The sequence below is a fragment of the Podarcis muralis genome, chromosome 15, assembly GCF_964188315.1.
Source record: "Podarcis muralis chromosome 15, rPodMur119.hap1.1, whole genome shotgun sequence".
Taxonomy (NCBI): domain Eukaryota; kingdom Metazoa; phylum Chordata; class Lepidosauria; order Squamata; family Lacertidae; genus Podarcis; species Podarcis muralis.
This window is the reverse complement of record NC_135669.1, coordinates 27,930,172-28,074,350: the sequence shown is the minus strand read 5'-3', so window position 1 is coordinate 28,074,350 and position 144,179 is coordinate 27,930,172. Positions and strand designations below refer to the sequence as shown.

The window sequence follows — 144,179 nt, the reverse complement described above, 5'->3', positions numbered from 1 at the left end:
GAATAGACATACCCCTCCCTTCAAAAACGGTTGAGAAACAGGTTTGATTCATGGAACACTCGACTACTAAGGCCCCACCTGCACTTCACATTTAAAGCGGTGTTAAAGTAAAAGGTAAAGGTACCCCTGCCCGTACGGGTCAGTCGTATCTGACTCTAGGGTTGCGTGCTCATCTCGCTCTAGAGGCCGTGAGCCAGCGCCATCCGAAGACACTTCCGGGTGACGTGGCCAGTGTGACGAAGCTGCAGCTGGCGAGCCAGCACCAGCGCAGCACACGGAAACGCCATTTACCTTCCCGCTATAAAGCGGTACCTATTTATCTACTTGCACTTAAGAATGCTTTCGAACTGCTAGGTGGGCAGGAGCTGGGACCGAACGACGGGAGCTCACCCTGCCGTGGGGATTCAAACCGCTGACCATGCGATCGGCAAGCCCTAGGCACTGAGGTTTTACCCACAGCGCCACCCGCGTCCCAAAGCGGTGTTATCCCACTTTAAACAGTCTTGGCTTCTTCCAAAGAATCTTGGGAACTGTAGTTTGTTAAAGACGCCACGGTTTGCTGTTAAAGGTGCTGCAAATTTGTAACTGTGTTTCTTTTTAATTTTCCTAAGAAATAGAGCAAATCAGTAAATTGTTAAAACAGCAGCAGTTTAATGCAGTATAAAAGAGACAGCGTTTAACCAGAGGTGATAATTCAATAGCTAGTGCAGCATAGTGGAATAAGACATGACACAAAAGGAAAAAGGGATTGGGAGGGAAGAGGGGGGAAAGGACATTCAGGCATCATGGGTTGGTTACAGAAGTCTTGTAAAAATGAGCTGGAATTGAAAGAGGGGCAGGAGCCCAAAGCTACTGGTCTTTCAACAGAACTGGTGGAGATGGGATCTCTCTCAGGATATTTCTCTCTGTGTCTCTATCTGGCTCCCACTCTCCACTAGAAAGAGTGACGTGGCCAGGCAAACTTCTCTGAGGAATCATAGAACCATAGAAAATGTCTCCATAGCTAGTTTCAAGCCTACTTTAAGCTTAGCTGGTGGCAAGTCCCGGAATGCTCACAAACATTCTAGCTGCTCCTGAACTTTTTTTCTGCTAAAGAAGGATAGCCGGCAATACAGCTTCACTGAGAGAAAGAAAGATTCTGTTTGGATGGGAAACAAAAGTCCCTTGAGGCCAAAGGGAGACAAAGACAGGAAGCTGAAAATTAACTGTGGAGCTGCACGATCATAAAATGTCAGAGTTGGTGGGGAAGTTGTCGGAGCCTGCGACACAGAGAGCAAAGAACAGGGAGCAGAGAGGGCAATGGAGGGGCTTGAGGAAAAGGGGGCAGAGGCATAAGAGGGGGTCAGAGTGGAAGAGAGGAGAAACTGATAAGGAATGGGACCAGGGATGGGAGGAAATTGGATTCAGTTTGCATTCAAACTCAAACTGACCAAATCCAAACTCTCTGAATTTTGCAAAGCAATTCTTCGGCCAAGTAAGGAGTACAAAACTGCATATAACATGGTAAAGAGTGCTTAGAAATGCATATATCAAGGGGAATTTGCTATGAAGAAAAAAAAGTACATTGAGCCAAATTGCATACAGAGATGTGTATATTAGGAAAAAGTTCACACTAAAATGCTAGTGAATCTTCATGAGGAATTTCCTTTTTTAAGCAAGCTGACGTGGAAATGTGGGGAATTTAAAACCCGAGAAATGAGAAACTGAAAGAAAATGAAATGAATGAATTTGCCGGCGGGAGAAAATTGAATTCAGGAGGGCTGAGGGCCAGGATGGAATTTGTGCTGTTGATAAAAAGGGTGAGGACAGGCAAAGGAGTTTGGGTTGGACTGTGAGCCAAAGGGACATGGAGGTGGAAAAGATTTTTGGGAGGTGGTGAGCGGGGAATGTTGATTTGAGCTGCTCCATCCCAGCTTCTGGCCACGGGCGTCTGGCTGGTTATGAATCACCTAGGACCCACCAGGATGAAATTATAAATCTGGATTGACATGCCATTAAGTGGAACTCATAAATCTCAGTGAGAACATGCGCCAGGCATTGAGTATTGAAACTTTTAATTAACGTAAACTAATATTCGGGGATTAGCTGCAGCATGTAAATTGAGTGGCAGATTACAGCTAATAAACTCAGGGATATGCAACACCATTGGACATTGCAACTGAAATGTTCTATTCCAGGCTCCGCAAGATCAGTGGCAAAGTTTACTGTACAGAAGCAGATTTAGGGCAGCAAGACTGGTTCCACTGCACTGGGCGCCAAGCCTAGGGGGCGCCGTAGGGCATCACAAGTATGGCATAGAGAATTGAGCAGAACAGAAGGCGAGAGGTCGGAGGTGGGCTGAATTTTGTCCTTGCACAGGGCACCACTGAAATTTGAAAGACCAAAGTCCTCCCCTGTGTTGCAGCGGGATCAGGTTGTGTGTGAATGCAAACTGCGCAGATCTTTCAATGAAAGAGCACTGGAGCCTCAGAGAGCATTGTCAAGCCACAAGTACTAAATCAATATTTGTGGTTTGGCTGTACTGGGATTCACATATGCATAAATGTATTTCCCTCTTGCGGCTAATTAAATTAATTAAAGTTGTTTAATTCAATCCTATCTCCAGGACAATGGGTTGATGAGCGTGGCATGACCTTTCCGACTTCCTTCCTTGAACAACCCCATGAGGCAATCTGGGCGGATCCGCCACCTGCTTTAAGATCTGTTGGTGAGAACCAGCACAGAGTTAAATCCTTTGTGGACACCAGGTGAACACCCGCCAGGAGCAGATTCTTTTCAGTAGTCGAAGCTGTGGAATGCTTCCCCCACTCGCATAAACCAAATACAGTGGTACCTCTGGTTATGAACTTAATTCGTTCTGGAGGTCCGTTATTAAGCTGAAACCGTTCTTATCCTGAGGCGCGCTTTCTCTAATGGGGCCTCCCGCTGCATGTGCGCCTCCGGCACATTATTTCCATTCGCATCCTGGGGCAAAGTTCACAACCAGGAGCAGCTACTTCTCGGTTAGCGGAGCTTGTAACCTAAAGCGTTCGTAACCAGAAGCGTTCGTTACCAGAGGAACCATTGTACTTGTCTCCTTTAGAAAGAAAGCAACATTCCTATTGCTCTATAATAGGGTTGGGGAAACTTTGGCCCAGGGATCAAATGCAGCCCTCCATCCTCTATATATGGCCCTTGCAATTTGCCCCAGGCTATGCCCCCTCTCTTCTCAGGCCATGGCCCTCTCTGGACCTGCTTCACTCCTGAAAGACTTTGGCCTGCTGCACAAAGGTGATAATGGACATTTCTTGCTGTGCCCATTTTTGCCTCTGGCCCTGGCCACCACTGACATGTGGCCCCTGGAAGGAAATGCGGCCTTCAAGTTGAGAAAGGTTCCTCACACCTTTTATCGAGGGTAGACCTATGCCCAGTGCTCTTTTTCTGGAAAAAGAGGTGCCAGAACTCACCATAAACACCTCCCTTGTTCTCTTAGAAGGGCAATGGCACCCACCTGGGAGGTGCCAGAACTCAGTTCCAGTGAGTTCTGCCTGAAAAAAGCCCTGCCTCTGTCCAGCTGTCCAGTTCAGAGGACAGTCCTCTAACTGAAGGGATGTCTGTCCAGTCGCCAGGATAAAGAACCCCAAGAGGAGAAACCAGGAGGGGCCTTGAAGTTGCCCATCAACACTTAGAGAGCGAGTGTGGTGTAGTGGTTAAGAGCGGTAGACTCGTAATCTGGTGGACCGGGTTTGATTCCCCGCTCCTCTACATGCAGCTGCTGGGTGACCTTGGGCTAGTCGCACTTCTCTGAAGTCTCTCAGCCTCACTCACCTCACAGATGTTTGTTGTGGGGGACGGAGGGAAAGGATATTGTTAGCAGCTTTGAGACTCCTTAGGGTAGTGATAAAGTGGATATCAAATCCAAACTCTTCTTCTTCTTCTTAGGACCTGGACAGCGGGCACCCAGGCCACCTGGTCACCACCTCTGATGTAGTGCATTTATATTTAAATGATAAAAAACTCTTTCCAATTTTGCATCCATGTGTATAAATTAGCATATGCAGATGTTATGCACACCCACGCCCTCTTTTCCAGTGACTCATTTCCTCTTTGGGGAGGTGACGCATGAAGTGTCAATCCTGCGGTTCTTTAAGTGCAAAGGGAGTGGTATTGTGCTCCTGCTGGGCTGGTTCTTTTTCTAAAATTGTGGTTTGATTATTTCATTACCATGTCAGATGATCTGTGTTAGAAACCATCTCGAAAACATCGGTTAGAAAGCAGTATCTGAAATTTGTTAAGTAAACACAACACTGTGTAGTTTCGTCAGCAAGAGACGTACAATATAAATTGCTGCGTTGATGGTATTTTCAAACCAGCTGGATTTAGCAGGATACTTTCCATGGTGCGTTTCAATGTTTCGGGAGGTGTATTGCTCCCCACACAGATCTGATCTGGTGAGACGCCAGATGCTATATTATTGGAGGCAGGTTGCAGAAATCGGATTACAAAATATAGGTTATGATCTTGCTGCTAATATTTTAATGATTTTCCCCAATGTAGTAGAGGATACCATTCTCAAGATTCCAAAATCTATTGTGTTGTATTTATTAATGTATTGCCAAGTATATTTAAGTATGTCCCGGGGGGGGGGTGAGGACACTTGTTCATGATACAGAAATGGTTATTAAAATGACTTGAACTGGTGGAAATGGATAAACTGACAGATGTTATTCACAGCAGGATCAGAGCAGTCAAAGAACTGCGTAGATAAATGGATGTGATTTACTGTTTATAGGAATCAGCATTTTGAACACATCACCATGGATAGATGATAGATAGATGATAGATAGATGATATCATATAAGTATGATTCGGTAATATGGCAAGAATGTTTTGATACAATGGGAGAAGGATTGACTCGGTTTATAGTGCAGCTTGTTCAAAGCTCACCTTGCCCTGGTTCAATGGGCCAGTACATCAAAATGGGAGTTAAAGCAGGCTTCCCAAGGTGACAAGGCCAGTCCCGCTGCCTGCGGGAGAGGACAAGATGGCGTCCACTCCCCATTGAATGGACAGAAGCTGACTGAAGTTGAATCTTGCTTCAACCCTGGTATGTTCCACCTCACCTGAGGCAGGAGGCTGATTTGTGGGGTTGGGGGACATGACGTGTAACATACACAACTGTGTCCTCCACACACCACTGCCCCACAATGTGCTACCCAAGGTGTTTGCTTCACCTAGCCTAAGAGTAGGGCCATTTCTGCAAGCTGTGCAGAGACCACCAAGGGGTGAGATAAAACTCCTGCTTTTGCTACTTCCTCACAACAGACAAGAAGAAGTTCAGTTTCACCTTTCTTGGATTTCCAAGGTTCTGCAACAGACCACATGAATGCTGTTTTCTTTTGCCAAACCTGAGGTGGTTTTTATTGTCCTCGTCACATTTATATCCCATCTCCTTTCTTCCCAGGAGCTCAAGATGACATACAAGGCCCTTCCCCTCTCCATTTCATCCTCACAGCAACCCTCCTAGGTGGGTGAGGCTGGGAGATGATGCATACCCTCCAACATTTCTCTGGTGAAAATAGGGATGTCCTATTTCATAATAATAGTAATGGTAATAATACTACTTTGATTATTTATACCCTGCCCATCTGACTGGGTTGCCCCAGCCACTCTAGGTGGCTTACAACATATATAAAACCATATACAGTGGTACCTCGGGTTACATACACTTCAGGTTACATACGCTTCAGGTTACAGACTCCGCTAACCCAGAAATAGTACCTCGGGTTAAGAACTTTGCTTCAGGATGAGAACAGAAATCATGCAGTGGCAGCGCAGTGGCAGCAGAAGGTCCCATTAACTCCAGAACGAATTAAGTTCTTAACCTGAGGTACCACCGTACTTATCTCCTTGGTTTGAGCATCACCTAATTCCATAGCCTCCAACATTTCTCCAATGAAAATAGGGACATCCTAAGGAAAAGTGTGACATTCTGGGATAAAATCAAATCAGATTCTATAAATCTGAGACTGTCCCTGGAAAAAAAGGACACTTGAAGGTCTGGATGATGACCACCCTAAGGTGGGCTTCATGGCTGAGTGAGGATTCAAACCCTGGTTCCCCAGTTCCTAGCTTGCCACTCTAACCACTACGCCACACAGGCTCTCTACCCTCAAGACATTTCTCCTAGTTCTCCTGCAAAACCCACCCTCAATCTCATTCGATCTTGGCCTGCCTCTGGCCCCTTCTGCATGACACTCCTCTCCCAATGTGACTGTCATCACACCTCATGTTTCTACACCCTTGTTTCATATCAGTGTCTGTTTCTGGTGGAGGGTGAAGAAATGCAGTATGTGAAAACATTATGATGCAAGAAAGTGAAACCGCTTTTTACAAGGAGAGGGGAGACAAGAACAGCAGACATGATATTTCGCAGCCACCCCTCGTCTGGTTTGAAATCTCATTTGGCGCTCAACGTAACTGCCGGCTTCTGTGTTCCTTTGGGTTGGGGCCAGAATCCCTGCCATCTTTAGGATCAAGCTGTTATAGGAAGGGAAGCAGGAAGAAGGCATCACACAAAAGCAATCAAGCTGACATTTGGCATTTAGTTATCATGCAACCAAGCACATATCACCTGCTAATTAAAAACAAATTACATATAACTTAAGGAGGATTAAACTTCGTATAGAACAGGGTGTCTTCCGAGGGAGCGATTAGTCCACGTTTTGAGCATGGTATGAAACCTGTACAATAGAAAGGCAATCTAAAAAATCAGCTTGTTCCCACTCCTGTTCTTTTCCATCTGCAAGAGAACAGCTGTATAATTACGACAGATGAGGCTTGTGACGGAAGCGAAGTCTTGTGCAGCACTCCAACAGGGAGGCTCAGCGCATCTTGAAGGAGGAAGGCAAAGCCTAGGAGAAGGATAAGTTGTCGCAGAAGCATGGCCTCCTCCCTGTTTTGAAGGGAACCACTTCCCTCTGTCACTTGGCCTCCCTGAGTGTGACAGTGGAGAAGAGAAGGGAAAGGAGATGGGATCATGGCAGCTCACATGGGGCAGAGAGCACATGGGGAACTGGCAAACTACAGAGATGGAAAAATAGTTTGGAGGAAACGCAAGCAAGAGGTGACATGATAGAAATTTATAACATTATCAGAAAGTGGGAAGGGAAAGTTTGCAGGGGGTTGGACTAGATGACCCTCGGGGTACCTTTCAACTCCTCAATTCTATGAAAAATTTTATATGTAACTGTGAATTTTGTAATATTTTGTTTAAGCTGTTGCTTCAGCTTTTTGTACACCACTTAGCTATATTTTTTTGGGGGGGACGCGGGTGGCGCTGTGGGTTAAAGCCTCAGTGCCTAGGACTTGCCGATCGTCAGGTCGGCGGTTCGAATCCCCGCGGCGGGGTGCGCTCCCGTTGCTCGGTCCCAGCGCCTGCCAACCTAGCAGTTCAAAAGCACCCCCGGGTGCAAGTAGATAAATAGGGACCGCTTACTAGCGGGAAGGTAAACGGCGGTTCCGTGTGCGGCTCTGGCTCGCCAGATGCAGCTTTGTCATGCTGGCCACGTGACCCGGAAGTGTCTCCGGACAGCGCTGGCCCCCGGCCTCTTGAGTGAGATGGGCGCACAACCCTAGAGTCTGTCAAGACTGGCCCGTATGGGCAGGGGTACCTTTACCTTTTACCTTAGCTATATTTTTAATTTATTAAGTGGCATACAAATTAAATAATCCAATCAAAGAATACAGTCAAACAAAACTGTGTACCAGGAAGTCAACATTGTTTCCATTTTTACAGGAGCAACAGGACAGCGAATTGCCCAGGTGACCTCTAAATTCAGTCCCAACGTCCCAGGATCACATTAGTTCCACAAATTCCAATAGATGGAATTGGCTGAACAGAAATGTAAAGTTGACGCACTAAAGTGCATGTTGGGTGTGGGTGGAATCAGTTGATTTCGGGTTCTCTCAGTTTCTTTTTCCCAACCTGATGTTCAGTCCTTTCCATTTCCCCATCAATTTGCAAACTCTGCATTTTTCTCAACAAATCTCCTAAGATTCTGTGTGTTTGTGTCTATGGGCAAGGTTGCCTAATACAAGCGTTCTTGCAGTCAACTTTCTCCTAATATAATGCAGTTTAACTTACATGTTTTTAGCATGCGTTTTGGTTGATCTGCATCACAAAGTTCAGAGCCACATTTGGCCCCCATTTGGCACCCTCTCGAACATGGGAAATTTCCGATGTTGCCAGGAATGGCAAGCTCTTAAAGATCACCTTTGGAAATCACAAAGCCGCGATGAAATGTGTGAGTCCTTCGATGACATGAGGAAGCTTTTCAGAACAGAAGAAATCACTTTCCTCCCCACCCCCTGCAAAGGCTGTTTTGCCTGTCAATCTACAGCGGTCTAACCACAGGAGCGTTTGTTTTGACAGTGCATACAAATCGGACACGGACGTGTAATAACATCAACATATTTCGCTCCCCCCCCCACCTCCGCCTACCTTTTTCTGTCTTTCTCGTTCACCTTTCTGCTGAGCTGCTCCACCAGCCCTCTCGCCTCAGGGGTAGAGAGGAACAATTAAGCTTTGTGCGGTTTTTGAAGATGACTGTCAGGCCTCCATGGGACAAATGCTTTTTGACTGGAAGAAGAAGAAGAAGAAGAAGAAGAAGAAGAAGAAGAAGAAGAAGAAGAAGAAGAAGGGGACCAACTTTGAGGGTGGGAGCAAATAAATATTTTCCTCACACTTCTTCACATCTTTGTTGGGTTTCTTAATAGGCTGCCCCCCATACCGAGAGAGAGGCTCGTCGCCAGCGGTCGTTGAAACCTTGGCCCCACCTCGTCCCCTCCCTCAGCGGCTGCCCTGTCAGCCTCTCGGATGATAGGTTCTGGGTGAGGGAAAGGTGAACAGCATTCCACTGGGTTGTGATAAGTAAAATGGCTTTGCGTGGAAGAGGAAATGAAGACTGCTTCATGTTTTTCTTTTCGCCATCGCTACACAAACACACATACACACCATGCTCAGAATACTGGGCTCTGATGCTGTCAGTCAGCAGTGGGCGACCCTCAGCCCTCAATCTAAGTTTTAAAAAAACACCTGTGTGAGTAATCGGTTCAGGTTTCTAGCAAGAGCAACCTGTGTCTTCAGAGAGAGAAATAACCTTAGCCCATTGCTCAGTGCCGGATTTACGTATGAGCTAAACAAGCTATAGCTTAGGGCCCCACTCTCTTGGGCCCCGCCCCCAAAATTTAAGGGAACAAAAAAAACCTGGATGTACATTTCCAAAATATAAGATAAAATACAAATAAAATAAAACCTACATACAGCAACAGTGTTTTGTTTAGTGTAGGGTCCTATGATGTACATAATGGGCCCTGTCTGCTAGCCTGCTCCCTAAAATATAACTGGGTTGCTCATTTCTATATATAGGGTGCCCATAAATTACCATATAGCATATATTTGACGCAAAAAAGCAACAATTTGTTGTTGACAAAGGACAGCTGGACATATAAAGGGCCCCATTGCCTTCAGTAGTTTAGAGCCTCATCAAATCTAAATCTGGCCCTGCCACTGCTGGCATAGAACCCTTAACAGTTTGCCTCCTGAGGGAATGTGGCCATCAGAATAATAGAATGGCAAGGGACCGCAAACGTCGCCTAGCCCAAGCCCCTGCGATGCAGGAATTCACCCTTCTTTCCCTCTTTCTTCACACTCTGCTACCCAATCTATGCTTATCTCATGGCGCTCATTATCACTGGCAGAGGAGTCACATGAAAAGAAGCAAAATACCTCTCCACACTCAGAAAGTTACATGCCATGGGAAAGTCTTCTCTAACCTTTTCCTGAGGTGCTCAATTTTTGCATGCTGAGATTTGGCTGGGATGGGGTGGAGTGTTCACTGTAGAGTTGCCATATCTTGAAGAGCAAAAAAGAAGACAGCACAAGATGCTGCCAGCCTGAGCTGGGGAATGAGGTGTGCAGGCGTGGACGTGCTCTACACCCGCACACCTCTTTCCCCGACTCGGGCTGGCAGCAGCTGCGGTGTGCAGACCAGCCCAAACCCAAACCACCCAAACCCAAGCCCCACCCCCAAGCCCTCCTAAAACCCGGACATTTCCTTTAAAATGTAAACATCCTCCTGGATGGGCATGGGTTTTTCTGGTCATATGGCAACCCTAATTCAGTATACTTCTCCCACTGCTTGCCATCTAAATTGGTACAGTCTCAGATTGCACCTCTGCATTCACCATGATTTGCGACAGTACAGCCTGGCAAGAGATTATGGAGCCTTATGCATTTCTTGTCAAGGAAATTGTTGTTTGCAAATGTAATTGAGACGGTGGCTTTTGCAACAACAGGAGGTATTAACCAAATAGCCGATCATGTTTCAGCTCTTTCAAAACATCTTTTATTAAGCACCCGACCCCCCCCCCCACAAAACAAAACAAAACCCTGTTGTGTAACAACTTGATTGAGATACTCAGCTCAATCTAATTGTTCCACCTTTGTCTCAGTTCTTTTCTTTGAAATTAAAAAAAAAAGGTTTTCTGGGTGATGCACACTGACAGGAAGCATGGATTAGATTCCTGTGGGTTTGTTTTGTGATAGACTTCGTAAGTGATCACTCAGTGTGGAAGGAACTCCCTGTGGAACTGGCCCTGTTACAGGGGCCACATAATGTTCTTTTCCCATTTGTAATAAATCTATCTTTTAGTGTGGCAGTATTTGCACTTTGGAACTCCCTGCCTTTTGACATCAGGGAGACAACCTTACTCTACTCTTTTTGGCACCTGCTAAAAATGTTGTGTTTTTTTTAGACAAAGCCTACCCAGACATGCAGGGACACGGGTGGCGCTGTGAGTTAAACCACAGAGCCTAGGACTTGCTGAGCAGAAGGTCGGCGGTTTGAATCCCCGCTATGGGGTGAGCTCCCGTTGCCCGGTCCCTGCTCCTGCCAACCTAGCAGTTCAAAAGCACGTCAAAGTGCAAGTAGATAAATAGGTACCACTCTGGCGGGAAGGTAAACGGCGTTTCCATGCACTGCTCTGGTTCGCCAGAAGCGGTTTAATCACGACCCGGAAGCTGTACGCTGGCTCACTTGGCCAATAAAGCAAGATGAGCGCCGCAACCCCAGAGTCGGCCACAACTGGACCTAATGGTCAGGGGTCCCTTTACCCAGACATGCATAATGCTGACATGTACTTTGATCTTGCTTTTAGCTTATTTCCTTGACATCTGACGGGAGGGCGTTCCACAGGGCGGGGGCCACTACCAAGAAGGCCCTATGCCTGGTCCCCTGCAACCTCACAGTGAGGGAACTGCCAGAAGGCCCTCGGAGTTGGACCTCAGTGTCCAGGCTGGATGATTGGCAGATGATCCCTGATTGGCAGCAGATCTTCAGGGTTTCAGACAAGGGGACATTCCCAGCCCTGGCTGGAGATGCTGCCATTGCAGGATTGCGCTTGGGACCTTCTGCGTGCAAATGAGATGCTTTGCCACTGAGCTACGGCCCTTCCCCTATATACTGCTTGCATGTGCATTTCAGAGGCTGATCTGATGGCTCTTCTGTTTCCTCCTCCAGGTTTCAGTTTGGTTGCACCTCCTGCTGCTCTTGCTGGTTCCATTTCGGGAAAGAGCTTCCTTTCTGAAGTGTCGATTTGTGAAGGGCCAACTGAGGCACCGCCCTCAGCCTTCAATCATCACTGGCAGGCAACCAGTGATCAGGAAGAGCATTCTGGGTATTATAATTAACATGCAAATCAGGCCACTAAGCAACCTACTTTGCCTAAGAAAAACATTACAAGATCACGCTTGGGAAAGAGGATTTCTGGGCAGTAATGAGATGCAAAGAGATTTGGCGTGTTCCTTTCTGTGCCGATAATAATTTACAAATAGCAATTTGACTAGCGTCTCTCAGGCAGGCCTCTTAACAGCGCTTTGCAAATGCTAATTAAGTCTAGCTCCTAATATCCTAGGACTGTTGAAGCAGGTGAATAAATTAATATACTTAATTGAGACTTGCATTCCTGATCAGTTTAAGTACCGGATCTGATAACTGATGTCTGCTAAACAGGCTGGAGACTAGGAACTCTATATAAAGAGACACTGTTGACACAGAATGGTGTGTATTTTCATATATATAGGATCCTCTCAAGCCAAACTTTCAGTACACTGCGCACAAAGGATTTATTCCTCAACATTTCCCCGTTATGCAAGAATGTAATTGCTTTTTTAATTGCTATAATGGAGCTGCCAGGAGACAGTGCAGTTTCTCCAATGTATCATGCAGTGTGCCCCCCCCCCCTTGCGCAAGAATGAACTTGGGAACTGAAATCAGACAGAAAAATACCCTTCAGTTCTTAAGAGAATTTATTTACTTTTTATTTGTCATACAAAAATATATTCCAGAGAAGACACGGGAGCATCTCCATAAAACAACATTGCATGAATTCTCTGTACATGAGGTAGTGCCTAGTTTCAAATAACTTATTTGAATGGATATTGAGCTTATAATTGTAATAATTCTGTATAAATATATTAAAGCATGGCTGAGTTGAGATATGCAAAAACATAGAAATTATGAATCACACTATTCATGCTTGTTTGGAATAAGAATAGACAATATAATCTGCTGTTAAGCAGTGTAGAATTTCACAATATTGTAAATATGGATTCACCTGTTCTTGCACTTTATTATTCCAGTAAAATATAAATAAGCTCAATTTTTAAACACAGTTATCTTTTATTTGCCTGCCTTGTCTTACTGTCATTTGTAAGTTTATTATTAAAAGTCATTTATTTTCCCCAAAATACGGTGATTGGCACTACCTTAGATGATTAAAAAAAAATTAGGATCAAATGAATTCATATATGATACATTTTTCAGTAAGTAAGTATGCAAATGGAATCTTTGTTATTCAAAGTGGTGTACCTTCTTATAAGAGTCTGTAATTGGGAAATGATCCATTCAGTTTCCCCCCACTTGTTTTCATTCATTTCTTTTGCCAGCCATTGAAATGACATTCATTCATTAGTCCATCTCCCTTTCCACTTATTGCAATGGGAGAGCCAGCCAGTCTTCCACTGCCCGTAACTTCTGTGTTTTCCATCCAGACGACATGAAATGTGCAGACGTCCTACCATCCCCCAGATAATCACAACTGCAAAATAGTCTAATATCAACCTCCAGGTAATCAGACCTGCCAATTTACAGTCAGATTGGACAATGGGTTTCTTCTGCCTTATGGGCAAATGGAAATGAGCTAGCAAAACTAATTAATGAATTTTCATTTGGTTTTATTGTCAACCATCATTATTCCCATAATAGTGAGAACATAATTTGTTCTTCAAATGAACGCATACCTCTCCCTTCTCTTCACTGGCAAACAACAGAACATGAACATCATCCCTTTCTGATGAACTTCCGAAGGCATCTGGCTGGCCACAAATTCATGGAGAAGGAGAAGACTATGGATGGCTGTTAGCCATGTTGGAAGCAGCAATGCTCCTGAACACCAGCGCTGGGAAGGACAAGTGGGGAGATTTCTCTTGTCCTTGGACCCTGCTTATGGGTTTCACACAGGATGCTGGACGAGATGGGCCATTGGCCTGATCCAGCAGGCTCTCCTTGTCTTCTTACTTTCTTCTGAAAACAAAATGCTGGATTAGACAGACCAGTGATGAGGAACCCGTGGCCCTACAGATATTTCTGGGCTTCCAACTCTCAACAGTCTCAACACTCTCAACAGTCCTGGCTGGCATAACCAATGGCCAAGGATGACGGGAGCTGTATTTTGGCAACATCTGGAAGAGCTCAGGCTCCCGATCCCTGGACAGATCCTTTGTCTGATAACAGCAAGACTTATTCTATGGCCTTTTAAATGTGTTTGTGGGAAGGGGGTTATTGACTTGTTTTTGTTTTACTTGGTGCTATTTTTCTGGAAAAAGATGTGCCGGAACTCACCATGAATACTTCCCTTGTTCCCTTACAATGGCAATGGCGCCCACCTAAGAGGTACCAGAACTGAGTTCCGGCAAGTTCCAGCTGAAAAAAGCCCTAGTAATACTATGTATTTTGTGTTCTCCTTTTGTGTTTGTACATTGTGAACCTCCCTGTGATCTTGGGAAGAAGGGCAGTATACAATCTTAATAAATCAGTAAATAAAAACAAATAATTCTAGACTTATGCAAGGAAATGATGGACATAATGGAGAACTTTCCTATGTTTTGAGCAGACTTAGGAGCTATAGGGACGCGAGTGGCACTGTGGTCTAAACCACAGAGCTTAGGGCTTGCCGATCAGAACGTGAGCTCCCGTTGCTCGGTTTCTGCTCCTGCCAACCTAGCAGTTCAAAAGCACATGAAAGTGCAAGTAGATAAATAGGTACTGCTCCAGCGGGAAGGTAAACGGCGTTTCCATGTGCTGCTCTGGTTCGACAGAAGCGGCTTAGTCATGCTGGCCACATGACCCGGAAGCTGTATGCCGGCTCTCTCAGCCAGTAAAGCAAGATGAACACCACAACCCCAGAGTCGTCCATGACTGGACCTAACTGTCAGGGGTCCCTTTACCTTTACCTTTTAGGAGCTATAAGAGAGACCCTAAAAACAGAATGTGTTGTATGTGGTGGTGTTCTTGCCTTGTTTACCTACCTTCTTCAGGGTCCTAGCTGCTCTCTGCCAATTACCAGCAGTGTTATAGACTCCCTGGCTTGAGCTGTCAGTAACCAAGGAAGGATGTCAAACTGTGTGTCAAACGTTTTGCACCATCTGCAAACCACAGGCAAGTTGGAACTCCTTGGATTATCGAGGGCTTGATGGCATTTATCCTTTTGCATGTCAGTGAAACAATGCGAAGGTGAGGCTGGCTCTCAGCAGTGGTTCCTCTGAGTCACCTTTTCGTTAGGCCCTCTGCGCTGCTCTGAATAACAGCATTGGAGGTGAAAAAGAAACAAACAGCTTTGTGCCTCTGGCAGGTGTGAAGTGGGATGTTTTGCTGCAGCTGCGATGGAATTGCACTCAGAGATTTATGCAGGTATCACAACAGAAGGGGGTCACGCTCAGAGGATGTTGTCACTAAACTATGGATAGTGCTTTTCCAGTTAGCCGGTCAAATAATAAAATTGTAGAACTGTACAGTTGGAATGGATGCCAATGGTCCTCTAGTCCAACCCCCTGTGATTCAGGAATCACAGTTCAAGAATCCCTGACAGATGGGGCATCCAAATTCTTCTTTGAAAACCTCCAATGAAGGAGAGTCCACCACATCCTGAGGGAATCCATTCCACTGTCAAACAGCACTTTCCATCAGGAAGTTCTTCCTAACAGATTCACATTTTAATGTCTTAGTTAGAAGAATAGTAGAGCCAAGGGCAGAGAGAGTTGTGCTAGATACAAAAAAGAACCCAGTTGACCTCTCCACAGCAAATGCAAGAGACTCAGTGGCAGCCCCGATTCCTGGGCACGCCATGTTCTCCTTCAGAGATGCCGCAATGATCTGCAGGCCATCTGCAGGCTTAATCTGGGCTGAGAGGAAAGGGCAGATACTCCCTGGAGGAGGTTTCAGGGCAAGAACACCTGATCCCGGATGAAGATCGTGTGACCCTGCTTCCTGAAAGGTTGGGGAACAATCGGTTCCAACTCCTGTCATTGATATCAGATGAAACAACGCTACCATATTTTAAAAGGGTGAGCTGCTACTCATGCAAAAGTGTTCTTGACTGCAAGGAAAATGAACATCAATAGAGCCCTGCTGGATCAAATCAAAGGAAGAATGTAGGTTTTAATGGTTCTATTGTACTGTTTCATGTTTTTTTTAATGGCTGTAAACCACTTTCATATATTTGTTTATGATACAGAATATGCAAATATATTTTTCTTATGAATATTGATGAGGTCTTTTTATAAAAAAGAAGAAATGTGGAGAACTGAATTTAAATTTGGAAAGACAAGAAGCTTGGAGAATGAAAATGGACAGAGCCATCCATCGCTAACAGGGGGCTGCCTGCCACAGCTGCCCCACTGAATCTCAAACTGCTGAGTGAGAGAGTTGAACTAGTCTTGACCCAGACCGGAGTGAGAAAAGATGATTTTACAGCACTGTAATTTGAGTTTATAAATTTATGCTTCCTACCCTTCCTGCCCTTTTCCACATCCCATTCTTCCTAGAAGGAACAGAAAGAATGGGGACTAAAACATAAACCTGTTGTAAGTTTGATAGCGATTAGCAGAACTTGCATAATTTCTGCCTGCAATATGGCTGGCTGTACCCAGCCTTGTCAGCCTTGGACACTTCATCAGCGCCAGGCTTGCTTCATTTTCATATAATCGTATAATTGTTTTAAATAACAGTTAATAAATATTGCTATGAGGTTTCTTTGGGCAGGGGAGTAGGCCGTATACAAGATCTCTCTAGCCCCTGGATCCAGGAAGTGTTAAAATACAAGCCAGGCTTCCTTCCTGCGTTGAGGTGATAGGCTGGGCAATGGGCCATTAAGGGAAAGAAAAGAAAGCGGCTCTGTGTGAGACAACAAATGAGTGGGAAGCCTCCCTCAACTCATAGATAGAAAAACAAAGCCAGAGTTTAGAGTTGAGTTGCAGTGATGTGACCTAGAAGTAAAATAGCAAGCTAGAGAGAGTCAGAGCAATGTTCGAGTGCAATGTTTGATTTCTGTTTGAATCCAAGGCTGAAGCTAGGGGAGAGACAAAACCCTCTTGGGGTGTTAATTCTGTGAACCCCTCTGTCAGGCTTAGGGACTCGACTTCCTCCCATCTTTTGGCAGTAGATAAGCAGAACAAAGTGAGAGGAGTCTCTTACCAGTTTGAAGTTTTAATGACTACAGCGAGAGGACAAAGAACCCATTCCTAGGAATGAAGGTGCTCCCAGTTAAGGGTTCCACCCACTTCCCCCCTAGTCGCCCATATCACTTCCGCATCTTGCAACCTGTCTCATAACCACTGTGCTTTCTGTGCTGCCACCTTATCTGTTCTCCTTGACCTTGGGCTGAGTAGATGGATGCTTTCCAGAGAAAGTGAGTCTGTTAACTCTCCCTCTCCCAGTTGTTCTTCTTCTTCTAGCTGTTCACCACCCAGTTCTTCCCAACTTCTGTCTTCTGTACTATGTCCCTCTGCAAACCACTGCTCCAAATCTATACTGTCCTCTTGCTCCTTGGAAGAGTCAGGGTTCTGATCAGGAGCAGGGAGAGGGGGAGGCTCCCACCATTCCTCTTCAGCGCAGCCCTCCTCAGCACGGTCCCTGACACCCTCCCTCACAGGCTTGGGTGATATATATTATTTACACATATATATGTGTGTAAATAAGCCATATATCACAAATATGCCACAGCTTCCGCTGTGCCTCATTCCAAAAGGAAACACAAACCCTGGGTAAATGCCTGGAACCCCTGGAATCTCGCACCGCTGGGAGATTGGGGTGGCGTGCAACCCTATCTCTTAACAATCAGTTGTCTCCAATTAAAAGCACAGAAAGCCAGTTGTCTGTCCCTGTTGCACAACTGTTGCCCATCCTACAGATACCAGTCGATTATTAAAAGAAAACATTTAAGCACATGCAAAAAAACACCCCAACTCAAGATGTGCATCTGTTATTATTATATAATGACAAATGATAAATGGAAAGTCGAGCTGTGATCCTCATTAAGCTGGCAGGGGGGTGGGGATGTGGTGTGAAAGAGATGAATGTTTTGCAAATGCGAAATGCGCCCCTGGTTTCTTTGGGTGTTTTTCTTTTTCCCAAGGCAGAAGCAGATCCTTCCACACATAATAAAATAAAGGAGACTCGAGGTGCTTTAAACAAGATTTGAGATGAGTCCTCTGGATTACTTTGGATTAGTCTGTTGCTAGTGGCAGGGAGTCCTGGCTTCTGGCCAGGCATTCACCTAGAAAATACAGAGCTAATTGGAAAAGCACCTGTGATGAGGTGTAGCTCACCACCTGCACTTTCCCGAAATAAAAGAAGCCTACATAACTGAGAACATTACATATTAATGTTGTGAAATCACCTCCAGGCATTTTTTAATTATTATTCTTATTTTTAAAAAAACTCTCATTTTCCCCCCTATACTCCAAATGGTGTCTCTTTTCACCTCCCTGGGGAGCTGTGGGGCAGAGTTAGGGGTGGCAGCAAAAGAGGGGGTGTAAATAAATGCATTCCAGTAGAGCAGTGGTAGGGAACCTCTGACGTCTCTCCATTGGGCCTGCAAGGCTGCTTTGACTCAGTCCTGCCCACCTGACCTCCAGGTAAAAGGGCAGAGCAGAGAAAGACGCAGCTGGGCTGAAGAGAGATTTGCTGTGGTGCCTGCAATTCCCCATGCAGAGCCCTTTTGCAAGTGCCGACGGTTGTCCGATACAATAAAGTCCTTCTTCAAACAGTGCATGGTTGAACTTGCTCCCACAGGGGGCAATGATGGCCACCAACCTGGATGCCTTTAAAAGATGATTGGACAAATTCATGGAGGAGAAGGCTATTGATAGCCACTAGCCACCATGGCTATGCTCTGCCTTCACGGCCAAAGGCAGCAATGCTTCTGAATACCAGTTGCTGGAAGCCACATGAAGAGAGAGGGCTCTTGTGCTCAGGACCTGCTTGCAGGCTTCCCACAGGCATCTGCTTGGCCACTGTGAAAACAGGATGCTAGACTATGATGGGCCATTGGTCTGATCCAGAAGGCTCTTCTGGTGTTCTTGTGTCAGAGCATGCAAAGTGTGCAGCATGGTGCTTTGCAAGCCGCGATAATTGGCTGGTGGTTAGGGATCACTTGCAGGTACAATGGAAGCCCTGATGGCCACTGACTGTGGGATGCAAGGTGCATTGCAAGCCCCAACAGTGAGCAGATCGTCAGGGTTTCCATGTACAGCACTAGGCAGAAACAGGCCCCTGGCAGCATTGTGGGGTCAGGTGACTGACAGGTGTGCAATCCCAGCCACCTACCTAACTTGGCCCATGGAGGAGATACGGATCTAGCCAGCTGGATCCAGTTCCCCAGCCCTGCATCAGAGCCAGTGAGGATACCCCCTTGAGACACAAACACTTACCAGGGTCCTCAACTAAAAAACCACTGTTAAAAACCAGTTTCACCACAAACTGGTAAAGCCAACTGATTGATCAACTAAAGTTCTCATTGATTTAAACTCATTAAAGTTTGCAGCCTTGTTTAGGACAATAGCCAAGACAACCACCTGTAGTATAACTAAGATGAGAGATAAATTGTCTTTCTCTTTTGGGCTGGAGTTGTGCCAACCTGATATCTAGCTGGAAATCTTTCTCTCTGGTACCAGTTTCCTACCCGAAAATCATCTGTTTGGCAGAGTGCAGCCTGGCTCCATGGGAAGCCAAGTGTTCTGCCCTTCTGTCTCAAGATGGGTTCCCCATTTTCAGTGAGACCTGCTCAGTCAAGTCTCTTGGAGACTTGACTGGGCCTGTTGCCTGTTGTGCTTCCCTGAGTCAAATGTCTGTGTGCCAGCCACATCTTCCAGACAGTTGTTTGTCTCAAGATTCAGCCGCCTCCATTTTGCTGATATCAGAACATCGCAAGACAGACCCTGGAAACCATAAGAGTTTAATTGTTCAGAGCTGCAACTTTCAAACTTTTTATCCCCAGGGAACTGTCTGACATCATCCTCTTTTCTGAGGAACCCCTCTGCTCTCTGGGGGGGCGGGGGCTTCAGAGGGTGAGAAGTGCACTCATTGCACCCATTCATTATCTTGATCCTTCAAGGAGACCAACATCAGGACATTGGTGGTCACAGGCTTGAGGTGGTAGACCATTTTGTCTAGCTACAGCAATGGCTCACCTCTCTGAAAGGGTATGGGAGAATGTGATGCTAACATCCAATACCAAGATAGATGAAGATCTACCAGGCTTGTGTGTTGAGTGCATTGCTTTATGAAAGTGAGTCATGGGCAACTTACAACCACCAGAAGCAACACCTTAACCCCTTCTACATGTCCCACATCAGGAAGATTTGGGGTATCACATGGCAGGATAGAGTCTCAAACAAAGATGTGCTCTCCCAAACCCACATTCTCAGCATGTTCACACTTCTGTCTCAGTCATGTCTACACTGTCTTGCTCATGTCCACAGAACGGACAGTGGCAGGATTCCCAAGGATGTGCTCTGTGAGGAGCTGGCTTCAGGCACCAGGCCCTTTGGCAGACCAATTCTCATTACAAAGATGTCTGCAAACATGACGTGAAGGCCAGCATCATCAATCCTGTTGTGTGGGGATCACTTGCAGACCACCATAGTGCCTGGAGACAGGCAGTCAAGCCATGTATCCAGATCAGTGACCAGAGAAGGAACCACTGCTGGGAGGAGCACAGAGAGAAGAAATGTTGTGGTGCATCTGCAGCAGCACAACTGGGTGCCTTCATCTGCTCCTGTTGCAATGAAACATTTCTCTTCCGTATCTATAGCTATAGCAGGTGCTGTAACCTTTCAATTGTTTGACCTCACCCCCAAAGGCCCAATGCTCCATTGTCCCCTAAGACAGACCAATGCCAACCAATATTTTGAAATGTCTCTCAAATGCCCTCAGTACCCGTGCATCACGAGGGAAGCTTGCAACTATTAAAACCACAATGCAATGCCAATGTATTAAAATATATACAACCCCTCTCCCCTGTAAAAAACAAAAAAACAAAACATGCACAACATTAAAAAGCAACAATGGCAAAGATCACAGCTAAAAATGACCATCACGGGTAACACTTAGCAGGCAGAATAATGGAAGACAGAGCAAACTTCTCCAGAGGGCAGGAGCCAAACCAACAGATTCAAATAGCAAGGGATTCCAACTAAATATTAGGAAGAACTTTCTGACAGTAAGAGCTGTTTGACCATGGAAGCAACTCCCTCGGAGGGTTGTGGGATCTCCTTAACCAGAGGTTTTTAAGCAGAGGTTGGATGGCCATCTGTCATGTATGATCTAGTTTTGCTTTCTGCATTGCAGGGGGTTGGTCCAGATGATTCTTGCAGCCCCTTTCAACTCTGCCATTCCACAATTCTAGGAAATATTCCTAGACCAACCAGAAAGAGGGCTACCTGCACTTCACAGGGGCAGTTATTCCACAATATGGGTGCAGCCACCAAAAAGGCCCTATCTCTTATTGCCTGAGGTGAGACACAGAGGGCCCCTCCAGATGCCCTTTTAATTGTGCATTCATGAAGATGTGTCCTCATGATGAGATCAGGATCATTACATGTGGTCTTGCTTTCAGTACCCTTTGCAGCTGGGAATGTTTCAGACATACAAATTCAGGGCATGGCCCATAGCTTCCAGTTGAAACACTGTTACTTTTTATACTACTAATGTTGTCCAAATTTTGTCATGCTATATAGGTTTGGAGTGCCCGTCCAGGGAGCAGCGATGCTTCTGCAGAACAAGGAATAAAGCAGAATGGTTCGCCCAAGTCCTTCTCCTTCACCTTGCCAGCAAGAAGCAGCCAGAGAACGCGCTGCTGTTTCAACACAGCTGATCACGGCTGGCCTGCTCTTGCTGAGGGTCATGCAGAGAAACAAGACTCCGAGCTCCGAAATGTTGAAATAGCGAAAGTCATCAGAGCAGAAGCTCCCTTAATTGTTCCAATTAATGAGGAGATTATTTAGTGCCGTCTGTAACTTTAGGGGGAAGGCGGTGCTGTTGCCACCAGCCAAAAATAATATCTCCACCGAGGTATTTATCGCGTTGCCGGTTCATAAAGCCTCGCAGACAATGTCAACATCCTCCTCCTGACCCCTCTGGGAAGGAGACATGAAAATTATTATTGCTCCCATTTCGAAGGTGTTGACTGGGATTGAATGTTGAGTCTGCTTGCATCAAGCCATTGTGGAATGATGTGGAAATGTGCAGACAGGAGGGTATGCGGTGTGCCAACCCTATCTGGGCAAAGGGGCACCTTATCAAAGATAACATGGCAGCCACCAGGCGGCAGAAAGATAAGGGAACTGGGAGCAACCAAGAATCTTGCTCTTGCAAGAAGCGGGCCGGTTTAAAAATAGCATTCTGATTGAAGATGAAATATACAATACAGTATACATAAGGTGGGACGCGGGTGGCGCTGTGGGCAAAAGCCTCAGCGCCTAGGGCTTGCCGATCGAAAGGTCGGCGGTTCGAATCCCCGCAGCGGGGTGCGCTCCTGTTGTTAGGTCCCAGCGCCTGCCAACCTAGCAGTTCGAAAGCACCCCCGGGTGCAAGTAGATAAATAGGGACCGCTTACTAGCGGGAAGGTAAACGGCGATTCCGTGTGCGGCTCTGGCTTGCCAGAGCAGCGATGTCACGCTGGCCACGTGACCCGGAAGTGTCTCCGGACAGCGCTGGCCCCCGGCCTCTTGAGTGAGATGGGTGCACAACCCTAGAGTCTGGCAAGACTGGCCCGTACGGGCAGGGGTACCTTTACCTTTTACCTTATGTATAAAAAGGTAAAGGTACCCCTGCCCGTACGGGCCAGTCTTGCCAGACTCTAGGGTTGTGCGCCCATCTCACTCAAGAGGCCGGGGGCCAGCGCTGTCCGGAGACACTTCCGGGTCACGTGGCCAGCGTGACATCGCTGCTCTGGCAAGCCAGAGCCGCACACGGAATCGCCGTTTACCTTCCCGCCTATTTATCTACTTGCACTTTGACATGCTTTCGAACTGCTAGGTTGGCAGGCGCTGGGACTGAACAACGGGAGCGCACCCCGCCGCGGGGATTTGAACCACCAACCTTTCGATCGGCAAGCCCTAGGCGCTGAGGCTTTTACCCACAGTGCCACCCGCGCATACATCTATACTTGGCCCGACAGTTTAGGAAGGATGTTGACCAATAGGAGAGTGACTAAGATGATCAAGGGTCTGGAAACCAAGCCTTGTGTGAAACAGTTGAGGGAGTTGGGTATGTTTCGCCGGGGAAACAGGAGACTGAGAGTCGTCTTCAAATACAGTAGTACTTTGGTTCTCAAACTTAATCCATTCCAGGAGTCCATTTGACTCCCAAAACCGTTCAAAAACCAAGGCATGGCTTCTGATTGGAGCTTCCTGCACTCAAGCGGAATCCGCCTCAGACATTCGGCTTCTGAAAAAAGTTCGTAAACCGGAACACTTACTGTTGGGTTTGTAGTGTTCAGGAGCCAATTTGTTCGGCAACTAAGCTGTTTGGGACCAAGGTTCCACAGTATCTGAAGGGCTGTCACACAGAAGGCGGAGCAAGCTTCCTGACATTCAGTCAGAATCTCCTTTCTTGTAACTTGAATCCATTGGTTCAGGAGAAGGAGAAAACAAGCTTGCTCCATGTGACAACCCCTGGAGTCTCTTCATAGAATCATAGAATTGTAGTGTTGGAAGGGATCCCAAGGGTCATCTAGTCCAATCTCAATTCTCTGAATGCCAGTCCTTAGAGTGAAGACTGGTGCACATTGGAATGGGTAGGGTGGAAGGCAGGGAGCCCAACAGTAGATGGCGCCAGAGCTAATAACAGGCAGAGCCAACTCATTCTCCTCCTCTTCCCTGCTAAGCTCTAGAAGGGCATCACTGAGACCGAGGAGGAGGAAGCTCACAGGCCGTGCTGCCCCCTGGGCTGTTTGAAAGCTGGCAGGCAGGTCTATTGATTTCAATGGGACTGCTGTTTGTATGGCTAATATTGAATATCAGCCATGTTGGAAAATCATCCCCTACCCCAGTGGTTCTCAACCTATGGGTCCCCAGATGTTGTTGGACTACAATTCCCATCATCCCTGAGCTCTGGCCTTGCTAGCTAGGGGTGATGGGAGTTGTAGTTCAACAACATCTGGGGACCCACAGGTTGAGAAAGACTGCCCTACCCAATAACCGATGAGGACCAAGCATGCTGCCTGTTCGCCAGTGCCACCTCTGCAAACTCCTGCACTGCCAGCCCCAGTTTCTGTGGACTCTTGACTTCTCTCTCTTCAAACACTGCTCTTCATGGGCACCACCATCTTAGTGCAGCAGCTGTTTTGAATATGGACCACAGGAGCTACTGAGACAACACGAACTACAGGAGGACAAAGGTGCTTCACTTTTAATACAACCACTACAAAAAGAAGGTGAAGCTCATGTGACCAGGACTTGTAAACAGGGGCATTGTGAGGGCATTTAGCAGAGGAGTTTGAGGGGAAAGCCCAGAGTGCCGTCTCACAGTGTACAAAATGAATTTCAGTAGGGACACATGTCAGGTTCTTCACATGCAGGAAGAACCAGGTGCACAAATATAAGGGGGGGGGCACCTGGCTTGCCAAATATTACATGTGAAAAGGGTCTAGGGGTCTTAGTAGACCACAAGCTGAACATGAGTCAACAGTGTGATACAGTAGTGGGGAAAAGCTAATGCTATTCTAGGCTGTGTCAACAGAAGTATAGTGTCCAGATCAAGGGACATAATATTTCTCCAGTCCACATCTGGAGAACCTTCTGACGGTAAGAGCTGCACTCCCTTGGGAGGTGGTGGACTCTCCTTCCTTGGAGGTTTTTAAGCAGAGGTTGGATGGCCATCTGTCATGGCAGCTTTAGTTGAGATTCCTGCATTGCAGAGGGGTTGGACTAGATGACCCTTGGGGTCCCTTCCAGCTCTACAATTCTGTGGATATGGGGGTGGGTGGAATGAGGAACCAGAGGGAGAGGAATGCAATGGAGTATCTGAAATCTTGAACAGAACAGCCCACCGCAGCAATTTGTATCTTCTGATTTGTATCTTCTAATAGGTTTTCTTGGGCACATTTTGGATATTGTTTTGCTCGCTATTTCCCTAATTTTCTTTGATGCAAAGTCTGTATAAACAAGCTTTCAGTTGCACCAAATCATGGGCAGTGCAGTCTTCACGGATTGCAATGGGACGTTGTCTAGGCATTGAATGTGTAGAGTGAATCCCCAGCCCCAAAACCTGCGTATTCCAGCTGTACAAATGGATGTTTTCCTAACGGCAATGAAAACCAATTCAGAAATTGTCCCTGTGTATAAAAAAACAATAAATCAAAGCTGAAATGTTGTGAAGACTGATGTTTTCCATCGCCCTGCCGAAGTATTTTAAACACTTTTCCTTATTATAATTTAAATTGACCTTGGAGCCAAGAATGTTATCAAAGCAGGAGCTCAGATTACTCAAGTGATTATCTTGCCACATACTGAGTGATATATTTTTAATCCCTGCTCTTCTTCGTCTTTTTTTTTTTTTTTTTTTTTTTTTGCGGAGGCAGCAATTCAATAAATAATTAATGTGGTTTAATCCTTTGGCTATTTTCCCTCTTGTAAAAAAGAAAAAGAAAAATAATTGGTCTTCAATCATCGATTTTACTGCAACCCAATATTATTACCCTTCTAATCATCTCCTTGCCCCTGGTACAAAGCTTGGAGTATGAGTGAGCTAATGTTATACACTGCCGTCACCTCAAGGAAGGTTTAGTAACGGCAATTTTCCCCATATCAGATAGAAGCACCAACCTAGCTTGAAATGATGAGGCCTCACAACCTCCAGGAAGTCTGGGACGCATAGCCTTGAAACTTCCAATAGAAGATTGCTTATTTTAAGTCATCGGTCCAAACTGAGGTTGGGTAACGTATATATGCAGTTGCAGCACCTCTCAGGTGGGAACCATTGTATTTATAAGAGAACTAGGGAGACATTCATAGTGAGTTCCAGCACCTCTTTTTTTTAGAAAAATGGCACTGTATGTTCTGTTGCAGATTTGGAAATGGGCAACCAAAATAATCAAGCGGGTTTGGCAACCGCCATATGAAGAATAGTTGCAGCATTTAGGACTTTTGAGCGGGGGGGGGGGGATGAGTAAGAGGCAACATAATAGAAGTTTATAAAATTATGGAGAAGGTGGATAAAGAAGAGTTTTATTTCCTCTCCCATGACACTGGAATTCATGGATATTCAATGGCACTGAATGTTGAAAGATTCAGGAAAGATAAAAGAAAGTTTTTCTTCACGCAGAGCATAGTTGAACCATGGAGAGCCAGTGTGGTGTAGTGGTTAAGAGCAGTGGACTCATAATCTGGTGAACCGGGTTCGCTTCCCCACTCCTCCACATGCAGCTGCTGGGTGACCTTGGGCCAGTCACACTTCTTTGAAGTCTCTCAGCCCCACTCACCTCACAGAGTGTTTGTTGTGGGGGAGGAAGGGAAAGGAGATTGTTAGCTGCTTTGAGACTCCTTAGGGTAGTGATAAAGCGGGGATATCAAATCCAAGCTATGGAACTGGCTTCCACAGGTGGCAGTGATGGCCCCCAACTTTAAAAGAGGACTGGGCAAATCATGGAGGTTAAGGCTATCAACAACAACTAGCCACCATGGCTAAGTTCAGCCTCCACAGTCAAAGGCAGTAATGCTTCTGAATACCAGTTGCTGGAAACCACAGGGCAGGATAAATCCTTGCACCGATGGGATGTGTTAGTTGCAGGCTGCCCCTTGGGTTGTGTTGAATGCTAGTCTCACTCTGAGCAGGTCAAATGGAACTGAATGGACATTTCGTAATTTCAGTGGGTCTACTCTGAACCTCCATTGATGAAGCCCTCAGTTCTGCATTTGTGTCCTAGTGCGAAACAAGTCAATCACATATCTCTTCCTTCCTTGTAGATAAACAGATCTGGAGCAGTTCTTAAAAGCCTTAGGGAATTTATGGAACTTGGTTGAGCCAGGACAGGGCAAGTTCCAGTTTTGCCTTGAATTTAAATAATAACCAGTTCCTCAACATTTAAATCGCACAATAGCGTGTATAGATTTCTTGAAAGATGTCCAATTTACACAGAGATGAAATGGATATATTAAATGTTGCTTTTTGCCATTGGTTTGAATACCTGCAGCTGCCGCATTGAGGGGGAGGCATACACTCAAGCGGTGTACAAGTTTTATGAAATAGTAAGTTATGATAGTATCAGAAGAAAAGTACAAACAAGGATATTCGTTAAGAGAATCCTCAGCCTTTGAAGAGAAATATTTATCCAGTGATAGAAAACAAATTTGATCAAAATTGCATAAAATCATATAATATGTTGCTTTGCTTTTACTCTGACGATGAACAGGTGAAGACATACAACATGAGTTGGGGCTGAGATTTAGGAGAAACCATGAGGTTTGATGTTTGCAAATACGGTTGGGAAACAGGAAAACATTTTAATTTTTTCATCAAGCATGTGTAGGGAGGAAAAGGTGTGGATAACCTAACAAAGGGGAGGGTTTTCAAATGTGTACATCGGGTAACCCCACCCACTTCTCTGGGTGGCAAGATCTAGAACCAATCTAGATTGGAAGCAACATGTTGAAGATGACAGTGAATTATTCTGGATTCAGGGGAAACTACATTTTGTCTCCTTTATCCTTGCCCATCCTGGCTAATAAAAGCGAGCCGGGAAGGGGAAGGGCTGGGTGATGAGCTCTGCAGGGTGGTAAATGCTTCCCTCTGTGAGGGAGCCTTCCCAGACACACTGAAAGAAGCGGTCATTAAACCGCTTCTTTAAAAAACATCTTTAGACCCAGCCAATATGGCCAACTATCGCCCAGTCTCAAATCATCCATTCTTGGGCAAGGTGATTGAGCGGATGGTTGATAAACAACTCCAAGCACGCCTGGAGGATGCAGACCATTTGGATCCCTTCCAACAGGTATTCAGACTTCATCATGGGACTGAAACTGCCTTGGTCGCGCTGGTCAATGATCTCCAGCAGGCTAGGGACAAAGGTAAAAGCTGTTTCCTAGTTCTGCTGGATCTCTCAGTGGCCTTAACGTCCTTCTGGACTGGAGCTGGGGAAACTGTTATGCTGTATAGTGGTTCCGCTCCTTCCTCCAGGGCCATGTCCAGAAAGTGGTGTTGGGGGATGAGTGTTCAGACCCCTGGGCTCTCACCTGTGGGGTGCCTCAGGGTTCTGTCCTCTCCCCCATGCTTTTTAACATCTACATGAAGCTGCTGGGAGAGATCATCAGGGGGTTTGGGCTGGGTGTTCATCAGTATGCGGATGATACCCAGCTCTACCTCTCTTTCAAATCAGAACCAGTGAAGGCAGTGAAGGTCCTGTGTGAGTACCTGGAGGCAGTTGGAGGTTGGATGGCGGCTAACGGATTGAGGCTGAATCCTGACAAGACAGAAGTACTGTTTGGGAGAGATAGGGGGCAAGCGGGTGTGCGGGACTCCCTGGTCCTGAATGGGGTAACTGTGCCTCTGAAGGATCAGGTGCGCAGCCTGGGAGTCATTTTGGATTCAGCTGTCTATGGAGGCATAGGTCAATTCTGTGTCCAGGGCAGCTGTCTACCAGCTCCATCTGGTATGCAGGCTGAGACCCTACCTGCCCGTGGACTTTCTCGCCAGAGTGGTGCATGCTCTAGTTATCTCCAGCCTGGACTACTGCAACATGCTCTACATGGGGCTACCTTTGAAGGTGACCCAGAAACTTCAAATAATCCAGAATGCGGCAGTTAGACTGGTGACTGGGAGCGGCCGCCGAGACCACATAACACCGGTCTTGAAAGACCTACATTGGCTCCCAGTATGTTTCTGAGCACAACTCAAAGTGCTGGGGCCTCGGCCCAGTGTACCTGAAGCAGCGTCTGGACCCCCATCATTCAACCAGGACACGGAGGTCCACCGCCAAGAGGCTTCTGGCGGTTCCCTCACTGCAAGAAGCGAAGTTACAGGGAACTAGGCAGAGGGCCGTCACGGTAGTGGTGCCCCGCCCTGTGGAACGCCCTCCCATCAGATGTCAAAGAAATAAACAACTATATGGCATTTAGAAGACATCTGAAGGCACCCTGTTTAGGGAAGTTTTTAATGATTGATGTTTTAATGTATTTTTAATCTTTTGTTGGAAGCCACCCAGAGTGGCTGGGGAAACCCAGCCAGATGGGCGGGGTAGAAATAAATTATTATTATTATTATTATTATTATTATTATTATTAGGTTGGTGTGCTGACAGCCTTATAAAATTGTTTTGGAAACAGATACGTGCTGCAATGGAGGGGAGGACAGAAGAAAGTTAGAACATTTTTATTGAATTGTACAAGGAGTACAATAATTATTTATTGAGACACCATTTCTTACATCATGGGTGCTGCAAAATGGCGTTGTGCAAAAGGCTGTAATCAGATACTAATCCTATTGATTGCAGAATGGGAATCAAAACAGTGTGATTAGGCCATTACAGAACCTGCAGGAGGGGAGAGTGTTCTTTGTTTTCGAATCCTGCTTGCAGGTTTCCCACAGGCATCTGGTTGGCCACTGTGAGAGCAGGATGCTGGACTAGACTTGCCAGTGGCCTGATCTAATGTAGCTCAACTTATGTTCTTAAGTCCCACCACCCCTGATCACTGGCTATTCTGGCTGGGGTTTGTGGGAGCTGCATTTGACTATTGTGCCATATTTCCAAATTTTAAAAGGAGCAAGGCCTTCCTCAGTGTTGCCGTCAAAACAACACCACAGAAATGGCATGAGAGGCGAGCACTAAGAGGCGTCCATCTGAAAGCATCTCCTACCGCTACTGTGAGCTACAACTTCAACATGCACCTGGGTTTCGAAGTGCGCTACCAGCAACTGCTGGCACTGAACTGAGGTTAATTCGTTAGTTAATTAATTTATCTAAGTACCTGACAACACTGTGCTTGGAAAGAGTCAACGGGTGGCGTGTCTGAAGTCTTATCTGCCATGTGGAGCCAGCATTTCCCCAAATGCAAACCCTAGCTTTGTTGAACCTTTCTCTGAGGATGGCTTTGGTATGAGCTATCTCTGTACAGGGTATCTCCTGAGCAAATTTGTCCCCTGTGATTCCTAATCTGCTACCATCCCTAACAGGCACCTCCCACACTCCCCCCCCCCTTTGCACAGAACAGCCTCAATACCTACACAGTCAAATGGGGAGATGATGGTTTGCTCGGCAGGGCAGCGGCCTGAACTTCTTGAGAGCTTCAGGCGAGCCCTCGCGTGTGTATATAATCACATTCTGCATTGTTTTCAGCATGCAAACATACATATCAAATGATTGGGTGCTTGGAAATTGTAATATAGAATGTCACCCGCTCAGCTTACTGTCATTGGTGCAGATGCAATATGAGGCACCCTCTGCTCACCAAAGCGAAGGTCTTCTGTATGTAGGTTGTACAGTGTACATATGTGTGGTGACTAGATTCTAGCTGCAAAGAAGAAGCCAGGCACTGGTGGAGGAGGATGAGCAAACAGAATGACTGAATGGATGGGGAGCAACAAGAGAAAACTGGAAAAGGCCCTAAACTGATGCAATCAGCAGCTACTACAGTCACCCGGAGGCTCCTTGCTACATGGAGCCTTGTTTGTGGGTTCTTGTGTGAACCGGAACATAACATTGGAAAGAAACTAATGGGCCTTCAAGTTCAACCCATTGCCTCTAGGCAGGATGATCTAACAGCCCCATAACACATCCCAGTCTCTCCTGTCCTTGAAACTCTCCTGAGCCTTCTTTTCTTTCACTGAACTGATTTTATCTTAATTCCACCCCCTTTTGCTTCTTAATTTACTTCCTTTTTAACATTCATGCCTGTTTTGCTCCTACTGAATTTTTCTTCTCCCTGAAAATGTCAGGGTGGCAAATATTTTGGGGGGGAATGATGAAAGAAAAGAGGATTTTAATTTTATTTATTTATTTGCAATTAAACGAATGGATGCATACTTTAAAAGGAACATGACTATTTTTTTACGCACCATGTTCTTTCGGCACCTCCTATACTATCAGGAGTCCATGTTGCGCATCACAGAGCAGGGCTGTTTAGTGCATGCCTGTAAAACTGCTTCCCAAGTCTTCAAGAAGTTTGTTAAATTTGCTCCTGGCATTGATGTTAAAAAATACATAGTATCCAGGGCATGTGCATCTGATTACTCTCCTGAATGCTCTGCCATGTTCACAAGACTAGAAAAGCACGTGCAAAATGTAAATGTGCATTTATTTATTTATTTATTTATTTATTTATTTATTTCATACATTTTATACACTGCTTTATTGTAAAAAAAACAACAACCCCAAAAACCTCAAAGCAGGTTAGAAAAAAAGATAAAAAAATAAAATTATCAATAAAAAAATCAACGACAATAATTTTAAACAGCCAAGAAGTTAAAATAACAATAGACTAAGAGCAGATTAAAACTGACATCAACTTTCTAAACATCTGGGTAGGCTTGTCTAAACAAGAATGATTTTAGCAGGCATTAAAAAGAGGGCACTGAAGGCATCTCCCTGATGTTAATAGGCAGGGACTTCCAAAGTGTGGGAGCCACCACACTTTAAGATAAGAGTTATTGGAAATGCGGAACAAGTATTTTAGCATGGCTCATAGGAATGCCTTCACTTTTCCTTTTCTTATTGGATTTTTGTTGTTTTAACTTATTACCTGTAGTTTGCACAGGAATCCTAAACAGCACCTCCTTTTTCTTACCAGAAGCCTCTAGCTGCCTGTAGCAGCAGCTGGTTTTAAGAGGCACTATCAGTGGTCCCAGATCCCTGTTCCTCCGCCTAGAATGCATCTCCTGCTCATTCATTCACCCTCAGCTTATGGAGGCATTTTTATTGCAGGATCAGAGTGAAACAGGAAAGTCACACAGCCCTATTTATTTGTTTGTTTAGCATGACAGTCTGCAAAGAACAGGTCCGACGGGTTCCTTTTTCGAGGGACTGGCAAACTATAATTGGCTTGAGGAGACAATAGAGAAAGGGGCAAGATGGAAGCATGGCGTTCTGGGGGGGGGGGAATACGTGATTATTTCAATGTTCAAAGCATTATGAATGCACTCTTCTTAAAACACACACACACAATTAATTGAGCCACCTTTAGAGCATGAATCCTGGGTCATCTGAATCGACCCTCAGTGTTTCTTATCACTCCACTAGATAACGATTGTTGTTGTTGTTTAGTTGTTTAGTCGTGTCCGACTCTTTGTGACCCCATGGACCAGACCACGGCAGGCACTCCTGTCTTCCACTGCCTCCCGCAGTTTGGTGAATCTCATGCTGGTAGCTTCGAGAACACAGTCCAACCATCTCGTCCTCTGTCGTCCCCTTCTCCTTGTGCCCTCCATCTTTCCCAACATCAGGGTCTTTTCCAGGGAGTCTTCTCTTCTTATGAGGTGGCCAAAGTATTGGAACCTCAGCTTCACGATCTGTCCTTCCAGTGAGCACTCAGGGCTGATTTCCTTCAGAATGGAGAGGTTTGATCTTCTTGCAGTCCATGGGACTCTCAAGAGTCTCCTCCAGCACCATAATTCAAGAGCATCAATTCTTCGGCGATCAGCCTTCTTTATGGTCCAGCTCTCACTTCCATACATCACTACTGGGAAAACCATAGCTTTAACTATACGGACCTTTGTTGGCAAAGGTAACGATAGGCATGATTAAAAGGGAACAGTCATGGCTCAGTGGGAGAGCATCCGCTTTGCCTGCAGAAGGTTGCAGAATGAATTCCCAGGGCTGGGAGAGATCACTTGCCTGAAACCCTGGAAAGCAGCTGCTGGTCAGTGTAAACAATACTGAGCTAGTTAGACCAAAGGCCTGACTCTGGCAGCTTCCTATGTTCCTAAAGGTTGAGATGGTCGCCATCACCGTTTGGGGTTCTTGTGGATTATTCTGCTTTTATCACCCCATCACACTTTTGTCCTCTTCTTCCATGACGATGAACCTGTTTTGACAGACATCACTTGTTCATGGGACTACAGACAGAGGCATCTCAAGGAGAGAAATGGGGGGAAAGGACAGTGAAAGGAGAGCAGAAACAAATAAGTTTGTTCTTTATTTTCTGTGCCTTTTATTTTTACACCAAAGGATTGAGAAGAGAAAACATCTGAAGGGCCCAGAGGGCACCCAGCTCAATGGTTGCATTCCAAAAACGCTATGTCATGTTTTAAAGATTTTCAAGTGTTTCTCAAAGTGTGCTGTGGCATTTCTCCAGCAATTAAAAGAAAAGGCATTGATGGGGAGAGGGGGAGAATTTTGTAGGGCAGGCAAACAGTGGCTGTTGGCTCCTACCTTTTGTAGAGACAAGAGCTGTTGCCTAGCTTTGTGGCATTCACTCTGTGTTAAGGGAGGAAGGGAAATGCTAAAGCCATAAGCAGAAGCTTGCGCCTCCAAGGAAAATGTCAGCTTCTAACCAGTGGCGTGTGGTGAAATGTTTTGTAGAACAGCTAAGGCCAGAGGCACCAGCTTGCAAGGGCAATGGGGGGGGGGGGTAACAGTGTATGTTTGAGCATCGTGCCTCCCTCCCTAAGCAGGGCAGAGGCTTCCCAGGCTTTGGGACGGAGGTGGCAGGCTTAAATACTTTAATGCTCTAATTTACCAGGAACATTTAGGGGACTAGCCTAGTACCCCTAGTCCACTGACTGCATGCCACTGCTTCTAACAAAGGTTTGCACTTGCTCAACAATTATTATTTTTTATGTTAGATCGTTTTTATTAATTTTCCAATGAAATACATCCAATTAACATATCAAATCAAAATCCAATAAAAATAAAAAAAACTAAAATAAAAAAGTGGTTGGATTATCTTCTGAATTGTAATTATTAATTTTACGGCTTCCCATAGTCTGAACCTTGAAGCATGTCCAAATCTCAGTCCTGCCTCTCGTCGGTATTTCCATATTTCCACATCTCGATTTTAACTCTCTGCACTTGCTCAATAATTAACCATGTGCCTTGTGCTTAAAAACTGCAACCCAGGCATGCAGCTCGACAATGGAGTATCTGCTTTGCATTCAGAAGGTCCTGGCCTCAAGTCCCAAACTATGGAGAGATTCTGCCAGTCAGTGTAGACAGTAGTGAGCTAGAGGACTGAGGGTCTGACACTGTAAAAAGGAGCTTTCTATGTTCCTAAAAGCACACAACACACCAGGGCCTTCTTGGTGGCTGCTCCCAGACTTTAGCTCTCCCTAGAGAAGCTAGACTGGCTCCCTCCTTGTCCTTCTGCCTGCAGGCAAAGGCTGTTTTATTCCAACAAGCCTTTGGGAACTTACTTTTATTTAATGGAAAGGGTTTTTTAAAGGTGCTGTGCTGTTCCTACTATCTATATTTTTACAGATCTGTTTATATATTGTTTTAGTTCACACACACACACACACATTATATATATATATATATATATATATATATATATATATATATATATATATCCTCCTGTGTTTTATCAGTGTTGTTTTGATTTGTGTAAGCTGCCTTGAATCCTGGTTTGGGAAGAAGGCAGGATATAAATAAATTTAATAACGAATAATAATAACAACAATAATAAGCACATAGACTTAAAACATATCAAGCACACATTTAAAGGATGTGACTCGCCCAAAGGGTCCTGGGAACCGAAGTTTCTCCCTCCCAAATCTACAATTCCCAGCACCCTGGTCAAATTTCAGTCCCTGGGATTCTTTGAGGGAAGCCATGTGCTTGAGATGTGCATTGGATGCACCTTAAATTAATGTTGTGGGTCTGCGCTAGATTGATATTAAGAGCAGTTTGGGAATGGAGCCAATAACCACGAGGGTTGGGTAGACTGTTCTACACTGGCAGTCTTCCTGCAGAGATTGGACAGCCAACACTCCAGTGCTGGACTAAATGAAGTCTAATTCCATTATTCAATAGGTTGTACCCACCTAAAACCTCCTCAAAGTAAACCCATGTCCACTCACTCACTTCCATACTCAGAGTAGGATAAGCAACCCAAAGGGCAGGATCCATCCTGCCCACACAAGGATTTCCGCTTGTGCAATGGATCTTCTCATGCACTGATGCCCTACAACCTCCCACAATCTGCTCCGGAGGATTGGAGGATCCCCCAGAACAGATTTAGCCGGGTGGGAGGAGAGGGAGAAGTTGCATTGCACAAGCAGAAATCCTTGCCTGCAGAATGAGTTCCATGGCGTTGCTCTGGACACAACCCTAAGACTCTCAAGTATCTCCTTCTCCTCCTCTAACTGTGCTCTTAAGGTAAATGTAAAGGGGCCCCTGACCATTAGGTTCAGTCGTGGACGACTCTGGGGTTGCTGCGCTCATCTCGCTTTATTGGCCGAGGGAGACGGCATACAGCTTCCAGGTCATGTGGCCAGCATGACTAAGCCATTTCTGGCGAACCAGAGCAGCACACGGAAATGCCGTTTACCTTCCCGCCAGAGCGGTACCTATTTATCTACTTGCACTTTGATGTGCTTTCGAACTGCTAGGTTGGCAGGAGCAGGGACCGAGCAACGGGAGCTCACCCTGTCATGGGGATTCGAACCGCCGACCTTCTGATCAGCAAGTCCTAGGCTCTGTGGTTTAACCCACAGCGCCACCCACGTCCCAACTGTGCTCTTACACACAAACAAAAGATGCACAGTTTCCTTCTCAACATGTTATCAATGCATTCATGTTCTAGTTGAAATCGCAGTCCATCAGCATCTTCCCGCAAATGTCGTGTGAAGGAAAAACCTGCCAAGCACCTCTTCTCCTCTCAGTCTCATCAGAACAACCAGCAGCTCCTTTGGCAGAGCTGGTGAGGTTATTCCAGGGCAGGCCCAGTGTGGATGGGAGGAGAACATGGCCCTAGGTAGATCTGATTTGTATTGGATTTGGCTATCAAGTGGTTGTTATGTCTGGCTTGGCTTAGTTTCTGCTGACATCATGTAAACGGAGGAGAAGTCAGGCTGGATCCACTTCTGCTACTTAAATTAATTACCCTGGCTGAAAATCAGTTGCTTCGTTAGCAGTCACGACAGCAAGGGGGGGAGGGAAATCATGATGGAAACTGTTAATAAATTGTCGGGCATTTTGCATACAAGGAGCTGATCTGCCAAGACCTGAGGGGAGCACTGCTCAGACACCCCTTTCAGCTGATGGGAGAAAATAACAAATCTATTTTTACATGCGAAGGGATTACAATACAGGGCGATTAAGTGAGTGCTAATATATGTGCTCCAATTGTCCTATTTTCCAAGGACGGTTCCTGTTTTCTGGCCTGTTCCCAAGGTAAATTTATCATCACCAGTTGATCTGTAATGCTGCTTTCTCATGGCAACCAATACTCAAAGAGATCCACAACATCAGAAAAGTTGTCATAATAAAATAGAGCAGTGGTTCCCAAACTTTTTCAGGTCATTGTCCCCTTGGTTCCATAAGCTCACCCCCAGTGCCCCCTGCCCTGTAAAAAGCATTATTTGGAATAGTTGTTTGCATGAACCACTAAGGACGAAAATAATGCAACAGAATTCAAAACAGCAGCAATTAATTGCACATTTATTCAACATCCAATTAGAAGTATTTAGTTTAATTAATTCAAAAAGAAAAAGATGAACTTGTTCCAGGGATATCAGCTTTTTAAAGCCTGATAGTCATTTACACTTCCCGCACACATACGCTGGCATGCCTTTGCCTCTATCTGCCCCTGTAAGTAATCCCTGTTGTTTTTGTCCATGCAGTTTTCTTGGCAGGGATACTGGAGTGGCTTGCTGGTTCCTGCTCCAGGTGGATTATGTTTAGTCAAAACTCTCCACTATGACCTGTCCGTCTTGGGTGGCCCTGCACAGCATAGCTCATAGCTTCTCTGAGTTATTCAAGCCCCAGAAATCTCTATGTGGGACAAGAAGCTACAGTTAGAACTGGATATGGAACAACTGATTGGTTCAAAATTGGGAAAGGAATAAGAAAAGGCTGTATATTGTCTCCCTGCTTATTTAACTTATATGCAGAATTCATCATGCGAAAGGCTGGGCTGGATGAATCCCAAGCTGGAATTAAGATTGCCGGAAGAAATATCAAAAACCTCAGATATGCAGATGACACAACCTTGATGGCAGAAAGTGAGGAGGAATTAAAGAACCTCTTAATGAGGGTGAAAGAGGAGAGCGCAAAATATGGTCTGAAGCTCAACATCAAAAAAACTAAGATCACGGCCACTGGTCCCATCACCTCCTGGCAAATAGAAGGGGAAGAAATGGAGGCAGTGAGAGATTTTACTTTCTTGGGCTCCCTGATCACTGCAGATGTTGACAGCACTCAAGAAATTAAAAGACGCCTGCTTCTTGGGAGAAAAGCAATGACAAACCAAAACAGCATCTTAAAAAGCAGAGACATTACCTTGTCAACAAAGGTCCGTATAGTTAAAGCTATGGTTTTCCCAGTAGTGATGTATGGAAGTGAGAGCTGGACCATAAAGAAGGCTGATCGCCGAAGAATTGATGCTTTTGAATTATGGTGCTGGAGGAGACTCTTGAGAGTCCCATGGACTGCAAGAAGATCAAACCTATCCAACAAGCAATTCCACCACCTTGCAGGGGGCTGTACCATCCACTTGGGGAATGTGTGAAATAGAGAAACAACTAAAATAGTAGCAGCTACAGAATGCATTAAAAATGTCTACCAGAGGGTAGTTGAGCCTCTCTAGTGGTGGTACTGCATTTGTGGAATGTGTAGCAAATCTGGCACCATCATTATAAGCTTCTAGGCACCAGGAGAAGACCTCCATGTTATCCCAGACTTTTTGGTTGCTAATTTTGGACCACACCTTAGTATGAATCTGGCCTCTTAGGTGCTGGTCATCTTTAAATAGGCTGTGTGCTAAGATTTGTCTTTTTCATAGTATTATTGGATGAGCACTTTCGGAAGTTTTGTCAAATTTATTATTGCTGCTGTTGTTATTTTTAAAAACTGGTTTTAGCTGTTTTTGTGTTTCATTATGTTGTAAGTCACTTTGAGACCTTTCGTCTGCACAAAGGGACAGATGAATGCAAATAATAATACAAATATTAATAAGCTAATCAAAACAACTCATATATGTTGCACAAAGCTTCGTCAATCCGTGGCTTATTCATACTAAGGGCTAACAATGGAAATACAAGGAAGCAATGCAGATGCATCCTCTCTCAGATTAAATGCTGTCCTGAAGCAAGAAGGCTTAAAAAGAGGATTAGGCAAAGTCATGGAAGAGAAGGCAACCAATGGCCACAAACCACGCTGGCTGTGCTCTACCTCCACTTTTGAGGCAATATGGCAGTTGATGGGAATCACAAATGGGTAAAGCACGAATGCGCTCAGATTCTGCTTGTGGGTTTCCCACTGGAGTGTCCACTGTAAGTAAGGTAGGTTAAGGTAAAGGACCCCTGGACGGTTAAATCCAGTCAAAGGCAACTATGGGGTTGCGGCGCTCATCTCGCTTTCAGGCCAAGGTTTGTCCACAGACAGCTTTCCGGGTCATGTGGCCAGCATGACTAAACCGCTTCTGGTGCAACAGAACACCGTGACGAAAACCAGAGCGCACAGAAACGCCATTTAGCGTCTTGCTGCAGCGGTACCTATTTATCTACTTGCACTGGTGTGCTCTTGAATTGCTAGGTTGGCAGGAGCTGGGACAAAGCAACAGGAGCTCACCCCTTCGTAGGGATTTGAACTGCCAACCTTCTGATTGGCAAACCCAAGAGGCTCAGTGGTTTAGACCACAGCGCCACCCGCGTCCATCCACTGTAAGTGGACTAGATGGGCTGATCTAGCAGGGCTCTTCTTCGTCTTCTTCTTCTTCACTTTTTGTTTTTAATTTTTTTAATGTTTTTAATTACTGTTGCTCTGGACAAAATAGCATTTTATACAAACAAGTCAGCCAAATTACTGTGGATTTAGGAGACACGCAAGATGACAACAACATGATGATGGTTCAAGGTAGTGATTGTAACGGTCACACAGACTTCTTGCACACGCCTGTCATTCTCTATGGAAAAATACCTCAACAGAAAAATATAAAAACCGTGATCTCTTTTCTGGAATTCACAAGTTGAAAAGGAACAAACTACCACTCTCCAAGCGGTCACAGATGAACACAGACAGACCAGAAATGGGTCTATTGTTTTCAGGCAAAGACCACCATGGAATAGAAAGCCCTATTTTAAAAAAGAAATCTAGCAGGGGATCTTTCCAATGGCCAATTCAGCATCAGAAACTGGAAATGAGGAGGTTCTTAAGACTCCAGTTTGATGGTTTCTAGGTACTGTGAGCAGCATCTGTAGCTGGAGTCAGGCAGGGCTCCCCAGTCCTAAGCCTGATGGAAATGATCCAGACAGAGGTCAAGGACCACATCTTGCAGGAGTCGCAGCTGGCTGGCTTTCAGGTAACCCAAGGAGCAGCTGCAGCAGACGGGCCCCACATTGGGGGTAGGAGAAAAGTTCATCCAGTTTGTATCTTAATGTGAACCTACCTAGCTTCACCTTCTCAACGCAAACACACAAACTGAAGCACAGCTGTCCTTCGGAAATCTGCATTTCCCTTTAGAAAAATGGAGTGGTCTGTGACAAAGACATGATTAGAACTTTCCCAGGTGCTCAAGGGAAAATAGAGAGTCATAGAAATGGACATGGTTTTCTGTTCATCCTTGTACATGTCTCAGTGCACACATGCACAAACTGATTAGTCATTGATTAATGTGCATTACTCATGGGAACCCAAGGAAATGAATACACCTTCTCATAGATCTCCTCAGCCCACAAAGTGTCCTTCATTTAAATCTAAATAAAGCAATTATTCCCCGGTGATTTAATACCGCAGAAATACTTAGCCCATTAAACGTCAGTTAGGTAAGACACTTTCCCATCCTGGTTACAAAAGAGTTAGTCATCGATAGGTGTAGAGAAATAATCATTTGTGGTCGGATTTAGAAAGGAGCATCTGCCAGACAAAGGCTTTCCTTCTTCTTAGTCCTATTTGTGCATAAATTGATGGGGAGCCGCAAGCCAGCAGGGTGACAGCCGCTGTCGTAAGTGCAAAGAGAATCTCACGGAACTGGAAGCACACGGGGAGGGAGTGGATTAAAGGTCTCAGCAAAGGCACTCAAGAGTTTCTGCAGAGGAGAAGAGCAACATGGATCCATGCAGGCAAAACAAGAGAAAGTTCACTGTAGCGTGACACTTAGCCTCCAGTGGAGGATGTGCAGATTGCAAGTTAAGTGCAAGAATATTTCTTGGCTGCATGCAGCTGGTAGCTTCACAAGGGACAGCTACATCAGTGGTGGCTGGTGCCCATTGGGGACGGGTAGGGTGGGAGGAAGGGAGACCCACAGCAGGGGGTGCCAGAGCCAATGACCAGACGGAGCCAACAAATTCTAGTTTTGCCCAGTGATCCTCCCTGCTGGGTTCTACAAAGGCAACCACAAGACTAAGGAGGAGGAGGTGGAGGAGGGACTGGGTGAGGGCAGGCTGGGATTGGTAGGGCAGTGCCCCTTTGCCCTAATGGACCAATGTCCACTGCTCAGGAATAAGTCCTACTGAATTCAAGGGGGCTTACTCCCAGGTAAGCAAGGTTAGGTTTGCAGCCTAGGGGTTGTCTCAATTGCCAGTACTACCCAGAGCAGACACATTGCTATGAATAGACATGGCAAACTTACGTCCATTAATTTGCATGGGTCGACTCTAAGTCAAAGTTAGTTGGCTACAACCCCTGAGATCTGATATTAGTCTAGGAGGTGAAGACCAAGTCCGTTCATCTCAGAATTCACAAAGATTGGACTCAGCCAACACCCTTTGCTGCTGTTTTTAATGTAAGCAGGTCTCCTATGCTCTGTTTTCCTCAATAATGTAATGCATGGCGTGCGGTTGCCCTTCAAGATGACTTGGAAGCTTTGATTGGCACACAGTGTCACTGTCAGAATAGTCACTAGTTCACAAGAGCATAAGAAGAGCCTTCAGCTGGATCAGGCGAAAGACCCACCTAGTCCAGTGTTCTGCTCTCACAGTGGCCAACCAGATACCTGTGGGAAGTCAGTGAGTGGAACCTGACCACAAGAGCATCTTCCCCACCTGCGATTCTGAGGAACAGGAATTCAGAGGTGTAATGCCTCTGACAGCGGAGCTAGAGCATAACCCATTATGGTGTAACCAGATGGGATCATAGAAACCAATTCTAAAAGAGCTACATTGCCTACCCATTTGCTTTCAAGCCCAGTTCAGGGCGCTGGGGCTTCCCTCTCAAGACCTAATGCCTGAAGCAGCTCCTGCTAGGGAGGGGGACATCTCTGGCCCTCCAGAAGCTGTTCAACTACAACTCACAGAATTGTAGAGTTGGAAGGGACCATGAGGGTCATCTAGTCCAACCCTCTGCAATGCACAAATCTTTTTGCCCAATGTGAGACTTGAACTCACAATCCTGAGATTAAGAGTCTCATGCTCTACCAACTGAGCTATCCTTGATCACAGGCCATGCTGGCTGGGGCTGATGGGAGCAGGAGTCCTTGGAACTTCTGGAGGGCCCAAGTTTCCAAATCCCTGCTGCTGCAGGGGAGCGTAAACAGCGATACTGTAAAAAGTGTTTATTTATTACAGGCATAGGCAAACTCCAGATGTTTTGGGACTACAACTCCCATCATCCCTAGCTAACAGGACCAGTGGTCAGGGATGCTGGGGAATTGTAGTCCCAAGACACCTGGAGGACCGAGTTTGCCTATGCCTGATTTATTACATAGCGCAGAAGTTAAGCCCTAGTGCCTTAACTTGCAATTGCTGTGCTTTCTGATACATAAGTAGATTTTGACGCAGCCTGACTCCTTTCTTAAACTGATTGCTTTTAAGCTTTGGAATACAGAATCAGCCAAAGCAGTTAAATTAATTTGGTCTGGCCAGAATGCACATGGTGCTGCATAAGCACCCAATAGAATCATTTAGAGTCAATGGTTCCCATTCAGACTAGCACAGAGACAGCCAGAGGTGCTCAGATTGCTTGGAACACATTTCATCCATTTGCTAAACTTTAACATTTGACCCGATGTGGAAAGTGCTCTGACTCTCACTCATGATTGTTGAAAGCTCTGGTTTATTCTTATGATCACAAATCCAAGTTCGGGTTAAAACCCAGAGCACAAACAATGATACAGACAAGGTACCGTTTCTCCAATATAAGTATTGCAACCAATCAATTGAACTCTTACGCAAACGACACTTAGGGAAAAGTTGGCCACCTGTTCGGTGATTTATGGGAGTTTGCCTAATAAATAGGGCATTACAAATCTTCTGAATGCCATGGCAAACTAGTCAGAAGAGGGTAAATTACATGACAACTCAAGTCAAAGTAGAAATTACAGTATAAAAGTTCACGTGTCTGGGTTTCAGGGACTCCCACCTTACATTTGGAAATGTATTTTCCTGAAGTCCGGCTATTAGTAAAACATTAAATCTTGGAAGTATGAGTGCTTTAGAAACTTGTATATTTTAAACAGAAACAAGATAGGAAAGTGAAGTGCCATAACAGGGCAGAATGCCACAGATCATGGGGGAAAATATATAGATTTTTTTCTATCAATATCATACAATTGTTAGATCAAAACTTTGACTCAACTTTGTTGTTGCTTAGTGCTTGTGTGGACGTGTTTCTTTTTTCTTCCTTTTCCCTCTTTCTCCTTTTCTTATTATTCTGTTCTCTTTAGATATTAGCTTTGTTTGGCTTTTATTGTATTATATGTTGAAAACATTTAATAAAATTGAGTTTAAAAACAGTAACAACTTTGACCCAACTTTGTTGTTGGGTCAGGCATTTAAAGGGGATTCAAACGAAACGCCAAACGAAGGATTTTTATGTACAAATTTCACGGAGCCATTTACTAGAATAGGACTCTGTTAATGTCAGGTGTACAATGCTAGATACAGACAAAGAAAAAGGAAGGTGTAACCGAGATTTTAGTCTGTGCTTTAAATGCCTTTCCATCTGCAACCAACTGGAATGTTCAAAAAGAGAGTCAGTTCCTACTCTTTGATGAGCAAAGAATGCCTGAACTCCCCCTGAACTAAAGCAGGGTCTCAGCCGGCTAATTCGCTGTCAGATACTTGATTTCCTGAGGATTTGCTGGTTTATTTTCTTGTATCACCTCCTGTTCAAGGAGACACTTGCAGGTGTTTTAAGCTTCCCATAGCCGAGTCTCGCTGGTTTCCTATTGTCATCAGTCCTCCCTTCGGAGTGAAATTAAAGAACCAGAAAAACAGGAAGCTTTGTGGCAGCTATTAATGAAACTGTATATTTGGAAAAGATTCTGAAAGCTGCTTTTCTTAGATCCATCAGCAAATGGCAGTTTGCAATGCCAACCCTTTACTGTTAAAGAATTCCAGTGGTGATGAATGTTTTCGTTCATGCCAAGAGAGTTTGTGTTGGGAGCTCCTACAGCCCAAGAAAATGCGCCTTTAATCAGATGGGTTGCATTCAATGCTACCCCTACTTGAAGTAGACCCATTAAAATTAGACTTTAAAAAAATATTTATTTGTGTCAGCCACAAACCACAGCAAAGGAATCAAATACAATAAAGTACAGTCAGATATAACTAAGTGGTTGGCTTTACAAAATACAGTCTAAAAATTTGCGCCTATACAAATGAAAGAGTTAATGACTGCCCTTGACCACAAATAAAGCATATGAGCGAATGAACCAAAGCTGCTCGTGCCCATTAACTTCAGTGGGTCTACTCTGAATAAAACTAGTGTTGAATGCCAACCCATGTGTTCGGTACCACCTAGCTTGACATTTGAGGCAGGCATTGCAAATACTGATATTTGTATTTCCAAGCGAGGGGTTGGTAACAACCCATGTCACTGGAAAGGCATGATGGAGGGGCAGGTGCCCTGGCTGGGGAAGAGGCTTTAGCAAGCAGATGCTTCTTTTAACATGGGAATCATTTCTCAACCTCAGCCCCCATCTGCAATACTGATCCACCTCACAAGTTTGTTGTAAAGATTAATAAGGTAGTCTCTCTCTCTCTCTCTCTCTCTCTCTCCCCTCTGCTGTATGAAATCCCCATTTAGTCTGCAATTCTACACCCACGTAAATGGGAGTGAGCCCCACTGAACTCAGAGAGGCTCCCTTTTCAGTAGACATGTACAGGCTTGGATAGAAAATAAGAAAACATACATGCATTTCTGCAAAAAATCAGTCCTAGGTTGGTGAACAAACTCAGGATGAAATCAGATGTGAAGCAGGAGATCCGTTGACAGGATAGATTCCTGTGTAGCAGCTTTTGATGGCAGGCTGATTCAGATTGGAGACATGGCTTGCAGGAGAGGATTTTAACTCTCTCTCTCAATTTTCCCAATCTGGATCAGCCTTCTGTAGCTGTTGTTTACCCTGCAGGGGGGAAACAGACCCATTATCCAATCTTTTAATTTGCCTGTTATCCCATCTTTTAACAAGAGCATTGTTGTTTGATTCCGACTAGACTTCATAGTTTTTCTCTGCCCAGATGTGCAGAGCTGTTAAATGCAAAAAATATATATTTTTTTACATTTTAACAATGTTCTCTCTCTCTCTCTCTGTCTGACTGTCTGTCTGTCTGTCTGTCTGTCTGTCTTTTAAGGAAAATGAGTTGGGTTCCACCTAAGATAGCAGGAACCTAAGGAAGCTTGCGGCTCCTAACATAAACCGTGCAGATTGAGTTATAAATTAAACGGTGACACCTCATGTATAAAAGTAATTTTAAAGCACAGAATATATTAAGTCATTCGCATTCTCCACAGTTAATTCATCTGTCATCGAGTGACTCATAAACTATTTGACTCCATGACAGCTCCGAAGGAGAGCAAGCCAGGAAGTTTTCCTGCAGGTGTGCATCTGGGCGGAAGGGAAAGAAGTTTTGTACATGCATCAAGGCGGGGTGAAGACGATGGCGGGGAGGCTGCATGGAACTGTCGAGAGCCCTGTAAGGGAGGGGGAAACTCGGGGGGGGAGAGAACAATTCAATTTTCTTTGCATTTAATAATTTGCACTTCTCAAACAGCAAACATACATCTATGCAGAAGGGAGTGAGAGAACACCTTCTCTCCCTGTCCAACGGTCCAACCATTAGGTAGGCTGAGACAGCTGCTTCAGGCGGCACTGACCTGGATTGGCAGAAGTTTCCCCACCATCCCTCCTAAACTTTGCCTGCTGCTTTCAGGTACAGTGGTGCCTCGCAAGACGAAATTAATCCGTTACGCGAGTCTCTTCGTCTTGCGGTTTTTTCGTCTTGCGAAGCACGGCTATTAGCGGCTATTAGCGGCTTAGCGGCTATTAACGGCTTAGCGGCTTTAAGAAAAAGGAAACAAACTCGCAAGAACTCGCAAGACGTTTCGTCTTGCGAAGCAAGCCCATAGGGAAATTCGTCTTGTGGAACGACTCAAAAAACGGAAAACCCTTTCGTCTAGTGAGTTTTTCGTCTTGCGAGGCATTCGTCTTGCGGGGCACCACTGTAAAAGGTAAAGGTAAAGGGACCCCTGACCATTAGATCCAGTTGTGGCCGACTCTGGGGTTGCGGTGCTCATCTCACTTTATTGGCTGAGGGAGGTGGTGTACAGCTTCCGGATCATGTGGCCAGTATGACTAAGCCGCTTCTGGCGAACCAAAGCAGTGCACGGAAATGCCGTTTACCTTCCCACCGGAGTGGTTCCTATTTATCTACGTGCACTTTGACGTGCTTTCGAACTGCTAGGTTGGCAGGAGCAGGGACCGAGCAACGGGAGCTCACCCCGTTGCGGGGATTTGAACCGCTGACCTTCTAATCGGCAAGTCCTAGGCTCTGTGGTTTAGACCACAGCGCCACCTGCGTCCCTCTGCTTTCAGGTACAGTGAGGGAAACTACCTTACCACTGGTACTGAGGGAAGACTTAATGACACAGCTGGTCAGATTCTTTCCATGGAATGTCAGAACATTAGAAGAGCCTGCTGGATCAGTCCAATGACCTATCTACAGGGGTGGACCTTGGGGTCTCAAATGTCAACGGTGCCCTGTGTGACGCCAAAATTTGGTGCCCCTCTGCCTCTTGTGCTCCATTCTAAATCGTAGTTGTGGCGTCTCCTGCGGTGCTCATAAGGCTCTGCATTCAGTGTGACCAAATTGGTTGTGCTCTCCTAAATCTGCCTCTACCATCTAGGTCTGCACCCTATTCTCACAGCGGTGGTGTAGCGTGGTGGTGAGGGTACCGGGGGAGTTGCCCCAGGCACAAAATTGCTAGGGGCACAAAATTTCAACACCCTCAGTATAGCCCTACGTCACAGGGTTGTTGTGAGGAGCCTCATACACTATGGATGAAGGGTGGGACATGGATGTAATTTGCGACTCAGCACTTTTTGTCCTCACGCCGAATCGCTGTCGCATGTTGTCACACAGACAAGTCTAATTGGCAAGGCGGCACTCTGGCATCCTTCTTATCACTGGATCTCTGATTGGGCTGGGATCACTCAAGGACGGAGGACAACCAGGGAGCATCACTGTCAAAGCAGCGGTGGAGAGGGGAAAGAATGAGTGAGAGTAATGCTGGGGTTGGGAGGAACAATGAAGAGGTGTGAGGAAACATTTTAAACCAGGCATCCCCAACCTTTGGCCCTCCAGATGTTTTGGACTACAATTCCCATCATCCCTGACCACTGGTCCTGTTAGCTAGGGATCATGGGAGTTGTAGGCCAAAACATCTGGAGGGCCGAAGGTTGGGGGTGCCTGTTTTAAACCTTAAAATTATCCTTCCTCCTCCCCGCAAATTTTATTTATTTATTATATTTATATCCCATCGTTTCCTCCAAGGAGCTTAACGTGGCATATGCGGTTCTCTCCCTCCTCATCTAATGTCCGCAACAACCCTGTGAGGTAGGCAGCAACTGGCCCAAGGTCACTCAGTGAGCCCCGTGGCTGAATGGGGATTTGAACCCCTGGTTTCTCCCAGATCCTAGTCCTTATTTAATCCCCACAATCCTCTGAGGCAGGTTAGTCTAAGAGAGGCAGTGACTGGGCCTAGTGAGCTTCATGGCTGAGAAGGGATTTGAACCTTGATCTCTCCCAGGTCTTAACAGCCTGATGCTCTAACCACTACAACCAGCGTGGTTCTCAGTTTGTCAAATCTCTTTAACTGTCACAGGCACATCATACCAGGCCAGTCTTCCTCCATTCCTCCTGCAACATTTTCCTCTCTTTTTTTTTGCAATGTGTCAACAGCCCACCATGATTTACTGCTCATTCTGCATGCCCCCCTCATCCCTTCCTCCTGACTTTCCATTTTAAGATACTCAGCTATCATCAGTTCTTGGGGGCCTTTTTTTTTCCGACCGCAGAACTCAAGTGCTTTGACCCTTCCAGGGCTCATTAAGCAACAGATGAAACTCTGTACGAGCAAATTGCCCAAGAGGCAGCTCAGGGCCTGGCAGCCCCCATTACCAGGGAAATATTTCAAAGCCGGCCTGGCTCTTGGGTTTAAAAGAGGCATTGCTTTGGCTCAAGTAACCCAGCTGTTCTGTTCCGAGATAAAGACAAAAGACCTCCAGTCGGGAGAGGAGCACACAAGGGATCGCTTGTGTGGCTCATCTCCTGGGCTACAAAGTCGGGCTCATTATCCAGACAACACGCCCCTTCTGAGTCTATTCATTTGTTTACTGCTCATAAAGATGGTGTTGTGGGGAAAAGCACAGCCTTGTTTGCCTTACGTATATTTGAGGTACTTCGGTGGAAGTGATTCGTAAGTGAAAATAATAGCAATCCCAATCATACTTTCTTACTCAGTTGCGTTATCATGTTACAAGCCTGCAGTTTTGCATGTGTTCCCTTCACTCGCCAGCATCCCATCGCAGGAGAGCATGACCTGGAAGAAGAACTCAGGACAGAGCCGTCTGGTTCCCAGAGTGGGCAGCACCTGGGAAAGTGCTAAGAGGCAGTGATGTAGCTTGGGGGCACAGGGGCAGTTGCCCCAGGTGGAAAATTGTTAGGGGCAAAAAATTTCAACACCTGGTGCTGCCTCAAGACAGATGTATGCTTCCGTTGCTGGGCTCCTTTGAAAACAGCTTCTCCAAATGTTGAAATATACATTTATTAAGCAACCAGAAGCCTTTCTACTTGGAATAATAGGTTTGGAATTGCCCAAGAAAGATGTCAGATTGTTTTTGTATGCCACAACTGCTGCTAGAATTTTGCTGGCCAAAAATTGGAAATCACAAGAAGTACCAACAGTGGAGGAATGGCAGATGAAGATGATGGATTTTTCAGAGCTAGCCGACCTGACCGGAAGAGTCCACGACCAGAGGAAGGAGAAGTATCAAGAGGAATGGAAGGAATTCAAAGATTATTTAGTTAAATATGTTAAGATAAATTAAATAGAATTACTTGCGAGTATCAGATTGGCCTAGGATTTAATTATGTGATGTTGTAGAATACTATGGATAAAAGTTAAAATGATAAGAAAGAAAGAGGTTAATGGATCAGGTAAATTTTATGTGAAATTAGTTTTGGAAAACTGCTACAATGGTTTATATGGAAACTCAGCCAGGGGGACTCGAGGAAGTCACCCAACAATGATAACAAAAGTGGAATTTTTACAGTTTGCTTGTTTTTTTGATGTTTTTTGTTTATGTTTGTTATAAATTTGGGGGGGGGGGGAGAAAAGAAAAGAAAACAGCTTCTCCATGCAAACCAGGAAGCGACCTCTCCGGACAACAGAATGACTCTTCTTTTCTTATCTCTGTAGCTGAGATCTCCTGGGTGACTTTAGGCAGTTGAGTGGTCTGTCCATTTCCCTCCCCCACCCCACCCCTCTGAGCAGCCCTGGGCACCAGCAACCCACGCTATGCCACTGCTAAGAGGCAAGGGGGACGCTGACTATGAGACTTTGAAAAGCTGGTATCACTGGATCAAATCCATCCATTTTGCTGAATTAATTAATCTAAACAGTTTAAATTGGACTTGGAATAAATGTGCAATTAATTGTTACTGTTTTGAATTTTGCTGTGTTATCTTCTTTAGTGGGTCGTGCAAACCGAATAATGAATAATGCTTTGTATAGGGTAGGGGCACTGGGGGTGAGTTTGTGGAACCAAGGGGCGGTGGCCGGAAAAGGTTTGGGAACCACTGGGATGGAGCAGAAAAGAGCTGATCTTCCCAGGGCCACCCCCAAGGGCACCCCAGCATTTTCTCCCATGTCTTCCTGGTTAGTGGCACCCAGCTTGATCGGTGACACCCAGTCTTGTTGGTGACACCCAGGCTGGGCATGTTACAGGAGATCCAGATGGCTCCTTCTCTTTGTTAATTCAGGCATCAACTAAAACCAACCTCAACACTCTTCAGATATACTTTTCAGAAAGGGTGTTCTTGGATAATTGAATATCCCTTATGTCTGCTTTTACAAGAGATAGACAAATCTGTCCATTTTGGTTTCTGCGTTTCTCATTTTTCCAGCTTTAGAGTTCACCACATTACGGACGTTAGTTTGGGAATTATTTGGTTTTTTTATTGTGCTCTTGAAAATTCGTTCAATTTTTTAGTGCAGATTTCCTCGGATACGCATTTTCTCTTAATATGCATATTTTTGTTTCTTTGTTTTAGAAAAAGCTTTTTATTGAATTTTCGTGACATACAAAAACATATAGGCAGGGGGGAAACAAGGAGGTGACAAAGAAAAAGGAAAGGCAATACGGAGTTGCAGAATGAAATAACAAGAGCAAACCAGCACACCAAATTACAATCCTGAATATCAGAAAGTATTTAAGTACTCCAACAAGAACGAATAATAAGAAGCCAGAGGGTAACATACACATTGCCGTATTTCCCTAAAAAAGAAATGCATTTTTGGTGCGTTATTTTTACTACATGCATTGATACACAGTACATTCTTTCCCCTAATATAACTTTTTTTGTACATGTCATTTAATTGGAGAACTGCATTGCAAAAGTCAGAGGTGCAACTCTGAAGGAAGTGCATTTCAGGTATTGTTTCAGGAAGTGTGAATGGGGGAGGGAAGTATTTAAATGCAAACTTAGCTGAATTTCTCCCCGGTCCATAGTTATTTCAGCTGCTGGTTTGATTAGTGTGTGTTGTTCACTGTTTCTTAGGATGGTTGTTAAGCTGCCTTGGGTCTGGATATAAATATTTCCATCAGCCAAGTTAACCCATGTCTAACTATCTACTGCCTAATTAAGTTAAATGCATTTTTTTAATTAGGCAATATATATACATATATCTGTTGCCTAATTAAGATATATACCTTTTTGGAGACATGTGTTCACCATGACTCTGAAAAAGGAGGCTCCTAGAGGTGTTAACCTTGCTATGGTTACAAAGAACATGCATGATGAGTCAAGACAATGTGTGCCTCCTAGAATTCAGAAGAGCTGGAATCATATCCTTTATGTAATAGAAACAATACAATGGAAAGACAGAGGGAACAGCTATGATTTTATTGATAGCCAATTCATAGACACAACTCTGAGGTAACTTACAACCTCCTGGCTCAACCCATCTTTCCAAGGATCCAATATGTGTCTTATGCAGTGCTATTTTTCTATAAAAAAAATAATAATGTGCTGGAACTCACCATGAACACCTCCCTTGTTCTCTTATAATGGCAATGGTGCCCACCTGAGAGGTGCTAGAATGGAGTTCCAATAAGTTCTAGCTGGAAAAAAGCCCTAGTCTTGTGTCAGTAAGATGTCAAAAATTCCTAAGACCAGTCACTATACATACAGTGAATAAGAAATACATCTTCTTACACAAATGTTCCACCTTTCTTCCATCATGGAGCCCAAGGTGACATCTATAAGTGGTTCTCAGGAGAGATTCCATTCAGACACTGATTTCCCACTTAAATTCAGCTGTTGAAAAAAATAAATAATAACCCACCAGCAATGCTGGTGAAAACAAAGTCCTAGGCTCAGAATGTTCTGAGAGGCCCTCTGTTCTTTAAGTCTACTTAGATGTACTTTGCACATGGCTCTGGTTGGTAGATCTTGGGGTTCTAGCGGAATACAAAAGAGATCCAACAAGCCTAAAATCTGCCTGCTCCTGCTTTAGGTCCAGATGAAAATCCTCCATGGAAGAAGTCTCCCCATAGCCACTTCGTGGTGCATTGCCACATTGGACAGGAGTCCCATCTCACCCATAATGTTGTTCAACACAGAGATGATTTCTTCTTGCACATCGGAACTTCAGAAAAATGGCATCAGTATTTATCCTGCCACAAACATACGGTTGATGCAGTGAGTGGCTTTATGACCTCTGTAGTTGCCTCAACACTTTCTGCGCACTTCTTCTCAAGAACTGTGCATGGGGTTGTTTTCTTTCCTACATAGAGATTCTCACTTGAGCAGGAAAATTGGATCCATGTCCTCTTCTTTCCCCAGTCGCTGTGCCCTAAAAGTGTATTCTGTGAGTGTACAGGTACATCTGGTGGCTGAATGATGTACTGCAGATAAAATACCTTGTCCTTATCATCTCACATCTACCTTGTCCTTATCATCGCACATCATCTCCAAAGACAACATGGTGCCTTCAAGATGTTGTGGGACTCCAACTCTCGTCATCCAAGACTGTTGACTGAGCTGGTTAAGCCTGATGGTGCTTGGAGCCCAACAGCAGCTAGGCATTGGCTACTCCTGGTCTAAAGCTCCCAGAAACACAGGAAGTTCCTGAACAGATCCTGGTTGCAAGGAAGATGGATTTATCTATTTGCTTGGAAACAACATTTATTCCAAGATCTGCAAGGGTCTTCCATATCTCGATTTGGATTTGAGTACATATATGTGCAGAGGTCTATGCTCAGACATTCCACTCATTTGGTTTGGAGCTCTCACCAGCAGAACTAGTCAAAAAACCATAAAGTTCCAATGCTAAACTACAGGCTAGGCCTCTACAGTTACATTGGTCAGAAATAATCACAAGACATGCCCAAATGTAGTTACCCATGGGGAGATCACCCCAGATTCCCATCCAGCCTAGTTGGATAAAATACTGGGGTGAGCCAGGCAATGCCCATCAACTTTGAGGGGGCTGGTCCCTCTCAAATATTTTATTGGGGGTCCGAAGGAACCTCAGCCCCTAGGACTTGGCTCCTAAGGCTGGCTTAAGGCATTCTGCACTCTGAGGTAAAGGACAAGATAGCACCCCTGTTTCAAATACAGAAGCTGATTGGATCGGGAGCTGAATTTTATTTTGACACTTGCGACAGCATCATCCTGAGAGCAGCAGGCTAGCTTAGGGGGCCATGGGAAGGCTCTCTTATAACACCTCACCACCACTCTCATGCCACCTGTCTTGGCCTATCAGTGTCCTGGGTTCTACTACAGCTGGGATTGTTTATTTAGTCAAGGGAATAATATCACACCCTTCAATACAATTCCCAGGGCAGCTCACAAAATTTAGAAAGACAATAAAATGAATTCAAAGCAGGCAAATATACTAGAAACAGAACACAAGCTCCTGTTTCCTCTCTGAAGAGGACGACGGAAGCTGCTACGTTCAGAGCTGCAGGAAATGTTTAGCGTGCTTCTACAAGAAGCATGGCAGGTGCACATTGCAGCATGGGAGACCACCTGAGTTGGAGAGCCTTGCTCTGTGCATTCCTGAGCATCATGGTGGCTCCAGCCCTGGGCAGTTCTTTCCTTCAGGATCACAGACAGATGTAGTTGCCCCTAAATCCTACCAACTTGCCCACTCTGCCGTTTATACTGGGATGTGCGCATCCATGTTCCAAGGTGACCACACCCATGTGCACCACTGCCAGGAGACTCTCCAAACATTTCAAAATGCCCCCCCCAAAAAAAACCTAATTCACTTCCATTTAAAGTGAAACAAACAAACACAGGATGTATCCAAGGAATTTCAACTTTGCAAATATGTAGATGTCTCCAACTTGCCATCAGCGTGTTGCAGCAGACAGGCCAAGCCAAGAGGAAATTCTTTGGCAGTGACATCAATTCAGCACTAACTAATGTAATGAGATTTGATTGAAGGGCTCTTTGATAAGCAGAGCGACTGAACTGTGTTGGGAAAACAAGCAATCAACGCTCTTAATGCGAAAGCGAGGCTTCTCCATCCCTCACAGGATTCTTCTCTTCTTCATTCAGCCAATGGGCAGGTGTCATGTTTGGACCCAAATAGCCAAAATAATGACATCATCATCACTATTATTATTCGTGCATAGCACCATCACTGTATTGTCCTCCAACATTTCTCCAGTGAAAATAGGGATATCCTTTCCAATAATTGTTGTTGTTTAGTTGTTTAGTCGTGTCCGACTCTTCGTGACCCCATGGACCAGAGCACGCCAGGCACTTCTGTCTTCCACTGCCTCCTGCAGTTTGGTCAAACTCATTTTGGTAGCTTCAAGAACACTGTTCAACCATCTCGTCCTCTGTCGTCCCCTTCTCCTTGTGCCCTCAATCTTTCCCAGCATCGGGGTCTTTTCCAGGGAGTCTTCTCTTCTCATGAGGTGGCCAAAGTATTGGAGCCTCAGCTTCAGGATCTGTCCTTCCAGTGAGCACTGAGGACTGATTTCCTTCAGAATGGATAGGTTTGATCTTCTTGCAGTCCATGGGACTCTCAAGAGTCTCTTCCAGCACCATAATTCAATAATAATAATAATAATAATAATAATAATAATAATAATAATACCCTGCCCATCTGATTGGCTTTCCCCAGCCACTCTGGGTGGCTTCCAACATATATAAAAACATGATGAAACATTAAACATTTAAAAACTTCCCTATACAGGGCTGCCTTCAGATGTCTTCTAAAGGTTGCATAGTGACTTATCTCCTTGGCGTTGGGGGTCACATATCTCCATACCCTCCAACATTTCTAGGATGCAAATAGGAACATCCTAAGGAAAAGCAGGACGTTCTGGGGTCAACTCAGAAACTGGGACAGCTTCTGTAAATCCAGGGCTGTCCCTGGAAAACAGGGAAACTTGGTGGGTCTGGTGTATATGAAGCATCACAAGCAGGAGAGGGGGGGAGAGATGATAGGTCAAAAGAGCTCAGTTTTTACAGTGGGGAGAGAGCAAAGGGAGAGATAGCTAGCCAGGAACCTGGGAAGTGGCTTTATACAAAGTCAGAGCCATTGGGCGATCTAGCTGTGCACAGAGATTGAGACTGGGACCTTCTGTAGGCAAAGCAGGTGTCCTCCCACTCAGCCCTTTCAAGGAACAGATGTGAGCAAACTTCAGCTTGGTTTAAGTTGGGGATGAGAGCTGAGGGATCAGGAGTCAAGCAAACAATCAAATATTTGTTTTCAGAATAAGGACCCTTTGGACCCCGTTGTATGTCTTTTTTGTTACAGGCAGAGCCTCATCAGTTCCATCAGTCTCAATGGTTTCTAGAGAAAGGGCCAAGGTGAGCTCTATCCAAACCTTCCCCATCTTTGCAGATCTGTGGTTGGATTGCACTGTAAATCTCTGCCTCTTGAAATGGAGATAACACGGTGTCTGTTGCCATGATGTCTATTTGTCAAATTAAATTAAAGTCTCCAGAATAAATAGCATTTCCCCTCTCTCTCTCTTTCTTTCTCATCCCTCCGGTCATGGGCGCTTCATGAATTCATACATGCCAGAACATTATTATTTATGAGTATCCTTCTTTCTGGGGAAGTTATTTGCTTAAAAAGTGCACATCTCATATCCCAGGCTGCCGAGCCCCAGGCCTTGATCAAGTCTGGCTTCATCCTCTCCCATGAACGAAAGCCAGTTGCTCCTGATTCTCCTCCTTCCTGGCCCGACATCCTGTTCCTAGCCTCTTCCTTTCCTCCTCTGGTCTCTGCTAAGTATTTCCTTCGTTTGATTACCCATAGGCCTACATTCTTAAAAATGTATGAATGAGTGAGTGAGTGAATGAGTGAGTGAATGAATGAATCTTTATTTGCATCAGCCACCAGCCATAGCAATAAAACAAAATGCAGTATACATGGGATAAAGGTAAAAAGTTAATTTTATAAAATACATTTTGGGGATCTGGATCAATAGTCAAATAATGGATCTTATTCTAAATGCCCCAGTTAAAAACCTTGCAGCTTCTGCTATCACCTGTTCATCTTGATCTGCCAAGAGAAAGGACACTGTGACCCTCTTAAAAATGTCGTTTTTACAAGGCCATTATTTCAATGGGTGTAGGACGTGGAGGTGGGGATTGGTGGGACGATTTGATTCAGTTTACATTTAAAGGCAAACCCACTTTGAAATTTGCACTTCCCTGAATTTTGCCATGCAAGTCTCCAGCCAAGTGATACCTACAAAACTGTGTGCACTAGGGCAAAGTTTGCACCCACTGGGGGATGTAGCATACCATACATAAATGCATTACATTAGGAGAAATAGCTTTCCCAAAAAATGTGTACATTGGACAAAAATGTGCCTGTTAGAAGAAATTTGCACTAAAATGCTCATAGGGTTTTTTTAAAATTCACAAATTCAATGTCTGGCAAAGGCCGGGGGGGGTTCAGTTGTTTAGTCTATTGGAGTTGGCTTAATCCTATTTTTAGGTGCTCCAGTTGATTGGAAGGAATTCTAGCGGTCTTGTTGTTGCATATTATGTGAATTTGTGGGTGTGTCTTTGTGTTGCTTTCCACCCTGGTATCTGCTCAGATCAATAAAATGAAGATTTTAGTGAGAGGGCTGTGGCAAGAACCTTCTTCCTCGGTATCTAGATTTCAATGTAAAATGATTTTTTTTAACGGACGAATTTTTAGCTAAATTAGTTCCCCCACCTCCATCGTGGGCTCAGGTTGTATGTATGTGTAAATAAACTCTATATCCTGAAGACACCACAATTTCCTCTGTCCCTCATTCTGAGGAAACCAGAGATTGGTACCACTCAGAGACTGGGATAGCATGCGACAATATTGTAGAAGAGGATGTTTTGTTTTGTTTTGTTTTCTGTCTGCACTTTTTATTATTATTCAGCAACTTATAATTTTTTTCACAAATGAAAACATAAACGAAGAAAACAAACCCCAAAATAAGAGGGAAAAAACCCAAAGCCTTCAACATTTGTTCTTGGCTGACCGAATCCACTTCCCGTGAGAGTCCCCTTTCACAGCTCTTCCCTAATCCTCTAGAAATCGCCTGCTCTCTCTCTCTACAGCTGTCGATTCTCCCTGATAAAACTAGTTGTTCAATTATTCTTGGCAGAGATATCACAGCCAGCCTCAAAGGGCTCCAAGCCCCAGAACTCGGCCAACTTCAATCGCGCCAGACCCATGACAAGGCAGCCTGTTGGGACTCAGGCCTGTTTGAAGCCTGCTCTGTCCATCTCGGGCTGGGCACTCCGCCACTGCCCTTTACCTTTGCTAACACACCCAAATGCCCTGAGGGGCATTTGTGGCCGTGTGGGGTGGGCAGCATTGGCGGGAGGGGGGTGGGTGGGAGAGGAAGAAAGGGAATGCCGTGATAGCACTTCGAGAATGCTTGTGTGATAAGATAATTACAAATGAAAGAGAGATTAGCAGAGGCTGTCGGGACAAATGCTTCCAAAATGGTTTCTGAGGCGCTGGCGGTTTGTTCTAACAGGGAGAGTCAGCTGCAGCTGCCGTCTCCATGGTGATCCCGGGCAACAAAGGCCCCGCCGGGATCCCCTCATGAAAATGGAAGGCTAGTCGGGGGGTGGGGGGGGAGAAGAGATGACAGACTGGGCCAGACCTGCGTCACACAAATGGACTGGTAATTAACACATTTTTCCCCCTTCCCCACACTTGTCTCTCCCCAGCCTCTGCCCACCCAACGGGGCTTTTTCGGAAACATTAAAACCCAACTAATAAATGGCTTACAGCTGCTGAAAGACAAGCCCTGTCTGGCTGAGACTCCGGCGGTCACCTGCTTCCCACCCTCCACCCCTCGCCGACACCCTCCATTGATCTTCCAAGGGGTCCTGCCTGAACTTTTTCCTAGACGGAGACCAGCATTTCAACATGGCACAGAAATCCACAAATGGCCCAGATTCCAGGCAGGCACACCACGGCCCAGAGCCCAGACAGCACAGCCGCCGGGCTTAGCAACAGGGCAACCAAACTCCGGCCACTGCTTCACTAATAGCTCACCTGCGTTCTATGAGCCATATTTCACCTGGGCTGTTTGCATGGCACCTGGTACCCTGGATAAGGTCACTCATTTAGCAGCATGTCAAAAGCTGGTCTGCTGACCTGGTTCATGCCTGGGGGGAAGGCAGTTGAGGGAGAGAGGCTGCAGAGGGGGTCAAGAGTTTGCAAGGCTGTAGCAGACCTTCCAAGTGCCCCTATATTCCAGGGACAGTCCGAGATTTACAGAAGCCATCCTGGTTTCTGATTGGATCCTGGAATGATGTGCTTTTCCTTAGGAGGTCCCTATTTTCATCAGAGAGATGTCAGAAGGTATGGAGGGAGTTATGCAACCCCCGAGCCAAGGAGATAAGTAACTGTACAACCTTCAGAAGATGTCTGAAGGCAGCCCTGCATAGGGAATTTTTTAGATGTTTAATGTTTTGTTATGTTTTTACATATGTCAGAAGCTGCCCAGAGTGGCTGGGGCAACCCAGTCAGATGGGTGGGGTATAAATAAATAAATATTATTATTATTATTATTATTATTATTATTATTATTATTATTATTATTGAATAAAGGTAAAGGGACCCCTGACCATTAGGTCCAGTCGTGGCCAACTCTGGGGTTGCAGCGCTCATCTCATTTTACTGGCCAAGGGAGCCGGCGTACAGCTTCCGGGTCATGTGGCCAGCATGACTAAGCCGCTTCTGGCGAACCAGAGCAGCGAACGGAAACGCCGTTTACCTTCCCGCTGGAGCGGTACCTATTTATCTACTTGCACTTTGACGTGCTTTCGAACTGCTAGGTTGGCAGGAGCAGGGACCGAGCAACAGGAGCTCACTCCGTCGCGGGAATTCAAACTGCCGACCTTCTGATCGGCAAGTCCTAGGCTCTGTGGTTTAGACCACAGCACCACCCGCATCCCTTATTATTGAATAGAACGTCCCTATTTTCATCAGAGAAAAGTTGCAGGGTTTGTCGTAGCTCAGTGATGGAGGATGTGCCTTGCAAGGCCCCATGTTCCAACCCTAGTATCCCAGGTAGGGCAGGGGAAGCATCCTGCTTAAGAACCTCAAGAGCCACAGCTGGCCAATATAGACTATACTGAGCTAGATGAGGGGCTATGTGTTGTGTGAAGAAAGTGAGCAGGGAGCAGTTTTCCTCCCTCCCTCCCAATATGAGAATTCGGGGACAGTCAATAAAGTTGAATGACTAGAAGAATCAAGGCAGACAAAAGGAAGCACTTCACCATGCAGTGCATTAGTTAAGCTATGGGATTTGCTTCCACAAGGTGCAGCCAAGGCCACCAACTCAAATGCTTTTTGAAAAGAGGATTAAAGAAATTCATGGAGAATAAAGCTATCAGTGGCTACTAGCCAGGGGGATGATGCTCTACCTCCACTGCCAGAGACAGTACGCCTCTGAATACCAGCTCCTCCTGGGCATCCCAAGCTGGGAGAGTGCTGTTGAACATAGGAGAAGCATGTTGCATCAGGCTGATGGCCCATCTCCTCCAGCATTCCATTCTCGTATGGCCAACCAGATGCCCTCTCCTCCATGAATTTTCTAATCCTCTTTTGAAGCCATCTAGGTTGTTGGGCGTCACAGTCTCTTGTGGGAGTGAGTTCCATAGTTTAACTATGCGCTGCATGAAGAAGGGCGTTCTTTTATCTGTCCTGGATATCCCACCACTGAGCTTTTTTAGATGCCCACCAGTTCTAGTGTATTGAGAAAGGGAGAAAAGCTTATCTGCATGCCACGCATAATTTCATAAACCTCTACCATGTTGCCTGTCGCTCGCCTTTTCCCTAAACAAAGAGGTCCCAGATGCTGCAATCCTCCTTCATAGAGGAGTTGCTCTGTCCTCTTGACTGGGATAGCTCAGTCAGTAGAGTCTGAGACTCTCACTGCTGTGGGTTCGAGAGAGCCCCACGTTGGGCAAAAGATTCCTTCATTGCAGGGGGTTGAACTAGATGGCCCTCAAGGTGCCTTCAAACTCTTCAGTTCTATGATTTTGATTGCCCTTGGTTGTTGTGCTCAAGTCTTGCTTCCCGTGTAGGCATCTGATTGGCCACTGTGAGTACAGGGTGCTGGACCAGATGCTTCATTAGAGTCCTTCTGATGCAGCTCAGGGTCCTCCTTACATTCACAATATGGATTTCGAGGCAACTCTTCTCCGTGACTTTATGACCTTGAACCCTTCCTCCATTCATCAACTCAGAAGACGTATGGATGTTAACACATTCCATGTTTGTCTGAGGAAGACCCAGCAGGAGCAAAGCCAGCGATCTGGTTTCCTTCTCCTCTTGCTGAGCTCCGTGCTCAAACGGCCCATTTCTTGTGGGGAGGAGGGGGGAGACTCTCTTGATTCAGAGACTCCTTTTTTCCAACAGGTTCTGCATCTCTCTGTGTGTTTGTAACATCAACAGCCGCCCAGCCAAGCTTGTGGCATTTGCCGATGGGGAAAACAGGCTGAGGTCGGGATGTTGTGCCTTGACGCCATGGGGCTGAGCGTTGCAGATTGTTCCACCTGGCGAGGCGAGCGGCTGAATGGGACTTCAACTCTCAGTGACCTCCTGGGAGCACAAGCAGATCCAAAGCCACCCCCTTTCTCCCTTGTTGTAATGCAAAGTGGGGAGTGATATTCCTTCATTTGTCGCAGGCCTGTATAAATTGCCGCTTTCCTCGCCAGATCTACATGCAGGCCTGACTCTCAAGGACCATCGAGGGGGGGGGGGGAATATAGATGCTTTCTAGAGGCTTTTGAACAGCAGAGATGGCATTAAGTGGAGGACTCCCCCCTCCCATGCCCAAGCTGCCTAAGGGATATACAGACCCAGCTCCCATTAAAATTAATAGTCCAGATCTTCCCCTTAATGTTCTAAAAGGTTTTCCTCCTTTCAACTGGTCTTGAGCGAGAACATTATAGCAGATAAATAGAAACTCTTTCCTCCGCATCGGAAGAGGTAAAATTCAGCTCCTATTAAAATCAAAAGAGCAACCCGCAATTTGGGGACTGTGGGTTTAGAACAAAGGCACACGGCAATTTCAACCCTGATTTCGCACACGGCCCAGGCAAACCAAAAAAAACACAAAAGCAACACAAATGTGCACACCAACCTCTGCCAAGCTGGCTGGGACTGGTGGAAATTGTACTCCATAACTTCTGGAGGGCACTAGGTTGATGAAGGCTGAAACAACCTTTGCTCATATTATTATCTTAGCTCTTTCGCTTCTACATATACACAGATGGGGTGATCAGATATTGGTGGTTGGACTGTAAGCAAAGGCATTAAAACAGTGTGGCTGCCAGATGTCCACAGCTGCTAAATATAACTACTAGGGATGTAAGAAGGCACATTTCCCCACTCCATTTCCTGTACTCTTTGCATGCAGCACTGTTTGCATTCCACTGCAGGCCAACTTCCACCAAAAATGAAATTTTTGCTGGGGCAAAATTATGTAACTTACGTAAGTAACATAAATCACTTTGTTGTTGCATTGTTCCACCCTGTTCATGTCTGTGCAAAGGAAATGCAGTGCAAATGAGGGGTGGGTGTAATAAAGCATGCATGGCTTGCAGGTGAAAGCAGCAACAGTACCGAATGCGGATTGCATTCCCCGGATTGATTTCCAACATCACCCAATTACCGCTCCCCTTTCCAATTCTGTCAGCATTCTCCAACGTCCCTGACAAACACATATTGCAGACTGAAGAGATGTCCCTCTTCCTTGTCTTCAAAGATAGATGGTTCCAGGGATGCAGCCACCAACGCCATTCCGATCAGTTTTCTTGATGATAAGATTAACCTTATGGATGATGGCACAGGGTGGGGGTGGGGGTGGGGACCTTTAGAAGAGAGAATTGCACAGAAAGCCCTCCTGCCATTTATTTTCACAGGGCAATCCATCACCAAGAGCCCTTCCCATGCTGCCTCTGTTCTGAGCTCTGGCTGGAACAAAACTTCCTTTCTCTCCGTGCCACCTGCACAAACGGGGTCCTGACCCAAACAAGCTGGAATTCTTCCTCGTCATGTCATCGCCGGCCTCTGCATTTTTACAGCGTGCAGTTGGTTGCCTGAAATCTGGCCGCTTTCTTGGCATCGGGGCAAGAAGTCTGCATAGTTCAGCATCACATTCTCCTCATGTGTGGACCCCAAATGCACAAAACGGCTCGTGGGAGTCAAAAGCTGAGATGGGAGCTCTCTCTACAGTTGATGGACAAACCCCACAGGGCTGGCTATGCCTGCAAAACAAACTCGGTCATGGAGAAGGTGGATAGATTTAGGAAATATTTTCTCCCTCTCTAGAAGTCATGGGCATCCAGTGAAGCCGAATGTTGGAATATGCAGGGCAGACAAAAATGGAAAGGCACTCACTTTCACAAGAGGCAGTGATGGCTATCAACTGGAATGGCTTTTAAAGAGGGTAAGGCAAATTCATGGACGTGGGTGGCGCTGTGGGTTAAAGCCTCAGCGCCTAGGACTTGCCGATCGAAAGGTCGGCGGTTCGAATCCCCGCAACGGGGTGCGCTCCTGTTGCTCGTCCCAGCGCCTGCCAACCTAGCAGTTCGAAAGCACCCCCGGGTGCAAGTAGATAAATAGGGACCGCTTACTAGCGGGAAGGTAAACGGCGTTCCGTGTGCTGAGCTGGCTCGACAGATGTAGCTTGTCACGCTGGCCATGTGACCTGGAAGTGTCTGCGGACAGCGCTGGCTCCCGGCCTCTAGAGTGAGATGAGCACACAACCCTAGAGTCTGGCAAGACTGGCCCGTATGGGCAGGGGTACCTTTACCTTTACCTTTTAAGGCAAATTCATGGAGGATAAGATTATGGATGGCTGTGTTTTGCCTCCACAGTTGGAAGTGCAGTGTTACCTCTAATTACAGGCTTGATCCATTCCGGGGTGCCGTTCGCACCCCGAAAAGTCCACAGCTAGAGTGCTGCTTCTGCGCACATGCACGGCGCAATAGAGTGCTTCTACACATGTGTGAGGTGTGCAGAGCGCTTCTGCGCATGCGTGCCTAGTGAAACCTGGAAGAATACACTTCCAGGTTTGCTGCGTTCGTATCCTGAAAAAACGCAACCAGAGACTGGCGTAACAAGAAGTACAACTGTACTAATACTTCTGAATACCATTAATTTAAGTCAGCGGTGTGGGGAGGGCTCTTGTGCTCGGGGGCCCTGCTTTTGAGGGATCTGAGTGGCCACTGTGAGAACAGGATGCTGGACTGAATGGGCCACTGACCTGATCCAGAAGGCTTCTTCTTATGCTCTTAATCAGGATGAGTGCTCAGTTCAACTGGAAGCCACACCGTATTCCAACATTAAACAGTTTCCTGAGAAAGAGGAGCGCAGCAACAGAAAAGCCCATCTTTGTGGTGGCAAAGTTTGGGGAGTGCATTTCTGGCATTAAGGACTTTCGGGAAGCCCCTTTGAAATCGGCCACTTGGCATGATTTGCCTCTCTTCCTCTCAACAGCATCTCATCACGTACTGCCTGAGGATATATAAACCATTCACCCATAGCTTTAAAAACTGACATCTTCCTGTACTGCACATTCAGGGAGCCTGTGAATTTCAAGCTGGGCTGTGGAGGGATGATTTGGCTCAGAAAATGGAATTAAAGATGGATTACGTGAGAGGGAGAAATGAGCAGGCAAGTTACTGCCTTGCTTTTTCCCTGGAGTAGGTTTTGCCTCACCATACTGACATTTAAAGCACTCTTCTACTGCTTCAACAGACATAGCATTCCCCACAGCATCCTAGGAAATGCAGTTCGTTCAGGGTGCTATGCAATATTATGAGACCCCATTCCTCCCCCTCCCCCCACCCCAAGCTACAACGCTTAGAATTCCCTGGGAGGAGGGATGGATGGTTAAACCACTCTGAGAATTGTAGCTCCATGAGGAGAATAGGGGTCTCTGCACAAACTACATTTCCCAGGATGCTTTGGGGAGGAACCATGACTGTTTAAAGTGGTATCATGATACTCTTAACATGCTGCACAGGAAAATTGAGATACTGTACATGTCTTTCAGGGCCGGGAACCAACATAGGACATCCTGGGATTCAGGATGGTTTCTGTAATTCCAGGATGTCCCACTTAAAACAGGACAGTTGAGAGGTATGTGTCATAAAGGTATGTGTTTAAAGGTATGATGTGAATGTAGCCTAGGACTGCAGCCTAGGACTTACGGAGGTGCTGATCCTGATCTGAGTACCTCTTTTAACACTGTGCCCCCCCCCCCCCGCTTTTAAATAAAGCGAGGTGAGCACCGCAACCCCAGAGTCGTCCGCGACTGGACCTAATGGTCAGGGGTTCCTTTACCTTTTTAATTCCATACCCTCTAGCGAAAATAGAGACCTAAGGAGTGAAGACCATCCCAGGATCAAATCAGAAACTGGGATGTCTTCTGCAAATCCAGGACGGTCTCCCTTGAAAACAAGAGTACTTGAAGGGTCTGTAATGCTGTATTTTGCATAATTTTGTATCACACACACACACACACACACACACACACACGAAAAAGGTTAGACCTCCCATTAATTTCCACCTCCAACCTCCGTCTCACCCTCCTCTCTTCCATCATTCAGCATCGGGTTCTGAGCAGCTGTTTCCGAGCGGCGCAGATTGTGCTTGAAGTGATACGTCAAAACACCATTAGCAAGGCCTGCCTGCTCTTCTCAGCCTCCCTGCTCTCCCAACCAGGACAGTCTGGCGCTGAGACACCCGGCCTGGTGCTTTGAAGAGCCCAGTTTGTGCTGCACTCAGACAGCTGGGCCTTGCCAGAAACTGCCTTGCCCTCCCTCCCGAACCTTGGGGCTAAACTGGCGTTTTAAAATAGAGCTCTGCTCAATGACGGGGGTGACAACTGCGCAATTATTTCCAACACTTGTTTACCGACTTGCTTGGGAAGTTGAACTTCCATCTGGTGCAAGCAAATGCAGTGGAGCGTTGACACGGCTGGCAAACAGAAACTATCTGAAGAAGTGTGCACGCACACGAAAGCTTATACCTAAAACTACTCAGTTGGTCTCTAAGGGGCTACTTTTTAATTTTTCAATTCTTCTGGGAGGATTCTTTTAAAGACTTTCTTAGATTATATAACTTTTTTGAAGACTCGATTTTTTTAAGGGAGTTCTTATGTTTTTAAGAAGAGTCTTTTTAAAGAATCGTTTTAATTTATTTTGACTAAGGCAGACCTACTTGAATCAAGTAGAAACTATGTATTCCTTGTTTTATTTATTATTATTTTTTAAGTATCTGTATACTGCTGTGTCTCACAATTTACAGCGATTTACAGCCATGAGAACCATACAATAAAAAGCCATGCAAAGTATATATATATATAAAAAGACATCAGTTAACCATGGTGGAAGGGTGTCTTCTTAATTGCCTGCATAGGCCTGGTGGAATAGAGGTTTTTCGGCAGGCATTTAAAAGTTTGCCTTGAAGGCACCTGCTGAATCTCAAGTGGCAGGGAGTTCCATAAAGGCTTGGTGTTTTTTGTTTTTCGTTTGTCAAATGAGCCTCGCCGACTTGGGAAATGACTGACGGCATCCCAGAAAATGATCTCAGTGATCAAGCTGGAATAGAAGGCTTTGGGCAATCCCTGACCTCAGTTGTTCAGGGCTTTGTAAATTAATGCAAGGACCTTGAACCTGGCTCGGTAATCAGGGGCTGGCTACTGCAGAGGCCATCTCTTCCTGTTGGATGCCTCTTCCACTTTTTCAGGTTAATCTGCCTTTAGACACAATTAAAACATCTAAAAACAAAAATGCTCCCACTTGTGGACACAGCACTCAAACTCTTGGCTCAATTGCTGCCAAAGTTTTCATTCCAAAATTTACCTATGAGATTCATAGAATCATAGAATCATAGAGTTGGAAGAGACCACAAGGGCCATCGAGTCCAACCCCCTGCCAAGCAGGAAACACCATCAGAGCACTCCTGACATATGGTTGTCAAGCCTCTGCTTAAAGACCTCCAAAGACAGAGACTCCACCACACTCCTTGGCAGCAAATTCCACTGTCGAACAGCTCTTACTGTCAGGAAGTTCTTCCTAATGTTTAGGTGGAATCTTCTTTCTTGTAGTTTGGATCCATTGCTCCGTGTCCGCTTCTCTGGAGCAGCAGAAAACAACCTTTCTCCCTCTTCTATGTGTCAAGCGGAACAACTATCAATAAATTATAGCAAATCTAAAATTATGGTGTTTTCAAAAAAAAGAAGGAAACACAAATGGAGAATTAATGGACATCCTATTGACCAGGTAGCAACTTTTAAATACCTGGGAATAACTTTTCAGGAAAGGGTCTCGTGGCACCAACAGATGAAAAACGCCATTGCCAACGCAGGAAGGGCCAATAAAGCCCTTACAAGATTTTTTCACGGGAAAGGGGGTAAATACGTTCCGGCGGCCTCCCAGGTTTTTGCTGCAAAAATACTCCCACAACTCACTTATGGATCCCAGGTTTGCAGTTTTAAAAATTTTGCGCCTATGGAGGCATTTCAAACAAAATTCTATCGGTGTTTATTGGGGATCCCCCCCTGTGTATCTAATATAGCTGTCCGCTTAGAAGTTGGACAACCACCCGTTAACGCGCGGTTGTGGATTCTAAAGATACACTACTGGTTAAAACTTATTTTTTTCCCGGCCGGTTTGGCTCCTTTAACACTCTTAGACACCTTTCATTCTACCTGGAAAGCTTCCCTGTTTGAAAAGATAAGAAGCTTGGGATTCTCCCCGCAGATCTTGATAGCGGCAGGATATGAGAGAGCCAGAAGTCAAGTGCTCCAACGCATTAGGGACATAGAGCTGCAATGCCATATGGGCAAAATGGATAAACATGCCACAATTAGAGACTTTGGAAGAGGGTTCTCACCCGCAAATTATCTGGCTGATTTACAAATACCTAAGTACAGACACTCCTTCACCCTGGCCAGATTTAACGTTCTGCCCTCTGCCCTGCTGCTAGGCAGATATGAGGGCAAACCATATGAGTCACGTGTTTGCCCATGTGGCTCATCGGAAGTGGAAACAAGTCTGCATGTATTGCTGCACTGTAGTTACTACGAGGATCTACGCCTGACCTTTATTGCCCCAGTTCTACAAAAGCTTAAAAATGTACCAGAACCCCAACGTATGAGAGCCTTGGTAGAAGATAAGGTTCCTGAAATTACGATCAATGTTGCCAAATTCTGTGTAGCCGCTATTAGGCGCAGGAAACAAGAGCTTTCCAATGTCAATATGCAGGCGAAGGCAAATACTTAATTTTATTTATGCTGTCTAATTTCAAATTGCTGTTATGGCCTAATCTGTATTGAAATTGTCCTTTGTTTTTTCCTGGTGTTATGCTTCGCTGACTAGCTGTACGAGTTAACCTGGTCTGTGACCGTTTAATAAAATTTGATTTGATCCTTTTATATATTTGAACATGGCTATCATATCACCCCTTAACCTCCTCTTCTCCAGGCTAAACATGCCCAGCTCCCTTAGATTGAATTACCCTATTCAAGCCCACTGGACCACACTGATCGGCAGACCGGATGCTGCCTAAACCTCTCCCATGTTTATCTTTGGTTGGTTCATGCCAACCCAGATCGGGAATTGGGGGGACCTGTGGCCCTCGTTGCTGGATTCAGCTCCCATCCAGCAGGGAAGGAGCTGCCCCCTTGGCTCAGCAGCATTGCCGCCAAGTACCAGGGAAGAGAATGGGCAGGGATGGGGCAGAGGGAGCACTAGATTGAATCTGCAAATGCATTGCCCGAACCTCACAGCTGCAGTCCCAAAGTGCCACCCCCCTCCCCCATGGATTAGATAGATAGATAGTCAGGTATGATGAGAGTTGTAGACAAGCAGCTGTCAAGCACAGTTTCCCCATGGGTTAGATTGATAGAAAAATAGATATTAGATAGATGATAGATGATAGATGATAGATAGATAGATAGATAGATAGATAGATAGATAGATAGATAGATGATAGATAGATAGATAGATAGATAGATAGATAGATGATAGATAGATAGATAGATAGATGATAGATAGATAGATAGATAGATAGATAGATGATAGATAGATAGATAGATAGATAGATAGATAGATGATAGATAGATAGATAGATAGATGATAGATAGATGATAGATGATAGATGATAGATGATAGATAGAGATAGATAGATAGATAGATAGATAGATAGATAGATAGATGATAGATGATAGATGATAGATGATAGATGATAGATAGATAGATAGATAGATAGATAGATGATAGATAGATAGATAGATAGATAGATAGATAGATAGATAGATGATATAGATAGATAGATGATTGATAGATAGATAGATGATAGATAGATAGATAGATAGATAGATACTGTAGATAGATAGATAGATATAGATAGATAGATGATAGATATAGATAGATGATAGATGATAGATGATAGATAGATAGATAGATAGATAGATAGATAGATAGATAGATAGATGATAGATAGATGATAGATAGATAGATAGATAGATGATAGATAGATGATAGATAGATAGATAGATGATAGATAGATAGATAGATAGATAGATAGATAGATAGATAGATAGATATAGATAGATAGATAATAGAAATAGATAGACAGACAGACAGACAGACAGACAGATGATAGATAGATGACATGTAGATAACCTACATGTTGCTGTTGTTGTTGTTTAGTCGTTTAGTCATGTCCGACTCTTCCTGACCCCATGGACCAGAGCACGCCAGGCACTTCCGTCTTCCACTGCCTCCCTCAGTTTGGTCAAACTCATGCTGGTAGCTTCGAGAGCACTATCCAACCATCTTGTCCTCTGTCATCCCCTTCTCCTTGTGCCCTCCATCTTTCCCAACATCAGGGTCTTTTCCAGGGAGTCTTCTCATGAGGTGGCCAAAGTATTGGAGCCTCAGCTTCACGATCTGACCTTCCAGTGAGCACTCAGGGCTGATTTCCTTCAGAATGGAGAGGTTTGATCTTCTTGCAGTCCATGGGACTCTCAAGAGTCTCCTCCTGCACCATAATTCAAAAGCATCAATTCTTCGGCGATCAGCCTTCTTGATGGTCCAGCTCTCACTTCCATACATCACTACAATAACCTATATAGGAAGCCTGAAATCAAGACTTGAGCACAACAACCAAGGGCAATCAAAACCATAGAATTGTAAAGTTGGAGGGGACCACGAGGGCCATTGGGAATCTTTTGCCCAATCTGGGGCTCGAACCCACAACCCTGAGATTAAGAGTCTCATGCTCTATCAAGTGAGCTGTCCCAGTTCAACAGACAGGAGTTACATTCTTCCCTCTTTCCCTACTGTTGAGACTTTCCCAAGGCACAGCATTTGACCAGGTTTCATTTTCTTTGGAAAGAAGCCACGGGAGACTGTTGCATTTTATATACAAATATACAGGCTGAGCACGGGTAGAGGACCAATACACTCCAACAGCAATATATGCATTTCTGTGCACATTGATTAGTTGGAGAACTGCATCGTAACATTCAAAGGTAACTGCAAATTTCGGAAGATTTCGCTTCATCTATTGCTTCGAAGAGTGCTAATTAGGTAACTTTGTCGTCCATCCCCCCCCCCCCAAGGTTGCTTTCCAGAAGAAAGTCCTTGATCTCTTCCCTTGCCACATTCAAAAATGGACTGGACTAGCTCCTTTCAGCTCCTCTGGGGGTTTTCTGAATTTGTGAATTCAAAGCCCCCTCTAGTGTTAATCTCAATACCAGCAATTGCATATTCGCAAATTTCTTAGGGAAAATGTGCATGAGGGTTTGGTGCTGTTGCTTATATTGTGAGTGGCATCAAAAGAATCGTTTTATGTTTTTGGTATCTGTATGGTTATGATGTTGCTCTTACGGTGAAGGGTTCGTACATAAATAAATAAATAAATACTAGAACTATATCATTGTTTTCTGCCCTTTCAAATATGTCACAATAACTTTCTAGGTTCATATCCTGCCCTCTCTATCTCATCACAACCCTGTTTCATGTGTTCTGTTTCACAGTGTTCTCAGTAAATCACAAGACAGAACCTCATCTGACCCTGTACTGCTCCAAAGCATAACAGAAATGGTCCATTACTCAACAAAGCTTTCGTTTCCCAACCTAACTTCAGCGATTGCAATAGTATTTGCAAAGTTTCCACACAAGCAGCAGATCCCAGATTCTCATCAACCATTTCGTCAATGAGATGCCTTTGAATTTCAGTTTGTAACTCATTGCAATTCTAGCACCTGCTAATTAATCGCTGTGGCTTACAATAAATACATAAATGTTTTGCCAAACGCAAGAGTTCTTCTGGAGTTGGCAGCAACAGCGACACTAGTGGAAAGAATTCCAGTGCTCTTTATCAGGCTTGAATACAGACTAAAAAGCAGTGAAACAATCTTTAAGCAGAATAATATAGCATAAGGTGTTGGTGGCATGGAAAAAGTATAAAATGAGAATTCCTGGATGCTAAGATCTAGGTTTGTGGCAACTATTCTTTGGTGAGAGAACCCCAGCAGAGATTTAAAATCACAAAACATGCAGCAAAGTAAAGCATGGAAATGCAGACCGTTAGATTGCTCTTTCAAGTTCCTTCCAAAGCTCCCCTCTTTCCCCCAAAGGCCACATGTTTGGTAAGTTAAAAATTGGTTTACTTACAAGCTCTTCAAAGGTCAGGTTCATGTGCCTCTCCATACATTAGTCAGAAAGCACAGGCTGTAAAACTTGACTTAGTTACAGTGGGGCAAAGATCAAATCAAGAGAGTGCCGTGCCTGGTGTGCTGGCCTGATGACCACCCAAGAGAGACCTATGGAGGCCATGAAGTCTCGAGGTGGCCCAAGAGCAGGCTCTGTGCAGATATTGAAGTCACCCTCTGGGATTTTTTTTTTTTTAAAAAATCAGGCTCACATGATCTACAGTGGTGCCTCGCAAGACGAAAAGAATCTGTTCCACGATTCTCTTCGCCTAGTGGTTTTTTCGTCTTGTGAAGCAACCCTATTAGCGGCTAAGCGGATTAGTGCTATTAGCGGTTTAGCGGCTTAGCGGCTATTAAAGGATTAGCGGCTAAGCTGCTAAAAGGCTATTAGCGGCTTAGCGGCTTAGAAAAAGGGGGGGAAAGCGAGGAAAAAAACGCAAGACTAGCAAGACGTTTCATCTTGCGAAGCAAGCCCATAGGGAAAATCGTCTTGCGAAGCAACTCAAAAACGGAAAACCCTTTCGTCTAGCGGGTTTTCCGTCTTGCGAGGCATTCGTCTTGCGGGGCACCACTGTACTTTGTTTTTCATTAGAACCCTGAGATCCACGAACCAGAGCCTGGTGTGAAAGATGTACACTTAGGGTTGAAGAATTCTGAGCCAGGGAAATTTGGTTGGCGTACCAGAGCTGAACTGAGCTCATCATAGTCCTTCCACACACAAAATCCGCTCCTGGCGACACCTAAGCCATTCACCTGCACCAGCTTCCTTCTTGTTACTAGTACTAATTTGGTATGTGTGTGCAATTTTGTTGTTATTATCATAAAACCCAGAGATCTGTCACATCGACCTTCTGCCTCTCCCATGCTCCAGTTTCTGCTTTTGAAAAGCATTGCTATTTTAATGTGATGAACATGACTCAAAAGGTTCTCTGAGTGCAATAAATAAATAAATACAAAACCAAAAGAGGGCAGCAGAGCCTCAGTAAAGACATAGATTGCTGTACCACGCAGTACATTGAAAGCGCATGACATCTCCTCCGTGCAGTCCTAGGAACTCTAGTTTCCCCTTTCACAGAGCTACAATTCCCAGGCACCAACAAGAAATGACCTGTTCCTGGGATTCTTTGGGGAAAGTCATGGGCTTTGAATGTATGGGTTGAGTGCAGCTGTAGAGAATGTGGCGCAATACAGGATATTTCTTCAGTCTTGGTCTTCATCTTAGCTGAACACACCAGTCCATCTCTCTGTGTGTGTCTTCCTCCTGGTCTGTTCCTCCTCCTTCCACACCATTAATCTTTCTCCTGAAAAAGACTGCAGTGGTTCTCTCCAACACAATCTACAGTTGGAGGGGCCTTATCAGAGAAGGGTTCCCAACCAAGAAAGAAAGAAAGAAAAAGCCCTATCTGTCTGGGCTTTTATGTTTCAGGCCAGCCCCACTGAATATAAGGCAGGGTTGCTCATTTTATAAGCCCAGAACAAGTGGCTGTTTATTGAGAAACAGGCTAACACACAAATACACGGGGAATCCTGGAAACTAGTTTGTTATGGGCGATGGGATGCCCTTCCTTCCCACAGAGATACAATTCTCTGTGTTCCCTGGAAGGGGAGGTTGATAAACTACTCTGTAAATTGTAGCTCTATGAGGGGGAACAGGGGTCTCCTAACAACCCTGAACTACACTTCCCAATGTAGATTCTTTGGGGGAAGTCATGACTGTGTAAAGCGGTAAAAAGAGACTGTTTTAAATATACCTTGCAGATGGGGGCCTTGTTTTATTTAAACAACTTGCAGTTTTGAGTCTCTGCATCCATTTTCCTGGCTAAAACAACCTGCAATTTTTCTTAAAAGGGAAACAGAATCTGATTCTTTCATGATTATAAGCCCAGATACTCTCTATGATTCCAATTAATAAGGGAGTGTGTGGGAATAAATGTCTGCATCACCATTGTTGACACCCTGCTTCTGAGCTCACCAGAAGCAGCCACCAGGACGCAAAATTATGCACTAGGTCAGGGACAGAGAACCTGTGTCCTCCTCAGGTGCTGTTGGACTCCTATTAGTCCCAGCCAGCAGGCCCAATGGTGAGTGATGATGGGGGTTTATTTATTTACTTACTTCATAACATTTGGACACGGTTTGATCGTTCATTTTTTAAAAAAGAGAACTCTCAAAGTGGTTTACAAAAGGATAAAATTACAAAGAAACAAATTACAGCCAGACTTTAAAACATGCAGAAGTTAAAATGCAAAAATGGATTAAAATTACTTCAGCTTTCAAATAGTATAAGAATAAGAATAAGAATGCTTTATTACTTACAACTCACCCATCTGGCCAGGTCTTCCCAGCCACACTGGGTGGCTCCCAACAGAATATTAAAAACATGATAAAACATTAAACATTAAAAACTTCCCTAAACAGAGCTGCCTACCCAAAGCATCTGGGTAGGTTTGTCTAAACAAGAACGCTTTTAGCTAGTGCCAAAAAGAGTACTATGAAGACAGCTGCCTGATATCAAGAGGCAGGGAGTTCCAAAGTGTAGGTGCCGACACACTGAATGACCAAGTTCTTACAAATGTGGACAGAGGGTTATGTGGCACCTGCAGCTGTGGCCATTCCACTGATCCAAGTGGTCGAGTGGGCACAGGTGGGATGAGGAGATCTCGTAGGTTAACCTAGTTCCCAAGTTGCTAAAGGCTTTTTATACCTTTAGGGAATAACCTTGATCTTGGCCTGGTAGCAAATCGGCACAAACAGCGCAGACCACTGAGCTCTAGTGTCAGCAATTGCACTGCAGCGTTCTGCACCAACAGCAGCTGAAGTCCGAGGGAAGCTGCAGCAATCTAGTCTTGAGATAACCAATGTATGAGCTACTGCAGCAAGGTTTTCATGGTCCAGGTTTGAAGAGGGCAGAGCAAAGGAAGGCAAGCTGATACAGCCTTAGGCTACTAGGGAAGGAACCAGGCGATGAACCTTAGACAGTGGTGGGAAGGTAAAGGTAAAGGGACCCCTGACCATTAGGTCCAGTCGTGGCCGACTCTGGGGTTGTGGCGCTCATCTCATTTTATTGGCTGAGGGAGCTGGCGTACAGCTTCCGGGTCATGTGTCCAGCAGGACTAAGCCGCTTCTGGCGAACCAGAGCAGCGCACGGAAATGCCGTTTACCTTCCCGCTGGAGTGGTACCTATTTTTCTACTTGCACTTTGATCTGCTTTCAAACTGCTAGGTTGGCAGGAGCAGGGACTGAGAAACGGGAGCTCGCCCCATCGCAGGGATTCAAACCGCCGACCTTCTGATCGGCAAGTCCTAGGCTCTGTGGTTTAACCCACAGCGCCACCCACGTTCTGGTGGGAAGGTGGAGACCTTCAATTCTCACAACTGCCTCATTGGGACAAAACCTACTGGGAAGAGTTGCTGTGATCACTAGGCCTGAGCTGTTTGGGTTTCTTTGAATAAAGACTTAACTCTGGCTCCAGACACTTAGCAGGTTTTTCCTCCTCCTAACCTTCCTACCGAACTCTTACCTTCCTACTGGTTCCTCCACTTCAAAGCAAGATGTTTTGCAAGACGGGATAATATGATTCAGAACCAGCCCTGCCCACACACAGGTCCCCTGCCTCCCTCTGGATTATCGTGAAGATTAATAATGGCCATTGCCAACTAACAACAGAATCCCTCAATCTGCTGCTTGACAAAACTTTAATTAAATGCACACGCGCTCATACAACTACCTCTACCGCATCCTTCTCTGCAGGAGGAAAATGCCATTAGCAATGCAGGATCGCTGCCAAAAAAGCAGAAGAATGTTACAACCGGAAGCAGAGATTTCCCCGTGGTTGGGATACCAGGCAGTCGTTTGAATCAGAGCAATTAATTGGGCTCCTGGGTTTATTATCTGCATCATCTGATGGCACTGAAGTGAATGCAGGCAGCCATTTGCCAAGTGGGGGCAGGAACTTCCAGCAACGGGGGTTGCTAATTGGGATTGAGGGACCCCATCACAACCACCACTGTGGGGTGGCTAGGGAGGGAATCCCTGTTCTTATTGGTAACTACCAGGAGAGGATGGCGAATACAGCGTGATTATTATTGCTGCTGCTGCTCTTCCTGTTATTCCACTATTCTGAAAAATCACTCAAAAACACACACACGGACATATTCTCATCTGGGAGAAGGAAAACAGCAGCTTGATGCAGCTCAGAGAGGGATGGAAATTGCAGGAGGAAGGGCAGGTGAGAACCTTATTGGAGCCATGCCTGTTTTCCAGGACTATGACATGTTGCATAGTGTGTAAAATGTTAGAGGAAGCCATCTAAACAACAACAAAAATTTTGGGATGACTGTGCCTGGAATGTGCCTGTAGTCTCCTGGGAAGTTGACCACTTGGTTTCCAGAAGGCATATACAATTACAAATGTGTGCCGACTGGTTTAAATGATGTATAGGGTGGAGAGCTCAGCAGGGCAGCCTCCTCCCTGCCCTGCTCCTCCCCTTGCCTGCTGTGATTTACTCCTACGCAGACCTGCTTGCCACAGTTCACACTTGAGAGCCTGAATTTGGCAGGATCTGCTGGGGCCTAAGCAAAAGAAGCACCCGCCACACCAGTAAGTACCGCACTGTGCCCTCCTGAAAGGGACGCTTTTGATTATCCACATACATCCTTATGGAGCAAGTATTTCTGAAACAGAATCCGGTAGAGAAAAGTAGGGGAATGCGTAGGGAGGACTGAGGTGATGGGGTTTTTTTCCTGGAAAAAGAAGTGCTGGAACTCACCATGAACACCTCCCTTGTTCTCTTATACAGTGGTACCATGGGTTAAGAACTTAATTCGTTCCAGAGGTCTGTTCTTAACCTGAAACTGTTCTTAATCTGAGGCACCACTTTAGCTAATGGGGCCTCCTGCTGCCACCACACCGCCGCTGTGTGATTTCTGTTCTCATCCTGAAGCAAAGTTCTTAACTCTAGGTACTATTTCTGGGTTAGCAGTGTCTGTAACCTGAAGCGTCTGCAACCTGAAGCGTCTGTAACCCAAGGTACCACTTTAATGGCAATGGCACCCACCTAAGAAGTGCTGGAACTGGGTTCCGGCAAGTTCCAGCTGAAAAAAGGGGTTTCTGTGGGAGACCCAGGTTCAAAACCACCAGCAGTTTTATGCACAAGCTCAGGAAGCTTCAGCTTGGAGCCTCTAAATACAAAATGAATGACTAAATTTAAAGTTTTGCATAACTCGATAAAGGAAACAGAAAACAACCGTCAAGGGTTGCCCCAAGCAGAGCGTCCCGCAGTAGTCCAGTTGGAACATAATGTTACAGAGGTTAAATCAGACATTATTATTCTGATGTGGAAGAAATAGTTACTTTATTATTTCTATTTTTGTTGTTCTTTCCTTTAGAATAAATGTTTTTTGGTGCTGCTATGGGGGATCTTTAGCTTAGCATAGCTTGGGACCTCAGTGTGTCTTAATCCAGCCCTGTTCAAACCCTACTCAGCCGTGAAGCCCACTAGACCAGCCTATCTCCCTCTCCCTCTCTAGGAGGGAGACCATTGCATGCCATCTTGAGCTCCTGGGAGGAAACTAGTGGGACCTGCAATAGAACGTTGCAGCATGGAATGATAAAAGTTTATAAAATTATGCATGATTTGGAGAAAATTATGCGTGATTTGGAGAAAGTGGCTAGAGAAGTTTTCCTCCCTCTCTCAAACACTGTGTTGTTGTTGTTGTTGTTAGACCCACCAACTTTAAAATGTCATAGATTAACAATCAAACGCCTAGTTGAAAAGGAATGTATTCCTGGCACCAAAAGATATGCAATGAAGGTGCTTGGGCAAGCCTCCCTGGGGAGAGCATTCCACAATCGAGCTGCAGTTATTCATGCTCATCAACTTGAATAGGTCTACTCTGATTAGGACTATCATTGGCTGGGCTTTTGACTCTACAGCTCACTGGTGATAAAGACTGAAGACGTTAAATGGGTTTTTCAAAGCTCTGGCATAGCTACATGCAGCCTGGCTCTGGTATTGGTCTGCCAAATTAATTGCCACGTTGGAAAGGAAGTTTGCCATTCTCCTTGCACAACAGGGTTATTTTCTTCCTGTTGGGAAATGTGTTGTCGACTCCCTATGCTCTTCAAAACCATGGCAAATTTCCTTCAGCACAGCCTTCATACTTTGCCAAATTTTGTTGATGCTATGTGTTAGAGAGCTTTCATGTGTATAAATTGGCTTAGCGTTTTGGGTGTATGAAAGCAGAGGAGGTGACATTTCAGGGCAGGCAAGCAAATTTATGCAGGGAAGGAACAAGGTTCTTTCAGAAAGGGTTAAAGCCTCCCCACTCCCTTGAGTGGGGCTGAGCAGATGGAAAACATGCAGACCTTGCTGTGGAAGTAGTTATCACCTGGCAGGCAGGCAGATATATATACAGTTAGGCTTAAATTGCAGAGAGAAGCAGAGTGAAAGATGGTGTTGCAATTATGCTTATAGTAACTGCAGTTCAAACAAAAATGAAATAAAAACTCAAAGCATAAAATTCAGGGTACGAAATTGCAGGTTTCCAGAGACAAATGGTCTCTGGAAAAACACCAAATGTGCCTTACGTTTGCCTCTGCATCTATATTGTTTTGAGTTTGTGGGTGCAAGACCTCTCTAATCCCTGGATCCAGTAGATGTGGGAATTTAAGCTGGGTGCCAGACATGGATTCAGCAGGTGTTAAAAGCTAATCAAGCCAGGCTAGCTCTTGGTGAGGCGAAAGGAGACCAAAGGAAGGGGCTTTGTGGGAGACGCAAATCTCTCAGCTCGCAAACAGTGAGAAATGAATGAAGGCAGTGTTGAGAGTTAGGAGTTCTGTGGCCGAGAAGCAAGGTAGCAAGTGGAAAAGCCAGAGAGGTAGAGAAATGGTGGATCTCTGCTTGAATCCAAAGCTGTGGCTATGGGAGAAACGAGACCCTTTTGGGGTGTTGATACTGCGAATCCCTCCATCATAAGCTTAGCTTGTACATATGTGTCAATAAACCATATATGCTAAAGACACCACAGTCTCCCCTGTGCCTCATTCCCAAAAGGAAACATGAGTGTTGGGGAAGCACCTGGAACTCCTGGAGACTTGTACCACTCGAAGATTGGGGTGGTGTGCAAGTAAGTGTGTGTGTTTATTATAAGGACAATACAAAAAGAAAAGCAGGAACGTATTTCTTTTCCATCATCTCATTATATGTAAGAGGAGTGTACAACAGCATATAAACAATGAAAAGTGAAAAACCATTAAAATGGGACAAAATAATCATTAGAATGCTGGCTAATCAGCATAGGCCTATCGGCATTTTTAAAAGTCTCCCAAAAGTACCTGAAAATCCAAAGGGAGGATATCTAGTATGTAACATTCTTCAGAGTTCCAAATTTCATGCGCTGGTGTTGGTAACCGACAGCTTCCGTTCTCCCGACATTTCCCTGTTAATTTCTGCATAATATTTGAACCGTCACATGACATAAGAGCCACTTTCATAAATATAGCAGAATATAGCACAAATAAAGCACCCATTTCTGTGTTATTTGCAGACAGACTTTCCCCCCGGAAACAAATCTTCTTCTTTGGCGATCACTCGTAGCCGAGTAAGATTGTCTTCCATAAACACTGTTTTAACAATGAGTCCATAAGTGACTGTGGAGGCCAATTCTGGATCCACACGTCCTTCCACAGTGGGGACATTGGTTTCCGGGCGGGAGTTGATCATGGTGTGGATTTGCCAAGCGTGCCTTCTTCTTAGCACATTTCTCCCTTGCATCCTGAGTTCAAGTGTCTTCAAAGTCCATGACACCTTTGGTAAAGGCACTCAAGTTGAGCCATATTCCACTATATTTACAGAAGTGGCTTTACAGTGTGTGGAAGCTCAAATATGGGAATTGACAGTTAGGGAAATGGAATAAACGGTCGTATGAATGCAGCTGAGGTCAGCATTGTGACCTCATTGTGTCACTGAGTCAGATGTGAGCCAGCCACAGCACTCTTGATGCAGTTCGCTTCCCCCCTTCTGGGTCTCTGCATTCACTGTTGTCCAGAAATAAGGACATAGAACCACAGAACTGTAGAGTTGGAAGGGACCACAAGGGTTATCTAGTCCAAACCCCTGCAATGCAGGAATCTTTTGCCCAATGTGGGAATTGAACCCACAACCCTGAGATTAAGAATCTCATGCTCAACCGACTGTGCTGTTTCATTGGGCAGAGGAATGGTTTCACAACCACATAGCACATGCAGTCACTGACATTCTCTGTGGGTTTCCTCTTCTTGTTTTGAAGGGTCAAGCGCAACGATGCCCAGCTTTATTGGCAGTGCTCTTCGCGGGAACTTCTTCCTGATGCTTGGCCTGTGGTGGTCCATCAAATACCCCATAAAGTACATTCTTCTAAAGCTGGATTCAGGCAACCCGCACAGCCATTGGACCCAATCTATGGATATTATCGAAGGAACAATGAAAGCTTTCTTTGCTCTAGGAGGTACTATACTCCAACGTCATCTTCCTTCTGCAAGAGAGATGATGTACCATTATGAATCATCTTTTTTATATCTATGTCTCGGCACTGGCAGACAAACGTGGGGGCGGGGGGGGAGCAACACGCACCAGCCCCACCCCCGCCTGTTCACCACTCCGGGTGCATGCTTACAGTCCTACCAGTGTGGTGTAGTGGTTAAGAGCGGTAGACTCACTTCCCTGCTCCTCCACTTGCAGCCGATGGGTGACCTTGGGCTAGTCACACTTCTCTGAAGTCTCTCAGCCTCACTCACCTCACAGAGTGTTTGTTGTTGTGGGGGAGGAAGGGAAAGGAGAATGTTAGCCGCTTTGAGATTCCTTCGGGTAGTGATAAAGCGGGATATCAAATCCAAACTACTACTACTACTAATACTACTACTACTACTACTACTACCTACTACTACTATTCTTCTTCTTCTTCTTCTTCTTCTTCTTCTTCTTCTTCTTCTTCTTCTTCTTCTTCTTCTTCTTCTTCCATAGAAACGACTGGAAATAAGTTTGAAAACAGTACAAAATGAACCCTTAAGGGCAGAGACCTTTTCATCTTCCTGGAAAGGCTAGTTGCAACAAAAAATGACTTCAGTTGTTTTCGGAGAGTGCAGATATGCACTTCCAATGGGAATGCTGTCCTACAAAGCAGGGGCAGCCACACTGAAAGCCCTGCTCTGAGTTAAGGTAAAGGTAAAGGTACCCCTGCCCGTACGGGCCAGTCTTGACAGACTCTAGGGTTGTGCGCCCATCTCACTCTATAGGCCGGGGGCCAGCGCTGTCCGGAGACACTTCCGGGTCACGTGGCCAGCGTGACGAAGCTGCTCTGGCGAGCCAGAGCCACACACGGAAACGCCGTTTACCTTCCCGCTAGTAAGCGGTCCCTATTTACCTACTTGCACCCGGGGGTGCTTTCGAACTGCTAGGTTGGCAGGCGCTGGGACCGAGCAACGGGAGCGCACCCCGCCGCAGGGATTCGAACCACCGACCTTTCGATCGGCAAGCCCTAGGCGCTGAGGCATTTACCCACAGCGCCACCCGCGTCCCTCTCCTGCTCTGAGTTACTGGGGAGCAAAGCTTCTGATACTTTAGGGACTTTGTAGAATTGTAGAGTTGGAAGGGACCCCAAGGATCATCTAGTCTAACCCCCTGCAGTGCAGGAATCACAGCTAAAGAGTCTCTGACAGATGGCCACCCAGACACTGTTTAAAAGCCTCCAGTGAAGAAGAAACTCTCCTATAGAATGCAGCAACCTAATGGGTATATAAGGTCTCTCAAGGAACCTGGTCCTGAGCTGCTCAGGGCCTTATATGTTGACACCAAAACCTTGGGTTTGGGCCCGTGGCAGAAAGGAAGGCAGTGCAAATACTGCAAACACAGTGCTATACGCGGGTGGCAATTTGCTTCCAAAGCAACCTGGCCGCTACCTTCTGCGCCAGCTTTCTGACTGCAAGCCAGAGAGCAGAGCCTCAGAGGCTGATCTTAATGCTGGCGACTTTTTGGACAACCTGGTCCCACACCATTTAGGGCACCAGGGGGCAAAACCAGCACTTTTAATGGAGGCCAGAACTGAAATGGCAGCCAATATAACTGGCACAGAGTAAGTGTAGTGGGTTCTTCTGCCCATGTTTGCAGACTAGCCACAAGTGTCCTGCCGGGCACATTCTGTACCAACTGCCGTTTCCAAACCAAGGGCAGCCCCAGGCAGGGTAGCCTGGATGTAACAGAAGCATGTGGCATTTGGTCGGCTTTCTCTAGGCAGGGCCAAAAATCTCAAATCAGCCCAAGCTGGAGTTGCCAAAGGCCCATCTAGTCCAGCATCCTGTTGTCACAGCGGCCAACCAGATTCCTGTAGGAATCCTGAAAGCAAGACGTGAGCACAACAGCACCCTCCCCACCTGCAATTCTCAGCGGTGGATATTCAGAGACAGATTGCCTCCCACGGCGGAGACAGAGCATAGACATTGTGGCTAGTCTTCTAGGTCTGAGAAAGTCTGCTCAGCTGAATAACTGCCTCACATCAAACAGTTGGGAAAACAGAGTTGCTGAGTTCGTGTGTATGTAAAAAAAAAAGGAAGTCATGCCATTGAAATAGAAAGTTTGAGTGTGAAAATCAGCAAACATGTGGCTCATCCTTAGCCTGTGCGTAACTCAGGCATCCCCAAACTCGGCCCTCCAGATGTTTCGGGACTACAGTTCCCATCATCCCTGACCACTGGTCCTGTTAGCTAGGGGTGATGGGAGTTGTAGTCCCAAAACATCTGGAGGGCCGAGTTTGGGGGTGCCTGGCGTAACTTGTAAAGAACCCCAGTGAGACACATTATTACTTGCTAAGCCAGTAAGAGTTTAAGGTCAGGAGGCTTCCTTAATACTTGCACTTACTGAGCTCTTTCTGCTGTGTGTTCTTCCTTTCCACCCTATCATGTACACCTGCCTTCAAATTTTGCCCAGTCCTTCACTCTGCTAAGGAAGCAAAATGACTTGTGTCCTGCCTTACAGGAATACTGGCTGAGCAGCTGGTCCCGGGTGGACCCCACCTTTCTCTCTATGACAGCGAGACCCAAGACTGGGTCCAGCTGATGAGCTGGCAGCACATGACCATGTACCTCTTCTATGGCTTTTCTGGAGTGGCGGATGTCCTCGTCCATACGTCGCTCAAGTTGCCGGTGGGGCTGGATCGCCTCCTGTTGGCTCTGGCTTTGTTTGCAGAAGGTGAGCAATGAACAGAGGCTAACGGTCCGAAGCATTAAGATGGACAAGTCAAAAGGGTCATGATGAGAAATGGCAGCTGCCCCCAACTAAAGACAATCAGAGATTGTTCTCCAAGCTTTGGAGCCTTGGGGCAGGGTAAGCACAAGACATTCTGCTAGCTAGGAGGCAGTGATTGCCAACAACCTAGATGGATTTAAAATTCAGGCAGGGGAAGGCTATGAATGGCTATTAGCCAGGATGGCTGTGCTCTGCCTCGGTGGTCAAAGGCAATAATGCTTTGAAATACCAGTTTTGGGAAGCCAGAGTGCTCTTCTGAAATAAAAAGTTCTGACTAGGCATCTGAAACTCAGTAAAGATGGTGTCTGCCTAACTTCTTGTGGCAGGGAGTTCCATGGAGTTGGGCCCACGAAACTAAAGGCACGGCTTATGGTTGCTATGAGCTGTGGTTCTGCAAACCACAGTTTCCCCAAAGCCTGCTGATACCTCTTCTCCTGCAGGAGGTTGATGCCATTTGGACTACGTAAGAAATGGCACTCCCACCCTGAGCACCAGAGCACAAAAGCCTGTGGGCTATGACCATTGTGATTTATTGATGAGTAACTGTCTTTTGTACACATAATTAGGGACATGGGGGGAAAGGCTTTATTCCTCCGTCTTTTTAGCATGCGCTCAAGTGTGGAGCGGTAATTCTAATGTTCGCTAGCCATTATAAGCGCAGAATCATGGGGCGTTAAGTACTTGAGGCTTAGCAAGACTGTATTATGTGATCTTGAATACACATGCAGATCACCTAATCGCAGCAAATAGGCAACTGGAGAATTGGCGAGTAGTTTATTTACATAAAATGGCCACTAGGGGGCAATTACGGTTTATGAAAGAGGCTAGTTTATTTTCCATTATAGTTTCCTACCCCAGCTTTTAAAAAAAATATTTTGAATGTACCCTGATGTATTAATTTAGCAATAACCAGACACACAAAGCTGCCTTATACTGAGTCACACTGTTGTGTTTATCTAGATCAGTACTGTCTGCTCTTAGCAGCACCTTTCCAACACTTTTCAGGGGGTATTTCTCCCCACTTCCCCCGCAATCAGCCCAGCTGCTCTACATCCTTTTACAATTTAAGGGTCCAGGAACCAGACAAGGTCTCTTCTGCATGCAAAGCTGGTGATCCCTCACTGCATAGGGTCCCACCTTCAGTGACTGCTTTTTTCCAAAGGCTGTCGAAACAAAAAGCCTCGGGTGTTGCAGATGAACTCCACCTTAATCAGCTGCTATCGAATGAAAATGTTAGCAGGGTGCTTTTAAGGGACGAAATCTGTTCGGCTCACAATGTGATCTGAACCTACCTCTTTCGTACTTCCTGAATCCGTATGTGAACCACAACACAGCTATTATTCGTCTTTCACACTTCTCTGAAGCACCAGAAACCTCTCCCTTATTGTGATTTCCAGCAACTGCTTCTGACCGTGGAGACCAAGCACAGCCGCCATGAAGAATAGCCACTGATAGTCCTCGCCTCCATTAATTTGTGCAATCCTATTTGAAAGCCAAGTTGGTGGACATCACTGCCTACCAAGGAAATGAGTTGCATGCTTTAACTATGCTCTGTGTGAAGAGATTGCTTTCTTTTATCTGCCCCGAATCTTCCAGCATTCAACTTCGCTAGACATGCCCTAGTCGTACTGTTAAAGGTAAAGGGACCCCTGACCATTAGGTCCAGTCGTGGCCGACTCTGGGGTTGCGGCACTCATCTCGCTTTATTGGCCGAGGGAGCCGGCGTACAGCTTCCGGGTCATGTGGCCAGCAGGACTAAGCTGCTTCTGGCAAACCAGAGCAGCGCATGGAAATGCTGTTTACCTTCCTGCCAGAGCGGTACCTATTTATCTACTTGCACTTTGACGTGCTTTCGAACTGCTAGGTTGGCAGGAGCAGGGACTGAGCAACAGGAGCTCATTCCGTCACAGGGATTCAAACCGCCAACCTTCTGATCGGCAAATCCTCGGCTCTGTGGTTTAACCCACAGCGCCACCTGTGTCCCTCTTAGTTGTACTGTTAGGAGGGAGAAAAAGGTTTCTCTGCCACCTTTCTCCATGCCATGAATAATTTTACAAATTTTCCATCATGTTGCCTCTTCCTTGCCTTTTCTCTAAACTAGTAAGCCCCCAATCGCTTTGAGAATTATGCAAAGCACACATCAACAAGTAAAGTGACCGCCCTACTACAGCTGTTTGGTGCTAGAGACACCATGATTCACAAATGCCCACATTCTGCAGCCAAGATCATCTCAAAGCTCAAAGAGCTGCAGTGCAATGACCAATGCTCATTGAGTAAAAACGCCACCTCCGTTTAGAGTGCAGCAACCTCAGAATATATGGAATGAGCAGCTTGGGAGGCATGATCAAAATATATTCCACTGCCAGCCAGGGACAAAATGGGCCAAAGCTTGAAATGGCCTTTGACTGCCCACACATAGAAAGCAGAGGGAAACACCTGCTTAACATGCAGGCAGGCTTCCCAAAGCATATTGATTTAAGAATCCTTGAAGGTCCAATTTTGCTAATGCTCTTGAGTAATCGTCCCCTGTGGTTTGGATTCTGGCAGGCTTCCTCTTCCATTTCCATGACTACAAGGATGCCGCGTTGACGGAACATCTCTATCATCTCATGAGCATCGCTGTGTTTGGAGCTGCCCTCTGTGCCTCGCTGGAGGTCTTCCAACGAGATCACACCCTCCTGGAGCTCTTCAGGGCCAGCCTCTTCATCCTCCAAGGATCCTGGTTCTGGCAGGTTAGTAGCAGGGAGAGTGGCTGGGGGGGGGGGTTGCTGTTGCCTGTGCTTCAGATTTAATGTCCAGGTCTGTGAAATGTTTAAATCAATACCTCCCCCACACATGTGCTGGAGTGCAAGTGTGTGCGAAGAGAAAAGTGTTGCCGTGAGAAATGCACTGGAATAATAAAAGGTGGCTGTCAGCCAGTGGCACCATCAGGGCAGGACCTTAGGGCAGAAGTCCAGGGACCTACTCAGCAAAATGACCAGGAGGGGCCCCAGTTGCAGCAAGGCAGGCTTATCACATTTTGAAGTCAGTGAAGTGGTACACATTGCCATCTAAAAAGAGCAGGGAGGAGACTATTTACCCCATCCTATGGGAGAACTTTGGGACGCGGGTGGCGCTGTGGGTAAAAGCCTCAGCGCCTAGGGCCTGCTGATCGAAAGGTCGGCAGTTCGAATCCCCGCGGCGGGGTGCGCTCCCGTTGTTCGGTCCCAGCGCCTGCCAACCTAGCAGTTCGAAAGCACCCCCGGGTGCAAGTAGATAAATAGGGACCGCTTACTGGCGGGAAGGTAAACGGCGTTTCCGTGTGCGGCTCTGGCTCACCAGAGCAGCGATGTCACGCTGGCCACGTGACCCGGAAGTGTCTCCAGACAGCGCTGGCCCCCGGCCTCTTGAGTGAGATGGGCGCACAACCCCAGAGTCTGTCAAGACTGGCCCGTACGGGCAGGGGTACCTTTACCTTTACCTTTATGGGAGAACTTTAAATTAAGAGTCATGGATTCTTCCCCAAAGCATTCTGGAAGCTGTGTTAAGAGTGCTGGGTGTTGTCTCCTATTTCTGTCCCAATACTACATTTCCCAGAGTTTGCTGTGGAGCGGGATTGACTGTTAAACCACTCTGGGAAATGTGGCTCTGAGAAAGGAATAAAGGACTTCTAACAACACCCAACACTCTTAAATTACATCTCCTTTAAAAAAAAATGGAGGGGAAGTCTTGACTGTTTAAAAGTAGTATCATCACAGAGCTTTAGAGGTTTGGTGTGAATGCAACCTAAGATTAGCTAACAGCACCACTTCTGTGAACCAAAGTACCTTTCTGAGTTTAAGGGTTCATTTGCAAACTGGAGAAACATTCTTGGGCACCACACACAACACCCAATTTAACTGGCTGCAACAAAACGCTTCATTTGAATTTCAGCAGAGATGGGGAAGAAGAGGGGGTTCTGAGGGTACCAGGCCTCTGTTGGGCACCTGTACACCAGTGGGTGCTATCCTGGCAAGACCTATATTATACTCCTGTAGCTTTGAATGATACGACATCTCTCTTTGCAACCCTCAGATTGGCTTTGTTCTGTATCCACCATGGGGAGGTCCAGGTTGGAAACAAGAGGAGCATGGAAACAAGAACTTCCTGACCATGTGCTTCTTTTGGCACTATGCCATTGGCCTTCTTGTGATGGCAGCCAATGGTTTCATCAGTCAGCGGTAAGTGGGGCTCATTAGGTAGGCAGTGGGTGAACCCAAAATGATCCAGTGGAATGCTTCATGTGGGAACAGGTAGCCATAGTTGGCTAGTGGTAGTCCAAGGATGGACATTACTTATGTCTTGGCTGTGTTCAATTTTTTCTACTTAGGACAGGGATGAGCAATCTGTGGGCCCTCCAGGTGTTGCTGGAATATATTAGTGGCCCATCATCCCTGACCATTAGTCATGCTGGCAGGGGCTGGCAGGAGTTGGGAGTCCCCAACAACATCTAGAGGGCACATATCCTCTAGCCTCAAACAGCAGTGTCAAACGTTGTGGGAAGAGGCAAGAAACAAGTAACTTCTCTCCTTTTGTCACTCCTTAAACATACTCCCTCCCCACTTCAGGCCTGTGATAGCCAATAGTAAGGTCAAAAAGGTAAAGGACCCCTGGACGGTTAAGTCCAGTCAAAGGTGACTATGGGGTTGTGGCACTCGCCTCGCTTTCAGGCCGAAGGAGCCGGAGTTTGTCCACAGACAGCTTTCCGGTTCACATGGCCAGCATGACTAAATTGCTTCTGGCGCAATGGGACACCATGACGGAAACCAGAGCGCATGGAAACATTGTTTACCTTCCTGCCGCAGTGGTACCTATTTATCTACTTGCACTGGCGTGCTTTCGAACTGCTAAGTTGGCAGGAGCTGGGACAGAGCAATGGGAGCTCACCCCATCGCAGGGATTCAAACCGCCGACCTTCTGATCAGCAAGCCCAAGAGGCTCAGTGGTTTAGACCACAGCATCACCCACGTAACTGATCTCATACCAATACTGATGCGTCATGCACATCAAGCCAGTGCATTGCTCCACACTGACAACATATGTGGCACATTGTTCCTGTAGCAGTTTGAAAAGAAGTAACATCCATTCTTTGACACAGTGTGTGGCTCAAAAATACGCCCCCCGCCTGCCATTACTGTATTTTAAAACTCCTTCCTTCTTATCCACCCTTCTTCACACTCTCTGAGAAACTCACGTCAATATAAAACAGTTCAATATTTTAAAAAAAGCTGTTGTAAAAACTTAACGGAATAACTACCAAGAACAATAAAAAAATGGATCAGGTGGTAGGCAGAGAAATGCCGACAAAGGAACCCCGTGGAGTAACAACAGCCAGCTCAAGCAATGCTCAACAGCTGGCGTCATGACTGCACAGTGTGCCAGCCTGTGTGGCTTGACCATTGCTTTGCAACCTCCATGGGAACAGGGCGTGAGGTCAACAATTATGCTGCTGTCAATTCCTTAGCACTTGCTGAAATGGGTTTTGTTTCTCCCCGTTGCGTATATCAATATATTTGGGGGTTTGCATTTCTGCAGCTGCAGTAACGGACGTGGAGTAAACTATGGAAACGTCGAAGTGGAACTGGATGTGGAGCTGGACTTGGCATGTTGTCTATGGAGGAAAAACCGAACCCCGGATCCTGTCCTCCTACCAGAGAACATCTCAGATGAAAAATGAAGGGTCTCATTTTCCCCTATTCTTCAAGATTTATTTTTTTTAAAACTGTGAAGTTTCTAGTTCCCATCTGACATAAAGGGTGCTCTTTATATTAAAAACAAACATAGTAGTCAACGGCAAAAGGGGAGAAGCTGTATCCTCTTATATAAGTGTTCAAAGCCTTCAGCTGCAAGCACACTCACCTCAGCAACTTCCCAAAAAATTATATCCAAGGGCCAAAGTGTGCACTGAAAAATGTCCTGCTAATGAACTTTGTGGCTTTTTTTAAAAAAATACATCAAATCTGATGACCTTTTGAGGACTTTGTGTTTACACTGCATGGGACATGCAATTTGTAATTAGATTTGGTTGTAAGCAATGGGTTGGATGTCAAGCTGCCCAGTTAAATGAGTGGCAAAACCCTTTAGGCATGATCATTATAAAAACCACTCTGGAGTCCATTAGAGCAGTGTTTCCCAACCTTGGGCCTCCAGCTGTTTTTGAACTACAATTCCCATCATCCCTGACCACTGGTCTTGCTAGCTGGGGATGATGGGAGTTGTAGTCCAAAAACAGCTGGAGGCCCAAGGTTGGGAAACACTGCATTAGAGCTACAACCACATCTGTAATGCAAGTTGGCCAGATCGTGGTTCTGACTAGTACATTTGGTATTGTATTGAAATTTCTGCATGCAGTTTAATTCATCTATATGCATATGTGTACATATGTGTATTGCCAATAAAGGCTGGTTTTCTGCAGATACTTTTCAAGAGAGCAATCTATATGGTGTCTATTGAACACTGATACCTCATTCACCTTCCACACAAGTATTGGAAACATAACAGTGTGGTATATACAGCTCCCTGGAATATCAACATAACCAAGTATCTTCTAGGCCGCATCGGCACTATCCATTTAAAGCAGTATCATGACATTTTAAACTGTTGTAGCTTCCCCCAAAGGATACTGGAAGTTTAAGGGTGGGTGCAGAGCTATAATTTTCAGAGTGGTTTTGTTGTAGGAATTTATGTATAGGTTTGGGGGCGGTTGCCCCTCCAGCAGATATCATGCACATGCAGCCCACTACCAAAATCAGCACAATCACTTTTGTGACTTTTGTGATTTGTCTCCACAAAACACTTCATCACAGTTTCTTCCTATCTATTCAAAGGGCCTCTGCTTCACAATACCAAATGTAACAATTCACTGATAAATTTATCTATGTACTGGCTCACTGGGGAAACTTCAGAAATTCATATAGACATGTGAGCTCAGCTACTCAGCAGCCCCTCTGCCTGAGTGATAATCCTTGGCATCCTGATACCTGAGTGCCAGACAGGTAGCCATTCCAGAAATAACAAACCCAGATAAAGACAAAAGGGTGTGATTAACTTGGCTGGGAAACAGGGAAATGTAAATGTCTCTTTTGTTTCACTTGATAGATGTTTGGTGGAGGGCAGGGTCCAGGATGCTCAGCACCAGACCTCCCCTCTCATGATGTAATGATGATGTATTAGTGATGTAGTTTAGGGGGGTGTAACATGGGGATTAACAGCTAATAAAAGTTTGGGTTCTCTTTTGTACGGCCTTCTATCTTGTTTCACCTTGTGGCAGGTGGGAGTCCTGTCGCAACAGAATAAAGACCAACCCTACTGGCTGCTGTTTTGCTCTGGTATTCCTGGCTGGTGTCCTTGTTTTTTGTCCAAGGGAGCCTTCAGATTTCTCCGTTAACAGTTTAAAAATCAAGCCCTTTCCCCAGGGAATTCTAGGAACTGTAGCTCGGGTGGGGGGGATAGGGGGGTCTCCCAACACTTCTCAGCACGCTGAACAAGCAAGCGAGGGCAAGGAGCAAAAACGGGAGCTGCATCAATCCTTCCCAGGTCCTGCTGCCACCCCAAGTGAAAATGTGGGCTGGAATGAGAGAAACCACAAGCACAGGTTCAAGCACAATGGTTAGTCCAAGTATGGCTTCATTCCTGGTGGTAAAGTAGCAGAGGGAGAAGTGACATATGGTCCACAATGTTTGCTCCAAGCACTTGCACACTTGCTTGGCCACACCTAGCCGCAGTTCAGCTTGCAAACCAGGCCTCTGTGTGTAAGTGCAAGCATAGAATCTCCATAACAACTTTGGCAGAACCACATAGAAATCCACAGACAAATAGCTTCACTATTAATTTCACAGGACTTCCAGAGGTACAACATCCTTCTCTTTGGATAACTGAGAAGTTTATTTGGGGACATTTTAGTCTTGTTATGGTTTTGGGTAAGCTTGTGGTTACATTCTTTGGATCCACATTTGAACACAGTGTTTTCAGGTATGTTTAATCTATCCTAATCCCCTGGATAATAATACAGTTTAGTTGCGCACGCAGCTTTGGCATTCAGTTCAAATTTGCCTCTTGGGCATCTACAGCATTAATCAAACTCCCTCAGAATTGCAGTTAAAGATGCTTAATCTTGGGTGTTTCCAACTGCTCTGTGTCATTCCACTGCTCACAGGAAAGAATAACACAAGATCAAAAATGCCAGGATGACTCAATGGGTCTTGGTGGCCTCTTGTCACTTTTTTATCCCTTACCAAGCATTAAATTTTGTATTTCTGATTGGTCTAGCAAAGTACAGTGCCTTCTGGGAGCAAATCAATTCACAACAGAGCAGCTGCAACTTGGCAACACAGCCATTACAATAAACCCAACAACTTCGGCACTGCCATTGCTCTGTAAGGTAATGTTAATGAAAAGCTAGTGAAGACCAAGGCAAAGAGCCTCCTCACTCAGTAGCAAGAGACTCTCAAGAGTCCTTGAGGTTTATGGCAAACCCAATTTAAAGCTATGGGTTACATTTACAACTTCCCAGAGCTCCGGCTAGAAAATATGGGAGACCACCAGGCGCCTTTATGGATAGACACAGGAACCGATCTGGAAGTTAAAGTGTTTATTGATGTGATTCCAACTTTTTACATTCCCCACAGACCACACTAAGGAGTTTGCAGGTTAAGTAAATCTGTGCATAGTGGGAAGAGACATGGTAAGGGATGGAGGGGAAAAGAAAGGTCACAGAAAATAGAAAATAAAATAATACACCACAGGTTACCAGAACCTCCAGAATTTTAAAAAAAGCTGTGAGCATTAACACCAACTATACAAGCATTACAAAGACATGGTGGTGAACGGATCAGTGTCCGTGACGCTTCACAAATTCCCTTCCCTTCTCCATCGCTCGGACATTATCCCCTCTACCCCCTCCCTAACCCCACCCATAATGGAGAGCCAAGTGGCAATAATTCATGGGCTCCCCCAAATGCCTGGGCTATTTGCAACTGTATCAGGTGTCTCCCACTAGGAAAACACCCCAGTGTCGACTCCAGCTTCCTTGGGAAGACACAGCAGCCTCCCTAATCTGTAACGGTCATGATTAACCATGAAAAGAGTGGGCCTGGGGTACATTAACAAAGAAGGGGTCTCTTACAATAGTGGCTGCTAAGGGAGGCTGGCTTAGGCTGCAGGGAAAGGATTTGAAGTTGAACGTTGCAGGCTTCCAATTCTACAAGGACCAGGTTCAGAAAAGTGGACAAAGTGTGCAATCCCTATCTGCACAAACCAGGTCCCAATATTTCACTAAGGCAGAAGCATTTCCTCTCCTTACCTCTATAAGATCTAGGATTTTTGAAAACCAAGCCACACAGCAGCAGAAGAAGATGTGCACAGGTCACTGGAATCTGAGAATTTATATAAGGTTTCCATTATTGTGAATTTGCTTCCCTGGTTATTTATTTGTCTCCCAAAGACCCTAAACCCCAATATTTCAATTTTTTGGTGACTTTGGTGAAAACTTTATTTTAAAAAAGGAATACTGCTTTTATATATATGTGTGTATATATAAAAGCTAGAATGACCAAAGAGCCACAAATGTCTTGTTTATACAATGCGGTTGGTACATGACCTTGAATATACAAGTGGTGTATCAGAAATAAAACAACATTTCTCATTTATACAGAGAGTTTGTTATCAGACAATACGACAGCACTGGGATTTTCTCTCATTAGATTAAGTTTCTTAAAAAAAGAAAAAAAAACTACATCTCAAATATCTGCAATAGATCCATTTTCCCATTTAAGGTTTATATATCATATATTGTTATATTATCATTTTCTCACCCATTTAAAAGAATGGAATTTGCAACTCTACAGTAGTAATTAAGTCTTAAATGATCCAGGAGTTCTGAATGTAATATGAAGTCCTCTTCAAGCAAAAGTTGGTCAACAGCTGATCCAAAATACTGGACCATTTTTGGCCCTTCCTACCCTGATCCTTTGCTGGTCAGGGCTGTGGTGGTTTCAACAACTTTTAAATCTGCATCTGCTCCAAGTATTTGTAAGTTGGATTCTCGTATCCATGGTTTTGCATCTTATTCAGATGCCGCTCCTCTGGCGTGAGCATCGGGTCAACCTTCAAAGAAGAGAACCAACAGTTAGCGAGCGAAGAGGAGGCATGAAAGCATCTTGGGCTAAGCACATTTGTGGGGCCTGCTCCCTGGATAGAAATTAAGGGTATTAATCTCTTAAAACTGAGGTCTTCGTTGCAAGAGATTCAACTTCCATCATCTCCCTAAGAAAAGAAGCCTCAACTCCCATCTGAATGCTCTTTCCCACATGCCTTATTGCACATGATCAAGCCAATAGCTAAAATGACAGTGATTTCCAGTCACTGCTCTGAACCTGATGATTTGTATGTTCTGTGCATGTGTGAACTGAGAGGATAATAGAAGTTCTCTCTCTCTCTTTTTAAAGCTATACCTTCAGTGAACCGCTTTGAACCACATAAGGCCACTGACTGCCAAACGCTCAAATCAGCAGAGAGCAACTGCTGCCACCCCATTCCCCCACCCAGCAGGCTGATCTAATCCCCCCTCTCTCAGAGGCGATGAATCTCGAGGCCCCTCTCACCTCTACGATCCCATGGCTGATGGTTCCATACTGCCTCTTCCTCAGCATCACCAAGCTGATGACGATGACTGTGGCTATGGCAACAGCAATCACCAGGAGACCAATGAGAGCGCTGCTGCTGAAGCTGAAGTCGTCACGGAGCGCGTTGTCGTTTTCCTGGACAGGAAGAAAGTGATGTGGAGGGGCTGAGAGCTGGAAATGAACAGGACTAAACTAGCTTGGGAGGCACCTTCCTTTGACCAACTGCCACAGCAAGCATGAGATGTGCCTGGTCATGGTCTCGCCCTGATCCCTCTCACTGTGATCTGGCTGGCGGGGGCACCTTGCAAAACACCTTCTCAGATATGTGACACACACAGGACCTCTTCTGCTTACGTGTCTCCTACGTGGCCAATAACAAAACGTTTCTTCCAGGAAACTCTGGGCCTACTGCTCTTTGCAACGCTCATGGCATATTCAGAACTGGAAGAGGTATACACAGTGCTACTTAACACCCAGGTCAGGGCATGAAGTCCCCTAACAGCAAGCCTGGGGTGGTGGCTATATACATACCGGCTCATCCACCAGTCCACCGACTCGCTCAGGATTGAAAATCATTTCCTTCACATCAAGGGTTTCATCAATTACCTGAAAACAGTCATGAAGGAATTTTACACAAGGAGCTAATGACAGAAAGGAGGAATACTGGGCAGGGGTGTGCATAAAAAAATCACCTTGGGTTTGCAAAAAGGAGCAGCTTCTAAACTAAACAAATAGCTAGCAAAACTCTGCCAAGTCATTACACCCGTCTCTCTGGCTCAGGTTTCATGCGCTTAGCAAAACCCCAATAGCTTCCAGGGCTAAAAAGGTAGGGCTTTTGCAAAACCAGTAAAAGAAGGCATCAAACACACAAAAGCAAGAGAAAGGAATCTGGCCCACTAACTATGGTGGCTATGCACCACATATTCAGTGTAAAGGCGGTGCACATACATACACTTACATAAACCTCCACTCAAGCAGGAATCCTGGCTAATCAGGCCTCCTGTTCCCAAATAGTAGTCCCTACATGTGTGCATTTGTGTGCATGCAAGGCTCCTTCACACTAAATATGCATGGCTGCCAGGGAAGCCCAGCAAGATGCTGCTACAGCAGCCAGCAAGATGTAGGAAGGTTCAAGTGACTATCTCTATCTATCTATGATCTATCTATCTATCTATCTATCTATCTATCTATCTATCTATCTATCTATCTATCTATCTCTATCTTGTTAGGTTATATTTGAAGCTTTCCCTGGTGGTGGAGAATGCTTGTGATGCGACATAGATGTCAGCTGGCTACATTTTAGTAGAATAAGCCTGGTTTGTGTTCCATCAACCAGATAAAGTAATTTGCCTCCGAACAAGCTCCTATTTACAGTTTTCAACAAGGATGTAGACAGAAGGTGCAAACACAGAGTACATCTCAGCATCAGCTCTAAACACTACAGCCTGCTACACTTGACAGAAGATGCTGCCACTCAAAATAGCTGACAAATCTGTCGGTGGAGCCTGTGCCAGAGCACCAAAGGGTTCTGTTCCGCCTCCCACATCCATAAAGCTGTCCAGGGCGAGGATGCTAGCTCTGCTTCCCTCACACTCCTACCCTTCCGTCTCTGACACATGCGGGAAGCCTGCGGGAGCTGCAAGTCAGTAATCTGCGCCTCCCCTGCACCATATGGAATGAGTCTAGTGACTATCAAGCAAGCAGCGGGCGACATGAAAGCAAGCCACATCTCAGGCTCCGTGTTTTCTGCAAAAAATAAAAATGCAAAAGGACGTACCACATTCTCGTCCAGCTTGTTCTTGCTGTTGATTACTTTCTCTTCTGCCCCAATCAGTCCATCCAGGTCAGCCATGCCAGATCCTGTGCAGAAGAAACAAAGGAGGAGATCAGATAATGGAAAAGGCCATTTTGTCCTGTCTGTATGGCACCCGGTCAGTATGGCACACTATGATTCCTAGCTTCTCGTATATATACATATTATTAGATTTCCTTATTATGCACTTGTTAGGACACCAAAGTGTTATGCTAGCAAGACAAACAATGAGAGGGGGGGAGGGGCTGGCAAATGGGGGAAACATGACGGAAGTTTTTCCAGAAGGTTCAAGCACACACCCATTCTACAGTCAGCTAGTATGATATGGCACAAAGCAATGGGAGTCCAGGGGAGATGTCCCTAGAGGCTGCTATAAATGCCCCATGAAACCAGGATGTGAGCCAGCATGCAAGAGATATTCTTGCCACAGCAAAGTCAGCACTGTCCCTTTGGAAAGCCTGCACATCAGCAACTAACTAGAGAACGAGCCTCAAAGTCATTCCAAACAGCTCACCCACTGAGCAAACTTAATGAGTTCCTGTCCTGTATCTGGCACAAGTCCAGAATCAATTTCAAGGGAGGAGCAAATGAAGTTCCAAATATCAGTCAGCCTGTTCCCAATGAAACACTGCATGTGATAATGGAGGAGGATATCAACAAGCCCACTCTGCATTTCCATTAAGACCTGAGCTTTCATACATTGATCGGGAGGAATAGCAGAAGAGACTGATGCAACAGTCAAACCACTCAAGTCACAAAGAGCATCTGATATCTGAATATTGCAAAATGTCGGCAGGCATTATGGATTTGCAGAAGGATCCAAGGTAGCCACTGGATTCCTGAGATGCTCCACATATCCAAATTTTGCTTTGTATGGTGCAAAGGAAATACAATATACACCAGTTAAACACTTCATAACTGATTGCACGTCTTGCCCTACCATTTGTTGTGCTCAGGGACGAGTTCATGTATTCTGTTAGCAAGGTTCTTTGAGGGCACGTGAATGATTAATTGTGTTTTGGGGCATCTGTCACATTGACTTTCTTTTGTTTTTACTGCCTGAAAATGCCAAATAGTGGTGCAGTCACATTTTGCCTAGAGCATGTGGGCAGGTCAGACATCGTATAGGATGCCGACACCAAAGGAAGTCTAAAAACAGCAAGCAGAAAGAGACGAAGCATTGTGGTGGGGGACTGATCCTGCATCAAGGGTGCCAAGTAAACTGACCCAGCTCCCTTTGTGCCTATGAAATGAAAGCTGATCTATTCCATCTGCTGGTGACACTTTAGCTCATTTCAAGAGGCAAACACCTTCGTGGTTCAAGTACAGTAAGCCTACAAACTTACATGGGGGTTACATTCTGGGAAGCGCACCTAAAGCCAAAGTCACGTATAGTGAAAACACATTGGGTTAAATGGTGGGTGGGGTTGTTTCCCCCCCTTTCCAATTTTTGTTCTTTTTAGCTATGCACATAAAACTGAATGTGCACAAGTTAAGTGTGTGTAAGTTGCAGGGTCACTGTATTCTGCTCACCAGGCAGGCATAGGACGATAGGCACACTGAGGTACGCTCAAACGAGGAAGCCAATACATCTGGGCTAACGGTTGTGATGTACTTCACAAAGTGAATGTAAGCCATGTTAGCTTCCAAACCAATATATAAATATAGTACACAGCTATATTCGTGTCACATAATACATTGTCAATTTGCAGACGTGATCAAGAAGTTTGCAGGTTTATCTGGGCCTTATGAATGTTTGGCGTTGATGTCACACCATTGATTCATATAAAATTATTTTCCAAAAACAGTATCGTTGTTGACATTTCTATCCCCCCTTTCCTCCAAGGAACTCAAAGTGGCATGCATAATTCTCCGCCCCATTTATGACTGCGCAAGGATTTACACTGTGTGACCTTTTCAAGTGAACTACTTATGTACATTTATTTAAAGAGATGCTAAAGGATTTCAAATTACACTGTGGACATGCATGTGCCTTGTTCTGTCTCTATTGTCTATATGCATCCATTTTATATTTACATTTGCCATCTATTTCTACTGGGACCTCACCAACACCTTTAGGAACATTTTCTTGAAACTGAGAATATTAGTTTTTAAGGAAGCAGTGCAAATATTAAAACCCATTTATTTAAAGCTGGAGTACATGTGAGGGGATATCCATATCAGAATTTATTTATTTATTTATTTTTCTTTTGCATAAGCACTGAATTGGTTGCAGAAAATTGGTTGTATTTAAACCAAAGTGCTTGATTTGGTCAAAGAACCCAGCTCACCTGTTCCACTAAAAGCAATCCATGACAAAGTGTCTGATTTTACTGCCTCTGCCTAAGTTGCTCAGGAAATGCCATTTCATATTCCAATCATGCTCTAGGAAGTCCACCTTGCTCACTAGCCTGGTAGCTTTTTTTGTGTGAAAGTCAATCATTGATATTTTCTAAAGACTTTCAGCCTACCCATTCCAGGTTAGTCAACCTCAGGCCTTTATAGGCCTTTCTCTGGCACTTCCAGTTCTCAGGAGCCAGCACAGCAAAGGCTTCGGGCAGGGAATTCAGCAGCTAAGACAGGTACCATTAGATAGTTCTGCACCATTTAACAGCCTTAAGTGGAATAGTTGTTGGAGGAAAAGCTCTTTATATCTCACATACATCTCTGGGTAAAAAGCAGCTCTAGCTGGCAGGCACTGTGCTAAAAAAACCCCCAACAAAACAGGAAAGGAAGGCAGGAACAAATGCACCACAGTTCACAGCTGCCTCAACTCAGCTGAGAATGGACTGCAAAATGTTCTGTTTCCTCTTGGTTTGGGTCAGCCGTGTTTGCCTAGCGAGGTGAAGCTCACTCCAGGGCAGTTATGAAGACAGAACAAATCAGTTTCAATGGACAAGAGCTTCAATTGTATTCCGGGTTTGGAGGTGGCGATGGTCTGGATGTGGGCCAATAAATTGAGGCTGGATTCAGGTAAGACAGAGGTGTTATGTTTGCAAGGAAATGGCTTGCTCCGTACATGGTTGCTGCCCACAAGGAGGAGCAGGTGCATAGCCTGCAAGAACTCCTCAATCCATCATTTGTTGCTGGAGGCTCGGGTGGCCTTGTTGGACAGGAGAGTCTATTTCTAGCTCCAGTTGATACACCAGCTCCAGCTCTTTCTGCACAGGAATGACTTGGCCACTGGATTCCATGCTCTGGTGACCTCCAGATTAGACTATTACAATGCATTTTATGTGGGACTCCCCTTGAAGCTGGTCTGCAGCAGAACACCGGTGCTAGCTAAGGCAGCTCTCAGAATTAGCATAACCCTTTTCCTGAAGCAGCTGCACTGGTTGCTTATTCATGTTGAAACTTGATTCAAGAAGCATGAGACTTGCTAAGATTTTTCTAGTAGCTTCAGAGTCAGCAATTATAAAACAAAGCCTGGTGCACTATAGAAAAGAGTAAAGAGTGTCAGTCCTTAATACCACTATGAGGTGCTGAAATGCAACACAGCCCACATTGAGAAGAGGACAACCTCTAAACAGTTGTTGCACCTTTTGTTCAAAAAGAAGCTTTTGCTACAAAGCAGGACTTGGAACATAAGTCAGTAAAAATAAATACACCAGAAGAGAAAGTGAGGAAAGGATCCTGCACATGGGTCTCCAACCCCAATGAAAGAAGGCTTATGGAATTTGCAGCTGTGTGCATTTTGGCAAATATGCCTTGTCCATGGAAACACTGTGGGTCAACACACCTTGCAAGGTATTTCATACGGAATAGCAGTGTTCTGTCTTTCTGTACAGAGTAGGACATATTTTAACCTGTAGAATTCCAAAAGATCTGCCCAACTCAAGCTTTGTCATTCCATATAATGTTTATGATGAAGAACAGATGGGAAAGGGCAACTAAAATAAAACTGATATTTCACCCAAGTAGCTCTAAAAACAAACTGATTAGCATTCACAACACTATGCTACTACCAATGCTAGAGAACACCAAACTCTCATATCTAAAGCCAGTATTACAAAGTTACCAACACTGTATGTATACCATTTACCATGTTTGGAACAATAGCCAACTAATCAGAGGCAGCCAAACTGACTCGTTCTGCACAGGGGGTGGCTACTTTAATCTCTGAAGCTTTATATCAGCAGAAGGGAGAGAGGTGGAAGTTGATGTTATGAAACTAAAAGCAAAAGCTATCAGAACACACTGGAAAGGCAGGGGGCATGACAGAAGGCGTTTTGAGGGATCAGCTTAGAACCAACCTTTTTTCACTGGATGGTACAAATCCGGCTGAGAATCTATAGCAGGCGGGAAAACACAAGAACAAAAAAAAAAAAAAAATAGCAGAGAAAGGAGATTAAGAGGAGAGAAAAGAAAAAGGCTTGTGTACGATTTCTAACTCAGATCCTGGGCAACATTTAGATTAGCGATCAATAGCAAGTTCTAGCTTCTTTTGTTTTATTCCAACTTTTGAACACCAGAAAGCAAGCAACAGGTGCAATGAAACTGAGCTTGGGCTAAGGGCCCTATGAAAGAAAATGGGAATTAATTCACAGCCAAGCTTCAAAATAAAATAAGCATCCAGGGAAGAAAGCAAAGCTAGATCATTATTGCATTGTCATGTGCTCAAATTAAAATCGGAATACTAAACTTAAAAAGGAATATAGAATTGGAGGCGCCTCAACATGACAACGTCTGACACAATTAGAAACCAGTTGCTTACTTGCTCTTTTGTCAGGAGCTACTTTTAAAGCAGCTCTGGCAAGAAAAATATCCAGAATAAAAGTGAGGACAAGTATGTTAACCTGGGTCTATGGCGTCAGCTCAGGCCAGATACAGCAGCACTTTCACATTTCTACATACCTTCATTTTCCAGTGAGGCTGGGAAAGTTTTCACCTGGAATGGACGGAAGGGCTTGCCATCAAAAAGGGGAGACTCTTCACTCTCTTCAGAGCTCACATGGACGTCCACGGGGGATTCGGAGATGGAAGATGTAAACTGGTCCATGTCAGCCCGCTGCTCTTGAAGGAGCTCATCTGTAAGCAATAGTGCTCAGTTAGTTAGAAAGCGTTGTCCTATGAAGATGTTTCCAAGAAACTCAACACAACCTCTTGGATTCGAGTCAGGATTTTATTTTATGGAGGAAATAATTTGCTAGATACTCGGGGTGGAACTTTTCACAAGTATATACTTGGTTTGTACTGCTATTTTGTTGTTGATGATGATCTCAGGTGCCCAAATGCTTTGGTGCTTTTGGCGAACTAGCTTAGGGATCGTAAAAAGAGGTCAAAGGTACTAACCAATCTCACTTTGGATTTCTTCTGCCACATAAGGTACCTTGTAGAGCAGGGACAGACTTTGATTCATTCTCTCTTCAATCACATGGAGATGCGTCATCACCTACCAAGAGAGAGGGCAGAGTTCACAAAGAGTATCAATTCTATTTTTACTTAAACAAGTAAGTCTGCTCTAGAGATAAAGAGTTTTAGAATCCTCACATTTGCTGCCACTGGCTACTAGCCATGATGGCTATATTCCACCTCCACTGTCAGAGGCAGCTTCTGGGATTCACAAGCGGGGAGAGTGCTCTTGTACTCAAATTCTGCATTTGGGCTCTCCAGAAGTATCTGGTTTACTGTATTCTGCATGGTAGATGTTTTAGTTTACTGTACTCTGCTGGACTAGGTAGGCCTTTGTCCTGATCCAGGAGGGCTGTTCTTAATCTTTACATAAAAAGATACAATCTAAGCTAGTGTTCATCACCACATGCTGTGACTGAGGAACCCATAAGATAACTATGCGCTGTGCAAAGCAATGCTATCACCTGTAGGTCACCTTAACTGGGCAACCCAGGCATTGGGTTTCACCCTAATATAGGATGTAAGAAAACTTTTGTTGTTGCTGCTAAAGCAATGGTGAGGAAAAGGAAAGGGAGAACAATAGCAGGTTCTCTACAGTGAGAAAAGACCCAGTTTCCCTGCAATTTAAGCCATAACCCTGAGGACCTCAGAGGTTTGTCCAGTTGGGTGCCTGGCAAGGGAAGACTCCTTCCAGACCCAGCAATAATTTCTATTATATATCAGAAGAAAAATCTGCATGAATCTATGTATAGCTCTATATAGATCTGAAGGGTCATGCTTATGCTTCCAGTACAACTAGCATAAAATAATACCCCCCCCCATAGTACATTACCCTAAGCAACAGCTTTCTCAGGAGAGGTTACGTAGCTTAACAGCACTTTGTTCAAAGCAGAGGCAGTAACATTCTCTTACAATGCTGGCCTTTGTTCAGGGAGGCTTGCCTGGACAAAATGGCCGGGTGTGGTTTCATATCTACAACCCAGGTTCCTGTTTCTGTACACAGGCACAACCTTTCCCACTGGCTTCCTGAATTTATGGCTACCATGTATTTGACCTGCAGAGGGTGCTGCACATTAATGGCTTCCACGGAGCTGATATGGAATGCATTAATATGGATAACCAAGCTGGAACACTAATGAACTGCTTCTTATGGTCTGAAGTGTATCTGACTTTTAAAGAGAAGAAGGAAAGCAATTTAATTTTCCATGTGGCAGTCTGTCAATCTCCTGGATCGATCGAGGAGCTTGATGTGAATCCAAAATGTAAGGAATCGAAAGGGATCACCCATGTCCCTTGCATGTCAATTGGTCAACGACAAAGCCTGCCCATTGTGGCCTAAGCCTCCAGTTTACAAGCGGGGACACTGCTCAATCAAGTAAGCTGTCTGTGTGAAGACAGGACTCCATCCCCCTGGGAAGACAAGTTTGCATGACACAAAAGGTATCCGAGTAGGATGGGCCAAAACTAAAGAACAGGGAAACATTTGTCAGTCAAATGACTAAAGGGAAAACATTCAGAAAACTCCCCAGCACTGGAGAGTACAAATGTGAATACACTTAGATCTGCAGCATGGATTTCAGCATTACCAAACTAAGCAATCTAAGCAAATGGGAAAACATTTTCCACTGCTGCTGGGTGAAATTGGGTTCATGCTCCAGTCCTGCTTCTCAAGCAGACAATGTAAGTTACTGAATTCAACGCAAAATAACCACTTATCACCTTTGGCAGTTCTTTTCTTTGAAAGAACATCACTGGCAGAGCTCAGAAGCAGCGCTGTCTAGCAGGAAGGCACCCATCTTACAGAAAACTGGCTTCCAGCTCTGCTAGTGACCTTGTTTGACCTTGGCAAGGCCTTCTAATGCCTTCCCTTTTCTTCTTCTAACCATCTCAGTCACAAAGAAGACAATCCTGGCTATGAAACAAAATTTAAAACAGAACCGCAAAATTGCTCAGAGAGGTAGCTTGGTGGAAAATGCATGAGAGAGTTGTTACAATTTCCTTTCCCTATATTGAAAAGAGTGGGGAAAATTTGCTCCTCAAAAACAAAGCCTCGGGTAAGTGATCAAATGCTTCTATGCTTTGCCTCAAGACTCAAGCTATACTTCTGCTAAGAAGGGGAGAAGGTTTTGGTAAGTAGTAAAAGCAAAAGATGCATGAGAAATCCAAGAAAGTGATTACAGTCAACAAGCCAGCAGGACAAGCGCAGAGTCAGTATGGGCACAGCAAAATAAATGATGCATCAGGGATGGGTGCTGTTAGTTCAAGAAGTGGCCATGTTCCATCTATGTTCCAGTTGGCACCCAAAAGTAACCCACCCCAGCTGTGTAACTCTGGTTAATGTAAATAGGCACTATTTTTGTTTAACAGGCACATCCCAGGTTAATACCAAAAATGCACAGAAGGACTATGGTTCATTGTGATGCCCAAACCAGCTCAAAGTCTGCACATTGAGGCAGAAGAGATAAACTGCAACACCCAGATAGGAGTGGGTCTTAAAACGTGAGACAAAATGTTTCCCAGGGATTACTCTGTACCTGCGATTTCATCTGCGCTGCCTTTTCTGGATCAACAGCCAAAACGTGCTGGTAATGGCGGATCGTGTGCAGGCGGTCTTTGTTCTCTGCCCGGACGTAACGCTTCAGGGCTTGCAGGATACGGTGAGGCTGTAGAAGTTAAACCAAACTGATGAGCCAATAGGGAATGGAAGATAGTCCAGTGATTTCAACTGTGCCCCTTAAGGTCCATCTGCTTTATATGAAAAGCAAGCCAAAGCACACTTAAAATATTGTGATATAGCGAGGACAAGACACATGAGCTGCTGCTGCACCACAGGCAAGAAGCTGGAGCTAGGCCAGGCAAGACATATCTGGACAGGATTCAGATTTATAGGAAAATTCAGCAGCCATTATACTAATGCTATAGACCCAGAATGCCTACCTTACAGCTGCTCAATCAATTATTGCCTCTCTTCCCACCCACCCACCCTTTTCTTCCACTAGCTGTCAATGTTTGCACTTCTTCCAGACACTCCTGGCCTTCCCTTTAATGCATGTACTTGAAACATCCCAAGGGGAACGTACCCGCGGAGAATCGGTCTGCAGAGCAACTAGGTAATTTTCCAGGGCAATGCGACGGCGGTCATCCAGCATGGCTTCCACACGAGCGAGATGAGTCTCCACCAGCTGCTGCTTCTCACTGGCTGCTTCCTTCTCTAGAGATTTAGCCATTGCCTGGAATCGCTGCAGAAGGAAAATGGTGAAGTTAACAGGTGGCAAAGAGATTAATTGCTGCTATTCTGATTAGCTACTTTCAGATGCATTTAGTCAGACAGCACCTGAAAGACGCCTGGGAGACAGATTTGGCATCTATATCATGGTAGGTGTATTCTGCAGGTGGAGTAGCAGTCTTTGCAACTTAGTCCAAAACTGGTTTGGAGCAGAAAATGCAAAAAACCTTGCAGTCAGTGGATAATCCAACACTGCAGTCACTCTCAGGAAAAAGAGTTGAATAACTATTTTAGTATTGGTGACCATTTGCCTATTCAGTGACAGCAAACAGGTTGAGGGCTTGCCAAAAGCCTGCCAATGGCTCAATTCAAATGTAGTCCAAAGGCAAACCATGGCTTAGTGTGAATGTACAGCCTCTCAGAGAGAAGGTGGTGGTTACAACATTGGAGAAGCAGAACAGCCACTTTCTCCTCTCCAGGAACCCACGCATTTCTGCTAAGGCGCTGTTTTCAAGATCCTGTCTCTACCAGCTGGTAAGGAGAAGAAAGATGGGGTAGGCCAGAAAATCCATCCAAATATCACTACCTGGCAGCCCTGCTAACCTTGAGGTCCATATTTTGTTAAATTGGAAATATTAATTTATGTTGCTGTAAGTTTGTTTGTTTGTTTGTTTGCCTTATAACTGAATTGTTTAGTTGCTAATGTGTCCTGTTTATATGATTTTGTAATTTTTATATATTGTTTCTCGTTGTTCATTTTTATTAATGTGTTCTCTGCTCTGGGATTGAAAACATTCAATGAAGAGTGGGACTATAAATACTGTAAATAAATAATGTCTGAACGGAGGGTCCAGCGCCTTAACTACTTCCTAAGGTTCCAAACCTCAACCTTACAATCCTCCAGGATGAAGTGATTGAGCAGTTTAATTTTAGAAGAATAGGAGGCTGGTGTTTTTTTGCTAGTAGCTTGTATGAAACTTTGCATTTTTTGCTAGTAGCTTGTATGAAACTTTGCATTTTTATAAGGCTAAATTAGAAAAAATGGCATTTTGTGATTTTCTGCCATGAAGAGAAAACAAATTTGCTTATGCCACTGCAAACCAATTTAAAGGCAATAAAGGCAAACACAATTTTAAAAAGATAATAGAAGAAAATCAATTTGGAATTGTTCATTTGCAAACCATTCTGTTCTCATGTTTCTCGGCTGGTATGAACCAACTTCCAGGACACAACTAATGAAAAGCCACAGCATATTTTATTCTCAAAACTATTTTACCAGGAAGGTGGTTTCCTCATCCTCATGGGTTTTCACCAGTTTTGAACAAATAAGATCTGTGGGTTCTTCAAATGGGCCACATCTGAGCACTCTCAGCTGAAGCAAACATGGCTGGTTTTCTACAGTTCTATTTTCACAAGCCACCAACATGCTCAGTGGTTGATTTCATCTTCTCCTACCAGCCAGAAGAGCAGTGGGTACTAAGGAGCACTGAATCCAAGAATGGAAAAATAACCCCATGAATGAGAAACAAGACATCCCTAGGTCAACAGCTAGATGGCAAAAACAGTTAAGTTAGTGGTCTTATTCTGACTGTTGAGAAACTGTAAAAGCCATCCATCCATTCATGCTCTGGGAGAGAACAACCCACTTCACTCTAATAGTTTACCTGCATGAGAGTTTGCCTCTCAGCCTTCGGGAGATTCTTAGCCTGGCGCTCTGCTTCTTCCCATTCCTTCTTCACCTAAACAGGTCAGAAAGAGACACAAATTTGGTCCGTAAGGGGAAGCGTGGCTGATCCATATGTAACACACCAAGTTTATTTAGGTTATTTAATGCACCACTCAATACAATTTCCACAGCTGTTTCCAATATAAACCTATTTTTAAAAACAAAAACAAAAATACCAAAAACTATTTGTTAAAGGTTTAACAGAAAGCTGCAGAGAAAAAAATCCTGTTGTGGAAAGACAATTCTAATTTACGCTCTCAAGGGAGCAATTTGGCTTGGAGGGTTTATTGCTTTTACTATCCAAAAAGATAACTTAAAAAAATAATACTTGGCCCAACTAAAAAGCAAAAGCCTGAAGTCGATGGCTTGGAGACAGCTGGCTAACCACAACGAGGTTGCAGAGTTGAATTTGTAGAACAAGGGCAGCCCTGCTACAGTTTAAGAGGAGGCTCACCCGATCCATGCGGTTGTGATGTCGAACCTCTAGCTGTTCTTTTGCTTTCTGGAAACGGGCATGCTCATTGTCGTCAGCTGGTGTTTCAAAGTAGACATCCACATCATCAGTAGGCACAGGAGTAGGAGGAACTGGGGAGATGACAGAAGACAGGACCCGTTGTGTCAATGGCCCTGGATCAGTCAGCTGCTGCTGTAACTAAGGGTGCCAGGGCAGGGGGAACATGCTGCCAGTGGTTCCCCACTCAGAAACAGGCTTTAACAATCCCTTCCAGAACTCCTTTCTCGCTTCTATCAATTGCCAATTTTCTACAGCACCTCACATGGTATTACAGGAAGACAAGTAACATATCTCTAAAACCACCCCATTCTCCAACAGTGGGCAAGTATTATGCAGGATCAGTAACCAAACCATTGCTTAGAATGCTGCTTTTAATCTCGCAAGAGGTTTATGCAAGGCTGCATACATTTGTTGCTCAGTGAAACTACCCACAGATCGTTAGTGCAGAAATGTCCAGATTTTTCAGATATTCAGTCCCCAAGGAGAGATTTACACACTTCAAACTTCATTTACCCCCAATAGCTTTATCAGGTGATATGGCATCTCTCTCTCTCTCTCTCTCTCACACACACACACACACACACAGAGAGAGAGAGAGAGAGAGAGAGAGAGAGAGAGCGCGCGCTATGCAGCACAAAGAGGCACAGTAAAAACATTGACTTGTGCAGCAAATTGGACATCTTTCCAAAGTGGAAAGGATGAGACACTAGACCATATTTTTGCCATTAGGACTTTCCTAACAGTTGTTCATGCTACAGTACAGTGGTACCTCGGGATGCGAACGGGATCCGTTCCGGAGCCCCGTTCGCATCCCGAAGCGAACGTAACCCGTGTTCGCACGAGTCACATTTCGGCGTTTCTGCGCATGTCGTCATTTTGACGGTCTGCGCATGCGCGCGTGGCGAAACCTGGAAGTAACGCGCTCCATTACTTCCGGGTCGCCACGGAGCGCAACCCGAATTTGCCTAACCTGAAGCGTATTCATCCCGAGGTATGACTATATTATCTTTAAGTGACAGGTTGTTGTTTATGCCTTTTCCAGCTTATCGCTGGGGCATGGTCTGCATCCTGACCCATTCTGAAGCAAAGAGCAATTAGTGTTAGGAATCATCAAACCATCTAGGACCAGGATATCTAAAGGACTGCTGTCTCTCATATAAACCTGCTTCTGTGCAGAGATCAATAGTCCTGCTCCTGGAACCCATGTTATCTGAACCAATACTGTGACCGGGGACAGGACTTTTTCCTGTTGTCGCAACCAATGCTTGCATTCCAGAGTTTGAATTCTGATATCCCCCCCCCCCCCCCAGATGATAAACAGAATTATATCTACTTGGGCTTCTATCTTCTTCCTCCAGAAGCATTTCAAAAATATTGTTCTTGTTCAATTATTTGGTTAGCTACCTTGCATACATTTGGTAAAAAGATGGGGTACTAATGTTTTAAGGAAATAAAAATATACTTCAAGTAAATGAGAGCCATCACTCAATATCTATGCAAGAATGAGTTCATCACAAATCCTGATCACCTGGATCAATCCATTTTGAAGTCAATAAATCTCATATCAAATTGAACTGCTTTCAGGCAGGAAGATTTTGTTCACAGAACTGCACATTTCATCCAATACCTTGTATAAAGCCCTGAGCGGGAGTCGCAACACGGCACTTGAACCCACAACATTTTTAGTTCAGCATGGTAAGCATTAAGTGAAACAGTGGCAAGACAGCACACATTGCACATGTAAAAAGGCATTCTCTCTCTCTGCAGATGGAAGCCAAGACTGGATGTGTCGCATACTGTTTAGAGTTTCTGAATCAGGCTTTGATATGGAGGCTCCAATTTCCACCCCCAAATCCTTCTCGGATGGGATGAACTTTTGTCCAAAAAGCTCCTGACATCCGCATCTTTTATTCCACCACTTCAATCAGATCAACCTAATCAAAAGCATTTGCATGGAACCCATTTTGTAAACAGGATTACTGCTGTATAGACAGACTGCCAAGCCCTAGAAAGCACAAAAAAGCCTTTCAAAAGGCCTCTGCAACAGCCAAAAAGGAAAGTGCTGGAATTTAACAATAACTTAATTTTGGGGGGGATATTTTATTGTGAGAGCAGGCAAAAGCCTCAAGCTATCAAATAGAGTCATCAAGCTGTAGCTCATATTTCTAATGGTGCAGAAAATGAAGCAGTATCTTCCATTCAAAAAAAGGGGAAGGGAGGGAGAGTACCAGTGTGTATCTCATACCAATAGCTACATATGGAGGAAGTGTTTGAAAAGATGCAGGATTCCATGGGAAGGGAGTAAGAAAGGAGGTCAGCTGAGGTGAACAAGGGCAGCAGTTTTAACAAACAAAAATGTTCAATTCCAACTGCAAAAAGTAGAAAGGGATCAATTGAGCCTTCATTGACCTTGCAAAGGTGAGATGCGTTTAGAAAAGCAGACCAGTGTGTGAAGGGGAAGCCAGTCTTCCCAAGCTGCAGAAACATAAGCTGGATCTAAAACCTAAAGCAGCACAGACAAGAAAGACTACTGCAGGACAGACAGCGTTTCAGCAGACACCAGGATTCATAGAACAAGGCTACACACAGCTCTTTCCTTGACCTGGTCAAGGATGAGAAGACAGACAGGACAACAGCTTGCTGCAAGAGGGCAGGTGGGAGGCAGGACTTACTCATCTTTTTACACACAGCCATACAATAGTCCTCTGACTCAAAATTGTTCCTGTTTCCTCCGCAGCCTCCATATATAAAGCGAATGCACTTTTTCTTGTACATGTCGAAGTACCAACGAGGCATCACAGACCGGCAGGGACCTGTCATCGCCTCCTGGGAGCAGACAGCTGTGTGGGAGATGGTTAAAGCATCAGCTGGTGACAAGCACAGCTTAGCTAAGCTATTACAACAGCAGCGATGGCTCTAGGTTAGTCTTAGCTGAAGAACTGTCATTTGCCTGGGGTGCTACAGATCCATTATCCACAAGCTTCCAGTTTTCCCATCACTGAAAAGAAAAACCTGTTTACTAGGGCCAAAAGTAGGCCCAGTGATGATAACGCTATCCCGCTCAACTTCATCTGTGCCACTTCCACAAAGGGGAAGTAGGAAGAAAAAAATATTTTGCAGCACAGAAACATCTAGGCCACATTGCACCACGCAAACAACTATCCCAAAGCTTCCATTCAGTTCATGCAAAAGACGTTCTGTGGTTAGCAACCAGGTCAGGCAGGTTATGTGGCAAAAGATTTTATTCTTCCTGCTTCCCAGAAAGGACAATATCAGTGGACGAGGGATTTCCTTTGCTGCCTCAGTTCCTTCAGCTCAGCCCTTCCCTTTCTCAACCACAGCTAATGCTTTGTGTCTGCTACCTCTCAGCACCTTTCTTTGGAAACTAGGTAAATTGTGCATCTTGGAAAACTGACTATCTGAAGAATCCACAAATAGTGCTTTGAGCATATGAAATGGTCATCTACTGTAGAAAGTATACCAATAACCTCATTCAGGGGTGGGCGGGTGTGTCCCAAACAGCCAGGCCACACTGGTTAAAAGCCTAGAAAAAGACCTTCAATATGGTAGCAGATTTGGTAGCTTCAACCACTCCCACCACCAGGGGATCAAGAGTGGAATCATTCATGTCTTATTGGGTTAGAAGTTCCTAAAAGCTGAGGCTCTGTCCTAGTTCTCACTTATGGTGATAAACCTGGAACGCACACGGTAAATTTAGGAGGGGAGTGTGAATTTGAGACCATTTCTTTCAAGCATTGAAATACATCCACATAATATGGATGGCATTCTGTACTCCAACATATTTGAATGGAAGCTTAGAAACAATTTGACTATTAATGCTACCCACGTAGAAGAAAGTTACTTTGGATTTAAAGCCTACTTGCTGATAATGTTATAAATTTAAGATTGAAAATTTGCTCTTCTACATAGCAACAGTGTATTTGTCATAAAGTGTATTTTGTCATCTGAGGAACAATTACCGAAGGCAGAAGCAAGGAGGCTAAAGCATTTCATCATTCCTCAAGAGCACTTCCTACTGCATGGCTTCCTCTTGGCTATATATTTGCACCATGTTGAGAAGACCAAAATTTGGAACTGACATACATCAGTCACAAAAACTGGTGCACCTTAATCTCATTTGCTTCACATTAGAGGGGCTTTAGGAGACACTGGCTAACTAACAGCTGTTTGAGTCAGAAAAATTACGTGTGTGCGTGTGTGTTTGTTTCCCCCAAACCCTGCCCCCCCCCCAACCACCAAAAAAAGTCTGACTACTCAATTGTCGTTTTCAGGTTATTGTTCTTTGAGGAAGAGTGCTTACTTGGTGCAATTTGAAATCTTGAAGGTATCATACTGAAGGGGGAAAGCGTAACCAGCTAGGAAAGCATGCAGATCCCAGGTGGCCCTTCCACACGTACTAAGCTTTACTTCCAGCAAGTGAAATCATGGTATTCTGAAAGATTACCAAAGAGTTTGTACCTGCAAGGTTACAGGAGTTGCTGGCATCTGTTTGACAATCTGAATTTATCTACATTTTATGCCGATACCGTTAACTGGCCTGCAGTAAATGTCACTATAAGAGCATGTAGCCAAAAGCAGAACTGCTTATACTAAGCTTGCCCCACTTTGGGATAGATGGGCTGACTGATGGATAAACTGTAGCATACATAGAAATGTATAAATGACAAACCATTTGATCATTTTTGATAGTATTCTTCCTAGTTTTTCTATGAAGGAGAAAATCTGAATAACTTTTCACCCAAGTAACCCATATTTTAAAAACAACAATGTTTTGATTTGCAATGTTTTCCAAAATTAGATAGCAGAAAGCTATTTCAAAGTAGTCCCAAGAGAGAGTGCCAGAGGTAAGAGTTGCCAGTGATACACTTGGCAAGTAGGCACTGTATGTCCCACAATTTGGGGGAAGGAAGAGACTAGTCTCTAATGAATGGCATACAAGCTCTTCTCCACTGACCTATTTGGCAATTAAAACATCCAAATAGGAAAAAGGCTACTAGACTAGAAGTGGAACATTCAACATATGGATTGGCAAGATCAATTTGACAGCTACTGGAATAAAGAAGAGCTGAATGAAGCTGTAATGTGGCTGTTTACCTTTCACATCACTCATTATTTCCTTCTCAGCAAGCGATTTCTCATTGCTTGGTTCTGTCGGAGGCTCTTCATTGTAATCTTTATAGCCATCGTAATAGTAATCCCGATCTACCACCACTTCTTCCTCATCTTCTTCCTGTTCCTCCTCTTCGTCATCCATTGCTGCTATTGCTGCTGTGAACTCTTCTGTATTTGCCTCAGTGGGGAACTCACTAAAAAAGATACATACAATTAGAAGGCAAACCAACTGCTATTTGCAGGCATGAATGTGCAGCGATTTGGCTTCGAGTCTCCTCCCCTCAACTTTAAAAGAACTGGAAGAAAAGAATGGATGCACAACCAACTTCAGGTCTGGAAACTACCCTATTGCATCTACACAAGCTATTGTAGCAGTGGCTCCAAGATGGGCTCTTAAGTTTTATTATATGGATCTATTTCCAAAGACTCACAGGAGCCAGCACCTCATTAGTCCATGACCCTCAACCTGCCCACCCACACTTAAGAGACCCAGGAGGAGGCAGGGGGAGAAGCAAAGAGGAGCACAGAATTTCAAAACATTAAGTTCAACAAAAATAAAACCCATTTCTTGAACCAGGCAGACACCCCATGCAACAATGCTAATGATCTATGGATCGTAACAAGCTAGCATGATTCCATCCCATGTTTATGCTCTTAAGGTCGCCCTAACGTCTCCCAATGATCCTCACAAAGCTTTTCTTTGCCCATCCAATGGGAAGAAAACATTGCAATAAAATGCGAAATGCGCTTGTAACGATTACCTTTTGTAACTGTCATAGTCTTCATCCTCCTCCTCCTCTTCCTCCTCCTCCTCTTCTTCCTCTTCCTTGGAAAGAGCTTCATCAACAATTTTGGCCTGAGGGCAGCACACATACTCTGTTCCATGGAACTGGTCTACTCCGCAAGGAAGCAGCATGCCATAGCTGTGCAGGATCATCCCCTCAGTCAAACAGGCCTGGAGTAAGTATTAAAAGCAATGGGTCAGAACAGAATCTCTTGACTGTTTTAATGCGTGAACCTCTTACATCATCCCCCCACACACAATTAAAGGATGACATACAGATTTTGTATAGCATTGCACCTTAGCCTAGGTTGCAAAGGGTCACTAGAATCATCTGCCATAAAATTGCTGATTGTTTAGAAGTGGTACTCAGGATAGGGCAGTGAATGTCAACAGACGAGGAAGGTCCATGCCTGGAAGCTGAAACTGCACTTAACATCTAAGAAGTAAGATACCAACTTGTTGCTGACTCAATAAGACCTTCCAGCAGGGGTTGGGGCTTTATAGCTTCAACAGCCTTGGTGCAAAGTTACATATCAATGCAATGCACAATTTAGCTTGAAACCAAAGTTGTGCAATTCAAAGTAATTTTATGAAGAGCATATACTACTTCTGCATTTTAAACCAAAGAAGTGAAAGGGTGAATATTCCTTATCATTCTAGGAATCACACTTTAGAAGCATGTTAACATGATGCTCAAATAAAAATCTGAAAATAGATCTGCCTTCCAAAAACTTGGACCAAAATCTCCAGTGTTCCAAAATAAGAACCCTGAAGCCCCAACTAGGCTACTATGTCCTTGTAGCAAGGGAGTCAAATGTCAACAGAACTCCACAGTTATAACAAACAAAGCCTGCATGGAACTGGCACAAACTGGAGTTCTCAAACTGCTAACTTTGTGGAAAACAGGTTGTTGTTTTGCTTAGTAAATCAGGTTGAACAATGATTTACACCCAGGATCTCAATTGCTTCATTTTGGTGGCTCAGTATTAGTCAAAAACTTTGTAACTTGAAGATATTCTTCAAAGTTGTTGCAAGCTGACCTCCCCTCTATTGCTCCTTGAAAGAAGAAAGGCATTTCTAATTCTGGATTTCAAGCTTTCTCTCAAATACCACTTTATGGCATCTTATGGGAGAAGGCCTGGGCATTCCTTCTCTTGCAGCCAAGTTACCTCTTTTGATATAGTGTGCCAGTACTGGTGGCTTTTACACACATCCATCCGCTCCCTGTGGAAGAACCGGCACTTTTCTGGAACCAAGAGGACATCACTGACAAACTCCCCCACTGTGAAGAAGGAAAGAGCACAAGTCAATTGCAAAATCATATCTCACAAACAAGTCCCAAGTTTTACTTTCTAGTTAGAGACATTTATTTGCATCTGATGAAGTAGACCATCAACCTTAAAAACTTACGTTACATTAAATTTGTTAGCTTATAAGGTACCACAGGATGCCATGTTGATGCTACTAAAGTTTCATGTCTCAGAAAAAGATGCAACTGGATCCATAGGAATGGTAAAATATCTCTATATTTAGAAGGCCTCTCAACTGCAAGCATTTTCATTTTTATCTAGGAGCTCAGGATATTAAATTAATTCAAACAGGGAGAAGACATGACAAAGGCTTTTAAAACATGCATTTGAAGATAATTGGAAACTTGAGATTGACATCAAAATCCAATATGTCTCCTCAGAAGTAAGTCTCACAAATAGGACTTACCTGTGAGTAAGCCCAGTATGAATAGGTCTGCACCCTAAGCTATTTCAACTTTTTCTCTGAACACCCAATACTATAAGAAAGTTAACCAGAAAGGAACAACCAATACTCTGTTCTCCAATAAAGGCTACAGCCATTGGCCATGTTCACATGCCTAACTAAGCCACAGTCCATCTTAAACAATGAACATTCTTCTGCTCCCATCCCCATCTCACAAGTGCTGCATGGGCAGTACAACCAAGCCATATTCTGGCCCGTCATGTTGTACAAACACACATTGCTTTAAGTCAGAAATAAACCACAGTTTGTTCTTGATTGGGTCACATTCACAATTAAGCCAGGGGTCAGTAACCTTTTGGGGCATGCAGGTATATGTACAAACTGGAGAAACTGTTGCCAGGACCACACACACATTGCATACATACACAATGAATCTTCCCCCCCCCCTCCCCACTCAGTAATTAATTTGAAAATGATATTTTTGCTTTTATTCCCAAGCCTAGGTTGGGGACAGGGGGGCAGGGACCTTCCTGGAGTGTGCAGCTGGCGAGGAAAGAGTTAACTTTCCTTTGCCAGCTTGCACACTCCAGCAAGCCTGTACTACCCCCAATAATTAGGCTTGAAAGTCTTGTTGGAGCCATTATAACTTAGCCTGACATGTGAACCACTTCACTGTCCAGTATCCAAGATGGACATGGCTATTATTATTACTAATGCTATTTTTTAACACTTGTTTAGTGCTAACAGCATGCCAAGTCCTACATGGAACATTATGTCCACTGGACACTACAAGACTATGCAAATAGTATTATGCCAACTTTGCAAATGCAGGGAGATTCTGAGTTAAGGCCCATTCAAGTGTGCTGCTCAACCTCATGCAGTTGGGAGTCCCAATGTTGCATGGGGCCTATATCATATGTGTCCCACTTATCTTAAGCTGGGTTTTAGATGAATCAAGAGAAAGGGAAAGGGAAGAGTGACAAAAGTTAGAAGAAGCTGAGACTAAATAAAGAAGCTGCAGAACAGATGAGGCAATAAGCAGTTGAATAAATGTTTGAATAAAAAGCAAATATAGCAGTCAGTTTATTTATATATGACATTTTTCACAAATTCACTGGGTTGCATCCAACAAAGTTCTATTTAGAGCAGGCCAATTAAAACTAAAAGGTCTAAACTAGTCAAATGTATTGATTTCAGCGGGCCTACTCTGAGTAGGTCTAACATTGGACACATCTCAATGTTTTCTGTGGGTCACAGAAAACAGACAATTAAAACACAGTAGCATAAACACCATAATAAAAAGTATAATAGGTTGTAATTTAGCATTGACAAATGAATTAACAGTTTATTCAAATCATATAAAAAGTTCAAATAAGCATAAAGCATACTAACATGTCAATTAAGAGCATCTAATACTAATATCAACAGCATTATAACCATATCAAGCAATCTGTTCAGGAGTTCATTTAACAGCTCAAATCAAGTAACAAGATGAAAAGATACAGCAGTCTCCAACCAAGGCAGAAGAAGCATTATTTATTTATAAAGTTTTTATACCACTTAATAAAAATCTAAGCAGTTCAAATAAAAAATACAGGTTTCAATAAAGTGTAATAAAAGCTAGATAAATTAGATAGATGCAAAATACAACTGTGTATCACAAATAAAACTGAGCAGGGTGCAAAGCAAAAGCAAAATGAAAAACCAGCTTGGTCCAGGAGAGGCAATCCTGCTTAGGGAACCTGGTCCCTATCTGCTTTAAGAAAAACATTGAATTTGGCTCAGTAGCTAATAGGAAGCCAGTTGTTGAAGTACAGGTGTTTGCTGGGCTACAGCTCCCATCATCCCTAGCCAGGGGTCATGCTGGCTGAGTCCAGCAACATCTGGAGGGCCACCAGGTGAGCCACACCTGCTGTACATAAACAGCGATGAGGTGGCAGCTATTCCAGCAGCGGGAGAACTGGGAAGCAGAGCTCACTCCTCTCCCTCAAACTGTCACCTGGGGGCAGCCATTCCATCAGACCACCTCAGTGGGAGAGAAAGGAAACAGAAGGCTCAGTCCATCAGTCCATCAGCTTTTCTGGAGGTCAAGCTCCACCAGGCTCCTGCCCTCCTGCCCCTGAACTTTGCCAACTGGTCCATATAGGAACAAATGGTTAGAAACTGGTGCTTGGGTTTTGGTTTTCCCTTGTGTGTTGTGGATTTTTGTTTTGGTTTGTTTTTTTAAGTGTAAGCCTATGAGTAGGTATTGTCTTGTTTTGATGGTACGTAAGATGTTCTTAGAGCCTTTTTGGCTGAAGAGTAGGATATAAAAATGTTCTAAAGAAATAGAAAGTAAAATAATTAAAAGTCCTGCTTTCGTTTGAGGTAAGACTCCCACCCACACTGGGATTCCAGCTATACCCCCAAATCGCAAGGTGAATCACAAGGCTCTTTAAGCATGCTACCTAAGGGATGGCAAGGTTGGTCCCCACCAAGGGCCCAGGCTCAGGGGGGCACACAAAAATTGCACCTCTCCACTCTGGCTCTTCTAGGAGCCTTGGCAGAGCTCCTTGCCAAGAGCATGAGGGGCACCAATACAGCTCCTTGCCAAGGGTGCAAAGGAGCCTAGGTATGCCTCTGCATGCTACCCTCCAGTGACAGAATGAGATCCTCCTCTCACTGTGATCGCCAGCCAAGAAACGGTGTCCTCACTACAACCTCTCCTCCCTCCCATGCCCATCTCTAGGCAGCAAAGCTCTGTGAGAGGCAAGATGGGAAAGGCCTCTGCCTGGGCTGATGCCCTCATTGCTAGTTCTCTTCTCATTAAAGCGTACAGTGCTCAAGGTAGCACAACATGCCTCATGCCCCAAAAGCAGACCTGAGGCTGACGAAATGAGCCCCCTGTGATCCCCCACAAGCTTCTGTAGCTGCTGAAAAAGTTACAGTTCCTGTGCAGTTTCATCTCACAGCACTTCACTTCGGGTGGGGCAAGGGAAGTGGAATCAGGAGTCCCCTGATAACAAATACTACAGTGGTACCTCTGGTTAAGTACTTAATGCGTTCCAGAGGTCCGTTCTTAACCTGAAACTGTTCTTAACCTGAAGCACCACTTTAGCTAATGGGGCCTCCTGCTGCCGCTGCACCACCGGAGAACTATTTCTGTTCTCATCCTGAAGCAAAGTTCTTAACCTGAGGTATTATTTCTGGGTTAGTGGAGTCTGTAACCTGAAGCGTATGTAACCTGAAGCGTATGTGACCTGAGGTACCACTGTATCTCCATCACCACCCTGTATCAGAAGTGACATGATAAGGGCCAGAGAAGCTATGCCACATGTAGACGTGTGGCAGAAAGCACAGCAGTGAGGGGTGGGACTAAGGAGCAAGGGTGTGGGGATCAATGGGTATTTCCTGCCATAAGCAGAAGCAATTCTGAAACCAACAGTATTAGGCAAGTGTTCCTATATTATTCCACAGCACCAGAATGACGCAGCCTGCTTGGATGAGCTAGTGTGGTGATAGAATGGAATTCACCCTTGGCTTCCTTGAAATGGAGAAGTGCAACAACAAAGCCCAGAGAAGGAAGCACGCCACCACCAAGTAGCCAAAAGGCAACCAAGGCCTAAGAAATATTTATTTTTTATTGCATTTATTGTATTCATAGCCCAACTTTTTTTCCTCAGGAGCTCAAGGTAGGGTGCATGGCATCTTCATTTAATCACCACAACAACCCTGTGAAGTAGGCTAGGCTGAGAAGCAGTGACTGGTCCAAGGTCACCAAGCTTCATGGTCACGTGGGGATTCAAACCCTGGTCTCTCAGGTCCTAGCCCAGCAGACTAACCACTACACCACACTGGCTCTGTAGCAGCTGCTTGTGGCTCTCAGCCTCCTGGGTCTTGAATCATGACACAGAAGTTCACAGTGCAACATGCAACACTGATTTCTTATTTATAATGTTCTTCTGAAGAAGAAAAAACCTGCAAGGAGGAGTCCTTTTAAAAGGAAAGGTGGGATAGAAACGCAATAAAAAGAAACTTATAGATTCCAGTGCAGTGTTACTCAAACTTGGATCGCCAGTTGTTGTTGGACTACAACTCCCATCATCCCTGACAACTGGTTCTGCTAGGTAAGGATCATGGGAGTTGTAGTACAAGAGCTGGGGATCCAAGCTTGAGAAACACTGCACTAGCGTTTCTCACCTGCTTCAATGTACGTAAAGGCATCCATGCCAAAAAGCCCAACATTATTTGCCACTACAGTTTCATTTAACTTGCTGCCAACTCTAAACTGTTCCAAAGTCTGCTTTGACTTGGTATGAAAGCCAAGAACAAGGGCTTGCACATCTACTAAGTGAGGACAATGAACCTGGAAAGAAATATGTCTCCAGTATATCATCTTATGGAAGCCAGAATACAATGTGAATGAAGTTAATTTTAGAAAGGGCACACGTGAATTCCAACTCAGCTGTGCAACTAAAGAGGTTTCTCATTCCTGTTAAAATTATCTCCTATATTGAAGGATCAGTAGTTTTTAAGGAAGTAACCCAAGCTGCGGTATGCATGTCTTTCCTTCAAGAACACTGCTAATAGAGCTAACACTTCACATTTAAGCCAGACAGATGAGGCATTTCTAGTCCACGCAGCAGCTTAACCAAACAGTCTACGTATAGTCTGCTTTTTCTTCTTCACCAAGCCTAGCTCTGCTCCCACTCCCATCAACCTATTGTCTCGCATATTTACAGTTCAGCAAGAGTGCCAACTGCGCCTCATTCTCCACTGCCATAGGAAAAGGGAAACCAGAGGAAAAGCAAAGCAAATTATCTACAAGGAGTATGAGGTTAAGTTTCCACCTGCAGCTGAAATTCTGTAAAAAAACAAAACAAAACTGAGGCTGCACAGAAAATAGAGAAGGAGCACAATCACAGTAGTGGCCTATTTTCATTGAAAACTAAACCTTTCGCAGGCCAAGTTCATCTGTTTAGCACTCTAGAAGCACATCTTATGCTTACTGACTCTGCAGAGAATTTCAGAAATCTCCCGCAATCTGAGCTCACTTTATTTTATTTTTTTAAAAAAGGATATTGATACATGTGACTGACTTAGGAAACTGGAGAAAGAAAGCCTCTCACAATATGGCCATGCGGAGACAGACTCTGTTTGCATGACATGCTCCAGTGGCAAACCATTGTGTTGCTTGTCAGGGGTCACCACATAAAGAGTCCCCACTCTGCCAGTCTTGCTTTTAACAGCAGAAAAACTCTTTCCCCCTCGGACGCCATAGAAATGATGGCCACTACCTGCCTGCAATGGCACAGGGGAAAAAGCTCAAGCTAGGAGTTGATACAATGTGTTGCCCCATTTTGTTCATTTTCACCTTTAAACCACATTTCACAACCTAGGGAATCGATCTGAATAAACTATGATCAGGGATGAGACATAAAAGATCAGCAAAACAAATACTGCACTAAAAGGACCAGTCTTAACACAGCCATTCACCAACTTGGAGGAGGCAACTTCAGCTGGCAATTGTGAGAGGTACGTCTCATGAGACTCCAGAGCAGGGGTGGGCAACCTAAGGCCTGTGGGCTGAATGTGGCCCAATCGCCTTCTCAATCCAGCTCGAGGACAGTCCAGGAATCAGCGCATTTTTACATGAGTAGAATGTGTGCTTTTATTTAAAATGCATCTCTGGGTTATTTGTGGGGCATACGAATTTGTTCATTTTTAATTTTCCCCCCAAAATATAGTCCAGCCCACCACATGGTCTGAGGGACGGTGGACCGGCCCACGGCTGAAAAAGGTTGCTGACCCCCTGCTCCAGAACAACTGAGACAGGACTTTTCATGCTTATAAGGCAAAGGACATTCTACTGACAAGACTTGAGCTACCCAGCTTAAGGAACATATGAAGTGGCCTTATACTAACTCAGACTGGTGGGCTCTTCAGCATTATATACTGACTGGAAGTGGCTCTCTGGGATTTCAGGCTAGGGTTCATAGCAAGCTGGTACACTATTCCTTAATTCTAACAATATGCCCACCCCACCATCTCTCTTTAAGCCCCTATTCTGTATTTGGCTCCAAACTAGTGGACCTCAGAGTTCAAGGAAAAAGTGAAGGAGAGTTCCTAAGCTTGAAATATGCCCACCCTGACAAATGAGAACAACCAAAACTCCTTTCTTGGGTAGCTCTTGAGTTTATGAAAGATCCACTGCGTTTTCTTAAAATTTCAAGTTTCATTTTATGCCCAAAGACTCCATGCAAGTAACAATAAACTAAACAAATCATAGTTAAATCAACGACAGATATGAGCCTTACCATATTAATTCTATTAATTAAAACCAGCCAGAATAAAAAAATACATAAGGTGTTCTATGCACTCTCTGCATAAATATTTTTAACATTTGCTACTGAAAGAAACACCACTGGCATGATCAATATGCACAGTCAATGTTGATATGAAGTTTCTACATGCAAATAAGGGGTGGGGTTGTAATAACTAAAGGAAATCGAGACTAACAAAAGTCAGGCATGTCAATGGAAGTACTTACCAAGACACTTGAAGGGAACAACAATGTGGGTGTGGCCTTTGCACTGCTTCTTGCCTGTTTTACACCAGTTTTCAATGCTGACTGGCTCATTGGCTTCCACCACATTTGTAATCTGAAGCTCTGGATAAATCTATTTTAAAAGTGAAAAGAAATACTATACACATGGAGAATTGATAGACTCTTGGCAGGAGACAGGAAAAAAACAACATTTTAAGAAGGAAAGATAACTCCTTAAGGGACACAAAATGTGCAAAAAGCCTGTTATGTTTATCGAAATAAGAAACTAGGTCAGCAACAGGCCAGTTCACATGTAATGCCAAATCCCCATTTGGCATTACATGAACGACACAGAGAGAAAGAGAGAATGTATGTCATTGCAAATACTTCATAATAGCTAGAGAGAGAAAGGAATGCAATCCCCAAACCTTTTACAATGGAAGCTTTTGCAAAATGCTGAACAGACAAGGGTAACACAAATCCAGTGCATATGAGTTTTCATGCACAGGGGAACTACGTCACAAGTGGGACTTCCTCATGATCTCTATGTTGTGGCAAAGTGCTTTGCAGAAGGGACTGCACTGCAGTTGGGAAATTTAGCTGAAGTTATGAGTCATCAGGATCTAAACAAAGGTTGCACCAGCTACAAAGAATGATTGCTTACCTCCTGGCAGTACTGCAGAATCTCTTCTTTCCTTTCAAAACAGCTATTTGTCCCAAAAGTATCAGGTTCCCATTTTCCAGTCTGGATATTGACATGCATATTAAGCTTTCCACAGAACATGGCAATCTGAGGCTCAGCCACAGCAAATCCTGTGCCGGCATTGGCAGCAAGTGCCTATGGAGAAAAAGAAGTTAATGTTACACACAAGTAGCTTTTTCATATTTTTATTTAAGAAATTTATATCCCACCTTTCAGGGCAAAGATCTCCCAAGGGAGGTTATAAACATAATAGAAGTATAAAACATGTGTTAAAATACATATAAAACAATCCAATTACAAAACTAAAAACAGCAGCAGTTAAAAGCCCACCACACTTTCACCATGAGTTGAGGAAAAGAACTTTGGAAAGAAAAGAACTGAGGAAAGAACTTTGTACTTCAAAAAAAACAACCCCCTTGCACCATGAATATGGTGAGCCTTCAGAACTTGAGAACTTCCTCTCACTGCAATGCAGCATGACAGACCAATGCAAACCTACTACTGGTCCTGATAAGCTAAGCTGCATGACCACACTTCCAGGGGGCTGTTGCTCCTTCTGCCCACTGGAAGGAGAATACAGGGCAAATTGGTCCTTAAAGCCACCTATTAATTCCTTCCATTGGTGTGTGTGTCATGCATGTCTTTCTTTACTGATAAAAGTGACCCTTCTACAGCATTTCAAGACAAAGGAATTCAAAAACATTTCCTTAATTAGGAAGGTGGTATGTAAATACATCCAAGTATGTGTATATAACAGCCACATTTGGACCATCATATCTCAGATTGGTGGCACTGTGATCTAAACCACTGAGCCTCTTGGCTTGCCGATCGGAAGGTCAGCGGTTCGAATCCCCGCAATGGGGTGAGCTCCCATTGCTAGGTCCCTGCTCCTGCCAACCTAGCAGTTCAAAAGCACATCAAAGTGCAAGTAGATAAATAGGTACCACTCCGGCGGGAAGGTAAATGGCGTTTCCGTGCGCTGCTCTGGTTCGCCCGGCTTAGTCATGCTGGCCACATGACCCAGAAAAACTGCGGATAAATGCCGGCTACCTCAGCCTGTAAAGCGAGATGAGCGCTGCAATCCCAGAGTCGTCAGGGGTCCTTTACCTTTTTATTTCAGATTATTAAACTAACATATGTGCAAGTCTTTGTTCATGCACAAATCTCCTTTGCTCCTCCCTTCAGCTGATAGTTGCCATTATCTACTTGCACCCGGGGGTGCTTTCGAACTGCTAGGTTGGCAGGCGCTGGGACTTAACGACGGGAGCGCACCCTGCCGCGGGGATTCGAACCGCCATTAAACTATAACTATTTCTGAAAAAGAAGGTTACAGCTTCAGAACAAGTGAATATACTAAAACGTGGTTTGAATCTGGTTTAACATCTTAGCTTGTACTGAAGCTAGCAGTCTTGTTTTCCCACTTTGGATGAAATGCGAAACTACAGTTAAAGGGCTCCCTGGTTTAACTGCAGCTGACAAAAAAAGCAAGGAACCAAGGGGCTCCATGCACAAGCAAGACTTGCTGCATATCTCAGCTTAACAAGGCAAGACATGATTGCCTGAACCAGTTCAAAAAGACAAGATAATTTCAGGCTAAACTAAGCTGCCCCTGGAGAAAGAGGACTCGATCAGTAAAGATGCAACAGCATTCACTGTCAATGCCAGAAGTTATGAATTAGCAGAGCTGAAGAGCTTCACTATAGCAGCTTCGCTCTGCTGCTGTTCCCCAAATAGGATCAACTTGAGGGGTACAATTTTAGACAGTGAAACAGAATCTTCATCATTACTGTTTGCTATTTTCAACCTTCATTACAATTTTCAGTTTCCTTCGAGAACCTAATATAAGGGGGCAGAAAGAAAATAAGCAGGGTTTTATCAGGAGAGACTAGTTCATCTCAAAGATCCAGCACAACAATGGTTCACAATTTGCGAATAGGAAATATGCCTATTAATTTGACTTAACTATGGTGTGTGTGTGTGTGTGTGTGTGTGTGTGTGTGTGTGTGTGTACACACCCCAACACTAGCACCTATACCAATAAACCTAGTATACTTGGTGACTAATCATTTAATAATGTATCCCTTGATGGTTTCAGTGTTATCCATAATGCATTCTAAAGATGCTGACAAATATTTAGTAAGACCAACAAATTATTCTCTGCATAGGGCCCGAACCTGATGCAAGGAAAGTCAAACGTTTTGGCATATACGACACACTACATGTACAAAAGTTTGGAAGCCTAAACCAGACATCAATACACCAACTAGACCAGTGACCCAAATGGAGAATTTGTGATTTACTACTTTGTTCTCTCAGAGGAGGATTCCTTCCAATACTTTGCCTAAATTAGGAAGAAAGTTGTCTGGCCCCAACACCAGGAATATTCTTAACACTTCTAGAAAACAGCCTCACGTCCTCTTTGGGAAGGGAGGGACAGCATTAGCACAGGAAGGAAAGAAGAAAACACAATGGCATAGAGAGATTCGTTTATAAAGGCTCAATATTTGGGATAAGAGACTTCTTTCAGGGGCAGCTTGACAAATTTATTGAGAGGAATGACTTCTGTCTTAAACAATCTTGCACATTAACTGATAAATGGTTGGCTTTAGCCTCAATAACCAGCCTGTTATGAGTGTGCTCTGTCCTCTGAACACATTGTTAAGTCACTGTAGAATCAAGTCAAGGGAGCCTGATCCCTTGAAGAGAATTCTTGCAGGCAAGTCTGAGAATCCATACCATAAACCTCTTGTTCTCCACACTTGTGCAGCTTCTCATTCGTACTAACAAACAATGCCAAGCACCAACTCCCTATGCCCATGTCCTCTGGAGACCCTTCCACCTTTCTCCTCCCTATCACTTTGGGCTCAAAGGCAGTCTTCCATCTACTGTATTGGGAAGCCAAATATTTTTTCTACCCTTGAGCTATGGTATCCCACTTTCAAAGTACCTGCTACAGACCTGGAACGTTCAGTCTTAATTGCCTTCCTAGACTACAGAATCCATTTACTACAGAAAAGTAAAGGGAGTCTGAAATGAATATAAAATAAAGGCCGTACTCCCTTCTTTGCCTTCATGTAGCTTCTCCATTAAGCAAAATCTGTTTACAACTGACAAAAGTTGCATGCAGGGCACACTGATTTCTAGTCTGTAGGCTGATTAAAACGAGCCTTTCTACCACACACTATGGTATTCACATACAGGTCTTGAACAACCTGGAATTACTCAAATATCAGGGGAGGACAAATGCAAATGTCTGTCGTTTGAAGACCATATTAGCAAGCAAATGAAACGTTTCAGAAAGAGAGGGTGGAACAGTGTTCAGTGCCAGGAGAAACAGGAGACAGGGCGTGTCTGGAATGTTAACCTTGGGTGTTCACATGCTGCATTGTGCAAAAATAGTCCTGGACTTTGACTTATAACATGCAAAGGATTTATAAGGTCTATCCTACTGTGAGCCACTGTAATTTTCTTTCTTAGAATGGTACTAACAAATGTATACAGCAAAACCAAGTGCAAGAAGCTGCAAGGTCAGCTATGCCTATTAGAAATTCATGCAAAATTTGTTCTGAACCAGCATGAACCTTGTTCAAACAGAGATCTTTAAGTCAAGAGGATGCTGTGTTTAAACATTAATGCTGAAGTGTTTATTTTAGCCATCTTTTCAGCTTATCGCCACATTACTAAGGGAAGCTTATCCCATTACTAAGGGAAAGGTATCGCTCCTCCTTGGATTGTTCAAATAGTTTGCATATCACTGGAGACAGGTTGCCATAGAGACATTTAAAATACTTATTCGCAAGTGAATAAGCTAAATGAGTCACTCACCCTCAAGATGTTCCTGTTACCTAAAGCAAGTTCAGGTAGATATATGAACCACAGAAAAGAACATTTCATGTCCAGCAGTACAGGTCAGTGCTTAGCCAATATCATGTACACGACATTTTGAGCATCAGAGTCCAATCAGGCTGCTTAAAGCATTCAATTATCTTATGCTAATCATCCAAGCATATGGACATTACGCATGGGGCAGCATACAAATGTCCTAAATAAAAAACTACATAAATAAATAAGTCACCAAAATCAGCTAAGGGTTGTACATCCTTTCGTAAGCCTAGCCTAAGTGTTCAAATCAAGACCAACCCACATCACACACATCAGTTGTATGAAACAAAATTACAGTTGTTCATAAACCCAGACACGCACACGTTCCAACTGAATGTGAGACACGTTAGACCTTCTAATTAAACCGAAGTTACAAAAAAGGATTTAAAGATCACGTACATTACACAAAACAACAAGTGGCAATCCCAGGATCGTGGGAGTGAGTAGAGACTGAACTTCCTTCCTTTCTGCCAGAAGTTTTGATCTGAGGACAAAAAAGTCCTTTCTTAACCCAATAGCAGGTTTCACTCTCATATGTGGCTGAAAAACCTCCTACTAGGTTCATCTGTGACATCCCACTAGTATGTGCTCTCCTACCACCACTGCAAAAAGCCTTCAAGGCATTTCTTTAGATGTTCTGGACATTTTCTGCCAAATTCTGCTGCAAGTTTGCTTTCCACAAAGACATATTCTGCTCTGTAGTAACTTCATTGAAATGGACAGTTTGTGCATTTTCCCAATCCAGGGCAAACCTGGTGAAGCTTGCTTTTTTTCCCCTGAACAAAGTCAATTTCAAAAATTTCCACTGAGCTGCAAAATAAATGATCAAGAATCAACATTAATCTGAAGGCTGGAAGGGGGCACAGATAGGAGGAAAATTCCAGGATGGGGGTTGTTGTTTTTTTCAATGTCTTCACATCCAACCACAATATTGATTTATTTTTCATTTTTAATGTCTGGCTTCTTTAATTGCTCCGCTTTACAACTGTTTCTATGCCACCAGCAGCCAGTGGAGATGAAAAGACTTTTAATCATGTTGCCTGGAATGGAGAGAATTGCAATCCAGCCAACAGGCTGCTAAACTATGTGTTTCCTTCAAAACAGCAGCAGGTTCTACAATGGCATTTGCACAGCTGAGGCAGGTCTCTGAAATTTTCGTTGGCCTGGGTGGTGGCCTAACTGCTCTTTGTTTTACTTTATGCAGGATGCAAAATTTGTTGTGAGTGCTTGCTTAAGTATTTATGGTGATTAGTGGTGCAATCTAAGTACATATGGAAAGAATGTTTACTTAAAAGCACATTAATCCTTATCATTTAGCCTCAAAATCAACCAATACTGAGACCAGAGTTTTTGCATCAGCAATGACAGATTTTAACCAGTCCCACCCCCGCGTGGTGGTTCATATGAGGCAAGTGATGTGAAATCTCAATATTTTTTTAATTGGAAAAGGTTCTGATGCCCTGAGTGGATCCTATTTAGTATGTTTGCTTGACTTATTTGGTACAGTGGTACCTCTGGATGCGAACAGAATCCGTTCCAGAGCCCCGTTCGCAGCCTGAAGCGAATGCAACCCGCGTCTGCGTGTGCGCAGGTCGCGATTCGCCACATCTGCACACACGCGTGACATCATTTTAAGCGTCTGCGCATGCGTGAGCAGCAAAACCCGGAAGTAACGCATTCCGTTACTTTCGGGTCGCCACAGAGCGTAACCTGAAAACGCTCAACCTGAAGCATATTTAACCTGAGGTATGACTGTACAGTGGTACCTCGGGTTACATACGCTTCAGGTTACAGACTCCGCTAACCCAGAAATAGTACCTTGGGTTAAGAACTTTGCTTCAGGGTGAGAACAGAAATCATGCTCTGGCAGCGTGGCAACAGCAGAGGCCCCATTAGCTAAAGTGGTGCTTCAGGTTAAGAACAGTTTCAGGTTAAGTACAGACCTCAGGAACGAATTAAGTACTTAACCCAGGGTACCACTGTACTGTAAACCGAACAGAAAAAATTGCATAATTTACATACTGTGCATGGCAACCCATGCCGGTAGTGTAGATTTTGGCTCAACTCTGTCACCCTCACCCTCCCACCCCCACCCCCCAAAGCTCAACAACTTTTGAAATATGGTAACCCTAGAGTTAGAAACTAAGTTTTTGGAAGGGGGCTTAATGGAGGAACAAGAGAACAGCAGTTTGAATTCTCCCCAACAATCATCATGATTCCCATCTGCATTTGACTTTATTAGTCAGCAGGCCCCAGACTCCACTACAGCAAAAACTAAGTTGAAAGACTAATGGAAGACCTCTGAATGCAGGAGGCTGTGTGAACAAGTTTTTATGTTAGACAATAGCAATAAACTCCTGAGATTAGTATGCATTGTCACTCTGCAGAGCACTTCTAACAAAACTTAGATTCAAGTTCACCCATGAGACACCAAAGAGGATTTGTCAAAGCAAACACTTGGTGTCACATCTTGTAATTGCAGCATGAACAAACTGGAAGAGTGAGACTATTGGTTCTAATATTTAAGAAGGCACACAGCAGCATCACAGACTTGTGCACATTAACTTGGGTTGGAATCAACTGAAACAGATTAACCCAAGCCACTAAAACTGGGACAATTTATATAAGGTTATTCAGAACAGAAAGACTTTGGTACAAACAAATGCACAGTTAAGCAATCTTGGGAGGCAGGGGGAGATTTGTTTACTTGCAATTCTATCAACATATTTACATTATTTATAGGCTACCCTAAAACAAGAAATTATCTGGATGGCTCACATAATAAAAGCCACAGACTTCTAAAAAGATTTAAATCAGATCTAAAAACTGGAGAGCGAAGAATAATCAACAAGGTCACACTCCCGCCTCCCCCACCTCTCCCACAAAGGCCATCCAACAGAGTGATCAAGGCAATTTCATTATTAAAAGCAGAACTAAACCTCAATTTAAATGGATCTACTTCATCCAAGAGTGCTTAGATTTGGCTAGCAGCCACCCACTCCAGCACTTTGCCCAAGGAAGGGAGGGATGTTACCCAGCACCCTGTTGCTGCTCAGATCTTCTGGGTTTCACGGAGTGACAATCTGAACAGCCTAATCCTGTTCCCATTTCAGCCTTATGGCATTCAATCATAGGTCCCATTCTGTGGAAAGACAAGTTCACATTTAAACTGTACACATTGTGAACATACTTGCGTAAAATTTACCCTTTTCAGTGTACTCATCCATACAATACATATTAAATAATACATGTGTACATACTTTTTGTTCACCAAATGCTACAACACAAATTTCATGAAATGTGTAATGTCACTTGGAGTTTCACTCTGATCCATAAGCAATTTTTGGTTATGAGATTACTCCTTTGTAAAATGTGGACCAAACAAATTCCTCTCCTATCGCTAGTTCAAGGTAAGCTTTTCCAGCAGCTGTATCAATTTTCTATAATGAAGCTGGGATCACTTCCCAGACCCAGCCAGTCAGCCATCTAATCTTTGCTAGAGATAATAACCTAAGCCAGAAACTGATTTTACCAGGCTGGGGAGACAGTAGATATGTGTAAATAAAATAAGACGTGTTCCACAAAGCACAATGTCACTGAATGTAAACTTCTAGCATCACACCGAATGCATCCACCTTGAAGCTTCAGTTTGTTTGCATTTAGACAAACCAGAAAGGCTCGATGTGGACACGAGTTGTCCTAACTACTACTAATAATTCAGCTGTGGCTCCTTGTATTGAATTGTATTTAAACCTCATGTCTGGCAAGAACGCAAACAAAAGGGCTCCTGTCCTGCGGTTCTCAGTCAAGTATGAGCTGTCAGAGCGAGAGAGGCTGGCCAGTAAGATGTCAACTGAGCATGTCAATGTGCTGGTTGCAAAGGAGAGAGTGACCACTGGTTAGCTGTAATTGTTATCTCCTAAAATAACACTAGGTGCTGAGACTTAAGAATTGAACTATTTCCTGGGAAGAGTTTAGTCCTTAAAGGAAGTGGGGGGAAATCATTCACTAAGTTTGTAGGTATCCTATCCATTTCCTCCAATGATGTCATGAAAGGAGCACATGAGGCTGCCATGTTTGTCCATCCAGTCCAGCATTGCCTTCACTGTTAGTGACTCTTTAGGGTTGTGGGTCACTATGCTTTTTCTTCAAAGCATTGTAACAGCCCACAGGCATAGCTTCAGCACTTCTTCTTTAATGTTGTGCCTAATTTTTTCCTGGATATTTAGTGTATTTTGCTGTTATGTATCGATTCACTACTTGTGGTTTCAATTGTAATTTGTGTAACCACTTGGATTTTTTAATACTAAACGTAACAAAAACAAATGAGCGAAATGAAACAAATTGAACAACAATGACTTCTGCCTTAATTAGACTGAGAATCGTCGTAGATGCAAACTCCTACATGTGAAGAACTTTGATGGACTCCAAATTCAACCAGCATGACCAATGGTCAGGGATGTTCTGAGTTTAAGCCCAGCAACAACTGAAGAGTCACAGGTTCTCTGCCCTGTTTTAAAGTCACAACCACTTCGTTACATCAAGAGCTTTGACCAATCAGCTTTTATGATCCATCTTCATTTAAGCTAGATGTAACAAGAATTAATCACTACCATTACTTTTGATTTAGCCATGAAAAGCTTAGTTACATGAAGCAATGCTGCAAATAAACCAGCCAAGTGTAGTTTGAGCCAATCTGTAGTATAAAGTACACTGACATTTTTCTTTAGATCTTATGCAAAATTAGCCATAAATTTCAGTGTACTCAACCCATGGGAATGTCTGTTCTAGAACCATTCAGAGGTTGAATAACCTTTCAGTAATGCATTAGCTCTCACTTTACTTCAGTGTACTGGAAATTCCAGCAGTTTCTTTGGAGCACTGATGAAATTCACTCTCTTCAGCAAGGACAAAGAATTTGTTCCTAGGAAATTGATCCTTAGAGATCGTATGTGTTCAGGAGCTAGCCTCAAGTATTCCCTTCCGCACTGGGGAACACTGGGAGGCAGAAAGAACACACAAGACTACAAACCTTTCCTGGCTGTAGACTTTAATCTCTGAGGTCACAGTCACACATTCACTGGATATTGATTTTTTATTATTATTATTATTATTATTATTATTATTATTATTATTTACACAAATACAGTAGATCACGTTCACATTATGCTTCAGGTTCATATATGGTTCACCTGTGATGTGCATGCCTTTTAGGATGAGACTAAGGAGGTAGATGGGACGCGGGTGGCGCTGTGGGTAAAAGCCTCAGTGCCTAGGGCTTGCCGATCGAAAGGTCGGCGGTTCGAATCCCCGCGGCGGGGTGCGCTCCCATTGCTCGGTCCCAGCGCCTGCCAACCTAGCAGTTCGAAAGCACTCCCGGGTGCAAGTAGATAAATAGGGACCGCTTACTAGCGGGAAGGTAAACGGCGTTCCGTGTGCAGCTCTGGCTCGCCAGAGCAGCGATGTCACGCTGGCCACGTGACCCGGAAGTGTCTCCGGACAGCGCTGGCCCCCGGCCTCTTGAGTGAGATGGGCGCACAACCCTAGAGTCTGTCAAGACTGGCCCGTACGGGCAGGGGTACCTTTACCTTTAAGGAGGTAGATGTAGAAGGTTTTTAATCCATCAGTCTTCTGAAATTATTGTTGGGGTGGAAAGAATTTTGCATTGTGCTTCAAACTGTTTTTTCCTAGTTGCTCTTCCTGCCTTTATTCAGCAGCTAGCTGGCTGGAGCTCAGGAAGACTAATTAATGCCTAACATAGCAAGCCATAGATCTAAAGATGAGCAACTCTTTTAAGCTTTAGTATTTTTTATTTTTTTAAAAAGCTAGTCTATGCAACAACACACTCAGGCAAGAGGGGAATAATTATTGTTTGTAGTCAGATTTGGTGCACCTAGATAATACCAGCCACTGTCTGACTTTGAATTTAAATAGTGCATAACAACATATTTCTCTGGTTTTCTGGAATTTGTTTCACCCGATTTCTATAGGAAGCCCTAGTGCACAGATCCACTCTATGGCCAACATCAAGGTTCAAGGGAATATGCTACCATCACCCAATCTTAATGCCTTTTAGGAGGCAGCACAGTCATGTGTAAGCAACTCAGCTGTACTCCATTTTATTTTGTCGTCTTAGACAGAAAAATACATTGGAAGAATGCATCAGCCTTTTGGATTTTTACATTTCAGAAGTGGATGTTGGGAACATTATGGCTGCATTTTCCTTCAATATAGTTTATCAATATGGAAATCTACTAGTACTTCTAATTATAATTGTTATAATAAAGTTGTTGTGGATATATACTGCACTGTTAAAATAAGTTTTGCTTCCTCAGCAAGGACACCGTACATAATTAGGGCACATTGAATTTTTCAAATTTCAAATTCCCAAAATGAGGGGTGCTAAAAAGTTGCAACATGACTTGGGAATTCAAAAGATATTGTGTTTAAATCAATATAGTTTAGTTTTGCTTGGTAAATAACTACATATTTACTTTTGAATGTTTTTGTGACATTCCCAATAATTTTAAACTTGACTTGACTTAAACTTGACTAAAAAAAACTGATGAAACTTGTTTATATTTCTTATTAACTGATGTAATTACTTCCTAATGTTGTTTTATGATTACAAGGTAATGTTGTATGCTTATCAGGACATGTTTTATGCAGAGAAACTAATTTTTTAAGAACATTACCAGACATTTTTAGAAGGTAAAGTAAAAATTCTTTGGTTTTTCTATAGCAGTTTATGCGCTTTTAAATCAAACATAGATTTACCAAGCTAAATGTTGTCCAACCACAAAAGTAATAGCAGTTTTGAATTCCTCACATCCAAAAACATATTTTGAAGACCTGTCACTGAATAAATTTGCAAAAATTAAGTTTGACCCATAAAATGGCATTCTAATCATGTATATCATTGACATGTTTATATTTTGTTTCTTTTGCCTGTGTGCATAAGTGTAAATTGTGTGTACCAAAGCATCTGATGAGGTGGACTCTTGTTCACAACAACTTATGCCACCATAAAACAGTAATTTGTAGGTATGCAAAAACAGTCTGGTACATTACTTATTTAAATGTAAGCAAAAAGATATTTGTCTTTGAATTCCTCAATCATCTTGGATATCCAAGGAATATGACAGTACCAGGAAATCAGATACAAGATTTGTCCCAACACGAATAATCAAATAAATTAACTGTCAAGCCATGGTATTTTTTATGTAGTATCAAAATTAGTGATACTCCTTTAAATGTGCATGTTGCTACTGGAGTTTATTTTCTTTTTGCATTTAGATGACTCCTGTTTGACTGAAGCAATGTCAAATCTTGATACATATGTGCATTAGATAAACAGATCCGTTTTACTGGTAGAATTTAGTGCAAAGCCAAAGGACTCATTCAAGGTCATGGTAATTACTCTGACTGGATTAGTACCTATCCCTCCTCCTCCCACTAACCTCTGTAATTAGTCTTATAGGATGATAAATTACCGCTTTCCCACAGGAATTATGAAAGTTTAATCCACAAAGAAAGCTAAAGAAGTTGCCTTTGTTTTAAAGTTATGCACTTTTTGGAAGGAGTCTGCTCCCTGCTCCCCCCTGCAATGTAATAAAACATTTAACAACCGTTCAGCATCCCCAGAAACATTTTTTTACAAGGAGTTCATAGCTTCCTTTAAAAAGGTGAGTACCAGGAACAGTCTTTAGACTCCTGGGTATTCCTTACTTCTGACCTAGATTATTTCAACTGTGGGAAACCTGCTTCAAAAGTAGGACTTCTCTTTTGCAATGAGAACTTTTAAAAGAGCGTGACTAAGATATGCTGCAGTTCTGTTTGATCTATGTGGATAATATGAGTCTGTCTGTTGCTGACACAGCAGGCACTGCAAATCTAACCATACAAATTAATAATAATAATAATAACAACAACAACAACCATTATTGTTATTGTTACTATTATTATTACTGCAGTGGTACCTCAGGTTAAGAATTTAATTCGTTCCAGAGGTCCGTTCTTAATCTGAAACTGTTCTTAACCTGAAGCACCACTTTAGCTAATGCGGCCTCCTGCTGCCACCGCACCACCGGAGCACAATTTCTGTTATCATCCTGAAGCAAACCTCTTAACCTGAGGTACTATTTCTGGGTTAGCGGAGTCTGTAACCTGAAGTGTCTGTAACCCGAGGTACCACTGTATGTACCACTACTACCATCACATTACGTAACAACTATTGTTATTGTTACTATTATTACTATTGCTACTACCATCACATTATGCACACAAACATTCATCAATTGGGAAAGATCTTGGGATTATCTTTCTCCCAACAGCCAGGGCCAAACCATGATTTTCAACATCTTCGCCCTCACCAAGTACTCAGAAATATTTGTTCATCCATTGGTTCTCTCATTCTCACACACCTGTCATCCTACCAGTGACTATGCCCCCTCAACTCAACCCAACATTTAAAAGGAAAACTCTACTCTTGAATACTTTAGGGTTCCCCGTCCGCACTCACCTCTGAACTTCAGAAATTTGGAGGACTAGTGCAATGAAATATAAAGGCAGCAGAAAAATACACATAATGCTGCACCATCATAGAAACAATAGAATGTCAGCATCTAGAACATGGGTAGGCAAACTAAGGCCTGGGGTCCGGATCCGGCCCAATCGCCTTCTAAATCAAGCCCGCAGATGGTCCGGGAATCAACGTGTTTTTACATGAGTAGAATGTGTCCTTTTATGTAAAATGCATCTCTGGGTTATTTGTGGGGCACAGGAATTCATTCATTCCCCCCCCAAAAAAAATATAGTCCAGCCCCCCACAAGGTCTGAGTGACAGTGGACTGGCCCCCTGCTGAAAAAGTTTGCTGCCCCCCGGTTTTAGAAGCTTGCTTTAAAGGCTAGGGAAAAGCAAGCAGGACAAGGCAGGTTCCCTTGGGAAGCAATTCCAAAAACACAATGCTACAACTGAAAAGAACCTGTCTCACGTCCCCCCAGTTCACTTCTAAAGGTGGGAGAATAAATAAAAGACAACCTTTTTTAATTAAAATGCCCAGCACCCCAGAATTTCAGCAAACTCTTAGCCTTAACAGGAAGCTAAAGGCAAACACTATAACTGTGCAGCCACATCACCTCCAAACTAACAAATTCAGTGGTCACAAAGTGGTGAGATCAAGCTATGATGGAAGAGTAAAAAAGCTATCCAGCACTTATAAACACACACCCCGCTCAAAACCAATGAAAAACTACGGGTGGCCAACTATTCAACAATTATACATATTCAGTGCTGGAATTAACATCTCTGAATATTTACATGTTTAGTTACTGATTAGAGGTCATATCCTCTATGAAACTATGTCCAGGTACATGAGGCAGTTAATGTGGAAACACAAAATGAGATATCGGATCTGCAAAATGGTGCTGAATTCGCATTTCAGTCTTTCAAAGATAATTGTAACTGGCACAGGCCTATAGAAACTCATCACCCAGTATACCATAGCAAGGGATTCTCTTTTATTATGGTAAGCATTGTTTGCATTTCAGAGATAACACATTAAAACCATGAGCTAGAGCAGTGTTTCCCAACCTTTTTTGGGCAAAGGCACACTTGTTTCATGAAAAAAATCTCGAGGCACACCACCATGCCAGATGGGGAAAGGTCACTTTTTACTTATGTAAAAAAAAAATAAAAAAATAGTAACAGCATAGAAGGTAATGGTTAGGCTAGCATCCCTCTTCCAAATATGCTAGGTTTTTATTTGCAGGGACTGTTCTACATGGGAAAGCATTCAGCACTGTCATTCTCCCATCTGCCATCTGAATTGGTACTATTCTGGGTCAACTTACTCTGCTGCATGTGTAGATGAAAATGGCACCAAGTGTGGGGGAGGGGGCAGAACAGGTTTCAGATACAGGATATTAAGCATACACGTACTTCAGATTGAACTGGTTGCTTGCTTTGCAAGTTTTCATTTCCCAAACGACTGCCTTGGCAAGCGCAATACCTACCAGGCTCAACGCCGGTCTCGCGCTGCCGCTTCCCGCGCTCTCAAGGACCCGGGAGGAGGAAGGCGTGAAGGGAATCCCGAAGGCGCGAAAACCTCGCGCATGCGCAGGCCTTCCGCCTGCGACAGCCCAGTAGGCCGGCCGAAGCGAGCGGCGATGGGATGTGGGAGGGAGCTCGCTCGCCGCCCCGCGTGTGCCTATGTGGGGCACGTTACAGCCCCGTGACGTCAGCGCCACGCAGGCAGCCAGGCAGGCAGACGGCGAGAGCCCCGCGCTGGGCAGCCTCTCCTCGCCGCCGCCGCCCCGCCTCTCGCCGCCCGACTCGCCTGCCTCCCTCCAGGCAACATCTCGCAGCACACCAGGCAACGTCTCGCGGCACACTAGTGTGCCGCAGAACACCGGTTGGGAAACACTGAGCTAGAGAACCATGAGCTTTTTTTTCCTAGCCAAAGGTGTGTTTGCCAACCACTGCTCCAGACTATAGATGTCTCTTTTTTACTACATGAAAAAGTACTAGAAACAGTAACTCAAAGTCATGGAGCAGATATTGTTTAGGACTGTATAGCATGGATTGATAAACCCTACACTGAATTGCATACTTGCCATTGCATCAACAAGGTGATTCTTTGTTCATTTCACTTTGATAATGCTTTTGATAGCTTGGCAACTTCAATTGAAATGTTTTTTGTTACAAAATGAGACTTAGAGTCAATATATTCCTATGTTTGCTGGCATCACCACCTACATTACACAGGAGCAAGTTACCTTGGTATCATATAAGGCTTAACTCTTGCTTTGAATGGATTAATAGAATGATGAGCCTGTGACTCAGTATTTACTTGCTAGCACAAAGCACTGTCCCTACATTCAGTGAAAATGCAATGAAGGTGAGGGAAACAGCCATTCATTTATACTGAAACTGAGGGAGGGAGGGCAGGAACACGTTATGAAGTGTGCTATGCTTATTTTGCCTTGAGTGCAGGGGTCATGAATCAACAGCTGCTTGCTGACCCATGCATTCCTGGCAAAATGAAGGCAACACATTTCACAAACGAAAAGGAACTTATTATTTCCTATACCGCAACTCCATGGACAACATTTATAAAGTATGAAGCAGCCCACACAGCTGATTTTAGTGTACACTCTCTAGGTGCCAGAGTTTTCGGAATATATCCACAGAGGCAAATCAGTGTGCTTTCACACATACAAAATCTGGAAAACCCTTGTGCATGTGTTACACTCAAAGTATCTGCTTTGTTCTCCTGAGGCATATGTTTCCTTTTTTAAAAACAGGGCTTCCCAAACTTGGGTCTTTAGCTGTTTTTTGAATTGCAGTTCCCATCATCCCTGACCACTGGTCCTGAAAGTTAGGGATGATGGGAGTTGTAGTCCAAAAACAGCGGGAAACCCAAGTTTGGGAAACACCATTTTGAAATCTTGCCCACAATGTCAGAGGAAGAAGTTGTGAAAAGGGGAAGCTCTAAAGAGCAGTGATTCACTACAGTACTTCCCAATTCCTGGGGAACACTTTCTGGTTCTTCCCCACAACCCTCACTATGAAATTTCTCTCAGCAATTATAAAGGGCTTCTAGATAAAAAAATATATTTAAATTTAACATAGATTATATGAAAGTTATGGATGAAACTTTAAATATCATGCTAACAACCACAAAGACAAGAGGAACAAATACAGCCCTGATTGCAACTTTGTATTTAAAGAAATAATGCAAGTATGTAGAGGAGAAAAGGAAGACAGTGACAGGTTTACTTCCACAAAGAGAAACATCTCGGAAAGAACAGCAACTTTATTAAAATATATCAGATTTGCAGTTATTTGAATAGCTTGGCTGTAAAAGTGCATTGCCACCTAAACAGGAAGACTGCAGTCGAGAGAGCCTTCAATTAGTGGTTTTATAGGCTCCAAGGTCAAGATACGACCTTAATATCAATTGAAATGCAGAGTCCTATAACCTCTGCATCTCCTTCCACCACTAATAAATCTGCTGATAACAAGAATTAACCTCTCATTTACACCTGTATGACCAAAGTAAAAAGTGAAGAGGATTTGTTTCTTCCCCCAGACCCACTTCTGTTGATGTTCAGGGGAAGTAGCTGAGCGAAAGAGAAGTCTCAACAGCTTGATGGTATTAACATCATCACTAAGCAAGCCAATCCTTTAACAGGTTTCTGAATCACATATTAGTATCCATACTTAGCTATGAAAAGTGTGTACTAGGGCAACAATGTAACAAAACTTAAAAGATGGTTCAGCCAAATCTATGCTTAGAAAAAAGCTTAACGGCAATATAAAATTAAGAAGTAAATTACAGTGCTTGGCAAAGAGAATCTGCCAGTTTAACTGGTTTCGTTTGATCCTGAAAAACAGTCTATACATCTTCAGCAGGCACTCTTGTAAACATTACAAGAAACTGCCAAGTGCATGTGCTGTGAGCAAATTTGTTAAACTTTTAAAATCTAGATGTGCATGCCTTCTTTGATGTCTCTTAATTCTTTCCACCATGGCAGATTATGGTTTGTTGTTAAAGAAACTCTAAAATGTGAGGTTTACATTCTGCAAGAAGAGTTCAAGAATGCTGTACACTCTGCCCTACTGCTTCCTGGTTCAAGTGGAAAAACGTGACATTTTCTTTGAAGAAGTTTGCCTCTGGATTGCTGTTCTATCCTGACTGCAGTAGGCCTACTGCTGTCTGTATGGTTAACCACAGAAGCTGTTAGCTCCCTTACAAATTGTTAGATTTAAGTCACTAAATTAAGAGACTGGTTATTTACATGGCAGAAGTCAGACTAGGGCTCAAGTTCACCAGAAAGAGGCAAAAGCAGGACAATGGCTTTCCAAGATCACCCCACCCGTCCAACTAGCCACTGCTGTGCCTACATGTGGACATGAACTTATTTCCAGCTGAACATGCAGGAAGTGATGCCATGGTAGGAAAGAACACTGTGCATGCTAGCCCTCAGTCTCTTAATAGTCAGGTATTTCTAAATTAGCAATTAGAAAACAAAAACTGCTACAAGCTTACAAGCAGACTTTCCTGGACATCTTGCCAAAAATACACTTTCCCCAAAATGCAGGCAAGAGAATTAATTGTAAACCGATTTTTTAAAAATGAAAACGCATACCACCAGTCTTAGCTTCCTTCCACTATGAAAGAGACTCAGACATCAGCCAGTGTGCTGTCACCATGCATTTTTATCCCATCAATGATGAGCTGGTCTGAAGGGCAAATTGATTATAGCACTGATGATCTTGAGGCCTTGTAGCCCATGGCTAGGAAAATGATGAATAATTTTAAAGATTTCCCCCCTGAGCAAAAGCATGAAGACACTGTACTAAACTGGACTGTTTTCCAGTTTAAGATCAGGGATGGGGGATATTCATGTCAGATTTGATTAGTTTAGACATGGACCACTGAGGAACTCAAATGTATACATGCCAACCACAAAAATAAACTGTCTCCAATGAATTAGACATGAATTACGCCCAATAGTTACACTTGCCAGTTATCAAACGTAGCAAATTAATTTCAACACAAAAATACATAAAGCTTTATTACAGTTGCCCAAAAGACTGCACATATTGCCACTGCATTCCCAGTGTCCACAAATTTAACAGACCATAGCCTTGTTGACAACTGAAGATACTAAATGCTAATGGATTATAGTTTAGGATAACAAAACTAAGACATGGGGGTGGGGTGGGAGCTTTGCAAATGAAAAGTAAAATTGCTAAATATAGATCCTGGTGGCCATGTGTCAACTTCTGCTATCAAATCCAACATACTGTCTCCAATAATACCATAATTGATCAAAATAAATCAAATGTGTAAATACGAAGAACAGGGACATGGACAATACTGGATTAAATACGTACCTTTTCAAAGGAGAAACATAAAATATTTGGTAGCTAAGTATTACCTGTAAACTGATAGTCTTTTGAAGCACATCTAAAATTGATGTTCAGTGCATTCTGTCTGTGATTGAACTTAATTGGGAACCAGATCTCCAATTGCAATTTCTAGTACCTTTTTGTCTGCCAGGCATTTAGGGGTTTGTGTTATATAAACCATACAGTGATTTGCAATACCCTGGACTATATCTTGAAGCAGGGTTAAGAAAAATTAACACACTTCCATTGCCACATAGAAAAAACATCTTATAGCATTTTACGTAACAGTTTGGGGAAAAACAGATGATTGTGTCTAAATAGATTTTACACTCATTTTTATTGTGTTTTGCTGTTCGCAAGCTATGCTGTATCAATATAAGAATAGACAAGGTGTACTTTGTAGACTAAAGATAATAGCAAGCAGCATAAAATGTAATATATCAGTGAAACAATGCCAACAGACCAAAAACAAAATCATCATCCAGAAAATATACCACCTGAACAGGATAAAACAGCATAAATCATCCATACCAGGGTTACAGAAGCAAGCACCCAGCCTGGAGGCTACAGTTCTGTCTCCACTAGAGGTAGGCTTTTGGCTTTTTTAAAAAAAAAAATAATCAGAGCTTTACCAGTCTACCAAACATAGATCTCAACTTCCCATTTCCCCTCTACAGGCCACATTTTAGAAGATAGCAGGTTTATTCTTTCACCACTTGACCTCCACAGACAGTATCTTAAGCTGTCATCACCCGTGCCAAAACAACAGCTGTTAGCAAGCATTACATGCTGGCCTACAATTTGCACTACTGCAATCATGGAGGAAAATGTGGTGGGTCTACTACTGATAACCCATCACCATATGTCAAGTCTGACTTCAGCTTTTAGCTTGCAACTCTGGTCAGCAAGTACAGTGGTTCAGTGAAGGGTTGTGGGCAGCACCTAAAAAATGTTCTAAAGCAGCGGGTCAGTAAGCTCTGCTACAATAGGAGTCATTGCTCCTAGATCTGCTTGCTATTCTGTGCACAATCCATTTCACAGGCACATACACAGTTTTAAACAGATGACTTTAATCCAGCCAACCAGCCAAAGTTAGCAATGACTATACATGCTAGAATATAACTCAGTCATACAACAAACATGGGGTAGACTGTGCCCATATTCTTCAACTGTGCATTTAAGCAAATAGAGAAGATCCATTAGTTTTGCCTTCTAATTCCTACAGGGAAAAATAAATCAAGACATAATTTCAACCTCATCAATGAGCATTCTTGTATCTGCTAAGATTTAAACAGTTACAGATAGGTGTGGTAAGGACTGTAGCTTTTGCAGACCTGCAGTACTAGTAATAAGAGTTTTGCCATAATGCTGCACCAAAGCAGAATGAAGTATATGAGAAAAGGTAAGCAAGCAAAAACATTTAGAGCATATCGCCTGTTCAAGACCTCTTCTGTTTCATGACCTGAGAAAGCTGTGCAGAGAACAAAAGATGTGAAAGGGAATATTTTAAGAACAGGGGCTAAAGTTAATGCACATTTGAAAATGGAACTAATGAAGCAGTACATAGAAGCTATATATGCTGCTTATAAGACTTCAAGGGTAAAGTTACTAGCTCAAAACATATTGAGCAATTGAGCACAATGAGCTGTGTACTATAAAAAGGTTGAATGCATAGAGTGTATAGCTGAAGGCTATAAACAAATTGCAAGTTCTGATTTAGAAGACACTATTAAAGCTGGAAGTTGCCATTTCCAGAGGATACCATAGTTCCTCAAAACTAGATTTTTGTGTGACATCCATCTTCTGTCCTTATACGTACAATACCTTTCAGAAAGCAACTCATCCATAACAACAAAAATTCCAACTGTAAGAATTTTATTGGAATGAGTAACAACTAGAAATTCAAATGTGCAAAAGCAATTCCAAAATGAAACACCAACAGGGTCAGAATATTAATTCAAATTACTCCAACTACTACTCAGAATTGAGTGCAACAAGTTCTATTTCTTTCATGTAACTTGATCTGCAGTGAAGTCAAGCAATGGACAAAGTTGTATTATAATCTTTAATTTTGTTTAAAGTTTATTGTTATGACTTGTTTTAAAAACCAATTTTTTAAAGTTATGTGCCTGCTGCAGTAAAGAATGTCAAGGTAAGCTATATGAAGCATAGCTTCTATGTTCTCTCTCTCTATATATATATTTGATTCATGAGCTGCTATATCCAATTTGGAACCTGACATAACTTTGTTCTTTAATGTGTAGGTGAACTTACAGATCAGAAACCATGTGCTAAATTAAATGAAACAGATAGTTTCAAAAAGCGTGTATACAGAATGCATTCAGAGACAGAGCTGCAGCTTATAGTCAACAATCTTAATTTGACCCCTTCAAAGGCACACTAATAGAGTGATTTGTTTCAGTGCAGCCAGTTTCCATTTCAGGACAGCTCTAAATATATTAGTAGTCCAGCAGGTAAACATCCAGTTTGAGTTCATTTCATCTCTTCCTGCTTGCCAGTGTGCAAAAATACCATTTCATGCTAATAAGATCATTTAAAAGAGGAAAACAGATTGACTCTTGCCATATGAAAGTTGGTGGTTCCGGACCTTGAGTCCAGGTGATTTGAAGAACCATTTTCTCCCTTAAGCACCTGCCCACCCACTCTGTTCAGAGACCTTGCTCCACACCTGTTTACCTTCAGAGGTTGAGCTAACTGGGACATGGACAGGGCCTTCATCATAGTGGCACCAAGACAGTCCAACTGTCTACCTCAGGAAGCATGCCTAGTTTTCTCTCTTTTGACCCTTAGATAAATTGTCAAGAAGTTTATTCCACCAAGCCCTTAGAAAATTTTCCTCCTTGCTATAGATATTTTTTATAGATTGAATCTCTGATAATGGCTTTTTTTATTCATTGTAAACTACCTTAGGAACCTTTGTGGCCAAGATGTAGGGCAGAAGTGTCTTAGTAAGTAGAACCCAGCAAATCAGCCCTGTCTGGGAAGAGGCAATTAAGAAGTAGTGGTTAATTTTCTTTTGCCATTCCATTTAACAACCTATGAAGAATGCCTTACTCAACACTGAGCTTCACATACATGCACTTCCAAACATGAGGCACAAACTGAAAACAGACATGTCGTAGATGTTAAACAGATTAATGGGTGTCCTGGGGACAGGGACTGGTTATCTGAGATAATTGAGTGAAAGAAAATCCACCTGACAGATGCCAAATCTACTGTTCCGTTGTTTTTTCTGTGATAGAACTAAACTTCATTAAGCACTATTAAGGCCACCTTTAACCTCTTATGGAAGTCAAATGGGCATAAACCATCTTTCTAGTCAATACGTTTTCAGACCCAAAGTACCCCAATTTCTCTCTTTCTTCTCATGATTAAAATAGCAATATGGAAGTCCAGAACTTAGACGGCATAGTCCGTTGCTAACCTACCACACAAAGCTGTAAGCTTAGATGGCAGCCTTCTGTCTAGCTACAGCCTCCACTTCAATGGCTGCTACGTAATCAATACATAGTTGGGATTTTGCTTTGCATATATAGCTCTATACTGGAAGGAAATAAGGCAGGCCTTTGCCACTAATTCCTGCACATGATACAGCTTCCAGACAGGATACAAACAAGCAGCTGAAGTTGTCTCGGATATGAGAGAGGAAGTGCCACACAGTTGGAAGAGATTTTAACAGGTGTAGGGGATTAATTGCATAATCAGGAAGCCCCCCTCCATGCCAAGTAATCCGAGAGGGACTTTAGTTGGAATCCCACACCCCGGCCTCATTGAGTCTTGTTATCAACCCGGCAGAAAAACTTCAGGCAGGTTTTTCAAGATCAGTTATTGTCACTGAACTGCCATCACATTGCAAACATTTGTTGAGGAATCTGAAGAATTTTCATATAGGCAAAACTTGAGAAGACAATGAATTTGGGTAGTCTCATAGTGAATTCTGAAGGGCAAAATATATGAGTCAACCTTTTTTGCTCAAGATCATATTCTGTAGAATTTAGCAATGTGAAGAAGGCAATTCCCATGCAAACAGTATGATCTTATAAAAATAATCCATGTATTACATGAAAAATTATCCCTACAGGGCTGCTTTGAAGGCTGAGTTAATGTCTGAAATATGTTTTTGAACACTTTTGAATAACTATGTTATTGATGGGTATATACATCTCTATTTGTGTAAGGTAGACTTAGTTCTATTGAACTACCTATGTGCTATATCCTGCTTCTCTAGCTAACTTCTGCCAAAAACCATCCTACAGTGCGGAAATTTCTGTATTATGTTTTAATGTGGACCTTGAGAATTAAAATAATGTTGATGGGAAGGCAGGTCTTCCATGTCATCTAAGAAGAGCAAGTATTTAAATGTTTCATAAATACCCATTATGCTCTGATAAAGCTTTAATCTGAAAGACAATGAAATAGGCAGTTGAAACCAGAAGATTTAGCAAGGATCTTTTGAGCGGATAACACAAAACAAATGATTTCCCCCCCCCCCCCTACAAAGTTGTCCTCTAAGCTTCTAGACCAATCTGACACTCACATTTCTTGTTACTGTGCCAAGAATGCAGAGGTCAGTTCTCATGCATTTGCAAGCACACATCCAGGGTAAAACAAAGACTCAGAAGATAGGTTTCAGACTCAATCTTAAGATAGCAATCCAAATTCTTAGCATACCACTGCAGCATCCCTTCTTGAACTCCTACAGAAAACCATTTGTTTTTATCCCAGAAAGGTTTGGCAAAAACCCATATTCATTTAAGCTCCCAATGCCAACCCTTTACCAGATAAGTAGAAAGAAGCCTTACATATCAAGAGCCCTGAAATGCTTTCACAAACACAGGCAAAATCCTGTTATGAAATGGCACCAGAAGAGGTAAGAGCTTGCTAGATTTAGAATATAAAATACAGGCAACATCATAAATTACTTTTGCAGCACTGTTTTCTACCAAGTCGTTATCTTTGGATAAGAATACTTAAAATGCTGGAGGAAACTGGACACACTGATCAGCTTCATATCCAACACAGCAAGACTGTCAAAGCAAGCAGGTAAGGAACAACTCAGCTTGCAGAACAACAGACTGGAGATCACTAGGCTTCAAGGAAAGTGGAAAACTACAGTATCCAAGGAGGCTCAGGAAGGGGCTGAGTATGACACACCCTCTAGCACAGCAGTGTTTCCCCCCCAGGTTGAGAAAGAACTGAGAACACCACAAATACTGCAGAAGCAAGGTACTTTCCACACACAAAATATACAATGCAAATCCGAAACCAATGCTGGAAATGGTTAAGTGAGACATTTTGACATCACACTGCAGAAATCTCAGCAAGGGTTCTTTCTGGGCCTTTCCCTCCTTATCTCGTCATGAGAGCCAGGTATGCCAGGAGAAGGGATAGATTAAGGACAGGGGAAAATGAGGCACAATCTTCTCCCCCTGCAGCTCTTTTCTCTTCTTTTGGGAGGGGTGGGGAAGAGAGAGAAAAACCTCCAGAACACTAAAATCTCTGATTGAAGGGGGTGTTGCTTAAGGCAGATTGTACAGAAAGAGACAGGATTGCTCAGTGTGGGAGTGTTGAAGTGGCGGGGTGAGGGAAGAGAGAAAGGAAAGGGCTGTAAGCAAATGGAGGACACAGAGGTGGAAGTAGGAAAGCAGGGCGGGCAAGAGAAATTCCTGGAAGACGGGGGGGGGGGGGGGGAGAAAGCCCACTGGAGGACAAGGTAAGTTACAGAATCTGAAGGAGGAAGAAGCAGTCACAGAATTGTAGAGTTGGGAGGGACCCTGAGGGTCATCAAGTCCAACTCCCTGAAAGGGAGGGGGGAAGCAGGGGGATATTAGTATTATTATTGAAATGTTTAGTTCAAGCATCCTAACTGGAAACAACGCAGTCCTTTGAAGTATTCAGATTTAAAGGGCATGAATGCTACACTGGAGGAACTGTCCGAATGAAGCCTTGATGAATCTGTACACAGCAGCACCAACAGGCACCGCTGCCTTGTTTTTACCTGTCAACATATTATACAAGGTGAAATCCCGTATTAAAGACAAGCCCTGTTGGATCAAAGTGGAGCAGAGCCCTACTTTGCAAGGGTGTTGTAAGGGGAGTCCTGGAGAGCTCTGACGACACACAGAAACACTCCATATACACTGAATACTACGTTGCAGCACCGATCCCCTATTTACCCTGGCTTCTAACGCTGGAGGTGTATATCTTTCAGACTCACCTAACTGTTGGGGGCTGTAAGTCGTTTTAAACCATTACTAATGCCTGTTTCAATGTTGCAACCCTGGGACCTTATAGTGAAGGGCAGGAAAATAATAATTACAACGACAATGATAATCACTCGCTCTCAGGACTACTGTGAAGAACATCACTGATGATGATGATAAAACAGCAATTATACTACGATAATTGGGGGGGCAGTGGTCAGTGGCTTAGACTCGGAAGAAACCAGGGGGTCCAAATCCCCGAACCCACCTCAGCAAGCATGAAGCTCACTGGATGCGACCTTTGCTGGTGGTGGTAATGTGTGTGTGGAGGAGGGGAGCCAGTCACTGCCCCTCTCAGCCTGACCTACCTCGCAGGGTTGTTGTTGCGGGCATAGGAGCAACAACAAAAAGGTGCAATAAATAAAATAAAAGCCAATAAACCTAGTTTAATCACTCATCCTAGGATCACACAATGAATCAATAGATAATAAGGAGGGTTTCTGGAAGGTGGGGGAATTAAGGCTAAAAATAAAAGAGATCTGAGGGGAGGGGAGGACGAGGCTGGCCGGCGAAGGACCCTCCCTGGTCCCCCGGCTGAGGCCAGCGTGGTCGGTGCGGAGGAGGCGCGTGGTGAGGGGAGCCATGGAAGCGCTCTCGGCTCCCTCAGCGGGTGCTCTCCTTCTCTTCCTCCTTACCTCGATGTAGCCGGCCAGCGTCGCCGCGGGGCCGGTGAGCCCCAAGAGCAGCAGCAGGGACCATCCCAGCCGCTCGGTGGTGCCCGTCGCGGTGCCCGTCCTGCCCCCCGCCGTCACCGTCGCCATCCTCTACTTGTTAGGCGACCCTTCTCCGCCGCCGCTTGGAAGCAACTGCCGCCGCGCCAGCCTCAGCGCCGCCTTCGTCACCCGCGTGGGAGGAGCAACAGCCCCTGCGTGGGCGGGGCTTGGAGAAGGGAAAGAGCTTCTCCAAGCCCCGCCCAGCTCTGGCGTAGCTTGCCAAGCAATTCCCCCTCCCCCCGCCCCGCTTTGAATAGACTGATCTCTTAGCCAATAAGAGGGATCAAGGCGCTCGCGTTTTTTGTTTGTTTTTTTCATTTTCCTCCGCTCCAGTTCCGCCCCGCCAGTGTCGGCCAATCGAGGGCAAGAGCCAGCACAATGCGGTGTTCGGAGGAGGCGGGGCTGGCGCAACCTGGCGCCGCCCTCCCGGGCGGCTCGTTAAACTACGATTCCCAGCAGCCTAAGTGGGCTTTGGGCCGCTCTCGAAGGCTGATGGGAGTTGTAGTTCCAACTGTACCTGGAGGGTGTCTTGGCGTTGAGAAAAATGAGAGGCATAAATTCA

General features: G+C 44.3%; 2 protein-coding genes across 8 annotated transcripts; one reads left to right on the top strand and one right to left on the bottom strand.

The window, feature by feature from the left end:
• The first annotated feature begins 73,924 nt into the window (after positions 1-73,924).
• On the top strand, positions 73,925-86,826 carry TMEM45B (transmembrane protein 45B). The gene is made up of 6 exons (XM_028708767.2): positions 73,925-74,011; positions 77,701-77,898; positions 80,421-80,633; positions 83,238-83,422; positions 84,744-84,889; positions 86,244-86,826. The coding sequence occupies exons 2-6, from the start codon at positions 77,715-77,717 to the stop codon at positions 86,383-86,385; spliced, it is 870 nt and encodes a 289-aa protein (XP_028564600.2). The 5' UTR covers positions 73,925-74,011; positions 77,701-77,714; the 3' UTR covers positions 86,386-86,826.
• Positions 86,827-89,283: 2,457 nt separating this feature from the next.
• On the bottom strand, positions 89,284-143,719 carry APLP2 (amyloid beta precursor like protein 2). Of its 7 annotated transcripts, XM_028708908.2 has the most exons (18): positions 143,540-143,718; positions 118,782-118,955; positions 118,121-118,250; positions 111,048-111,160; positions 109,856-110,049; positions 109,077-109,288; positions 106,634-106,801; positions 103,902-104,032; positions 103,386-103,460; positions 101,576-101,734; positions 101,030-101,158; positions 98,436-98,535; positions 97,998-98,171; positions 97,397-97,432; positions 93,108-93,190; positions 91,862-91,936; positions 91,310-91,465; positions 89,284-90,812 (listed from the first exon to the last, which is right to left on the bottom strand). In XM_028708908.2, the coding sequence occupies exons 1-18, from the start codon at positions 143,663-143,665 to the stop codon at positions 90,711-90,713; spliced, it is 2,337 nt and encodes a 778-aa protein (XP_028564741.2). In that variant the 5' UTR covers positions 143,666-143,718; the 3' UTR covers positions 89,284-90,710. The 7 variants fall into 7 exon arrangements, with proteins under 7 accessions (XP_028564741.2, XP_028564743.2, XP_028564745.2 ...); XM_028708910.2 differs by lacking the exon at positions 91,862-91,936 and having other exon boundaries at positions 143,540-143,719; XM_028708912.2 differs by lacking the exon at positions 106,634-106,801.
• Positions 143,720-144,179: the final 460 nt, after the last annotated feature.

Coding starts and splice junctions, on each gene's coding strand:
- TMEM45B (XM_028708767.2), top strand. CDS start 77,715: ATGCCCAGCTTTATTGGCAGTGCTCTTCGCGGGAACTTCTTCCTGATG. Junction 77,899..80,420: donor AGCTTTCTTTGCTCTAGGAG/GTACTATACTCC, acceptor CCTGCCTTACAG/GAATACTGGCTGAGCAGCTG. Junction 83,423..84,743: donor AAGGATCCTGGTTCTGGCAG/GTTAGTAGCAGG, acceptor TGCAACCCTCAG/ATTGGCTTTGTTCTGTATCC.
- APLP2 (XM_028708908.2), bottom strand. CDS start 143,665: ATGGCGACGGTGACGGCGGGGGGCAGGACGGGCACCGCGACGGGCACC. Junction 98,172..98,435: donor AGAAATCCAAAGTGAGATTG/GTTAGTACCTTT, acceptor TATTGCTTACAG/ATGAGCTCCTTCAAGAGCAG. Junction 91,937..93,107: donor ACAAGCTGGACGAGAATGTG/GTACGTCCTTTT, acceptor GACTGTTTTCAG/GTAATTGATGAAACCCTTGA.